We start from the raw sequence: 121,896 nt of genomic DNA, 5'->3' as shown, positions 1-121,896 counted from the left end.
CCTCTCTGTTCCTCAGTATTTCTTCCCTGATGCCAATGATTTTCTCCCGTTCCCTCCCACCCCACTTCCCAGGGTATGAAGCCCAAAGCAGTGGGCACCAGATCTGTAGAAGGGAGGCCATGGGATCACGTCCATGGGGCAGGATGACGCGCCTCATCGGTTTGGGGTTCTAATCCCGGCTCCGCCACTTGTCTTCTGTGTGACCTCGACCAAATCACTTTACCTCTCTGTTCCTCAGTATTTCTTCCCTGTTGCCAATGACTTTCTCCCGTTCCCTCCCACCCCACTTCCCAGGGTACGAAGCCCAAACTCAGTGGGCACCGGATCTGTAGAAGGGAGGCCATGGGATCACGTCCATGGGGCAGGATGACGTGCCTTTTTGGATTCTAATCCCGGCCCCGCCACTTGTCTGCTGTGTGACTTCGAGCAAGTCACTTTACCTCTCTGTGCCTCAGTGACCTCATCTATAAAACGGGGATTGAGACTGCGAGCCCCACATGGGACAGGGGCAGTGTCCAAACCGGTTTGCTTGTAGCCACCCCAGTGCTTAGTACAGTGCCTGGCACCTAGTAAGCGCTTAACAGATACCCTAATTATTATTATTTTGTTGAGGGTGAGAGCAGTGAGTGCTTGGTATCTCCCACCAAGAGGGAGCAAAGACAGCAGGAGCATCCCAGCCAGTTTGCCTCCACTTTGGCGGTGGGTATTTACCCGACTATTCGGTCAACCGATCAGTGGTATTCACTGAGCACTTACCGTATGAAGTGCACTGTACTAAGCGCTTCGGAAAGTACACTGTAATGGAATTGGTAGACGTAATCCTTGCCCACAGGGAGCTTACAGGCTACAGACTGCTGCTCCTAGGGTGGCTCTCTCCATCTCCCGGCACCGTGCAGCCAGGGCTGCTCTGCTCCTGATGACAAGGAAGCCAGGCTTGACCCGGGGCAAGAGGGAGAAGCACAGATTATAGGAGAGGGAAGCACTTTGGATACCGTAAATAGCTGGAAAATTTCGTCACTCCAGAGGTTTACACAGGGAAGGGGGTCAGGGACCATATCTAATTCCCACCTGGGTTTTCTTTCCTAATCCATCCATCAATTCGCAGCGCTTAGTACAATGCTCCGCACACAATAAGGGCTCAGCTAATGTTATCACTACTACTGGGTATGGGATGGGGGTTTCCCTAACCTGACAGCCTGTTATATGTTGCCAACTTGTACTTCCCAAGCGCTTAGTCCAGTGCTCTGCACACAGTAAGCGCTCAATAAATACGATTGATTGATTAGTGGAGCCATCCGGGACTCCACTCTGCCCTAGTAAACAGACTCAGCTCGTTGTGGCGGGGGCCGTATCTACCAACTCTGTTATATTGTACTCTCCCAAGCGCTTAGCACGGTGCTCTGCATGCAGTAAGCGCTCAATGAATATGATTGATTGATTGATTGATCGCTGCCTTTGCCCCCGGAAAGGCCAGGAGCCCCAGAGCGGGCCGGGAAGGGGGGGTGACTGGCCATCTTCAGGCCCCAGCTCTGGGGTGACGGAAGGCCTTGGTTCTGGGTGACAGTCAAGGAGATCAGTTCTTGGACTTGGGCTTTAGGAACGATGGATGGATGGATTAGATGCAGCCCTCCCCTTATCTCTCGGTTTCATGAGTGACCTTTCTCCCGAAGCCCTCACCTTGACCATATCTTAGGCCTATTTGACTTAGAGATTTACCGTTCGGTTGCTTGTTCGGCGCAGGGGAGGGGGTCCATCCTGCCCTTGGTCACCCTGCACCCGGCTGTCCAGCTTGGTCCTGAAGACCAGGCGAGGCCCCTGCCGAGGCCTTGGGAGAGGTCTGAACTCGTCGCGCAGGACCTCACCTGATGCTCTAGCTCAGCTTGGAGGAGGGTTCAGCAGAGGAGGGGAGAAGGGTGTCTCTCTGAGGGCCGCTGGGACAGGATTTCTGGAGCCGTCGCTTGTCACCGGGGCCACATCTGTCAGACTTTTCCGCCTCCTCCTCCTCCTTCCTCTCCCTTTCCTTTCCCCATCCCCTCCCGCCCTATTTGTGTCAAGTGACAGCACAGGGAAAAAAGGAAACAAGGGGATTTTCTGGGCGAGAGAGACAGACTGAGAGAGGTGGATCAGATGCAAGGTCTGCAGCTAAAATCCCTGTTTTCCAGCAGCCCTAGCCGTGAGGGGACGGGAGAGGTTCTCCAACTGGGGCCGTGTCCTTCCACATTAGCGACGCAGAGAGAATCCTCCATCTTCCCAGTTAACCTGCGCTGCTCTCCCATCCTTCCCTCCCTCCCTTCTCCTCGCCCCTCCTCTCTCCTTCCCTCCCCGCAGCCGGCCGCAGGGACTGACAGGGAGGCTGAGCGACTGCTATGGGCAAAGCCTGCCCCTTCCCCTAGCAGCAACGTCACAGCATTAGCAGCAGCAGTGGCAACAACGCTGGGCTAAGATTGCGCAGCCCCTCTGCATTGTCAGAGATGCAGCTATAAGAAGCCAAAAATGCCGATGAAGACATTTTTCTGACCCCCTCGGCCCACAGGCTCCCACGCGCTCCTCCGTATCCTGGAAGAGAGCCCTGGTCGACCGGCTTGCCTGCAGCCCTAGACCCAGCTGTCAGGGGCAGGAGCCCAGCCCGGAGAGGAAGGCTTCTTGCAGAGGTATGGCCGCCAGCGGGGCGGAGATGACATTGGGATTTTCCTGCCTTAGATGGGCTCTTGGCTCGTTCGTTTCCCGACCGGCTGCTCGTTTGTCATCCAGGCTTTGACCGGTGCGTTGCTGGGTCCCGGAGCCCTGGGGTTCGCTTTGTCCATCTGTCACGGAGCTGTATGGAAGGGTCTGAGCTGCTGGCATTGGTGTTTGTGTGTGTGTGTGTCCTGGGTGTGTCTTGTGTGTGTCTGCGTGTTCACCCTCCTGTGCTTTCTCTGGCTGGGAGGTTGGCGCCTGGCGTGAGTTAGCTCCTGCACAGGGAGACGTGGGCAGAGCTAGATCTTCCCTGACGGTATAAAAGCCGGGGCTGCTGGTTTGGGTCCCTGGGGGCCCCCATTCTTGTGCGGAGGCTCCTTGGCAAGCAGGTGGAGCGAGGATGCTTCTCCTTTAAAACCAGAGACAAAGGCAGTGGGGGGTGGGGGGAGGAGGGCACCCCCGCCCCACTGGGAACCAGGGAGGGTGTGGTGACCATCTTGGCGAGAATGGTTAAAAATAGTAATAATAATAATTTCGGTATTTGTTAAGAGCTTACTATGTGCCAAGGATGCAAGGTGATCAGGTCGTGCCTCGTGGGGCTCACAATCTTAATCCCCATTTTACAGATGGGGTAACTGAAGCCCAGAGAAGTGAAGTGACTAGCCCAAGGTCACACAGCCGACGAGCGGCAGAGCCGGGATTTGAACCCATGACCTCTGACTCCCGAGCCCGTGCTCTATCCGGACACTGGACCCCAGCGGGTAGCCGGGGAGGTGGGATTGGTTTTACCCTTCAGATCAGAGCTAGGCATTCCCCTGAAGGCAGCTAAAAATCTATCTTCCCTTCCTCGTCCACCATCCTCTGCTTCCATGGGGCCTCTCCCAGGTGGTCAGGGGTTACCACTCCTCGAGTTCCAGCAGAAAGGATAAGAGAGCGATGTTCGGAGATCAACTTCATCCTCAGAGTCCTAGTCAGACCCTAGGGAAGGGAGCTGGATGGTTTTCCTTTCCCAGAAAACACTCCCTCCTGCTCTCCACCCCACCCAGCATCAGCCAGCCCAAGCAGGCGGGGCCTATCAGCAGACACACGGGGGTCTTTTGCCTTGAAGCTGAGGGTCCTCAGCTCCAGGTCACCCTCTCAGAGAGCCAAATCCAGACCAGAGATGGGACCCAGGGGGTCTGGCTCCCAATCTGATCCTTACAGAGGTGGGCAGTCGGGGGAGGCTTGTCGGTCAAACCAGGAACTCCCTTCGTCCCAGATTCCAGTCAGGAGCCACTCCAGGACTCCTCTTCCCATAACTCCATCCATGAGGACCCCAAAAAAAGAGGGAAAAGGAAACCAGTAAGGAAGAGGACCCCCCCCACACCTTCTTCCCTCCCTCCCCCGTCGAGCTCCCTGCTCCCATTACAAGGGCAGCCCCAAAGCTAGGCCCCGACCCCAGTTGAAAGGTTTGCAGAGCAGTGAGGCCCCCTTTTCCTGAAAAGACATGGGTGAATTACCAATTTGCATGAGTTAACCCCTATCTGAGGAAAGGAAAACTTTTCTAAAGGGAAACTAATCTGCCTAATGCGAATCGCATCTAGGATGTTGACTACCTACCTTTCATTCAAATTTCATTCCCTCTGAAATGCACCCGAGGATACCTGGACAAAGGAGGTTGTGACTAGGACAGCTGGAGTGTTTGTTTGGGGTCACAGAAGGAAAAGCGGGTGTTGAACGCTGGGACGGGGCTGAAGGCTGAAGATGGAGGTTCATTAGCCGACTCTTTTTGTGGACAGGGGTAGGTCTGGGGCTGTGGCCTGGGACAATGAAGATGAAACGTCCCAAATTTCCCTTAAGGTTCCTGTCCAGGGAGCCTGGAAGTCGTTATTTCAATCAATCAATCAATCAATCAATCAATCAATCGTATTTATTGAGCACTTACTTTGTGCACAGCACTGTACTAAGCGCTTGGGAAGTACAAGTTGGCAACATATAGAGACAGTCCCTACCCAGCAGTGGGCTCACAGTCTAAAAGCTGTGAGACCCGAAGTTATTTGCTTCGGGTCTCCAGGTTTATCAGTTTAGTTCTTCCTCCCAGGGTGATATGTTGATTTGATAGAAGCAGCGTGGCTCAGTGGAAAGAGCCCGGGCTTGGGAGTCAGAGGTCATGGGTTCAAATCCCAGCTCCGCCACTTGTCAGCTGTGGGACTTTGGGCAAGTCACTTCACTTCTCTGGGCCTCAGTGACCTCGTCTGTAAAATGGGGATTAAGACCGTGAGCCCCACGTGGGACCACCTGATCACCTTGTATCTACCCCAGCACTTAGAACAGTGCTTGGCACATAATAAGCGCTTAACAAATACCAACATTATTATTATTATTATTATTATTATTATTATTATTATATGGCCATTAATACTAGGACAAAAGAAAAACACCAGTCAACCTGGGTAGGTTGGGAGGGGCTAGTGGCATTTCTCCTTGGCTACTTGGAGGAGAAAACATGTCTGTCTAAGCCAGCGAGTGGAGCACCAATTCTTCGGAGGTGATTTTGGAAAAGGGCACCCTATAATAATAATAACAATTATAATAATGATGGCATTTGTTAGCGCTTACTATGTGCAAAGCACTGTTCTAAGCTCTGGGGGAGATACAAGGTGATCAGGTGGTCCCATGTGGGGCTCACAGTCTTAATCCCCATTTTACAGATGAGGTCACTGAGGCTCAGGGAAGTGAAGTGGCTTGCCCAGTGTCACACAGCAGACATGTGGCGGAGCCGGGATTCGAACCCATGACCTCTGACTCCAAAGTCCATGCTCTTTCCACTGAGCCATGCTGCTTCTCTATATGCCCAAGGGGGAAATGAAATGTCCCAGTCCCACAGTTACCCTTCAAGCAGCTCTTCTGAATGCTCAGAACTTTCCCCAGATGTCGGGGCTGAGGGAATCCACAATCCAGGTGGTGCAGGTTTCCAAAGTTTGGTAATTTGGGGTGAGTCTAGGGACTGTGAGTCAGGGGAGGGGAAGGGAACACAAGAATATCCATCTTCCGCTTTATATGGGACCTAGCAGTCCGTTTGTGTGTGTGTGTGTTTGTGTGTATACGGGAGACTCTGGGCTGGAGGGTGTGAGCTCTCATCACAACTCAGAAAATAGATCTCCAAGTCATTGTTGACTCTTCCTTCAACTCACTAGTCCAATTTACGGCAGCAGCCAGAATGGATAACTGACAACACCGGGAAGGGGTTAGGAACGCAAACTAAAGGCACAGTAGTGCCACACCATTAAAAAAGTGATATTCCGCGGCTGGAAAATCATGTATAGTCTGGTCACCATATTTTAGAAATATCAGAATAGAGTGAGAGAAAGTAGAAAGAAGAGCAACCAAGATGATCGAGGGGGTAGAGCGGACTCCATTTGAGGAGACGCTGAAACGGGATTCTTCAGGCTGAAATGAAGCAGGTTGAGAGGGAACGTGTTTGACATTTACAGAAGGTGTGGACAGAGCAAACACAGGACTGTTATTCACCAAATCCCACACCAAGACAAGTACGGGACCCTCTGAAACTTGAAGGTGATAGGGTCAGAGCAAGCAAGAGGAAAAATTTCTTCACACACCAGGGAGTGAACATATGGGACCTGCCGCATCAGAAAGCTGAGTAGGCCAAAATGATCAGAAGGTAATTATCAGAAGGGTTTGAATCATTTCTTGGCGCATAATGGGTTTCTAGATGGAAATTTAGGGATGAGAGATGGCCCGTCCCTAACTGTGGAGGTCCAGGAAATCAGTCAATGGCATTTACCGAACACTTACTGTGTGCAGAGCTTGGGAGAACTCACAACAGAGATCATAGACACGTTCCTTACCCACAAGGAGCTTACAGTTTAGAGGGGGAGACGATCACTGCTTTCCAGCATGTCCATATCTCCCCTATCCTACAAAAACTTCCCTGAATCCCACGGCTCCCTCCGGTTATCACCCCATTTCCCTCCTACCATTCCTCTCCAAACTCCTTGAGCGAGTTGTCTACACCCACTGTCTCAAATTCCTCTCCTCCAGTTCTCTCCTTGACCCTCTCCAATCTGGCTTCCGTCCCCTTCACCCCACAGAAACCACCCTCTTAAAGACCACCAAATGATCTCCTTCTTGCCAAATCCAGTGGCCTCTGCCCCATCCTAATCCTCCTCGACCTCTCAGCTGCCTTCGACTCTGTCGACCGCCGCTTCTCCTGGAAACGTTATCCAACTTCGGCTTCACTGATTCTGTCCTCTTATTTCTCCGGCCGTTTGTTCTCAGTCTCCTTCACAGGCTCCTCCTCGGCCTCCCACCCCCTAACTGTGGGGGTTCCTCAACTCCAGTTCAGTTCTGGGTTCCCTTCTGTTCTCCATCTACACCCACTCCCTTGGGGAACTCATTTGCTCCCAAGGCTTCGACTACCACCTCTATGCGGATGATACCCACATCTACGTCTCTAGCCCTGATCTCTCTCCCTCTCTGCAGTCTCGCCTTTCCTCTTGCCTTCGAGACCTCTCTACTTGGATGTCCACCTGTCATCTCAAGCTTACCGTGCCCAAAACTGAATTCCTTATCTTCCCACCCAAACTCTGTCCTCCCCCTGAATGTCCCATCCCTGTAGATGGCACCACCACCCTTCCTTTCTCACAGGACCGTAACCTTGGCGTTATCCTTGACTCCTCTTTCTCATTCAACCCCCATATTCAATCCATCACTAAATCCTGTCGGTCTCACCTTCACAACATCGCTAAAATCCACCCTTTCCTCTCCATCCAAACTGCTACCATGTTAATACAATAACTCATCCTAACCCACCTGGATTACCGCAGCAGTCTTCCTTGCTGACCTCTAGGCCTCCAGTCTCTCCCCACTCCAGTCCATACAGCTGCACAGATCATTTTTCTCCAAAACCATTCAGGGCAAGTCACCTTGTTCCTCAAAAGACTCCAGTGGTTGCCACCCATCTCTGCATCAAGCAAAAACTAAGCACTCCACCACCTTGTCCCCTCTTATCTCACCTTGCTACTCTCCTCCTTCAACCCATCCCACACACTTTGCTTCTCTAGTGCTAACCTTCTCCCTGTGCCTCAGTCTCACCTGTCTCACCACTGATCCCTGGCCCACGTCCCGCCTCTGGCCTGGGACACCCTCCCTCCTCAAGTCCGATAGACTCTCTCCCCCGGCAAAGCCTTATCGAAGATGCATCTCCTCTGAGAGGCCTTCCCAGACTAGCCCCCCTTCACAGCCCCACAGCACTTATGTACTTATCTGTAATTTATTTATTACAGAGCCCCCCTCTAGACTGCAAGCTCACTGTGGGCAGGGAATGTGTCTGTTTATTATTGTATTGTACTTTCCCAAGTGTTCAATATAGTGCTCTGCACACAGTCCGTGCTCAATGAATATAATTGAATGAATGAATAATATAAATAAATACATTACAGATACGTACATAAGTGTTGTGGGATGATTATCAAGTGCTAAAAGCGAACAGATCCAAGGGCCTGTAGACGGTAGAGGGAAAAGAGGGCTTAATTAAGGAAGGCCTCTTAGAGACGATGTGATTTTGATAAGGCTTTGAAGATGGGGAGAGTGGTGATCTGTCATGTATGGAGGGTGGAGGCAGTTCCAGGCCAGAGGGAGGATGTGGGCAAGGATCAATGGTGAGACAGATGAGACTGAGGTCTAGTGAATAAACCAACCTTCGGACAGTGACTCTAAGCATCCTATTAGAAAACAGAAACCCGAGTGGGATAAACCCTGGGTCCGACCCTGCCTGGCCTTGTGTTCTTAGGAAAACAGTGCAGCCAATTCCCATTGCGGGATGTTGGAGAGAGGACAGCGCGGAGGTTGGAAAAGCGTCCTCGAAGGAGCAGGGGTGCAGTGTTGGCTTGGGAGAGGGCAGGGTCTGGATGAGAGTTACCCCGTCTAGCACCGGTCATTACCCCAGTTGATTTCCCGCCTCTACCCTCACACCAACCCAAGAAGCCATTCTCTTCCCGCTGGGGACACGTAGCTCAGAAATGGTCACTGCTGGGTTCTGGAAAGATTCTGACAGATGTGACAATTCCAGCACATCATTCCTCAGAGCTGGGGATCTAATTTGTTGTAGACAGGAGCAGGCAGGGCCAAAGTGAGGGCCCAGAGACCAGTGTTGTAGTCTGAGTAGGGCCGGGCTGGATAAAAGAGGTGCACCCTATATAGGTCAGGATAACAAACACCTCACCTGAGGAGGGATGATTCGTTCTTCCAGTGGGAGCTTGTTGGCGGCCACTCCCGTCCTTCTCCTCCTCATCATCCTTCTCCTCCTTCTCCTCCTCAGGTCAGTCAGCATCACCCCTTGAGGGTACCCTGGGCATACTTGGGTCAGTGTCCCTGCTTGAGCACAGTGTTTCTGAGCTCGCAGGACTCTTCACCCAGGAGGTCAATGTTCTGGCTAGGAAGCATTTATTTCCCTCACTGGGCCTGGGAGACCCGGGAAGCCCAGTGAGGGGGACCCAGGCCAGGCAACGGTTCCAGTTTGGGGGGTGGGGGGACCATGGTCATTGCAGGACCCCATTAGCAAAGGAGAGACGAAAGAGCGGTTCCACCTTCAAGCTGGGGTTACAACCGAAGGCTTCCGTTTCAGGCTTCGGGCCTGGCGCCTAATCCCGAAAGTAATTCAAGTTCAGCCCCAACAGCTTTTGCGATGCCCCTCTCGCCCAGCCTCATCACTTCGTTTGTGCGTGTATTCAATAGTACAATTATCTGTTCAACTATTCTGTTCGATTCTGTTCCTCCCCTCGTCCCCCTCTCCATCCCCCCATCTTACCTCCTTCCCTTCCCCACAGCACCTGTATATATGTATATATGTTTGTACATATTGATTACTCTATTTATTTATTTATTTTACTTGTACACATCTATTCTATTTATTTTATTTTGTTAGGATGTTTGGTTTTGTTCTCCGTCTCCCCCTTTTAGACTGTGAGCCCTCTGTTGGGTAGGGACTGTCTCTATATGTTGCCAACTTGTATTTCCCAAGCACTTAGTACAGTGCTCTGCACACAGTAAGCACTCAATAAATACGATTGATGATGATGATGATAATACTTTTATGTTTGTCTCCCCTATTACAGTGTAAGCTTCTTGTGGGCCGGGAATGTGTCGGTTCTTGATTTTTTCTACTTGCATTGCACCAAGTGGATACTCAATAAACGTGATTACTACTACTGGGAAAACAATAACAACAACAACAGTAATAATAATAATAGTATTGGTTAAGCGTTTACTATGTGAAAAGTGGGTGAGGCTCAGATCCTCAGAGTGTTGCAGGATCAATCAGTAAATCAGTAGCATTTATTGAATGCTTATCTGGTTCAGAGCACTGTACTAAGCACCTAGGAGGAGGAGGAGGACTACTACTACTAATATCATTCATTCATTCATTCAATTGTATTTATTGAGTGCTTACTGTGTGTAGAGCAATGGACTAAGCACTTGGAAAGTACAATTCAGCAATGAAGAGAGACAATCCCTGCCCACACCTGGCTTACAGTCTGGGGGGGAAGGTGTTATTATAATAATAATGATGATGGCATTTATTAAGCGCTTACTACATGCAAAGCACTGTTTTAAGCACTGGGGAGGTTACAAAGTGATCAGGTTGTCCCTGGTGGGGCTCACAGTCTTCATCCCCATTTTACAGATGAGGTCACTGAGGCACAGAGAAGTGAAGTGACTTTCCCAAAGTCACACAGCTGACAATTGGTAGAGCCGGGATTTGAACCCATGACCTCTGACTCCAAAGCCCGGGCTCTTTCCACTGAGCCACGCTGCTTATTAATGAAAATAATAATAGCGGTATAGCAGAGAAGCAGCGTGGCTCAGTGGAAAGAGCCCGGGCTTTGGAGTCAGAGGTCATGGGTTCAAATCCCGGCTCTGCCAATTGTCAGCTGTGTGACTTTGGGCAAGTCACTTAACTTCTCTGAGCCTCAGTTACCTCATCTGTAAAATGGGGATGAAGACTGTGAGCCCCACGTGGGACAACTTGATCACCTTGTATCCACCCCCAGCACTTAGAACAGTGCTCTGCACACAGTAAGCGCTTAACAAATGCCGTTATTATTATTATTATTATTATTAAGCATTTGCTTTGTGTCAAACACTGAAGTAGATTCAAGATAATCAAATTCCACATGAGGGTCACAGTCTAAGTAGGAGGGAGAATAGGTATCGAACCCCCACTTTTACAGGCGAAGGAACTGAGACATAGAGAATAATAATAATAATAATGGTATTTGTTAAGCGCTTACTATGTGCAAAGCGCTGTTCTAAGCGCTGGGGGGATACAAGGTGATCAGGTTGTCCCACCTGGGGCTCACAACCTTCATCCCCATTTTACGGATGAGGGAACTGAGGCACAGAGAAGTTAAGTGATCTGCCCAAAGTCACACAGCCGATAAGCGGCGGAGCCGGAATTAGAACCCACGATCTCTGACTCCCAAGCCCGGCCTCTTTCCGCTGAGCCACGCTGCTTTTCCGAGAAGAAGCAGCAACTTGTACTTCCCAGGCGTTTAGTCCAGTGCTCTGCACACAGTAGGCGCTCAGTAAATACGATTGAATGAATGAATGAATGAATGAAGCGACTTGCCCAAAGTCACACCGCACACGAACGGCAGGGCCGGGATTAGAATCCAAATCCTCCAACTCCCAGGCCCGTGTTCTTTCCGCTAGGCCACACTTTAGTATTTATCGAGTGCTTACCGTGCACTGGGAAAGAAAAATGGGTGAGAATTAGACAGAGCCTCCGGACCTTCGACAGGGGGTCACCATAAGGTGAAAAAGGGGGCTGGATACAAACATACAAGGAAAAAATCAAATAATCAAAGCACGAAATTGACCTAAAAGATGAGGACGGGGATAAATACGAAGTGAAACCAAAACCGCAGGGCCCAGACTGTGAGCCCACTGTTGGGTAGGGACTGTGTCTATATGTTGCCAATTTGTACTTCCCAAGCGCTTAGTACAGTGCTCTGCACATAGTAAGTGCTCAATAAATACGATTGATGATGATGATGATGATGATGATGAGAAGAGGAGGGTTTCTAGTGGTTCTTCCCAGTGCCGTCCATTCCGTGTACGTTCACTTGGGCAGAGAACGTGTCTGCCAACCATGTACACTCCCAAGAGCTCAGTACAGTGTTCTGCACGCAGTAAGCCCTCAATAAATATCACCGATTGATCGATTGATTGGTGGCGCCCTGCAGCTGTTGCCCCCGCCGCCGCTTCCGTCCCTCCCGCCAACGTGGAGCAAAGCAGGTCAAACAGTCAATTCACGGGACTTAGAGAAGCAGTGTGGACCAGTGGCTAGAGCACGAGCCGGTGAGAAAGCAGTCCCCGGCTTCAAACCCTGGCTCCACCACTTGTCTGCTACGTGACCTTGGATAAGTCACTTAACTTCTGTACCTCAGTTACCTCATTCTGCTGCCGAACTGTACTTTCCAAGCGCTTAGTCCAGCGCCCTGCACCCTGTAAATAAATACGATCGAATGAACGAATCCGTAAAACGGGGCTTTAGACTGTGAGCCCCACGTAGGACGGGGACGGGGCCCAATCCAATTAGCTTGTATCAACCCCAGCGCCTGGTACACAGTAATAATAATAATAATAATAATGATGGCATTTATTAAGCGCTTACTATGTGCAAAGCACTGTTCTAAGCGCTGGGGGGATACAAGGTGATCAGGTTGTCCCACGTGGGGCTCACAGTCTTCATCCCCATTTTACAGATGAGGGAACTGAGGCCCAGAGAAGTTAAGTGACTTGCCCAAAGTCACACAGCTGACAAGTGGCGGAGCCGGGATTTGAACTCATGACCTCTGACTCCAAAGCCCGTGCTCTTTCCCACTGAGCCACGCTGCTTCTCTAAGTCCCGTGAGCCCTTAGCAAATATCATTAAAAAAAAAAAAGACCTTTCAGTCTACAGGAGGTGCCTAAAGTCTAGGGGAGGAGTTAATAATTAATGATGATGTTTGTTAAGTGCTTACTATGTGCCGGGCACTGTACTAAGAGATGAGGTGGAGACTTTTAGACTGTGAGCCCACTGTTGGGTAGGGACTGTATCTATATGTTGCCAACTTGTACTTCCCAAGTGCTTAGTACAGTGCTCTGCACACAGTAAGCGCTCAATAAATGCGATTGATTGATTGATTGATTGATTGACGAGCAAATTGGTTTGGACACAGTCCCTGTCCCACATGTGGCTCACCATCTCCATCCCTGTTTTAAAGATGAAATAACGGAGGTATCATGGCAAAGTGGATAGAGCACGGGTCAGCAGGTCATGGATTCTAATTCCGGCTCCTCCACTTGCCTGCTGTGTGACCTTGGATGAGTCACTTCACTTCTCTGTGCCTCAGTTACCTCTTCTGCAAAATTCATTCATTCAATCGTATTTATTGAGCGCTTACTGTGTGCAGAGCACTGTACTAAGTGCTTGGGAAGTCCAAGTTGGCAACATGTAGAGACGGTCCCTACCCAACAACGGGCTCACAGTCTAGAAGGGGGAGACAGACAATAAAACAAAACACGTGGACGGGTGTCATCAGAACAAATAGAATTAAAGCTAAATGCACATCTTTAACAAAATAAATAGAATAGTAAATATGTACAAGTAAAATCAATAGAGTGATAAATCTGTACAAACATATATAATGGTGCTGTGGGGAGGGGAAGGAGGTAGGGCAGGAGGGATGGGGAGGAGGAGAGGAAGAAGCGCTTAACAAATATCATCATCACCATTATTATTATTATTCCGCCTCCTGATGCCCCTAGGCCTCGGGGTCTTCTGCTCTGGACTATTTTATTTATTATTAATAATAATAATAATAATGGCATTTATTAAGGGCTTACTATGGGCAAAGCACTGTTCTAAGCGCTGGGGAGGTTACAAGGTGATCAGTTTGCCCCACGGGGGGCTCACAGTCTTCATCCCCATTTTCCAGATGAGGGAACTGAGGCCCAGAGAAGTGAAGTGACCTGCCCAAAGTCACAACATATTTGTTGGGGTTTCTGGCCGGTTTTGAATCTCTGGGTCTCCATCCATCTGGCCTTTGTCTCCGTGCCTGGGGCTTTGTTCCAAGGGGAAGCAGCGTGACCCAGTGTGCAGAACCCGAGCCTGAGAGTCAGCAGGACCCGGGTTCCAATCAATCAATCAATCAATCGTATTTATTGCGCGCTTACTGTGTGCAGAGCACTGTACTAAGCGCTTGGGAGGTACAAGTTGGCAACATGTAGAGACGGTCCCTACCCAACAGTGGGCTCACTCAATCCCGGCCCTGCCACTCGTCTGCTGCGTGACCTATATTGAACTCCCCCAAGCACTTAGTAAAATGCTCAGTGCTTAGTAAGCTCTCAATAAATATCATTGATTATTTGATCTTGGGCAAGTCACTTCACTTCTCTGTGCCTCAGTTCCCTCCTCTGTAAAATGGGGACCAAGACTGTGAACCCCATGGGGAGCATGGACTGTGTCCAACCTGATTAGCTTGCGTCTACCCCAGAGTTTAGTAGATAATAATGATAATGATGGGATTTGTCAAGCGTTTTCTATGTGCAAAGCACTGTTCCAAACGCTGGGGAGGACACAAGGTCACCAGGTCGTCCCACGTGGGGCCCACAGTCTCAATCCCCGTTTTGCAGATGAGGGAACCGAGGCACAGCAGCAGCGTGGCTTAGTGGAAAGAGCGCCAGAGGTCATCCAGGAAGGCCTCCTGGAGGAGATCCAGAAGCGTGAGGAGTCGCCTGTGATATTAATGATATTTATGTTAATATTAAGTAACTAATAATGTGGATGCTATCTACTGAGCACTTACTGTACTGAGTGCTTGGGACAATGGAGTTGGTAGACCTGATCGTCAAGGAGTTTAAGGTGTAGAAGACACCCTTAATGGCTTGGAAAAGCAACATTAAGGCGTAGTGGAAATAATATAATAATAACTTTTCTGTGCCTCAGACACCGTATCCGTAAAACGGGGATGAAGACTGTGAGCCCCATGGGGAACCAGGACCGTGTCAATCAATCAATCAATCAATCAATCGTATTTATTGAGCGCTTACAGTGTGCGGAGCACTGTACTAAGCGCTTGGGAAGTACAAGTTGGCAACCTAATTACCTTGTATCTACCCCAGTGCTCAGCATAATGAGTCCTTAACGGATGCCATTTTTTAAAAACCGCAATGATCGTCATCATCATCAGCGGTACTACACTGTGCGCTCGGGAGAGCACAGCAGAGTTGGCGGGAACATTCCCTGCCCACAGCGGGCATAGCAACAACAACAACAGTAGTGGAAAGAGCCCGGGCTTTGGAGTCAGAGGTCACGGGTTCCAATCCCGGCTCCGCCGGTTGTCAGCTGTGTGACTTTGGGCACTTCACTTCTCTGGTCCTCAGATCCCTCATCTGGAAAATGGGGGTGAAGACTGGGAGCCCCCCGGGGGACAACCCGATCGCCCCCGCCGCGCTTAGAACGGTGCTCTGCACGTAGGAAGCGCTCAACAGATGCCATCGTTATTATTATTATTATTAATAAGTCCCCAGATGGGTCTGCTCTAGGGTTTGTCCCTGATGGTAGCTCTCGGAGCCAAGTTCTGACTGCCATCTTCTCTCTCTCTCTCTCTCTTTCTTTCTCCCTGCCCACCCTTCCTCCCTCCTCCCCCGCCAAGGTACCGGGCTCTCCTGATGAGCTGCGTCCCGTCCCCTGGGGCTCCGGGGTCAGGGTCCAGCGCCACTGATGCCACAGGCTACGCTCTGCAGAATGGATAGCCCCCCTAAACTGACCGGAGAGACCCTCATCGTCCACCACATCCCCCTGGTTCACTGCCAGGTCCCCGACCGGCAGGGCTGCAGCGGGGGCAAGCGGGCCAACCCCTTCCGCCTGGCCGACCCCGGGGCCCCTCGCCCCAACCGGGACCCGGCGCAGGCCGACACGCTGCTCTACGGCGGCCTGCTGGGTGCTCCCGGGGGGCCCGTGGGACCCCAGGAGAGCTCCGAGCACAGGACCCCGGGTGGGAGGGCGACGGGGGCCTCCAAGAGGCACAACCCCTTCCTGCTGCGGGACAACGAGCCGGGCCTCGGCGACCCGTACGCCGAAGACCGGGCCCCCGCCTCCTTCCGCCTGCACGGGGATGGCCCAGCCACGCTCCCGCTGCGGGAGCTGGGCCTGCCCCCCTTCCAGCTGCAGCAGCGGCCCCCCGGCCCCGCCCGGGGGAGGCCCTGGGGCTCGGCCAGCCGCACCGGGGGGGCGGAGGGGCGAGAGGAAGAGCTGCTCAGCAACGCCGAGGCCCAGAGACACCCGAACGGGAACGGGTGCCCCCGGGCCTCCGAGGCCGCGGAGCTAGACGACTGCGACTGCGCCCGCGGCCAGCGGGGCTGGGAACCGGGCCCCGACGACTCTCCGAGGGACCCCGGGGCCCCGGCCGGCCGCTCCGGCTCGGAGGCCCGGCCCGGCCGCTCGGGCAGCTCGTCCAGCCAGTCGGAGGCCACGGACCAGCCCATGGGCTACGTCAGCGACTCGTCCTGCAACAGCTCGGACGGCGTGCTGGTCACCTTCAGCGCCCTGTACGACAAGCTGCACCGCCACTCCCGCTCCAACCTCAACGCCGCCCCGCTGTCCTGCGACTCTTCCGTCTGCAGCCAGTCCGACCCCGGCACCTTCTACCTGGACCTGCAGCCTTCCCCGACCGAGCCCGGGGCCGCGTGGGAGGCCCAGCCCCGGGACGGCGGGGGCCGGGGCCGCGACTGCCCCCGCGCCGCGTCCCCGGGCCTGGACACCAACCGCAATGCCTACCACCCGCACCGCGAGGCGGGGGCCCCGGGGGACTCCCCCTCCTCCTCCTCCGACCTCACCGCCTGCTTCCAGAGCCAGGCCCGCCTCGTGGTGGCCACGCAGAACTACTATAAACTCGTCACCTGCGATCTGTCTTCCCAGTCGACGCCCAGCCCCGCGGGCTCGTCCATCACCAGCTGCTCGGAGGAGCCCACCCGGGCCAGCCCCGGCCCGGACCCCGGCCGGCCCACCGAGTACTACCTGTTCCGGAGGCCCGAGGCCGAGCCGGAGCCGGGCCGTGAGGCCGGGGGCGAGGGCTCCCCGCGGGCCGGCGCGGGGCCCGGCGCGATCGAGGGGCGGGTGTACGTCAACGTGTCTCCCCCCAACCTCAACAGCGGCCGGCAGCGCTCACGCAGCTACGACCGCAACCTGGCCCGCAGCCCCCCGGCTCGGCCGGGCTCCCTGGAGCGCATGCTGAGCTGCCCGGTGCGGCTGAGCGAGGGCCACGCGGCCCTGGTGGCCCAGGCCTCCCCGGGGCCTCGGAGGGTCACCTCCTTCGCCGAGCTGGCCAAGGGTCGGAGAAAGGCCGGGGGCTCCCCGCCTCAGCGGTCCGGCGGGGACTCCTCCCTGGAATTCTCCCCCGTCCCCGAGCGGCGGGGGGACGGTCCGGGCTACCCGGAGGAGGGGGCCCGCCGCAGCCACAGTCTGCCCCCCATGCCCTTTGTCTACTGCCCGGACCCCAGCCGGGAGGGCTTCGGGGACGGTCCCCAGCCGCCCCGTCCCCGGGAACGGGGGCCCCCCGGCTTCGGGCCAGCCGAGCAGGCCCCCCTGGCTCTGAGGATGGACGACGCGAGGCTCCCCTTCCCGGGGAACCCCGCGGGCGCCAGCCGCGGACAAAGGGATGTGAGAGCCCGAGCCGACGGTAAGGAGCTACGGGGGAGTCGGGGTCCGGAGGCTCGGAACATGGGCCGGCGGTCCCGGGCGTCCTGGCCCTGCGGGGCCCGGTGACACCTGGGGCCCGCCCGCCCTGCGGACGGCGTGGGTGAAGCTTGCCGTGTGAGGTAGAGGAGGGGAGGACTCGGGGAGGTAGGGGAGGCTGAGGACCGGCCCCAAATCTCAGGAAATCCTCTCTCCCGAGAGCCCCAGGGAGCCGTTGACGGGCATCTCGCAGCCGGGGCCCCGCGGACCCAGGCCAAGGAACGGGGAGCCGTCAGCCCGGGGGAATGTCCGGAAGGCGGCTATGACTCGATCCTGCCCTGGGCCCAGGGGTAGCCGGCAGAAATGAAGCCCTGGGGCTGGGAGGACCGTAATCACCGGGTCCATCGCGTTCCCCCTGGAAAAGGGGAGTCAGTCGGTCGGTCGGTCGTATTTATTGAGCGCTCACTCTGTGCAGAGTACTGGAGTCTCTCCGAGAAACAGTGGCTGCCATCCCTGGCGGCCTCCCTTCCTCCCTCCCACCAGAACGAGCGAGGCCCGGGAGGAGAGCGGTCCCAGATGGAGGCGATCCGGGGGCCAGGCTCTCGCCTCTCGCCGAGAGCTTCGTGGTCTGGGGCCGTCTCTGCAAGGGTGGGCAGGGCGGGGCGGTGCCGGGCTGGGCCCCGGGGCCCTCGGCTACCTGGCTCCGGTGTGGGGCTCCGTGACGGGGGTCAAATTTGGGAGCGGCCCGCGCTTGGCGTTGCCGACTCTCTGTTGGCCGGTCCCTGGGGCTGTTGCGGGGCCAAGAATGAGGACGTACCCCCGAGGGCCCCGCCACGGGGGTCTGGCCCGTGCCCCCTGTGAAGGTTGCTGGGAGGAGCAGTCCTCGCACTTCTGGTTTCTGTTTTGAAATGGCTTCCCGGAGGAGCTGGGCTCAGCACTAGGCCCGGGAATAACGGTGGGAGTAAAGCCGGCGCCTTTTCCGGGTGAATTTCCCGAACCTTCCGGGCAACGGGAGCGGGCCCCCGCCCACCCCATGGCCGAGCTCTACCGACCTTTCGCCTCCTGTTCTCCTTCTCCCTCCCCTGCTGGTCTTCGTCCTCTCCCCCCTCGCCCACCCTGTCGGCTCTCTCTCTGCCCCCGCAGGAGGCACGGGAGCTGAGCCCCGACCGGTGGTGCGCTACAGCAAGGAGCAGCGCCCGACCACCCTGCCCATCCAGCCCTTCGTGTTCCAGCACCATTTCAGCAAACAGCTGCCCAAGGGCCGGCCCCTGCCCAGCCACTTCACGTCCAGCCTCTCCCAGCTCTACGGCCTCTCCGGCAGCGGCCGGGCCCCCGCCGGCCTGTCGGCCTCCTCCGCCTGCCGGGCCTCGGCCAACTCCTCCTCCGCAGGGGAGCCGCTCGCCCGCGGGGCGGGCACCGGTCCGGCTCCAGCCCTTCGGGCGGTCGATGGGGCCGGGTCCCTCGCCGCCGGAGGCAACGGGAATCCGGCGCCGGAGAGCAGCCGTCCATCGCCCCTGGGCAGCTACTCTCCCATCCAGAGCGCCGGGCCCTTCGGCCAGAGCTCGGACTCCTCGGCCTCCTGCTCCCCGCCGCCCGAACGGGCCGGGGATGGGCTTCCTCCCCGCAGTCGCTCCTGCCCCACGGCTGCCAACCTGCTCCCCCGTCGTGCGGTCCCCCCATCGGGCCCCTCCCGCCACCCGGAGTCTCCCCCTTCCCGGGACCAGTCCGCACCCGCTTCGGAGGCCTCGCCGCTGCCTGGGTACCGGCTCCACAAGGCTCTGCCGCCCCTGGGCCGAACGGAGTCCCTGGGCCGGGGCGGCGGCGAGGGCAGCGGGCACCTTGGAAGCGTGGCGGCTCGGCCTACCAACGGTACGGAGCGAGGTCCCCATTTCTGCCCTCCTGGTGCACCGGGCGGCCTTGCGTCCTGGGCCCCGGTCCTGGCTGCAGTCTGACTCGGGGCTTCGGAGGGGTGAGGGGGAGGGAGAGACTGGGAGGGCGGGTCCCCAGGGTCCCCCTTCCACGCTGCTTCCTGCTGAGATGCGGGCTCCCAAACTCACAGGCCCTAACTCCACCTCTGTCTTTCTGTCTCTGTGGCTGTGGATCTCGGTCTCTCCGTGCGTCTCTTTCCCGCTCTCCCTGTCCCGCCCCGCCCTCCACCCCCGTCCCGCCGGGTGTCGGCTTCCCGTTGGGTGCTGCAGCCAACCACCTGTCCCCGCAAGCGTTGAAGTGGCGGGAGTACAGGCGGAGGAACCCCTTGGGCCTGGCGCAGGGCGCGGGGACGGCCAACTTGGCGAGCAGCCTGGACCGGACGCAGCAGGAGGCCTGGCCGGCCCGGAGGAACCCCATCTTCGAGTTCCCCGGCTCCCTCGGTGCCGCTAGCCACCTCCACTCCCGTCTGACTGGTACGCTCTCCCTCCTGCCCCGCACCCCGCCTGCCGTTCGGCACCGGTCGAGAGCCAAGAAGGGTGGGAGAGTTGGGACGGAGACGGTCCTCCAGACCCCAAGCCAGCAGCCGATAGCAGGAATCTGGGAGCGGGGAATGGTCTGCGACCCCAGCGTGGGGGCAGACTGCCGATCGGCCTTCTCCGCTGCTCTCCTCAGGACAGTCTGTGCGCCAGCTGCAACTGAATCACACCGACTTCTTCCCCGACTATTTCTCTCTGACTGAGAAACCGCCAGCCGAATTCTGCCTGTCTCCAGATGGCAATACCGAATCCATCTCCATTGACCTCCTGCAGAAGAAAGGTGTGTTGCCCCTGTGCCTTTCCTTCCTTCCTCTTTCCTCCCCTCTTTGGTGTCCCCCGGCTACTGGGAGGGAGGGGCAGAGCGAAGAGCACAGACCTAGTAGATTCGTTCGGTAGCTAAGCGATGGGTTCGAATTAGATGAGATTGCGGTTTCAAGAGCGAGTTGGAGCACTTGCATATTAATCCCAACTTCCATCCCGGGAGGGCATCCTAGCCTAGACTGGCTTGTATACAAAGGTTTTGCTTCATTCTCCCAGGCCGGAACCTTCCCGCCCCCATCTGGATTGTCTTGCGGGAAGCCTGTTTGGCCTTGTAGTCTACTGTCGTGACCCTAATCCACTCCCAGGGCCACTTAAGCATGACCCTTCTCCCCGAGTAGGGCTGGGGCCAGTGAGACGGGACCCACTTCAGACAAAGGGGCGGCTGCTTCCTAAGGGGGACGGTGTCGGGGCGGGGGGCGTGGAGGAAATGATCAAAGGTGACCCATCCCTTAGGAGTGAGGGGGGAGGTGTGTGTTTGCTGATCAAAGGCACAGGATTCAGGATGCAGGACCCAGACATCTGACTGCCGAGAGGGGCCCAGCTGGAACCCAGTGACCATTCATCCATTTACTGAGCGCTTCCTGTGTGCAGAGCACTGTACTAAGCACTTGGAAAGTACCATTCCACAACAGATAGAGACGATCCCCGGCCACAACGGGCTCACGGTCTAGAAGGGGGGAGACGGACAACAAAACACGTAAACGGGCATCAAGAGCATCAAATTCTAGATAGATACACATCATCAATAGAAATAAATAGAACGATAAATCCGTGCACAGGGGAGGTACGGTCTTTGTCCTCAAACGACAACGGTATCATGGAGGAGGTAGGACGGACTTCACCCCGCCCCCCATCACACACACACAAAGTATTAAAAAACGAAGCAACACAAAGTTCTGATAATGGGCCACATCAAAGGCACAGGAAACCTCAGACACACTCAGTTTCAGAGGCAGCCTTGAGGGTTCGGCAGGTCTGGCCACGCACCGGCGTCCCCGCGTCCTTCCTAGATAAGCGGCGGGGGGACATTTCCAGTGGATGCGTTCCCAGTCCACAGGACCCCAGGTGGAAAGACTTGGGAATGGAGTGGCTCTTGGGGACGGGATAATAATAATAATAATAGCATTTGTTAAGCGCTGACTATGTGCTGTTCTAAGCGCTGGGGAGGATACAAGGTGATCAGGTATCGGGAGATGAGGGTCGGCAGAGGCGGGGAGGCCCACTCTCCCCCAACTCTGATACTGAGACAGCTGGTTTCAGCAGCTTTCCGCCCATCCCTACAGCCTGAGCAGTTATCTGTGTCCGTCTGTCTGCCCCGCAGGGCTGGTGAAGGCCGTCAACACTGCCGTGGATCTCATCGTGGCCCACTTTGGGACCAGCCGAGACCCGGGAGTAAAGGTAGCCCCCTCCGGAGACCTCCTTCTCCTAGCGATCCCACCCACCCCAAAACCCTTCCCAGTCTTCACTCCCGCATTCCCTGATCCGTCCCGGAATAGACGGGCCCAACTGTCTAGGATGAGTCCGCGTAATTTCTGGAGGCCATGGGCTCTACTCATTTCTACTCATTTCTACTCATTTTATTTTGTTAGTATGTTTGGTTTTGTTCTCTGTCACCCCCTTTTAGACTGTGAGCCCACCGTTGGGTAGGGACTGTCTCTATATGTTGCCAATTTGTACTTCCCAAGCGCTTAGTACAGTGCTCTGCACATAGTGAGCGCTCAATAAATACGATTGATGATGATGATGATGATTTCTGGGTAGAGAAGCAGCGTGGTTCAGTGGAAAGAGCCCGGGCTTTGGAGTCGTATGTTGCCAACTTGTACTTCCCAAGCGCTTAGTACAGTGCTCTGCACACAGTAAGCGCTCAATAAATAGGATTGATTGATTGGAGTCAGAAGTCATGGATTCAAATCCCAGCTCCGCCAACTGTCAGCTGTGGGACTTTGGGCAAGTCACTTCACTTCTCTGGGCCTCAGTTCCCTCATCTGTAAAATGGGGATGAAGACTGTGAGCCCCCCCGTGGGACAATCTGATCACCTTGTAACCTCCCCAGCGCTTAGAACAGTGCTTTGCACATAGTAAGCGCTTAATAAATGCCATCATCATCATTCTGGGTCCCTCCGGTCAATCCATGGTATTAATTGAACGCTTACCGTGCACAGGGCACCTTACTAATAACAATAATAATTTTGGTATTTGTTAAGCGCATGCTATGTGCAACGCACTGTTCTAAGCGCTGGGGAGGATACAAGGTGATCAGGTTGTCCCACGGGGGGCTCACAGTCTTCATCCCCGTTTTACAGATGAGGTCACTGAGGCACAGAGAAGTTAAGTGACTTGCCCAACTAAGCGTTTAAGAATAGTAATAATAATAATACTAATGGCATTTGTTAAGCGCTTATTATGTGCTGGGCACTGGGGTAGATACAAGGTAATCAGGTGGTCCCACGTGGGGCTCACGGTCCTAATCCCCATTTTACAGATGAGGGAACTGAGGCGCAGAGACTTGCTCAAAGTCACACAGCTGCTCAGTGGCGGAGCCGGGATTAGAACCCACAACCTCTGACTCCCAAGCGCGGGCCCTTTCCGCTATGCCACGCTCTTCAGGATACAACGGGGCGGGCAGACATGTTCCCCGCCCACAAGGACATCCCTCTCTCTCTCTGTCTCTCTCTTCCCTCCCCACCGCGACAGGCCAAACTGGGCAATAGCTCGGTGAGCCCCAACGTGGGACACCTCATCCTCAAGTACCTGTGCCCGGCCATCCGGGCCGTGCTGAGCGACGGGCTCAAAGCCTACGTGCTGGACGTCATTGTCGGTCAGCGGAGGAACCTGCCCTGGAATGTGGTGGAGGCCTCCGCTCAGCTGGGTAGGGGAGGAGCGGGAGGGAGAGGGATGGAGGATGGAGCACACAAACGCACGCACGCGCACACGCAAAACCCTCTCTCAGGTCCCGCCGACTTCCTCTCCGGTCTCACCTCTGCAGGTCCGTCCACCAGGGTCCTTCATGGGCTTTACAGCAAGGTCAGCCAATTCCCCGAGCTCACCAACCACTCCATGCGCTTCAACGCTTTCATCTTCGGCCTCCTCAAGTAGGTACCAGAGGCCCCCCCCCCCACCGCCTCGGCAGACTTGGTTGGGAGGGCGGCTCTGGGACCGTGAGCCCCGTGGGGGACGGGCCCTGTGTCCGACCGGATGATCTCGCACCTACCCCAGCGCTTAGTCCGGTACCTGAGTGCTGAACAGATAGCGCCGTTATTATTAGCGGGAATGTCACCGGGAATATCTTTGGGAGCATCCTTGGAGACGATGGGCAACGGTACCCTGAAGGAGTGAAGGAGGGTGAAGCGGGAGAAGTGGGGGCTCTCGTTGGTTCGTCCCCCATCGTTGCCTGGCTACTGGATGGGGTGGGAGGGGGGAGAGTGGGGACGGGATGGACCGGGGGAGAGTAGACGGACGGAGGGATGGACAGAGGGGAAAGACAGAGGGTCTCCGTTCTTCCTACCTCACTTGTCTCCCTACAGTATCAGGTCTCTGGAGTTCTGGTTCAACCACCTGTACAACCACGAAGGTGAGCTCCTTTCCCGGGCCCAGCCTGGCTGAAAGTGCCCCCCAAGTCCCGTCTCTCCCTGCTGGAGGTAGAGAAGCGGGACTGGGTGCTACCTCTCCCCCCGGTCTCCCCCCAGCCTCCCCTCCGCCTTCAGCTTTGTCGCTTCAGCCCCCAGGCCCCGGGGGCCGAACCACACCGGCTGGGTTAGGTTTGGGCTGATTTCCGGGGAGCTCCACCGGTGCGAAAGCACCTCGGCACCCCCCGGCTCCCTGACGCTAACAGGGAGCAGGGGCGGGGGGGTGGGGAGAAGCGGGAGGGAGGAGGAGAGAAAGAGTAGCCAGTTAGCGCTGCCTAGTCTGGCCTAGGCAGGATTCCCCCAGCCCTAGGCCTGTCCCGGGAGTCCCAGCTGCTCCAGGGAGGGAGAGAGGCGTGAGGGTGGGGAGGGGGGTGCGGTTGAAGGAATCAGTGGAGCCCCCGCGAGCGCCGGGATAAGGGACAACGTTCGGCGCGGAGCCCGGCCCAACCCCGCCGACGGCCCGTTGCGTCTCCCCGGCAGACATCATCCAGGCGCACTACCAGCCCGTCGGTTTCCTGTGCGTGGCGCACGGTGTCTGCCAGGCCCAGTTCGAGGAACTGCTGCTGCTGCTGCAGCCCCTGTCCCTGCTGCCCTTCAGCCTGGACCTGCTCTTCGAGTACCACCTGCTGCAGAGCGGCCACCGACAGCAGCAGCACAAGGAGATGCTGCGGGTGACGCAGGGGTTGCTGCGGTCTGCCCACTCCACCCTGCAGCGCTCACGGGCCCGGGGCGTCCTTCCCAGCCCACCGCCCGCCACCGGGCACGGGGACCAGGAGGGGACGGCCCCGGGGGAGCGGGTGAAGGGGGTGGGGGCCTCCGCAGGGGAGGAGGAAGACGAGGAGGAGAAGAGGGAGGAGAAGGAAGAGGAAGCGGCGGCGGAGGCCGGGCCGGTGGGCATAGCGGGCGAGGGGCGGGGACGGGAGCGGGACCGGCAGGCCGGCTGGTGGTACCAGCTGATGCAGAGCTCCCAGGTCTACATCGACGGCTCGGCGGAGGCCTCCAAGTTCAGCCGCAACGAGAAGAAGAAGAAGGGGACCCACTCCGCCCCGCCCCCCCCGAGAAGGGGTGGTAGAGGGGGCCGAGGCCTGCCCGGCCCCCGAGGGCCACGGGGAGGGAAGGCCGGAGACCGTCGCCGGGGGCAAGCGGGAGGAAGAGCAGCCGCGGCAGGCGGAGGAGGTGGGCCCGGGCAGGGAGAGGAGCCGGCCCTTCTGGATGGGGAGCCCCCCCGATTCGGTGCTCACGGAGCTGAGGCCTAGCCAGGAGCGGGAGGGGCCCGCCGCCCCGCAGCCGGGGAGAGAGGAGGGCCCGCCAGAGCCGGGCCAGGGCTTGAGGTGGGGGCACCTGTTCGGCTCTCGCAAGGCACCGCAAGAGACCCGCACGCCCAACAGGTGAGGCCCCGGGGCAGCCGGGTAGGGGAGGAATGGGGTGGCCGGGGACCCCGGGCCAGGTCGGTGGGGAGCAGCAAGCACCTCCCCAGGCCGAAGCCGGCTCCAACCACCGGACCCCTCACCTCCACCGGGGGCTGGGAGGGGGCCCCTGGCTCTAGGGTCGGGGAGGGACCATGGGAGGGGCACCGCTTCCTTGGGGGGGGTCACGGGGTTGGGCGGCCTCTCTCCGCATTCCACGGCGCTGATCCCTTCTCCTCCATCCCAGACTGCCCTCAGGCTGGCTGAGCCTGGACAGGTCCGTGTTCCAGCTGGTGGCCCAGACCGTGGCCGCCGGGACCCGGAGAGAGCCGGCGCCCGGGGGACGTGGAGAGAAGGAGCCCGCCGCGGAGTCCCCCGCCGCGGACCGATCCTGGTAAGCGGCGTGGGCAGTAGCCCTTGGCCAGCTGTCCTCGCTGGGTCGGGGGGGAGAGCGAACCTAGCCGAGGGCCACATCCCACTGGCGGTCCGTGTCCCCTCCCTTCTTCCCACGTCCAGTGAAGTTCAGGCATTGTGTCACCACATGGCCACGGAGCCCGGCCACCTCAGCTTCCGCAAGGGAGAGCGCCTGCGGTTGCTGGGCCCGGCCGGCGAGGACTGGCTTCGCTGCGCCCGGGGCTCCGAAAGCGGCCTAGTGCCCTTAACCCACGTGACGCCGTCCGGTGCGCACCAGGACTGAAGACGCCCCGACCACCCTCGTGGTCCCCCTCGCCCGAGACCCCCCCCCAGGCCGGACTCTGGATCCTCGGCCGTCCTCCCCCCGCCACCGCCCCGTGCATGCCGGAGCCACCGGGGCCTTCCTGCGTCTCAGCCGGGGCTGGGGCTGCGGAGAGCACAGGCCCGACGCGGGGCCGAACGGCCCCCCGCCCCTCCGCGCCCCCCGGCCCCGGCCCTCCCCGAGGGCCCGCCCGGCTCCCAGGGGAGGGTGCGTTCTGGGGGCTGCCCCCGCCCACGTCCCCGAGTGAGATGTTTCCCTCCTGCTCCCTTCCTCCGCATCTCCACTCCGCATCAATCCCAGGCGTCCCATCGGCCCAGCCCAAGACACGTCTCAGTCCCCGGGGCCCCCCTCCCCTCCCCTGATCTGCCGGCTCACGGCCCCCGGTAGCATCCACCCTGACCTTGGGGGCCAGGCCTCGATGCCTCCTCCCCGGGAAGAGGGCGGCGTCCCCCCCGCCCTCCCCCTCGAAGCGAAGAGGCCCAGGCGGCGTTGCGGGGGACGGGTGGAGGGCAGAGCGTCAGTATTGGGACCCGACCCTGCTGTACATAGGCCGCAGCCGTGCTAGCCTGGCATCCCGAGAGGGGGCTGGACTGGGTTTATTTATTTATTTATGCGTATTAATAAAAAAGGTTCTCAGCGAGAGGTGGCACCCCATTCCCCAACAGCCCCGAGGAGGCGGAATTCAACCGTATTTATCGAACGCTTAGTGCGTGCGGAGCACCGAACTGAGCGCTTAAGCCTAGGGTCTCAGGCCGGAAGCCGCTTCCGGAGCCTGCGGAAGCCCGGGCGCCAGGGTTAAGATTCCCAGGTGGGACCGAACTGGAATATCTGCCCTGGGGCCTCAGGGGAGCCATTCCCAGGGCTGAGAGTTTCAGTCCCGAGCCAGGTCAGCGTGGCCCGTCCACCTGTCTCGCCCAGGCCCCCTCCACCCCCGCCCTCCATCCTGTTACCGTTCGGTCTGAGCGGATGTCCCCGTCGCTCCTGTCGTGTCCACCCTATTTCAGACCGTGGCCTCCCTCGTGAGTGGATTCCCTTCGTCCCAGGATCCCCAGGGCTTGGTGCCGGGGTGGGCTGATGAGTCGGGACGGCCTCTCTGGCTGTTTGTCAGTCTCGGGCCGCCGGGCCCTCAACTGGCACGGGGCCCCTGGAGCGAGGCGGCCCACCCGGGGCTCCGGGGTAGGTGCTGTCGAGCGGCGGGAAGAGCTCGGCTTGACCTTTCCGTGGACCGGGACGCCTGATCTCCCGCAGAGCCTGGTGGGCGAGGACGGGGAATCCGGAGCCGAAGAGGAAGCGAGCGCCGGGCACGAAGCCAGTGAAACCTGGGGGGCACGGCGGGGGCGGAGCCAGTTCTGGCCATGATACTCCCCCTTCCTTCCCCCCAACCCATCTTCCAGAGTCCTCCACTCACTCCTTTGCCCACCCGGTCCGGGGTCCCCTTACCTACCCCCTCCTACTCACCTGAGACGAAGCCTTTACCGGGGTCCCCGTTCTCCCTTGAGTAAGGGGAGTCGCGGGGCGCGGTGGGCACACGTTCGGCTCTCGGGGGCTGTGGAGGTAGAACCAGACCTGTCCAATTCCTACCGCTGCTCCCCAGGAAGGAGAGGGCCTGAGAGGCCCCATCCAGCCGGATCATCCCCCCGGAATTCCTGGCCGGGGGCCTCACCTGTGACTTCAGGACTCTGGTCTGCTCCCTGGGCCTCACCCCGCGATGGGTAAACTCGCTCAGGGCCTGAGCACAAACCCGGCTGTAGCTCTTGGCAAAGATGGGCCGGGATCGGGGCACAAAGCCTGTGGAATGGGAAGGATGGATGGATGGATGGATGGATGGATGGTTGGATGGATGGACGGAGGGATGGATGGATGGACAGACGGATGGTTGGACGGATGGACGGACGGACAGACGGATGGTTGGATGGATGGATGGATGGATGGATGGACGGATGGTTGGATGGATGGATGGACAGATGGATGGTTGGACGGACGGACGGACAGACGGATGGTTGGATGGATGGATGGATGGATGGACGGATGGTTGGATGGATGGACGGACGGATGGATGGATAGACAGATGGATGGTTGGACGGACGGACGGACGGATGGACGGACGGACGGACGGACGGACGGACAGACGGATGGTTGGATGGATGGATGGATGGATGGATGGATGGATGGATGGATGGATAGATGGATGGACGGACGGATGGTTGGATGGATGGATGGACGGATGGATGGATGTCCCACAGAAGTGTGGGACAGAGCCCTGAGGCCGGGACCTTTGGGGACATCCGTCACAGACGTCAGGTCAGGGAGGAAGATTGCAGCGGGCTGGGGGGGCGAGGGAGGGGGGATGATCAGTGGAGTCGCTGGGGTGTGGGGTGGAGCCTTGGGCGGGGAGATGGTGGGACCTTTGGGGGCATGTGTGGCATGTCACAGATGTCGGAGAAAGATGAGCGGGGGACCAGAATCGTGTATCCAGAGGGAGGGGGAGGAAGACCATACCTGTGTACCCCGGAACCAGGTTGCAACTAAGTCTCTCATGTCCTGGCCAGGAAAGCCGTTCCTTCCTGGGGATATCAGGGCACCGCGGAGGCCGGGTCGGGGCCAGCAGCACAAAGCGGGTGGGGGGCTGGGCTGAGGCTGGAGGGTCCCGCAGCAGCCGGGCAGTCAAATGCCCATAGGTGTGGCCTAGGCTGAACCGGAGCTGGGGGCAGTGCCCGGAATACCTGCGGATACATTTCCTCGACCTCCTAACGTCTCCACATCCCCCTCCGCGCCCCTTCCCAGACCCCCTCGGCCTTCCCACCTCCCCCAAGCCATCTCGGACTGGGAAGGCTAGGGGTTCAAGGGCCAGTGGGGTGCGAAGGGGCCAGAGGAAACGAGGGATGGAGTCTCCCGGTGGGATCCCTGGGGATCCCAGACTAGGGAAGGGCAGGACCGGTCGCCATGGAGATGACAACACGCATCCGTACCAGTCGCAGGGCCTTACTACAGTCTTCGCAGACGTGACCCGGGCCCTTCGGCCCCCCCAGGACCCCCTCTCCATCTCTCAACCGGGCAGAGCCGAGGGAGGGGGCGGGAGGGGTGGTGCATAAGTGTGTTTTTGGGGGGAGAGGGTGAGAAGGGGCTCCTGACTCCAAGTGAATCAGGGAGAAGAGAAACCACGCTTACCCTGGGATGTGGTGTCGGTTTGGAGGGGTTAGCCCCGGGGGGAAGGACCCGGCCATGGCCCCCCACTCCCGGGACACTGTCTCTCCTCCCGGAGCGGGATGGGCGGGATGGGAGGAGCAGGAGCAGGCGGAGCGTTCTGCTCAATCCCCGCCCCTCCCCTCGGGAATGGGGCAGAGCGGGACAACTCGCTTCTTCACCCGGGGGCAGGAAGCCGGGCTTCATTGTAGCAGGAAGCCTCCTTCCCACGCTCCTAGCCGCGACCCCCGCCGGGATGCCCCCAAAATGTTTTCCCTTCTGCCAGGCCCCGCCCTGGCCCGTCCTTCCCGGCCGGAGCTTTGTCTCTCGGCGCCTCTTTGTGTCCTTCCCAATCTATCCCTCCTCCCTTCCTTCCCCCTCCTTTCTCCCTCTCCTCTTCCTTCGCCCTTCTTACTCCCCCTCTCCTTCCTCACCCCTTCATCCTTCCTTCTCCCTCTCCCCTTAGCCCTTTTTCCTCCCTTTCCCCTTCCTTCTCCCTTTTCCCCATCCTTCCCCCTTCTTTCTCCCTCTCCTCTTCCTTCGCCCTTCTTACTCCCCCTCTTCTTCCTCACCCCTTCACCCTTCCTTCTCCCTCTCCCCTTAGCCCTTTTTCCTCCCTTTCCCCTTCCTTCTCCCTTTTCCCCATCCTTCCACCTTTCTCCCTCTCCACTTCCTCTGCCCTTCTTTGTCCCTCTCCTTCCTCACCCCTTCACCTTTCCTTCTCCCTCTTACCTTCCTAACCCCTTCATCCTTCCTTCTCCCTCTTCACCCTTCCTTTTCCCTCTCATCTTCCTAACCTCCTCATCCTTCCTTCTTTCCCTTTGCCCTTCCTTCCCCCTTCCCCCATTCCTTCTCCCGCTTCCCCTTCCTTCCCTCTTCGCCTTTCCTTCTCACCTTCCTAACCCCTTCATCATCCTTCCTTCTCCCTCTCCCCCTTCACCCTTTCTCCCCCCTTTCCCCTTCCTTCTCCCTCTTCTCCTTCCTTCCCCCTCTCCCCTTCGTAACCCCTTCATCCTTCCTTCTCCCTCTCCCCCTTCACCCTTCCTTCTCCCTCTTCCCCTTCCTTCCCTCTTCACCCTTCTCCCTCTCCCCTTCCTAACCCCTTCATCCTTCCTTTTTCCTCTCCCCTTCCTTCCCCCTTAGCTCTTCCTTCTCCCTCTCCCTCTCCCATTCCTCGTTCCCTTCACCCTTCCTTCGCCTTTTCCCTTCTGTCCGATGGGTGGAGGCCTGCGAGGCTGCAGGTCATCTGGGACCATTATTCAAAAAGGAAGGTAGGTCAGGAAACCGGCAATGTCTCCGCCGTTGGAGAGGCGATTGGCTGCTTTGTGTCTAAGGCACAAAGAGAGTGAATCGAGGCAGAGGTCCACCCCGCCTCTAGTCCCAGACCTGCCCCTGCTCTCCCAGCCCCCCTCCCCTGGCCAGGGAGGTACTGATCGATCGATCAATCAATCAATATTTATTGAATGCTTACTCTATGCAGAGCACCGTACTAAGTGCTTGTAAGAACACAGTACAACAGAGTCAGTAGACATGTTCCCGGTCCACAAGGCCTTTACATTTTAGCAGGGGAGACGGACATTAAAATAAATTAGGGCTACGTATATAAGTGTTATGGGGCTGAGGGTTGGATGAATATCAAGTGCTTAAAGGGTACACATCCAAGTGCCTAGGTGATGCAGAAAGGAAAGGAGACGGGGAAATGAGGGCTTAGTCGGGGAAGAAGGCCTCTTGCAGGAGCAGTGATTTTAATAATAATAATGATGATGATGATGATGATGATGATGGCATTTATTAAGCGCTTACTACGTGCAAAGCACTGTTCTAAGCACTGGGGAGTTTACAAGGTGATCAGGTTGGCCCACGTGGGGCTCACAGTCCTAATCCCCATTTTACAGATGAGGTCACTGAGGCCCAGAGAAGTGAAGTGACCTGCCCGAAGTCACACAGCTGACAAGTGGCGGAGCCGGGATTTGAATCCATGACCTTTCATTCATTCAGTCGTATTGATTGAGCGCTTACTGAGCGCTTGGGAAGTACAAGTTGGCAACATACAGAGACGGTCCCTACCCAACAGTGGGCTCACAGCCTAGAAGACCTCTGACTTCAAAGCCCGAGCTCTTTCCACGGAGCCACGCTGCTTCTCGGGGGGGAATTCTTTTCAGGGGGGATTTTAGGGGGACTTTGAGAGTGGGAAGAGTGATGGTTTGTCGTCTACGAAAAGGGAGGGACTTCGGGGCCAGAGGGAGGACGAGGGAGAGAGTCCGCGAGGCGACAGAAGGGCAGTGTTAAGAGGAGCAGAATGTGCAGGATGGGTGTTAATAGGAAATCAGGAGAGGGTGAGCTGATTGCGTGACTTAAATCCATTGGTAAGGAATTTCTGTTTGACGACGCAGAGGCGGATGGACGACCGCTGGAGATTTTTCAGGCCCCGGTGATCCTCAATGAGGTGCAACTGGGCGGCTCCGCACCAAGTCACCCCCACGGCTCTGCCTGTTCCCCTCTAGGGCCAGGACCTGCCTAGGGTGCCATGCGGTAGGCGAGCTTTCCCGATCCCGCGACCTCAGAACCCCGGCCTGAGCCGGGAAGCCGGAATATTCCCTACCCACTGAACCAATCCCACGGGGAGGGGGCCTTTCCCCCCGGCTACCCTGCCATGCCCCGTGGGCTCAAGTCGGGCTTGGTAGAAGGTCACGGGTTCTAATCCCGGCTCCGCCAGTCTTCTCCTGTGTGGCCTCGGGCAAGTCGCTTCACTTCTCTGTGCCCCAGTTACCTCATCTGTAAAATGGGGATCGTGAGCCCCACGTGGGACATGGACTGTGTCCAACCCAATTTGCCTGTATCCATCCCAGCGCTTGGTATGGTGTTTAAGAAATACCACAGTTATTATTCCTATTATTTAAAATATTTCTTCTATCCCCTTGCTCCCTGGACATGTGGGGGAGCCGGTTTTCGAACCCACGCCCTGTGCCTCCCCAGCCCAGCCTCTCTTTTTTTTTTGGTATTTGTTAAGCGCTTACTATGTGCCAAGCACTGTTCTAAGCACTTGGGGAGGTTACAAGGTGATCAGGTTGTCCCACGGGGGGGCTCACAGTTTTAATACCCATTTTACAGATGAGGTCACTGAGGCCCAGAGAAGTGAAGTGACTTGCCCAAAGTCACACGGCTGACAGCTGGCGGAGCCGGGATTTGAACCCATAATAATAATAATAATAATGACATTTATTAAGCGCTTACTATGTTCTAAGCACTGGGGAGGTTAAGGTTACAAGGAGATCAGGTTGTCCCACGGGGGGTTCACAGTCTTCATCCCCATTTTACAGATAAGGTCACTGAGGCCCAGAGAATAATAATAATAATAATGATGGCATTTATTAACCGCTTACTATGTGCCAAGCACTGTTCTAAGCACTGGGGAGGTTACAAAGTGATCAGGTTGTCCCACGGGGGGGCTCACAGTTTTAATCCCCATTTTACAGATGAGGTCACTGAGGCCCAGAGAAGTGAAGTGACTTGCCCAAAGTCCCACAGCTGACAGTTGGCAGAGCCGGGATTTGAACCAATAATAATAATAATAATAATAATGACATTTATTAAGCGCTTACTATGTTCTAAGCACTGGGGAGGTTACAAGGAGATCAGGTTGTCCCACGGGGGCTCACAGTCTTCATCCCCATTTTACAGATGAGGTCACTGAGGCCCAGAGAATAATAATAATAATAGTAATAATAATAATAATAATAATGGCATTTATTAAGCGCTTACTATGTGCCAAGCACTGTTCTAAACGCTGGGGAGGTTACAAGGTGATAATAATAATAATAATGGAATTTATTAAGTGCTAACTATGTGTAAAGCACTGTTCTAAGCACTGGGGAGGTTACAAGGTGATCAGGTTGTCCCACGGGGGGCTCACAGTTTTAATCCCCATTTTACAGATGAGGTCACTGAGGCCCAGAGAAGTGAAGTGACTTGCCCAAAGTCACACAGCTGACAGTTGGCAGAGCCGGGATTTGAACCCATAATAATAATGATAATAATAATAATAATAATAATAATGATAATAATAATGGCATTTATTAAGCGCTTACTATGTTCTAAGTGCTGGGGAGGTTACAAGGTGATCAGGTTGTCCCACAGGGGCCTCACAGTCTTCATCCCCATTTTACAGATGAGGTCACTGAGGCCCAGAGAATAATAATAATAATAATGATGGCATTTATTAAGCACTTACTATGTGCCAAGCACTGTTCTAAGCACTGGGGAGGTTACAAGGTGATCAGGTTGTCCCACGGGGGGCTCACAGTCTTCATCCCCATTTTACAGATGAGGTCACTGAGGCCCAGAGAATAATAATAATAATTATTATTATTATAATGATGGCATTTATTAAGCGCTTACTATGTGCCAAGCAGTGTTCTAAGCGCTGGGAAGGTTACAAGGTGATCAGGTTGCCCCTCGTGGGACTCCCAGTCTTCATCCCCATTTTACAGATGAGGTCACTGAGGCCCAGAGAAGTGAAGTGACTTGCCCAAAGTCACCCAGCTGACAATTGGCGAAGCCGGGATTTGAACCCATGACCTCTGACTCCAAAGCCCGGGGCTCTTACCACTGCACATGTATTTTACTTGTACATATTTACTATTCTATTTCATTCATTCAATTGTATTTATTGAGCGCTTACTGTGTGCAGAGCGCTGGACTAAGCCACATGTCTGCTGTGTGACCTTGGGCAAGTCACTTCACTTCTCTGAGCCTCAGTTCCCTCATCTGTAAAACGGGGATGAAGACTGTGAGCCCCCCGTGGGACCATCTGATCACCTTGTATCCTCCCAGCGCTTAGAACAGGGCTTGGCACATAGTAAGCGCTTAACAAATGCCATTATTATTATTATTATTATTATTGGAAAATACAAGTCGGCAGCATATAGAGACGGTCCCTACCCAACAGCGGGCTCACAGTCTATTTTATTTTGTGAGTATGTTTGTTTTTGTTCTCTGTCTCCCCCTTTTAGACTGTGAGCCCACTGTTGGGTAGGGACCGTCTCTATATGTTGCCAACTTGTACTTCCCAAGCGCTTAGTACAGTGCTCTGCACACAGTCAGCGCTCAATAAATACGATTGATTGATTCCCAAGCGCTTAGGACAGTGCTGTGCACACAGTGAGCGCTCAATAAATACGATTGAAGGAATGAGTGAGCCACGATTGAGCCACGTGCCCTGCCTTGCCCAGGGTCACCCCGCTGACAGGCGGCGGGGCGGATTCGAACCCACGCCCTGCGCCTCCCCAGCTCCCCGCTAGGGCGGGCACGAAGGGGTTAAGAGCAGGCCCCGCCTCCCCCCGCCGCGCACGCGCAGCCCCCGCCCTCTCTCCTGGCCACGCCCCCTGCCGCGCTCCGGCCACGCCCCCTCGTCAGGCCACGCCCCCGCCGCGCGCGCTCCCTCCCCTGCGCAGGCCCCGCCCTCCGCCGCGCGTGCGCACTCCGGCCCCACCCACCCTCGGAAGGCCCCGCCCCCCGGCGCGTTCATTCATTCAGTCGTATTTATTGAGCGCTTACCGTGTGCAGAGCGCTGTACTGAGCGCTTGGGAAGTCCAAGTTGGCAACATAGAGAGACGGTCCCTACCCAACGGCGGTCTCACAGTCCCGAAGGGGGAGACAGACAAGAAAACATATTAGAGAAGCGGCGTGGTTCAGTGGGAAGAGCCCGGGCTCTGGAGTCAGAGGTCATGGGTTCGAATCCCGACTCCGCCACATGTCAATCAATCAATCAATCGTATTTATTGAGCGCTTACTATGTGCAGAGCACTGTACTAGGCGCTTGGGAAGTACAAATTGGGTCCGCTGTGTGACCTTGGGCGAGTCACTTCACTTCTGTGAGCCTCAGCCCCCTCATCTGTAAAATGGGGATGAAGGCTGTGAGCCCCACGTGGGACGACCTGATCACCTTGTATCCCCCCAGCGCTTAGAACAGTGTTTCGCACGTAGTAAGCGCTCGATACGATTGAATGAGTGAATATTAACCAAATAAAATAAATAGAATGAATATGTACACATGAAATAAATAAATAAGTAGAGCAATAAATCCGTACAAACATACGTACATACATACAGCTGGTGTGAGGAGGGGAAGAGGAAGGAGGGGGGCTCAGTCTGGGAAGGCCTCCGCTCGCTCACTCCCCCAAGCCAGCCCACCCCCCCTGCCGCGCGCGCTCCCGTCTCTCCGCTAGGCCCCGCCCCCTCGGCAGCTCCCCCCCCGCCGCGCGCGCGCCCCGGCCCCACCTCCTCGGCAGGCCCCGCCCCCCCGGCGGGCTCGCTGCCTCCCCTCCGCTAGGCCCCGCCCCCCCTGCCGCTCGGGCCCCCTCCCCTCCGCTAGGCCCCGCCCCCTCGGCAGGCTTTCCCCCCACCTCCAAAAGCGCTCCGGCCTTCCTCCTCGTCAGGCCCCGCCCCCCGGACCGGGCGCGCGCTCTCCGGCCCCCCCTCCTCGTCAGAACCCCCCCGGCGTGCGCGCTCCATCCGGCCCCGCCCCCCGGAGCGCGCTCCCCCAGGCCTCCCCCCCGTGCGCGCGCGCTCCGGCCCCCCCACCTCGTCAGCCCACCCCCCCTGCCGCGCGCGCTCCCTCCCCTCCGCTAGGCCCCGCCCCCTCAGCAGGTTCCCCCCTGCCGCGCGCGCGCGCTCCGGCCCCACCTCCTTACCAGGCCCCGCCCCCCTTCGGGAGCACGCTGCCTCCCCTCCGCAGGCCCCGCCCCCGGCGCTCGCTCCCTCCCGTCCGCAGGCCCCGCCCCCCGGCCCGCGCTCCCTCCCCTCTGCTAGGCCCCGCCCCCGGCGCGCGCGCTCCCTCCCCTACACCCCACCCCCCGGCTCGCGCGCTCCCTCCCCTCCGCTAGGCCCCGCCCCCCTCGTCAGCCCCCGCCCCCCCGCCGCTCTTGCTCGCTCCGGCCCCACCTCCTTGTCAGGCCCCGCCCCCCGCCGCTCGCGCTCCCTCCTCCGCTAGGCCCCGCCCCCCGGAGCTTGCTCCCTCGCCCCGCCAGGCCCCGCCCCCTCGGCAGGCTCCCCCCGGCCGCCGCGCACGCGCGCGCGCGCTCCGGTCCCCCGTCTTCGTCAGGCCCCGCCCCCCGGCGCGCGCGCTCCCTCCCCTCCACCAGGCCGCCAACCCCGCTCGGCAGGTTTCCCCGCACCCCGCCGGGCGCGCGTGCGCGCGCGCTCCCTCCCCGCTAGGCCCCGCCCTCCTGCCGCGCGCCACCCTCCCCACGCTAGGCCCCGCCCCCTCGGCAGGTCCCCCCCCCGCCGCGCGCTCTCGCTCCAGCCCCCCTCCTCGTCAGGCCCTTCCCCCCGCGCTCCCTCCCCTCCGCCAGGCCCCGCCCCCTGCCGCGCACGCTCCCCTCCCCTCCGCTAGGCCCCGCCCCCCGGCGCGCTTTCCCCCCGCCGCTAGGCCCCGCCCCCCCCGTCGCGCGCGCGCCCCCCGCAGTCCCCGCTCCCTCGTCAGGCCCCCCCAGGCGCGCGCGCGCTCCCCCCGCTAGGCCCCGCCCCCCCCGGCGCGCATGCGCGCTCCCCTCCGCTAGGCACCGCCCCCTGCCGCGCCCGCTCCCTCCCCAACGCTAGGCCCCGCCCCCCGGAGCGCCCTCCCTCCCCTCCGCTGGGCCACGCCCCCTGCCGCGCGCGCTACCTCTGCTAGGCCCCGCCCCCTGCCGCGCCCGCTCCCTCCCCAACGCTAGGCCCCGCCCCCCGGAGCGCCTTCCCTCCCTTCCGCTAGGCCCCGCCCCCTCGGCAGGATTCCCCCCGCCGCGCGCGCCCTCCGGCCCCACCTCTTCGTCAGGCCCCCCCTGCCGAGCGCGCTCCGGCCTCCCCGCCGCTAGGCCCCGCCCCCCTTCCGCGCGCGCCCCCCTCGCCTCCGCGGGCCCCGCTCCCTCGTCAGGGCCCCCCCTGACGCGCGCGCACTCCCTCCCTTCCGCTAGGCCCCGCCCTCCTGCCGCGCGCCCCCCTCCCCTCCGCAGGCCCCGCTCCCTCGTCAAGCCCCCCCCGCCGCGTGCGCTCCCTTCCCTCCGCTAGGCCCCGCCCCCTCCGCAGGTCTCCGCCCCGCCGCGCGCTCTCGCTCCAGCCTCCCTCCTCTTCAGGCCCTTCCCCGCTCTCCCTCCCCTCCGCTAGGCCCCGCCCCTGCGCGCGCTCCCCTCCCCTCCGCCAGGCCCCGCCCCCCGGCGCGCGCTCCCTTCCCGCCGCTAGGCCCCGCCCTCGGTGCACGCGATTCCTCCCCTCCGCTAGGCCCCGCCCCCCCGCCGCGCGCGCTCCCCACAGTCCCCGGTCCCTCGTCTAGGCCCGCCCCGCCGCTAGCGCTCCCCTCCCCTCCGCTAGGCCCCGCCCCCCGCCGTGCGCTCTCCCCCCGCCGCTAGGCCCCGCCCCCCCACCGCCGCGCGCGCGCACCCCGCAGTCCCCGCTCCCTCGTCAGGCCCCCCCAGGCGCGCTCGCTCACCCCGCTAGGCCCCGCCCCCCCGGCGCGCATGCGCGCTCCCTCCCCTCCGCCAGGCCGCCAACCCCCTCGGCAGGTTTCCCCGCACCCCTCCTGCCGCGCGCCCCCCTCCCCCCGCTAGGCTCCGCCCCCTCGGCAGCTCCCCCCCCCCCGCGCGCTCTCGCTCCAGCCCCCCTCCTCGTCAGGCCCCGCCCCCCGCGCTCCCCCTTCCGCCAGGCCCCGCCCCCCCACCGCGCGCGCGCGTTCCCCTCCCCTCCGCCAGGCCCCGCCCCCCGGCGTGCGCGCTCCCCCCGCCGCTAGGCCCCGGCCCCCTGCCGCGCGCGCCCCCTGCAATCCCCGCTCCCGCGTCAGGCCCCCCCCAGGCGCGCGCGCTCCGTCCCTGTAGGCCCCGCCCCCCCGGCGCGCGCGCGCTCCCTCCCGTCCGCCAGGCCGCCGACCCCCTCGGCAGGTTTCCCCGCACCCCGCCGGGCGCGCGTGCGCGCGCGCTCCCCCCACGCTAGGCCCCGCCCTCCTCGGCAGGTGCCCCCTCCTCCGCTTGCTCTCGCTCCAGCCCCCCTCCTCGTCAGGCCCCGCACCCCTGCGCCGCGCGCGCTCCCCTCCCCGCCGCTAGGCCCCGCCCCCCGGCGTGCGCGCTCCCCCCCGCCGCGCGCGCGCCCCCCGCAGTCCCCGCTCCCTCGTCAGGCCCCCCCAGGCGCGCGCGCTCACCCCGCTAGGCCCCGCCCCCCGGCGCGCATGCGCGCTCCCTCCGTCTAGGCCCCGCCCCCCGGCGTGAGCGCTCCCCCCGCCGCGCGCGCGCGCCCTGCAGTCCCCGCTCCCTCGTCAGGCCTCCCCGGCGCGCATGCGCGCTCCCCTCCTCTAGGCCCCGCCCCCCGGCGCGCGAGCGCGCGCTCCCCTCCGCCAGGCCGCCAACCCCGCTCGGCGGGTTTCCCCGCACCCCGCCGGGCGCGCGTGCGCGCTCCCTCCCCGCCGCTAGGCCCCGCCCCCCCCACCGCCGCGCGCGCGCCCCCCCTGCCGCGCCCCCCCCCTCCCCCCGCTAGGCCCCGCCCCCTCGGCAGCTCCCCCCCAACGCGCGCTCTCGCTCCAGCCCCCCTCCTCGTCAGGCCCCGCCCCCCGCGCTCCCCCTTCCGCCAGGCCCAGCCCCCCCACCGCGCGCGCGCCCCCCCGCAGTCCCCGCTCCCTCGTCAGGCCCCCCCAGGCGCGCTCGCTCACCCCGCTAGGCCCCGCCCCCCCGGCGCGCATGCGCGCTCCCTCCCCTCCGCCAGTCCCCGCCCCCCGGCGTGCGCGCTCCCCCCGCCGCTAGGCCCCGCCCCCCCGCCGCGCGCGCGCCCCCCCGCAGTCCCCGCTCCCTCGTCAGGCCCCCCGGCGCGCATGCGCGCTCCCTCCCCGCCGCTAGGCCCCGCCCCCCGCCGCGCGCGCGCCCCCAGCAGTCCCCGCTCCCTCGTCAGGCCCCCCCAGGATCGCGCGCTCACCCCGCTAGTCCCCGGCGCGCATGTGCGCTCCCTCCCTCTGGGCTCCGTCCCCTCCGCCAGGTCGCCAACCCCGCGCGGCGGGTTTCCCCGCACCCCGCCGGGCGCGCGTGCGTGCGCGCGCGCGCTCCCTCCCCGCCGCTAGGCCCCGCCCCCCGCCGCGCGCGTGCGCGCGCCGTCCCCGGGGGCGCGCGCGCGCGCGCGCGCGTCTTTGGGCCTGCCCGGGGCGGCCGGCCGGTGGGCTCCCCGCCATGTGAGCGCGGCGGGGGAACGGAGCCGGCCATGGCCGGGGCGGGCCCGGGCCCGGACCCCCGCTCCTCGTCGTCCTCCTCGTCGTCGTCGTCGTCGTCGTACCGTGCGCTGCTCAGGGCCGTGTCCAGCCTGTCCCGCGTGGACGACTTCCACTGCGCCGAGAAGATCGGGGCCGGCTTCTTCTCCGACGTCTACAAGGTGCGCGCGGGGCGCCCGGGAAATGCGACTGAACGGATGGGTGGGTTGGTTGAGCGCTTAGTCCAGTGCCGTGCACGCAGTAGGCGCCCAGTAAATGCGATGGAGTGAGTGGATGGATGGATTGAGCGCTTACTGTGTGCTGAGCGCTTAGTCCGGTGCTCCGCACCCGGTAGACGCCCAGTAAATATGGTTGAATGGATGGATGGATTGATTGAGCGCTTACTGCGTGCTGGGCGCTTGGTCCAGTGCTCAATGGGTGGATTTATTGAGCGCCTACTGTTGGCTGAGCGCTTAGTCCAGTGCTTCGCACCCAGTAGATGCCCAGTTAATATGGACGAATGGATGGATGGATTGATTGAGCGCTTAGTCCAGTGCTCCGCACGCAGTGGACGCCCAGTAAATACGATTGAATGAATGGATGGATTTATTGAGCGCTTAGTCCAGTGCTCCGCACGCAGTAGACGCCCAGTAAATGCGATGGAATGAGTGGATGGATTGGTTGAGCGCTTACTGTGTGCTGAGCGCTTGGTCCAGTGCTCCGCACCCAGTAGACACCCAGTAAATGTGATGGAATGAATGGATGGATTGGTTGAGCGCTTTTACCGTGGGCTGAGCGCTTAGTTCAGAGCTCCGCACCCAGTAGACGCCCAGTAAATATGGTTGAATGGATGGATGGATTTATTGAGCACTTAGTCCAGGGCTCCGCACGCAGTAGATGCCCAGTAAATGCGATGAAATGAATGGATGGATGGATTGAGCGCTTCTTAGTCCAGGGCTCCTCATGCAGTAGACGCCCAGTAAATGCGATGGAATGGATGGGTGGATTGGTTGAGCGCTTACTGTGTGCTGAGCGCTTGGTCCAGTGCTCCGCACCCAGTAGACACCCAGTAAATGCAATGGAATGAATGGATGGATTTATTGAGCGCCTACTGTGGGCTGAGCGCTTGGTCCAGTGCTCCACACGCAGTAGATGCCCAGTAAATATGATGGAATGAATGGATGGACTTATTGAGCGCTTACCATGGGCTGAGCACTTGGTCCAGTGCTCCGCACCCAGTAGACGCCCAGTAAATGCGATGGAATGAGTGGGTGGATTTATTGAGCACTTACCGTGGGCTGAGCACTTGGTCCAGTGCTCCGCACCCAGTAGACGCCCAGTAAATACGATGGAATGAGTGGATGGATTTGTTGAGCGCTTAGTCCAGTGCTCCACACGCAGTAGACGCCCAGTAAATGCAATGGAATGAATGGATGGATTTGTTGAGCACTTGGTCCAGTGCTCCGCACCCAGTAGGCGCCCAGGAAATATGGTTGAATGGATGGATGGATTTATTGAGCGCTTAGTCCAGTGCTCCGCACGCAGTAGACGCCCAGTAAATGCGATGGAATGAATGGATGGATTTAGTGAGCGCTTACTGTGGGCTGAGCGCTTAGTTCAGTGCTCCGCTCCCAGTAGACGCCCAGTAAATACGGTTGAATGGATGGGTGGAATGATTGAGCGCTTAGTCCAGTGCTCCGCACACAGTAGACGCCCCGTAAGTGCGATGGAATGAATGGATGGATTTGTTGAGCGCTTACCGTGGGCTGAGCACTTAGTTCAGTGCTCCGCACCCAGTAGACGCCCAGTAAATATGGTTGAGTGAATGGATGGATTGATTGAGCGCTTACTGTGTGCTGGGCGCTTGGTCCAGTGCTCCACACGCAGTAGGCGCTCAGTAAATATGGTTGAATGAATGGATGGATTTATTGAGTGCTTAGTCCAGTGCTCCGCACGCAGTAGACGCCCAGTAAATGCGATGGAATGGATGGATGGATTTGTTGAGCACTTACTGTGTGCTGAGCGCTTGGTCCAGTGCTCCGCACGCAGTAGACGCCCAGTAAATGCGATGGAATGAATGGATGGATTGATTGAGCGCTTACTGTGTGCTGAGTGCTTGGTCCAGTGCTCCACACCCAGTAGACACCCAGTAAATATGGTTGACTGGATGGATGGATTTATTGAGCGCTTAGTCCAGTGCTCCGCACGCAGTAGACGCCCAGTAAATGCAATGGAATGAATGGATGGATTTATTGAGCGCTTACTGTGTGCAGAGCGCTTAGTTCAGTGCTCCGCACGCAGTAGACGCCCAGTAAATGCGATGGAATGAATGGATGGATTTATTGAGCGCTTACTGTGTGCTGAGCGCTTAGTTCAGTGCTCCACACCCAGTAGATGCCCAGTAAATATGGTTGAATGAATGGGTGGATTTATTGAGCGCTTGGTTGAGTGCTCCGCACACAGTAAACCCCCAGTAAGTACGATGGAATGAATGGATGGATTTGTTGAGCGCTTACCGTGGGCTGAGCGCTTGGTCCAGTGCTCCGCACGCAGTAGACACCCAGTAAATGCGATGGAATGAATGGATGGATTTGTTGAGCGCTTACCGTGGGCTGAGCGCTTGGTCCAGTGCTCCGCACGCAGTAGACACCCAGTAAATGCGATGGAATGAATGGGTGGATTTGTTGAGCGCTTGGTCCAGTGCTCCGCACCCAGTAGACGCCCAGTAAATATGGTTGAATGAATGGATGGATGTATTGAGTGCTTAGTCCAGTGCTCCGCACACAGTAGACGCCCAGTAAATGCGATGGAATGGATGGGTGGATTTGTTGAGCGCTTACTGTGTGCTGAGCGCTTGGTCCAGTGCTCCGCACGCTGTAGATGCCCAGTAAATACGATTGAATGAATGGATGGATTTATTGAGCGCTTACTGTGTGCTGAGCGCTTGGTCCAGTGCTCCGCACCCAGTAGACACCCAGTAAATATGGTTGAATGAATGGATGGATTTATTGAGTGCTTGGTCCAGTGCTCCACACTCAGTAGACGCCCAGTAAATGTGATGGAATGAATGGATGGATTTAGTGAGCGCTTACCGTGGGCTGAGCGCTTGGTCCAGTGCTCCGCACGCAGTAGACACCCAGTAAATACAATTGAATGAATGGATGGATTTATTGAGCGCTTACCGTGGGCTGAGCGCTTAGTTCAGTGCTCTGCACCCAGTAGACGCCCAGTAAATATGGTTGACTGGATGGATGGATTTATTGAGCGCTTAGTCCAGTGCTCCACACGCAGTAGACGCCCAGTAAATGCGATGGAATGAATGGGTGGATTTATTGAGTGCTTACTGTGTGCTGAGCGCTTGGTCCAGTGCTCCGCACCCAGTAGATACCCAGTAAATATGGTTGAATGGATGGATGGATTTATTGAGCGCTTAGTCCAGTGCTCCGCATGCAGTAGACGCCCAGTAAATACGACTGAATGAATGGATGGATTTAGTGAGCACTTACTGTGTGCTGAGCGCTTAGTCCAGTGCTCCGCACCCAGTAGACGCTCAGTAAATACAATGGAATGAATGGATGGATTTATTGAGCGCTTACCATGGGCTGAGCGCTTAGTTCAGTGCTCCGCACCCAGTAGGCGCTCAGTAAATATGGTTGAATGAATGGATGGATTTATTGAGCACTTACTGTGTGCTGGGCACTTGGTCCAGTGCTCCGCACCCAGTAGACGCCCAGTAAGTATGGTTGAATGAATGGATGGATTTATTGAGCGCTTAGTCCAGTGCTCCGCACGCAGTAGATGCCCAGTAAATATGATGGAATGAATGGATGGATTTATTGAGCGCTTAGTCCAGTGCTCCGCACGCAGTAGATGCCCAGTAAATATGGTTGAATGAATGGATGGATTTATTGAGCGCTTACTGTGTGCAGAGCGCTTAGTCCAGTGCTCCACACGCCGTAGACGCCCAGTAAATGCGATGGAATGAGTGGATGGATTTATTGAGCGCTTACTGTGTGCTGAGCGCTTGGTCCAGTGCTCTGCACCCAGTAGATGCCCAGTAAATATAGTTGAATGGATGGATGGATTTATTGAGCGCTTAGTCCAGTGCTCCGCACCCAGTAGACGCCCAGTAAATATGGTTGAATGAATGGATGGATTTATTGAGCGCTTACCATGGGCTGAGCGCTTAGTTCGGTGCTCCGCACCCAGTAGACACCCAGTAAATATGGTTGAATGGATGGATGGATTTATTGAGCACTTAGTCCAGTGCTCCGCACGCAGTAGACGCCCAGTAAATGCGATGGAATGAATGGATGGATTTATTGAGCGCTTACTGTGTGCTGAGCGCTTAGTCCAGTGCTCCGCACACAGTAGATGCCCAGTAAATATGGTTGAATGAATGGATGGGTTTATTGAGCGCTTACTGTGTGCTGGGCGCTTGGCCCAGTGCTCCGCATGCAGTAGACGCCCAGTAAATGCGATGGAATGAATGGATGGATTTGTTGAGCGCTTACTGTGGGCTGAGCGCTTAGTTCAGTGCTCCGCACGCAGTAGACGCCCAGTAAATGCGATGGAATGAATGGGTGGATTGGTTGAGCGCTTACTGTGGGCTGAGCGCTTAGTTCAGTGCTCCGCACCCAGTAGACGCCCAGTAAATACGATAGAATAAATGGATGGATTTATTGAGCACTTAGTCCAGTGCTCCGCACACAGTAGACGCCCAGTAAATGTGATGGAATGAATGGGTGGATTTATTGAGCGCTTAGTCCAGTGCTCCGCACACAGTAGACGCCCAGTAAATGCGATGGAATGAATGGATGGATTTATTGAGCGCTTATCGTGGGCTGAGCGCTTAGTTCAGTGCTCCGCACGCCGTAGACGCCCAGTAAATGCGATGGAATGAATGGGTGGATTTGTTGAGCGCTTACTGTGGGCTGAGCGCTTGGTCCAGTGCTCCGCACCCAGTAGACGCCCAGTAAATGCGATGGAATGAATGGATGGATTTAGTGAGTGCTTACTGTGGGCTGAGCGCTTAGTTCAATGCTCCGCACCCAGTAGACGCCCAGTAAATGCAATGGAATGAATGGATGGATTTATTGAGTGCTTACTGTGTGCAGAGCGCTTAGTTCAGTGCTCCGCACCCAGTAGATGCCCAGTAAATATGGTTGAATGGATGGATGGATTTATTGAGCACTTAGTCCAGTGCTCCGCACGGAGTAGATGCCCAGTAAATACGATGGAATGAGTGGATGGATTTATTAAGCGCTTACTGTGTGCTGAACGCTTAGTTCAGTGCTCCGCACCCAGTAGACGCCTAGTAAATATGGTTGACTGGATGGATGGATTTATTGAGCGCTTAGTCCAGTGCTCCGCACGCAGTAGACGCCCAGTAAATGCGACAGAATGAATGGATGGATTTGTTGAGCGCTTATCGTGGGCTGAGCGCTTGGTCCAGTGCTCCGCACACAGTAGACGCCCAGTAAATGCGATGGAATGAATGGATGGATTTGTTGAGCGCTTACCGTGGGCTGAGCGCTTGGTCCAGTGCTCCGCACCCAGTAGACGCCCAGTAAATGCGATGGAATGAATGGATGGACTTATTGAGCGCTTACCGTGGGCTGGGCGCTTGGTCCAGTGCTCCGCACCCAGTAGACGCCCAGTAAATGCAATGGAATGAGTGGATGGATTTGTTGAGCGCCTACTGTGGGCTGAGCGCTTAGTTCAGTGCTCCGCACCCAGTAGACGCCCGGTAAATACAATTGAATGGATGGGTGGATGTATTGAGCGCTTACTGTGTGTTGAGCGCTTGGGAAAGCCAGCGCTTAGTCCAGTGCTCCGCACGCAGTAGACGCTCAGTAAATACGATTGAATGAATGGATGGATTTATTGAGCGCTTACTGTGCGCTGAGCGCTTGGGAAAGCCAGTGCTTAGTCCAGTGCTCCGCACGCAGTAGACGCTCAGTAAATACGATTGAATGAATGGATGGCTTTATTGAGCACTTACTGTGTGCTGAGCACTTGGGAGACCCAGCGCCAGCGCTTAGTCCAGTGCTCCACACACAGTAGATGCCCAGTAAATACAATTGAATGAATGGATGGATTTATTGAGCGCTTACTATGTGCTGAGCGCTTGGGAAACCCAGTGCTTAGTCCAGTGCTCTGCACGCAGTAGACGCTCAGTAAATACGATTGAATGAATGGATGGATTTGTTGTGTGCTTACCATGTGTGTTGAGCACTTGGGAAAGCCAGCGCTTAGTCCAGTGCTCCGCACGCAGTAGACACCCAGTAAATATGATTGAATTAATGGATGGATTTATTGAGCGCTTACTGTGTGCTGAGCGCTTGGGAAAGCCAGCACTTAGTCCAGTGCTCTGCACGCAGTAGATGCTCAGTAAATGCAATTGAATGAATGGATGGATTTATTGAGCGCTTACTGTGTGCTGAGCGCTTGGCAAAGCCAGCACTTAGTCCAGCACTCTGCACACAGTAGACGCTCAGTAAATACAATTGAGTGAATGAATGAATGGATTTATTGAGCACTTACTATGTGCGGAGCACTGGGCTGAGCACTTGGGAAACCCAGTGCTTAGTCCAGTGCTCCACACGCAGTAGACGCCCAATAAATACGATTGAATGAATGGATGGATTTATTGAGCGCTTACCGTGCGCGGAGCGCTGGGCTGAGCGCTTGGGAAACCCAGCGCTTAGTCCAGTGCTCCGCACGCAGTAGACGCTCAATAAATATGATTGAATGAATGAATGGATTTATTGAGCGCTTACTGTGTGCGGAGCGCTGGACTGAGCCCTTGGGAAAGTACAAATCGGTCCCTGAGGCCCAGGGCGGTGAAGCGGCTCATTCATTCAGTCGTATCGATTGAGCACCGACTGTGTGCAGAGCACTGTGCTGAGCGCTTGGGAAGTCGGCGACAGATAGAGCCGGTCCCTCCTCCCCAACGACGGGCTCCCGAAGGGGGAGGCGGACGACAAAACACGTCACCCGGCCGACAGGCGGCGGAGGCAGGATTAGAACCCACGACCCCTGACTCCCCAAGCGGGCCCCGCCCCGGACTCAGTTTCCCCCGCCGTCGGGCCGCTCCACAGCCAGACCGCCGCCACCCCCCCCCCCAAGAGATCCGGAGCCAAACCTTCCCTTCCTCCGTCTCCGCCGAGCGCTTAGCACACAGTGAGCGCTCAGCAAGTACCGCTGACCGAAGGAGTCTCCCCCAACACCCCCCCCGGTCCCCTTCCAGGTGCGGCACCGCCAGTCCGGGCAGATCCTGGTGCTGAAGATGAACAAGATGCCCAGTAACCGCGGCAACATGCTGCGGGAGGTGCAGCTCATGAACCAGCTGAGGCACCCCAACATCCTGAGGTGAGGGAAGGCCGGGAAAAGTCGGGAAGGGGGGGTCGGAGTCGGGATGGGCCCCCCCGCTAACGGCCTCCCCACCCCCCCCTCCCGTGTCATCCCAGGTTCATGGGAGTTTGCGTGCACCAGGGACAGCTGCACGCCCTGACGGAGGTGAGGGGACGGTCGGGGACACGCGTGGCGGGGCACCGGCGGAGAGGCGGGAGCCGAAGGGGAGCGACTCCTGTTCCTCCCGCTGTCCCTGTGCTTCCCAGTATATGAACGGGGGGACCCTGGAGCAGCTGCTGGGCTCGCCGGAACCCCTGGCCTGGCCCGTGCGGCTTCACCTGGCCCTAGACATCGCCCGGGGCCTCCGCTACTTGCACGCCACGGGCGTCTTCCACCGCGACCTCACCTCCAAGGTACGGATTCTTCTGACGGTACCAATAATAACGGCCTTTCTCATCATCAGCATCATCAATCGGATTTATCGAGCGCTTGGGAAGTCCAAGTCGGCAACGTATAGAGACGGTCCCTACCCAGCTCACAGTCGTCTCAAGCACTTACCACGGGCAAAGCACCCTTCCGGGCGCCGGGGAGGTTACCGGGTGATCAGGTTGTCTCTCAGGGTCCTGATCCCCGTGAGGGAACAGAGAAGTCGAGTGACTGGCCCAGCCACACAGCCGACAGTTGGCGGAGCCCGCGACTTCTGACTCCAAAGCCCGGGCTCTTTCCGCCGGGCCGCTCTGCTTCTCCGGTCCGTCTCATCCGCTCCTTCCTCTCCCTCCTGAGAGACTGTGATCGGGGTCGTGGCGTTGGTTCGAGTCCTGCCGTGGGGCGGAAACCGTGTCGCGTCAGAGCCCCCCTCCTCCCTCAGCCGTTCCCCCTTCGCATCCGAGCGGTCACCCCTCACCTCGAGGGAACCGTCCTCCTCCCTTACCCAAAAAAGGGGGGGCTCAGACTGCGAGCCCGCCGTCGGGTAGGGACCGTCTCTATATATTGCCGACTTGGACTTCCCAAGCGCTTAGTACGGTGCTCCGCACGCAGTAAGCGCTCAATAAATCCGACCGATCGATCGACTGACTCCCCTCCGTCGGGCTGCCCCTCTGGGGACGGCGTGGCGGGGGCGAGGCGGGGAGAAGGGGTGCCGGGGAGGGGAGCGGCGGGACCTGACCCGGAACGCGTGTCCCAGAACTGCCTGGTGCGGCGGGAGGAGCGGGGATTCACAGCCGTGGTGGGCGACTTCGGGCTGGCCGAGAAGATCCCCGTCTACCGGTGAGACCCCCCTGTATCCTCCCTTTCCCCACCCGCCCCCGGGACCCCCTCTCCCGCCTTCCTTCCCCCCCAACGGGATTCGCCCTCCCTCCCCCGACTCCCGCCCGTCCCTCTTCGGGGAGGAGCGTCCTCGCTTCCCGAGGGCAGAGTCTCCTCCCGGAGCCGGAGGAGGAAGCGGGGGGCCCTGACGCCTTTGCCCTTCCTCTCTCCTCCCGCAGGGAGGGGGTGCAGAAGGAGCCCTTGGCGGTGGTGGGCTCCCCGTATTGGATGGCGCCTGAGGTGCTGCGGGGGGAACTGTACGATGAGAAGGTGAGAACGTGCTTCGCTTTGGTTTCCCCTGCCCCTGACCTGGGGTGGGAGGGACCGGACCTCCTGAGAGAGAAGAAGGCTGGGGGGGGAGAAAGAGAAGAGACAGGAGAGAGGCCTCCCGTCGAGGGACGATCCGAGGTTGGATCCAGCCTCATCCTGGCCCTTCCCTTTGCTCCGGCCCTCCCCCCCCCCTCAGGCGGATGTCTTTGCCTTTGGGATCATCCTGGGCGAGCTCATCGCCCGAGTCCCCGCTGACCCCGACTACCTGCCTCGGACAGAAGTGAGTGGGCCGGGTTGGGACCGTGCTGTTGGAGGGGCGATGTGGGGGCCGGGTTGGAAGGCGGCGGGTGGCGGGTCCCCCCAGAAGCAAATCGGGACTGGGTCGTGCCGGGGGGGGGGGGGCGACGGAGAAGACCCGGCCGGTCTGAGAAATCCTCGCTCCTGGAAGGGCGGCCTGGAGGAGCGGACGCTGCCTGGGAAGTGCCTCCCGTTGGAGGGAGTGATTCAGAAAGTGTAGGAGGTGGGAGTTTCGGCGGGGCTGGGGAACGGGATGGGGAGAGAAACTGGGGATCGGAGACTGGGGGGGCCCCGGGGAGAGGTGGTAACCGAGGGAAGCCTGACAATCCCAGCCTCTCTGCCCTCACAGGACTTCGGTCTGGATGTTGCCGCCTTCCAAGCCCTGGTCGGGGAAGACTGCCCCCGACCCTTCCTCCTCCTCGCCATCCACTGCTGCAGCGTAAGAGGCTCCGTCTCCCAGCCTGCAGGCTAACCCCGCACCGCGCCCAGCAGAGCGGGGCATTCGGTGCCGCCGCCGAGCCAAAAGCATTGTAAAACTTCACACCTCCACTTTTTTTCCCCCTCCAATCACGAGCCCTGTAAATAGCGTGAGCATCCCCGGGGCGTTCGAGGATCCAGGTGAACGCGCCTGCCCCGGCCGCCGCCCGCTTCGGCTGCCCAGATTGGGCTCCAGCCCCGGCTCGTGGCGACGGTGCCCGTCGGTCGGCGGGGGCTCTTGCCGTGTGGGAAGTGAATGGGGCAGGTGGAAGGAGAGGAGGATCCCTCCCGCCCTGTGACCGCGGGCTGGATTTCAGCCCCGAAGCAGGGCCCTGGCCTCCTAGGACTCCCCCGGATGGGGAGGGGTGGTGGGGAGGGGAAGGGCACAGCGCTGTAGGACTTGGGCTCATTCCTGGTCGTGGGAAGGGAAAATGAGCAAGGGTTCCCGTTTTCCACTTCCCTCTTCGCCGGCAAGAGAAATCAAATGGGAGCCGGCGACCGGGGCACGTGATTCCCATAAGCGGGAGGACGGGAAATGTTTCAAGCGGAAAGTAGTCCCCGAGGATGGGAAAAGACAGACGGCCCGCCTCGTGACAGGAAAAGCGCTATCCTGCAAACTCTACGTTGCTCAGGGTCACCTAGATCCTTGGGATTCATTCATTCAATTGTATTTATTGTGTGCAGAGCACTGGACTAAGCGCTTGGGAAGGACAAGTTGGCAACATATCGAGACGGTCCCTACCCAACGGTGGGCTCACAGTCTAGAAGGGGTGATGCCCTAGTAACTTGCCACCGCGGTGGGAAAGTTGGAAGGGGTCCTGGAGGATCCAGGGTGAGGTCGGGAAGAGGTGGGCCGAAGAAGCCGGTCAAGGAAGAGTTTGATGAAGGCGGCTTAGGGAAGTTGAGGAAAAAAAGACTCGGCTAGACAGAGTTCTTGGCCTCTTCTCCCCTCGCCCCACCACCTTCCCCTCTTCTCGTCATCCCGTCTAGTCTAGGGTCTTTTATCCCAAGGTTTTTCAGTGCCTTTCTCCCGTTGCGGGATTGACGCAGGAGTGTCGGAGACCCGACCCACATCCGGCGCTCTGAACAGTGCTTGGCCCATAGTAAGCGCTTAACAAATAATAATAATAATGATGGCATGTATTAAGCGCTTACTATGTGCAAAGCACTGTTCTAAGCGCTGGGGAGGTTACAAGGTGAGCAGGTTGTCCCGGGGGGGCTCACAGTTTTAATCCCCATTTTACAGATGAGGTCACCGAGGCACAGAGAAGTTAAGTGACTTGCCCAAAGTCACCCAGCTGACAACGGGCGGAGCCGGGATTTGAACCCATGACCTCTGACTCCAAAGCCCGCGCTCTTTCCACTGAGCCACGCTGCTTCTCCTAAATACCAACACTTATTATTAACACGGTACCTTAGGGGTATGAGGGAAGGAAACGAGGCTAGGTTCATCGAACCGAGAGACGATCCTAAATCGGGCTGGGTTCCCTACATGGCGGATGGCAGTAGATAAGTACAGTAAGTAGCGTGGCTCAGTGGAAAGAGCCCGGGCTTTGGAGTCAGAGGTCACGGGTTCAAATTCCGGCTCCGCCACTTGTCAGCTGGGTGACTTTGGGCGAGTGCCTTCACTTCTCTGGGCCTCAGTTCCCTCGCCTGTAAAATGGGGATGAAGACTGGGAGCCCCCCCACCGTGCGACAACCTCATTATCTTGTAACCTCCCCGGTGCTTAGAACAGTGCTTTGCACATAGTAAGTGCTTAATAAATGCTATCATTATTATTAAGCCACCTGGAAAACCGTAAGCGCGAGCCTGGCTCCCTCGCAGGTGAAAAATCAGATCCAAACGTGGGATCGGGAAAGACGCGATAAAGATGTTCGGGTCAGAGTGGACCCACAAGTAGAGGAGGACAGCAGCAGGTAGATCTTTATTAACAAAGCCAACTATTAAGAATATAATATGTCCTAATAATTACGGTATTTGTTAAGCTCTTACTATGTGCCAAGCACTGTTCTAAGCACCGGGGTAGTTACAAGTTAATCAGGTTGGACACAGTCCCTGTCCCGCACGGGGCTCACAGTCTTAATCCCCCTGTTACAGATCACCATCATCAGTCGTATTTATTGAGCGCTTACTGCGTGCAGAGCACTGTACTAAGCGCTTGATGAGATAACTGAGGCGCAGAGAAGTCTTTCAGCCTGACTTGGCCCTGGTCAGATCCTTTATCAGCCTGCTTCTCACCTTCCCAGGTTACTGCACGTAAAAAAGGACGGGGGAAACTTAGTGAAGCTTCAGGGTAGAGGGACGGAATGGACTCCAGGTATGGAAAATAGAGCCTGAGGGAGAGGTGGAAGGAACCGTGGAAAGAGGCTGCTGGCCGGCCCGTCGTTTGCGCTGAGGCCGGAGAAGAAGAGATGAGTTTAAAAGAACTCAGGAGAGATTTTGGGGTTAGCCAAGAAGAGTCTCTCGACCGCGAGAGGGATAAAACACCAGGATCGGTTGTCCGGGGGCCCGCGGCTGGGCTCCGTTCCCGGAAAGCTTGGGGAAGGTAGACACCCGGCTCGAGATGAGTTAGCCGGGTGGAGGCAGGAGACTGGGCCAGGTGGCCTCCGAGGAATTCCCGGTTCGGGATTCCGTAATCCCGAATCGGTCGCCTCTTCCGGTCTCCTCAGCCATCCCGGGGCGGGGGATAACTGGGGCTCCTTGGCGTCGACCCGGAGGGGGTTATGAGGGAGCGAGAGGGCAGCGGTGGAACCTCGGAGGATCGCTGGCGATGACCTCCGTCTATTTGTCCCTATAGATGGAGCCCAGGGCCCGGGCCCCTTTCACCGAGATCACCCAGCGCCTGGAGCAGATCCTGGAGCAGCATCCGGGCCGGCCCCAGCCATCTCCCCACCGGACAGGCCCTCATCTGCTTCCTGGGATGGAGGAGACACCACCCCTCGCTGGGGAGCCGGGAGCCTGGCAGAGCAAGGCCCGGCCGTGCCCGAGGCCTCCGGCGTGCAGAGGAAGTGAGTCGGTTCCCCCTCTCGTCCCTGGATTCGGCCGAGGGGGAGTTCTCCCGGGGAATTGGGGAGCAGCGAGGCTTGGGGCGGGAGGAAAAAAAGGGAGGAGGTTCAGTCGTGCGTCTGAGGCCTAGCGGGACGAGCCTGGGCCCTAAAGTCGGGGGACCTGGGTTCTCATCCTCAGCTGTGGCGACTCACTTCATTTTTCTGGGCTCCAGCCTCCTCGCCTGTAAAGGGGAGATGTAATCCCTGCTCTCCCTCCCTCTGGGACTGAGAGTCCCGCGGGTGGCCTTGTGGACACCGCCGATTATCTCGTATCTGCCCCAGCTTTTATTTCCGTGGCACAGAGTGGGTGCTTAACAGACCCGACCCTTATTATTATCGCTCCCAGTAGGGTCTCGGGTCGGCCCACCGAGTTCGGAAGAGGAGTAACGGGTCTGGTAACGTGGGTCAAGGGCGCCGGTAGTCGGCCTGGGCTACCGTCCGTGCCTCCGTCCGCAGGGTTGACGCCGCGCGCCGATCCCTCCGCCCCGTGGCTGCTGCCGCCCCCTCCGCCCCCGGACCTCCGCCTCTCCCGCAGCCGCTCGGACCTGCTCCTGCCGCCGGCCCCCGCGCCGCCGGCCCGGGGCCGCAGGGACACCCTGCCCCGCGTCAACCCCTTCTCACGGCGCGAGGACCTCAGAGGGGGCAAAATTAAACTCCTGGACACACCCAGCAAGCCCGTCGTCTCCCTGACGCTTGACCACCTACCGCTTCCGGCTGCCTGTCCTCCTCCAGTTGCCCCCGGACCCCCGGACCCCCTTCCTTGCGTCCCCCCGCAGCCCGTGGCCTCCACCCGCCGCTGCTCCTCCCTGCCCACCTCCCCGAAGCTTCCCCAGCACCCGGAGCCCGCCCGGACCCCGCCCGGACCTCCGGCCGAGCCCTCGCCCGACGACCAGCCGGGTGGCGGGCCCGTGGCGGGGTCGCCGCGCCCGCCGCCCGCGTCCCCGGCTCCGGCCGTCGGCCGTCTCATCAGCACGTGCTCCTCCTCGGCCTCCCGGCCTCCCTCCGGGCCGGAGCCCCCGCGGGGGCTGCTCCCGAGCGGCCGGGCCCCCGCGGCCGTAGTGAACTCGCCGGCGGCCGGCTGGGGTGGGCAGCCTTGGGGGCGGGCCCAGCGCAGCCTGCCCCGGGCCTTGGCGCTGGAGCAGACGGAGCTGCCGCCCCCACCTCCGCCACCCGCCGGGGCCGTCCCTCCCCGGGAGCCGGAGGAGGGGTTGGTCTGCCCCAGCTGCTGCCTCGGCCCCTTCAGCTTCGGTTTCCTGTCGGTGTGCCCACGCCCTGCACCTGGCGTCGCCCGCTATCACAACCTTAACTGTGAGGCCGGCGGCCTCCTCTGCCACCGCAGGCATCACTCCAAGCCCCCCACCCCCAGCCTCCACCTTCCCGGGGCCCGCTCCTAGCGGCGTGGGGGCCGAGGCCGGACCCGGGCCTCCGGGCCCCGGCCTTAGCCCGGCGGCACTGAGGCCGTCGCGCCGGGGCCTGGGCCCGCCCTGGGGCGGGGGGAGGCCGAGCCAGCGCCGTGGCCCCTCGAGCGCCGGGGACGGGGGGTGGAAACTGAGGCCCCGGATCCCGTCCCGTTTCTCTCCCCACCCTGAGCCGGCCGCCCCGAGGTGGACGGGGCGACCGACGCGCCGAGGAGCGGAAGCGGGACTCGGACTTACGCGACGTATTTAAAAGGTTTCAATAAATCTGCCTGGCTGGCTCCGGGCTGCCCGCACCCCGCTCGGCCCTCGCGCTCTTCTCCTCGTGCGGACCATCCGCGGGGCCGAGCCCAGACCGGACTCCCACGTCAAGGGGGATCCGTAGGGTCATCTCCTCGCCGACCCAGGGCAGCCGGGACCCCCGTCGCCGCTCGACCCCCTCGGCCGAGGGCCGCCGGCCGGGCCGGGCCCGGGGAAGGGGTAGCTCTTTTCAGGTGGCGGCCGGGGGCGGCGAGAGTCCGAGACGAGGCGATTCCGGGAGCTGGGGCCGGGGCTCCGTGCCAACTGCAGTCCCGAGAGCTGGGCAAAGGGCGGGCGGTGGTCGAGACAGGAATTCCAGGCTCGGATGGGAATCCGGGTCTGAAAGAGAGGAGGGGCCGGCGGGCTGGGACTTGGAGCAGCTGCCGGTAGGACGCACGTACCCTGGGAACCGAGGCCAATCCGGTCCAACCCCGGCCAGGACGAGGGTGCGGGCGGAGCGTCCAGGATCATCCCTCTAGAGCCCCAGTGAGCCCTCGAGGTAGCTAGGCCCAGCCTCCCAAATCCCCCTGCCCGGTGGTCTCTGCAGGGCTCTCAGCTGCCGGGTACCACCGTCTTGGTCTCACGGCCTTCCCAGCATTCCCACCAAGGTCTCCTCCTCTTCTCATCGTCCCGTTGGGATTCTCCCTGATGCCCGCCTCTTGCTACATGTCCCCGGGGAAGTGCCAACCGCTTAGGTTCTCCCCTCGGCCGTTCCGGGCGCTGAGATCTCCCCTCACCTGGCTCCCGCGGCGGGTGGGCTGACGCAGTTAGACGGCAAACCCCGGCCCCGGGGACGCGATGACTCGCCTCTCGCAGATGAAGGGGAAGAGGGACTCGCAATTTTCGGTCAACAGCACGTAGGATTTGCGTATAGTCATGCAGCTATCTTTCGCCTCCACGTGTAGCCTAGAAGTCAGATAGCTGAGAAGAATTCCGAAGCGTTACGCCTCGGGATTCTTAATCTAGAGCAGCCTCGGGGGGCGGGAGTGGATGCCGACGGGAGCAGCCCTTGGACGCAACTTTTTATATTTCCGTTCTGGGCTTCTGCTGGGCTTCAGCACACGCGTAGAAGAAACTCTGGGATGAAAGCGCGTGGCGGCCACGAGGGCGAGGGGCGGATTTAGCGGCTCAACCCAACTGACACCCGCCACTGGGAGCTGTCTGCAAGTAAGTAGCCTCAGGGCAAGTCCAACTGGGCCCACCCCTTCTCCCCAGGGTGGCTGTGTCCTCCACGGCTCTGGGAGTGGCTCCTGCCATCCCTCTGGGCCCCGGGTGGTCCTGATGAAGTAGCCGGGGTGGCCTACGCGGCCCAAGGAATCGGTGGAAGAGCAGGCCTTACTCTGGGCTCTGCTGACCCGCTCTCTCCCCCCCTCTCAAGTGCTCTCGGGTTCACCGGGCTTCCCGCTCCTGAACCCAGCCGTGGCGCGGATTGGCCGCCCCTCTCCCCACCGGAGAGGTCCACCCTGTGTCCCGGATTTCTTGCGTTCCCGCAACAGCTGCCGGTTTAGCCCGGGTCAAGGCAGGGGGACCTCCGTACTCCCTGGTTCCCTGACCCTGCCTCATTGGGGGGCACTCTGGTCGACAGACGGCTTGGGCCAGGCAGGGAAGAGGGCCCTTGAAGGTTACACTACTACTCTACAATTCTTCCTTGGCCTCGCTGCGCTAGCAGAGGGCTTAGCACACAGCCCCGCCATCCCCCCGGGCCGCCGGGACCGACTCTCTTACGCACCAAGGCTGGGCCTCAAAGCCCGGTCTGAAGGCCCAAAGGGAACCAGAAGTCGAGCTTCTTGTTCTGTCCCTGTCGCTAAGGAACCGGGAGATGCTGGCCACACCCCTTGCTCCTTGCTGGGGTTTAGTACAGTGCTCTGCACACAGTAAGCGCTCAATAAATACGATTGATTGATTGGGGTTGGTAGGGTGCCAAAGAGCTCTGGATCGTGGAGGGTTCTTCAAGTCTGGGGGAGGGAAATGGAATCATCCCTACCGGGAAGACTCACCTGCGTTCTTCCGTGTTATCGGCCCACTGCCAAATGGACTCGAACTCGTTTTTTCGGAGCGAAATCCAGAATGAGAGGGAAGAATCATAGCTTCTGTCTCTAATTATCCTTCTAATGTCTTCCTGGAGGGTGGGGAGACAAAGGAGCCAGAGAGGTCCGCAGGTGTGGGGAGGTCCCAAGAAGAAGAAACCTGAGTCCCCCAGCCGCTCTGCTGGGGCTGATCCTAGCTCCGTGTGACATCATCGTCATCATCAATCGTATTTATTGAGCGCTTACTGTGTGCAGAGCACTGGACTAAGCGCTGGTGACAGGAAAGCCGGGCAAGGCCGAGGCCCAGGGCGGGGAGCTCGGAGGGACGCAGAACACGACGGACTTTCATCGGACCTGGATCGGAGACGTACGCTCTCCCCTCGTTCCTGGAAAGTTCAGGAGGTTGGAGGGGTGCGACCCGAGGGCCGGCCGTACCGAATTAGGCCTCGGAGCATCCAGGACAGTGCCCGTCCTGGCCCGTAGGCCCTCCACCATCATCATCATCATCATCAATCGTATTTATTGAGCGCTTACCGTGTGCAGAGCACTGGACTAAGCGCTTGGGAAGTACAAGTTGGCAACATAGAGAGACAGTCCCCACCCAACAGTGGGCTCACAGTCTGAAAGGGGGAGACGGAGAACAAAACCAAACGTACTAACAAAATAAAATAAATAGAATAGATATGTACAAGTAAAATAAATAAATAGAGTATTAAATATGTACAAACGTATATACATATATATACACATATATATACATATATATATATGTGTATATATATACACATATCCACCCCCTCCAGACTGTCAGAATGAAGCCTAGCGGACTCAGCCCAGGCCCGGGAGTTGCGTTCTAATCCTCCATCCATCTCCGCCGCTCGCCTCCTTAGTGACTTTATGCAAGTCGCTTAACCTCTCTGGGTTTCACTTTCCTCATCTGCAAACTGGAGAGTCGATACTCTTAGTCGTTGTTCCATCCATTCCCCCCCCATCTTACCTCCTTCCCTTCCCCACAGCACCTGTATATATGTATATATGTTTGTACATATTTATTACTCTATTTATTTATTTATTTTACTTGTACATATCTATTCTATTTATTTTATTTTGTTAGTATGTTTGGTTTTGTTCTCCGTTTCCCCCTTTCAGACCGTGAGCCCACTGTTGGGTAGGGACTGTCTCTATGTGTTGCCAATTTGTACTTCCCAAGCGCTTAGTACAGTGCTCTGCACATAGTAAGTGCTCAATAAATATGATTGATGATGATGATGATGATGATATTGGTGAAGGGCTGACTATGCGCCGGGTGCCGTACTAACTGGTAGTGCTTAGCGCTCACTGTACTTAGAGAAGCAGCGCGGCTCGGCGGAAAGAGCCCGGGCTTGGGAGTCCAAGGTCATGGGTTCAAATCCCTGCTCCGCCAATTGTCAGCTGTGTGACTTGGTGCAAGTCACTTCGCTTCTCTGTGTCACTTCTCTGTGCCTCAGTTACCTCGTCTGTCAAATGGGGGCGAAGACTGTGAGCGCCGCGTGGGACAACCGGATCACCAAGCAGCGTGGCTCAGTGGAAAGAGCGCGGGCTTTGAAGTCAGAGGTCATGGGTTCGAGTTCCGACTCGGCCACATATCTGCTGTGTGACCCAAGCGCTTAGTACAGTGCTCTGCACAGAGTAAGCACTCAATAAATACGATTGATGATGATGACCTTGGGCAAGTCACTTAACTTCTCTGAGCCTCAGTTACCTCATCTGTAAAATGGGGGTTAAGACTGTGAGCCCCACATGGGACAACTTGATCACCTTGTATCCCCCCAGCACTTAGAACAGTGCTTTGCCCATAGTAAGTGCTTAACAAATGCCCTCATTATTATTATCCTCCCCAGCGCTCAGAACAGAGCTTTGCACGTGGTCAGCGCTTAATTAATGCCATCATTATTATTTTATTTTCTTGGGGTAATCCGTGTCGCACGTGGGATTCACAGTCCTAATCCCCGTTTTCCAGATGAGGTAACTGAGGTCCGGAGAAGTTAAGTGACTTGCTCAAGGTCACATAGCGGACATGAGGTGGAACGGAGATTAGAACCCAGGTCCTCTGACTCCCGGGTCTGTGCTTCGTCTCCTAGGCCGTGCCGCTCCTCCCCGATCTCCTCCCCGCTTGGGCCGTGAGCCTCAAGTGGGACAGGAACCGTGTCCAACCCGATGATCGTGTTTCAATCCCGGCACTCAGCCCGGCGCTTGGCACAGAGTGAGTGCTTAATAAATATCATCATCCTTGCCGTGAGGGAGTCAGGAGCGGTTAGACAGCCCCAGAAATCAGGGCTCCAGAGACCCGGGGCCGGCCCAAGGTGAGAGGCAAGGAAGAGCATCCGTCCCACCGCCCGCTCCCGGGGCCCGCCCAGAGGAGCACTGTACCTTTTCATTCCATTGCTTGGGACTGGCGAGTTCGGAAGAGAAGCCTCTACAGTAATCCTGGCTCCGCTGCCAGCTCTTCTGAATGATGGAGAAGAACAGACACTTCCCCCTGATCTCCATCCACCCCACGGGGCAGCAGGATCCTGAAGAGCAGAGAACAGCCCACACGGTCGGATCTGCCTCTCCGCCCTGACCCCCGAGACCAGCTCTGGGGTCACCTCCTTTGCTCCGTCACTCTCCCCGGCACCGCCGTTTCCCGGAGGCGTCCCGGACAGGTTGCTGGGACAGATCGTGTGCCCCGGCCCCTCCTTGGCAGGCATCCTAATGGTTAGGGATGGGCCACCTCACCGTGCCAACTAGCCTTCTGGTAGCCGTCTACGGATCCGCGGATCCCAAACCCTCTTGGAGCGTTTGGATATTTTCCGTCTCTATGACTTCCTGGGTTCACGGGTTCCGTAGTCTTACCTCTTTCCATGGTCACTATCACCACCGCCGCCGACAGTACCGACTGTCTTCTGTGCCACCCACTGTCAGTGGTTTGGGGGGAGACTGTGCCCGGACGGCAGTCTAGTGGGACCAGGACTCCTGGGTTCACCACAGGCTCTCTGAGGGACTTGGGCCTCCCTTCTCCTATAAGCAGGGCCCCGCCGCATCGGCCTCCATCGGTCCCCTGAGGGAAGGGTGAGGGAGGATACCTGGCGTGGAGCAGCTGAGGAGGGGCTGCTGCTCCGTCAGCCGGGCTTGCAGGGCGCTTAGCTGCACCTCCAGGTTCTTCTTCTGTTCTTCCTCGCCCCGCAAGGTCTGCCTGACCTCCTCCAGTTGTGTTTTGAAAACCTGTAGTTCCTCCATCGTGGCCTGCTGTTGGGCCTGCGTCTTCTGAAGCCTCTCCTGGGCTTGGTCAAGCCGCTCCGCGGTTGCCCGCAGATCTTGCTGCCTCTGCCCCAGCTGGGCCCCCTGACTGTTCAGCTGCTCCCTCAGACTGCTGTTGGTGGACTCCAGGGCCTGGACCGTTTCCCAGAGCTGCTGAGATACCTGCAGATCTGCCGGCCACGACGAGGGGCGGCCAAGCAGGCTCTCGGTTGGAGCCCCCGAGGCTGACCCTCCCAATCCCGTCCGGCCCCGTGGTTCCCCGGGTGGGATGCCTTGCCCTTCCCGTTGACGAGGAGCTCAGCCCACTGGGGCGATAGGCGAGCGACGTGTCGCCTCTCCGGCTCCACGCGCTCCCGAGCCGGGCCCATCTGGGAGGTGGAACGGGGAGCCTGTGTTCCCTGCTCTGAGCCACATCCCGCCGGACTTCCCCGGGTGGCACTCCTGCCCTCTCCGCCACGTCCGTGTTTACCCTCGATAAAGTGGGATTTGAGAGACGTCTGTCCGAGACAAAGACCCACCCGCTGTTTGAGGAACCTGCAGGGGCAGAAAGACGCCGAAGGGAGAGAGACTCCAGGGCTGAGATTGAAAATAGGAGGGGGGAGCGTTTGCAGTCGGTTGGCTGGCAGGGGGAAACGGAAACCGAGCTGGCCCCCGATCCCACCCACTGCTGCGCCCGAGTGGGACCCCACCCCGTCGCTCTAGATGGATGGAGAGGCCTTGGGGAAGGGCTTGCGAAGCCGGGGCTCGGGCCCGGCCCGGGGAGATGGCGGGAGCCGTCTGTACTCACAGCGGACCCCCATGCTAATGGCGATGACTCCCAGGAGCAGGCAGGTGCTCAGCAGACCCAGGAGGATGTGCTGGGTCCAGGCGGAGAGGCCTGAGGAAGTAGAGACGGCGTGGCCGGGGGGATCGGTGAAAACGTGGCCATTGGGTGGGACCTCCAAGGTCCGTCCTCCCTTTAGGACTTTTGTCCTTTGGTTCCTTTCCCCAGGTGCAAACTGAGGGCCCGGGTCTCTCCCACCCGCATCCTCCCCTTCCCTGGGGGTAGTTACTGGGATGGATCTCCCCCCTTTTAGACTGTGAGCCCACTGTTGGGTAGGGACTGTCTCTATGTGTTGCCAATTTGTACTTCCCAAGCGCTTAGTACAGTGCTCTGCACATAGTAAGCGCTCAATAAATACGATTGATTGATTGATTGATCTCCCCGCCAACACCCTTGTTGCCTGAAAGCTCCCCCCTGGGACAGAGAGGCAGTGTGGCCCGATGGGGAGACCGCGGGCCTGGAGATCGAAAGGATCTGGATTCTAAGCCCTGCTCTGCCGCTCGTCTGTTGTGTGACCTGGGGCAAGTCGCTTCACTCCCCTGTACCTCGGTTGCCTCACCTGTCAAGTGGGGAATAAGACTGTGAGCCCCATGGGGTACAGGGACTGCGTCCAACCCGATTATCTTGTATCTACCCCGGCACCCAGTGCAGCGCCCGGCGCTTAACAAATACTATTAAGAGCAAATAAACAAACAAAAAATCCCCCTTGCCTCACTTAACCGCTGGGAAGGCCACCCAGACCGGCCTGTTTCCCCGGAAACAGTGAACCCAAAACCACCCCCCGTCACCTGGAGTCCCAACACGTGCAGGCTCCCACTCCCTGCCCCTCCTACGTGCCCACCCATTCCAGCCCCCCGTTCCCAGATTGACCCAGACACCCCAGTTTCTTCCTTTTCCCATCTTCCTCTCTTTTTCTCCCCGGCCCTGAAGCCCTCTATCCATCTTTCTCTCTCCACCCTGTCTGTCTTGGCCTCTGTCCACATCTCTCCGGTTTCTTTCCTTCCTCCTTTCCATCCTGTCTCTCTCAGTCTTCCCTGTCCATCTCTCTCGGTCTCTGCTCACCTTTCTCTGTCTCTGCCCTGCTCGCTCGGCCTCTGCCCAACCTTCTCCCTGCCTCCCCTCACCCTGGCTGCCCGTGGCGTGCATTCAGGCCTTGGGCAGGCGTCCCCCAAGGGTTCGGGTGAAGCGGCCGTTACTCACGGGGAAAAGCCTGCCCAACGCTTGACGATGTCAGTGTAATCCGTGTAGTGATCGGCCGCCCCTCACCGGGTCCTGTGAGGAGACGGAATCCCTTGAGACCCTGAGAGCGCTGAACCGACCCCAGATATTGCCGGGCCGAGGGTTGCCCGGAGACGGGAGAGGAACACAGTTTAGGGGGCCCCTTGGAGGTTTCCCTTTCTTAATATAGGGAAATCGACACCTGCCGCTTCAGTTTCACTTTGCCCTGACTGTAAGTTGAAGGAAAAAACTACATTTTGAACCTGTTGGAGGAAGAAAGTGCTTTGAGCTCTATTCTAGGTGGGGCCCAGCCGTGGAATCTCATGATCCCAGTGGTTCGCGCTCCCTTAAACACTACTCTTCTGGTTCACTCTCCCTTAAACACTACTCCTCTACCCTCCCCACCAACTTTTTGGAGCACGGGGGGCAGTTTGCACGAGAGGTATTTCGTTGGCTTACAAATCTGTCTTGAACTCTACCGATCCCGAGGCAAAGGGGTTGAATTATACTTCCCAAGCGCTTAGTACAGTGCTCTGCACACAGTAAGCACTCAATAAATACGATTGGATGAATGGACTATGGTCCAACGCGGCACCACCCTCTCCCCCGAAGACATCTGGAGCAAAACGTAGCCACCCTGAGCCCAGGAAAATGAGCCGGGACAGCAGAGGAAAACACATTTTCCTGCTTGCCCCGCTCTGGAGCCTGGAAAAGTGAACTGGGACCTGAGGTCAACCTGAAGTCCTTCCTCCCGAGTTTCACGGAAAGTCCCACCTCACCCTCCCCCGGCGCCGCCCCCTGCTCGAGAGGTCCGACGACTGCGTAATCCAGACCGTGCGGAGAGCCGGCCAGGAGCTCTTGAAAAGCTCTGCTTTATGGGATCATCTTGAAGGATTGTCACCCGATGAAAATCCCCCAAACCGTCCTGGAACCAAACGCACCTGTCTGGTCCCCCAGGTTGAGCTGGGACGCGCTCACAGGAGCATCAGCGGCCGGGGCGACGTTCTCATAAGTCAGATCCCCATCTTCATCTGCCTCCCGGACTGCGGGGAGACACGGGTGCAGATGCGGGTCAACGAAGAAAGGGATGGAGAGGGGTCAAACCACGGGGATGGTCGCGGGGTTGTGAAGAAAGGAAGCGGAGGGAGGTCACCGAAGAAGGTGGGAGTCGGTCGTGGGAAGGGATCAGTTGTGAGAGCAGAGGGTTTGGGGAGTTAGGGGGTTGGCCCCTGAGAGAGGATGCCTCGAGCTCTCACCTGCCCGCTCTGGCGGCGCCGAGGGCCTTTTAGTCACGGGGATCTTCGCAAAGCGCAGGTCTGCATAGGTGATCATCTCAGCCATGGTCCCGTCCACTGCAGTCCCATCTGCACTCTTCTCTCCACCCTCTCTTTCTACCCCTGACCCACGCTTTCCTCCCTGCCTTCTCCTCCCCCCTTTGTTTCCTCCGCGCCGCTCCGTCGTCCCCACTCCGGGTCACCTCAGGGGGGGACTTGCTTGGTCTTGTGATTTCCAGTGAAGAAAGAGGAAGGTCTGAGGCAGCCCCTGCCAGATGGGCTCAGCCAAGTGGAAGTCCCCAAGTGAGGAGTGGAGGTACGGGGTGGGGGGACGACGAGAGGAAGTGGGGTGATGTCACGGGTCAGCGGGCGGGCGTAGGAACGGGGATGGATCAGTGGTCAGGGAGCAGAAGTGAGTGAACTGCAGGGAGGGGCAGATCCCAGTCGTAATACTGACAGAGAGGGCGTCCGGAGAAATGAAAGAAACCGATAGCTCGGACCTCCCCGAAGTCCTTTCTCATCCCTAAACTTTTTGACCCAGAGCCCGTCCCTCAATTTCTCCCCCTTAAACTTCCTTTCCCCAGCACCCCCCGGGCAAACTAGCAGTAAGAGTGATGGGATTTATTGTGCGCCTCCCCAACGCAAGCCCGGGAGATCTACAGCGCTTCGTACGGTGCTCTGCACACAGTAAGCGCTCAATAAATACGATTGATGATGATCTACAGCACAAGACACATCCCCGGCCTCGCAGTCTGAGGCAGGCAGAAGGTGAAATATCCAAAGGCCGAGGATGACTGTACGCGGATACCGAAGTGCAGAAGGAAGCTGAAGAGTTGATAAAAGTCAGGGCGCTGATACTGTAGGTGGGGAAGCCGGGGAAAGGGGGTCCGGTGTGAGCGTGGGGTTGGAGCTGGGCAAGTGGAGAGGGGAGTATGGTCAGGAGGTGGGTTCTCCACCCCCAACCAGGTACCAAAGGCAAGCAACCGGTCTTTAGCCCGGCCTCGACCCATCCTTTGGGCTGGCACACTCAGTGGTAGAAGGCCGGTCGCCAACCACGGGCAAATTCAAAGACAATCCGTAAGAAACAGCTCCAGTGGATCGTGTCCGTAAAGCCCGTAACAATATTTGGTTATTTGTTAATACGTCATACCCGGAGGCAGCTGCAGGAGCAATCCACTTCTCTTCCTATTTTTTTCTTTAATGGTACTTGGGTTTCTTTGTTGTTGTGTCGGGGTTTTTTTCTGGTGTTTGTTAGCACTTACTGTGTGCCAGGAACTGTATTAAGTGCTGGGGTAGATACCAGATAATCAGGTTGGAACAGTCACAGTATAAGTAGAAGGAAGTCGGATTTACTCCCCATTTTAATAATAATACTAATAATAATTAAGGCATTTGTTAAGCGCTTACTATGTGCCAAACTCTGTTCTAGGCGCTGGGGTAGATACAGGGTAATCAGGTTGCCCCACGTGGGGCTCACAGTCTCAATCCCCATTTTACAGATGAGGTAACTCGAGCACAGAGAAGTTAAGTGGCTTGCCCAAGGTCACACAGCAGACAAGTGGTGGAGGCGGGATAAATAATAATAATAATGATGGCATTTGTTAAGCGCTTACTATGTGCCAAGCACTGTTCTAAGCGCTGGGGGGAATACAAGGTGATCAGGTTGTCCCACAGTCTTCATCCCCATTTGACAGATGAGGGAACTGAGGCTCAGAGAAGGGAAGTGACTTGCCCAAAGTCACCCAGCTGACAGGTGGCGGAACCGGGATCTGACTCCCAAGCCCGGGCTCTTTCCACTGAGCCGTGCTGCTTCTCATGATGATGTAACTGAGACACGGAGAAGTCAAGTGACTTGTCTAAGGTCACGTAGCGGACAAGTGGCGGAACCGGGATTAGAACTCAGGTCCCCTGACTCCTGGGCCTGGGCTCTTTCCACTAGGCTCCTTCCCCATGCCGCTCTTCCTCCTCCCTATAAATGATTTTGGATCTGTCTCCTCCATTAGATTTTTAGACTGTGAGCCCACTGTCGGGTAGGGACTGTCTCTTTATGTTGCCAACTTGTACTTCCCAAGCGCTTAGTCCAGTGCTCTGCACACAGTAAGCGCTCAATAAATACGATTGATTGATTGATTAGATTGTGGACCAGGATTTCATCTCCTAAATCTATCGCATTCTCCTAAGCACTTAGTATTCTGCCCGTAATAGGCACTCAGCAAGCACCACTGATTAATCAATCAATCAATCAACCAACCGTATTTATTGAGCGCTTACTGTGTGCAGAGCACTGTACTAAGCGCTTGGGAAGTACAAGTTGGCAACGTATAGAGACGGTCCCTACCCAACACTCATTCATTCAATCGCATTTATTGAGCGCTTACTGTGTGCAGAGCACTGTACTAAGCGCTTGGGAAGTCCAAGTTGGCAACATATAGAGACGGTCCCTACCCAACACTCATTCATTCAGTCACATTTATTGAGCGCTTACTGTGTGCAGAGCACTGTACTAAGCGCTCGGGAAGTCCAAGTTGGCAACATATAGAGACGGTCCCTACCCAACACTCATTCATTCAATCGCATTTATTGAGCGCTTACTGTGTGCAGAGCACTGTACTAAGCGCTCGGGAAGTACAAGTTGGCAACATATAGAGACGGTCCTTACCCAACTGTGGGCTCACAGTCTAGAAGGGGGAGACAGAACAAAACCAAACATACTAACAAAATGAAACCAATAGAATAGATAGGTACAAGTAAAATCAATAAATAAATAAATAGAGTAATAAATATGTACAGACATATATACATAATATAATTATGTGTTATTAATTAATAATTAATTAATAGACCACACACACACACACAACATGCACACTCTCTCTCTCTCTCTCTCTCTCAGATAAAAAAGGAGCCCTGGCTGAGTTGCGGCTGCGTTTCCTGTGCTTGTGACGCCCATGAAATTACCACAGGTGGGGCTGGGGACAGAGATAGACAGAGAGTCAGGAAAGGAGGGAGGAAAAGAGGGAGAAAGAGAGCGAGAGAGCGGGATCTTTGATAATAATGACGACGATGGCATTTAAGTGCTTACTACGTGCCAGGCACCGTACTGAGGGCTGGGGTGGATACAGGCAGATCGAGTTGGACACAGTCCCCTGTGGGGCTCACAACCTCAATCCCCGTTTTACAGATGAAGTAACTGAGGCACAGAGGAGCGAAGCAACATGCCCTACGCGATCATCTCCCAGATAATCTCCCAGACCCACGCTCTATCCACTCCGCCCGCGGTCACGGTTGGCAGGGAGACGGGAGAGCAGACCCCCGGGGAATGGGAGGTGAGGGGTGGATGGGCTCCCACCCCGTCAGTGCATTCATCCCCACACCGCACCCTCCACCAACACGCCCACGCAAGCACCGACTCCGTCGAGCAAGGACAAATGTCTTTATTGGAGGGGAAACCTTTCGGGGACACACCAACAAATTCCCATTGCCTTGGCTAGCCCATCCCTGCCCCAGGGCAGAGGGCTGAACCAGCAGAGGCGTCTCCCTGCCCTCTCCACCCAACCCCTCCGCCAATCAATCAATCAATCGCATTTATTGAGCGCCTACTGGGTGCAGAGCACGGTACTAAGCGCTTGGGAAGTCCAAGTTGGCAACATATAGAGACAGTCCCTACCCAACAGTGGGCTCCCAGTCTAGAAAGACCAAAGACCTCATCCTCCGAGCCCCGCACCCCGTTGTCTCTCTCCCCTCCACAGTCTCCCCATCGGTCCAGGCCCGGCGATCCGGCCGTCCAGCTGTCCCGGGCCGGGAAAGCCGGGGATCGGGGCGTTCGGGCAGTGAGGTGGGCCGGCTGGGCCCAGCCGCCCTCAGCCCTCTCTGGGAAGTCCACAGTGACTGTTGGCGTAATCCTGGTCTGGGAAGGCGGTGCAGCGCTTCTGGGAATCCACGGAGGCATAGAGTTCCGGCTCCGGGGACACCCGCGGGGCCGTGGCCGGCTCCGGGGTGGGCCCCATCACGACGTCCGAATACTGCAGGGCGGGAGCCGGCGATGGGCCGGCAGTGGGAGCCGGAGCAGGGGGTGGGCCGGCCAAGGACTGCTCCCGAAGGCTGGCGTAGCACAGGAGCTCTTCCCCGGCCTGATGGGGGGAATGGGTCAGCTGGAGCGGTACGGGAGACCGCCTCTATAGGATTGTAGTCTCCCAACCACTCAGTACTGCGCTCCGAACACAAGAAGCCCTGATGGATTGACTGACTCCTACCTCCCGTCGGTCCCACCCGGCTCTCGTGTTTTCCCCACCCCTTCCCCCGCAGGGCCCTCCCCACCAAGGGGTCACTCACCCGTTCTTTGCGGTTCGCCTGGGGCTCCTGAAGGTTGGAATCAGGCTCCTTGGGCAGCCGCCCTGAGGAAGACGGCGGGGACAAGCGGCCTTCTCACTCTCCTACCCGCATTCCCCTCCCCGCCGTCCCCCACCCGTCTCCGGGCTCGGTGAGTCCTCCCCAGCCTCTGGGCCCTCACCTGTCTGCAGATACAGCAGGTTCCCGTACAGCGGGATCTCCTCCGCAATGCCCCGGCCTCTGCAACAGAGATTTGGGCGGGGCGGGGGAAGGGGGTGATTCCCCGGACCACTGACAGAGAGGCCTGGTTGGAGTGGTGGGGAGTCCCAACTGTTTATTCATTCAATCGTATTTATTGAGCGCTTACTCTGTGCAGAGCACTGGACTCAGCGCTTGGGAAGTACAAGTCGGCGACATATGGAGACGGTCCCTACCCAACGGCGGGCTCACAGTCTAGAAGGGGGAGACAGGCAACGAAACAAAACATGTGGACGGGTGTCAAGTCATCAGACCGGATAGAAATACAGCTAAATTGTGGGGGGGAGGGGGGGGGTCTCCAAGTGGGCAGGGCCCGTGACCGGGTTTTCCAGACTCTCCCCACGTTTCCGGCCTCGGGAGCCCCCCTTCAGCCTCACTCACCTTCCCGGGTCGGGGGCGCCCTGACTGCGGTCCTTCGCCCAGTGGGCTAAATGGCCGATCAGGGAGAGAAGAAACAGCAGCGCAGTGACCCCAAACAGCCCCCACAGCCCCCAGGCGTCCTTCAGGCAAGGGATCCCTGCAGGCGCAGGCCGAGGGAGGTTAGGTTAGGGAGAACCGGCTGCCCCCTGCATCCCTGCCTGTTTCTAGCCTTCCGTCTCTGAAACCTCACCACCCAACTCTGCCCTAGTTCTCAATCTTCAGCTACCTCCCAGGGTAGGCCCTTTCCCTTCAAATCCTCCCCCACAGGCTTCCCACTTCCAGGTCCTAGTCTACGTCTGCCGTCCTCCTCTCCGCCCAGAGCCCAAGGTGCTCCCATCCAGCTGTCTCTGCTCCCCGAACCCTCCAGCTCCCTTCCCGGGACTCAACCTCCAATTTCCTCACTGACCCCAGCCTCGCTCTCCGTCCCCGGGCTCGGTCTTCCTCTGTTCCTTTGGGTCTCGTCACTCATCGGGATCCCCGGGCCCACCCCCACCTGGATTACCGCCGCCTTGCCATTTTCCAGCCATCGGGACGGCAGAGACCACAGCCCACCCATTCGCTCGCAGACCTAGAGCCCCCCACCCGACGCCCCATCTTACCCGCAACGTGGAAACAGGTGCTACCGTTGTTGCCGGAGGTGGACTGAGTAGTCATCGCCGGTGGAAGGTATATCTCCATTCCTCCGTCGCTGGTCAAGCTGAAGCCATCTAGGGCGAGAGCGTGGCTACGGGAGGTGGGTTTCACCTGGCCCGCTCTGGGCCCGACCTCGCCCCTCGGCCCCGTGCCCCAGGAACCCCAACCGCCCCCCGGCTCCACCGGCTCAACATTAACCCGGAGATGGCAGCCAGCAAACCGCAGGGGCTTCCGGGGCAGAGGGGGAAACGGGGGAGGGGACCAGAAGGGAGGGAGAGGAAAGTCTCCAGGAAATGGGGGAGGGTAAGGAGGTGGGATGCAGGGAGAGATGAGAGAAGAATGAGGCCGGGGAGAGAGCCTAGGCCCGGGGAAGGATTTCCCTGGACGCCCCCGCACTCCGTCACCGAGAGGCGAGGCAACAGCTTCACCTGAGCTCAGAGAAGCAGCGCGGCTCGGTGGGAAGAGCACGGGCTTGGGCGTCAGGAGTCGCGAGTTCTAATCCCGGCCCCGCCGCTTGTCCGCCGTGTGACCCTGGGCAAGTCACTCAACTTCTCTGGGCCTCAGTTCCCTCATCCGTAAAATAAGACGGAGCGCCCCACGTGGGACAACGTGCTTACCTTGTATCTTCCCCGGTGCTTGGCACATCGTAAGAGCTGAACAAATCCATTATTATGATTATTATTATAGCAGAGCCCCGGCTAGGAAAGGGACGCGGGAGAAGGCAGAGCTTCTGCTCCAGACGTGCTGACGGGCTGTGGGAAAGGCCAGACACACTCAAGCACACTTGCACGCTCACACGCTTGCACACACACCGTCTGGACTAGGCGACGAGGGGTGGAGGGCAGAGGAGGAAACCCAGTTCCTTGGGAAACTGATAGCGTCGGGGCAGGGCAGGAATGAAGGCTGGAGCGGATCAGGAGGCTGATGAGACGCTTTCTCCTCCTTCCTGTGGGACGTGGATCTGGTGACTCTCAGCCAGTGGATTCTCCGTTGTGTGTTCGGAGGCGGAGGAGCTGAGCTGACGGAAATCTGTGAGCTGGCCATTCTCAAATTCATCAGAGATCCCAAATTCATCAAAATCTGCCAGGAGCAACCGATCAACTCCTCTGTTTTGGTGAGGCCCCTTCCCACTCCTCAAACCTCCGATCTCTTCCGAGTACCGGCTTCTGGGTCCTGAGACCAATCTGGGAGAGGTTGAGGTTCCAAGGAAACTGGTGACGGGGAATTAGAGGATGCGGGGCAGTAGTAAGAATAATAATGATGGCATTTGTTAAGCGCTTACAATGCGCAAAGCACTGTTCTGAGCTCTGGGGAGGGGTACAAGGTGATCAGGTTGTCCCACGTGGGGCTCACAGTCTGAATCCCCATTTTACAGATGAGGGAACTCGGGCACAGAGAAGTTAAGTGACTTGCCCAAGGTCACACAGCCGACACGTGGCGGAGCCGGGATTAGGACCCGTGACCTCTGGCTCCCGAGCCCGTGCTCTTTCCGCCAAGCCACGCTGCTTCTATATTTGTTAAGCACTTACTTGTACGTCAAATTCTGTTCTAAGCCCTGGCATAGATACAAGTTAATTAGGTCACACACGGTTCCCGTCCCACATGGGGCTCACAGGCTGAGTAGGAGGGAGAACGGGTATCCCCATTTTATCTCCCCCTTTTAGACTGTGAGCCCACTGTTGGGTAGGGACTGTCTCTATATGTTGCCAATTTGTACTTCCCAAGCGCTTAGTACAGTGCTCGGCACATAGTAAGCGCTCAATAAATACGATTGATGATTATGATAGTTGAGAAAACCAAGGCACAGAGAAGTTAATCAATCAATTGTATTTATTGAGTGCTTACTGTGTGCAGAGCACTGTACTAAGCGCTTAGCACTGTACTAAGCGCTTAAGTGACTTGCCCAAGGGCACATGGCAAGCAATTGGCAGAACTGGGATTAAAACCCAGGTCTTTCTGTCTCCCAGGCCCGATGTTTTCTTCGCTAGGCTTTACTTCTCAGTAAACCCCAAACCCTAGTCTAGAAGGACAAACTGTGAGGAAGGAGAGAAGAGGTCATCTTTTGGAGAAAAAAAACAAAACCCTTCCAATATTTCCCTTCATAATCCAAAACTCCAGTAAACGTTTCTCCCGTAGCATTTTGCAAGCTGCAAGCCTGAAACCCTGGCAGCTTGTAAGGTGCAACGCAGCGGGATTCTCTGAATAATGCAGCGGCCCAGGAGCGAACTCACCCCAGAAGCCACAGAGGTGCATTCACATGAGAATGCTTCTTTTTTCTCAAACAACTCAGGGGCGGGACTGAGCTCAGTGCTTCTGGGTGGCCCAGTGATGAACCAATCAATCAATCAATCGTATTTATTGAGCGCTTACTGTGTGCAGAGCACTGTACTAAGCACTTACCAAGATTCTAGGCAGCCCGTTTTGGGTCCCAGCTGAAGGGAACTGCAAAAACTGCAGCCAGAGAAGAAAGGAGAGGGGCTCAGAGGAGCAGAAGCCGCGGCGATGGGTGGGAAGAAAGGAAGAAGAAGGGCCGGAGACTTCCCACCCCATCAAGCAATCCATGGTATAATTAATAATAATAATAATAACCGTATTTGTTAAGTGCTTACTATGTGCAGGCGCTGAGCTAGAAACAAGCAAATCAGGTTGGACCCAGTCCCTGCCCCTCACAGGGCTCAGTCTCAATCCCCATTTTACGGGTGAGGTCACTGAGGCACAGAGAAGTGAAGTGACTTCCCCAAGGTCACACAGCAGACAAGAGGCAGAGCCGGGACAAGGGTGGAGCTGCTCTCTATGTCCCCTTGGCACCTCAGGCCCCAGGCCTTGGTTCTCTCCGGTCCGTCAGCCGCCGGTTTTCTTTCAAAACAGATGATTGTTCTGCACCGGCGAGGGACGGGCCCAGTTCAGGGCCTCTTCGGAGCTGGACTGAGATTGCAGGGAAGCTGGAGCAGAGCTTAACGGGAAAAGTAGGAGTGAGACTGCTCTCCTCTCCACCCCCAAGGCAGTCATCACTCTCCCTCTTCCCAGCTAGAGCCTGTTTGAATCCAATGCGGAGTCCCCTGAGGGACCAGAGAATTGCCATGAAGCAGTTCCATTCAATCAGTGTGGCGGGTGAGGTTTTTTCTTTGTTTGTTTGCTAAGGTACAGTATTACGGTATTTGTTAAGTGCTTACTGAGGTTTCACTCCTCGTCCTCCTCCCACAAACTATAATTGACGGGCAAGGGCTTTGCACATAGTAAGCGCTTAACAAATGCCATTATTATTATTATTATTATTATTATTATTATTATTATTATTATTACTAAGAGTGAGCGAGCATAGAATGTAAGAAGTGGCATGGCCTAGTAGAAAGAGCACATAGTAAGCGCTTAACAAATGCCATCATCATCATTATTATTATTATTATTACTAAGAGTGAGAGAGCATAGAATGTAAGAAGTGGCATGGCCTAGTAGAAAGAGCACATAGTAAGCGCTTAACAAATGCCATCATCATTATTATTACTATTAATAATAATAATAATTATGGCATTTACTAAGCGCTTACTATGCGCAGAGCACTGTTCGAAGCACTGGGGGGGGGGATACAAGGTGATCAAGTTGTCCCACATGGGGCTCACAGTCTTTATCCCCATTTTACAGATGAGGTAACTGAGGCCCAGAGAAGTCAAGTGACTTGCCCAAGGTCACACAGCAGACACATGGCGGAGCCGGGATTCAAACCCATGACCTCTGACTCCAAAGCCCGGGCTCTTTCCACTGAGCCACGCTGCTTCTTTTAAATAAATATTATTATTACTAAGAGTGAGAGAGCATAGAATGTAAGAAGTGGCATGGCCTAGTGGAAAGAGCACAGTCCTGGGAGTCAGAGGACCTGGGTTCTAATCCGGGCAGAGCCACTTGTCTGTTGTGTGACCTTGGACAAGCCTGTCTCAGTTACCTCATCTCAGTTTCTCTGCCTCAGCTACCTCATCTGTAAAATGGGGATCAATCAATCAATCAATCAATCAATCGTATTTATTGAGCGCTTACTGTGTGCAGAGCACTGCACTAAGCGCTTGGGAAGTACAAGTTGGCAACATATAGAGACAGTCCCTACCCAACAGGGGGCTCACAGTCTAAAAGGGGGAGACAGAGAACAAAACCAAACATACTAACAAAATAAAATAAATAGAACAGATATGTACAAGTAAAATAAATAAATAAATAGAGTAATAAATATGTACAAACATATATACATATATACAGGTGCTGTGGGGATAAACCTGGGGCTCACATTTCAGCTGTGAGCCCCATGTGGGACATGGCCTATGTCTAACGTGTTTATCGTGTATCTACCCCAGCGCTTAGTAAAGCGCCTGACACAGTGCTTAGCAGATCCCATTTTTTACGAAAAGGAAGAGGAGGCAGAGAGGGGAAAACACTGGCGAGAGGGAGGGTGTTTTTCTGTCATTCACCCTCTCTTTTCTTTCTGTTTCATTTGTATTTTGTGGGTGTAGTCAATAAAAAGCAAACCTTTGGATCTGTACGAAGGCTACGGGCAGGATCTTTCTTCCCTTCACATGTGGCCCCTACAGGGTGGCCACTCGACCAGAGTGCTAACGGGCCATCTGGGTTTCAGCTGGCCCATGTCCAAGTCTCATGTTCAGATGAAACCTGGCGTGTTTATGTTTTTCGATTTTCAGCAGAAGACCTCCCCGTGCCACTGCTCCGCTACTGCTGCCGGGTTCTGCCAGTCCGACGTGGCACCGAGGTTCACGCGGACTTGGGAAAGGAATCCAGTGGTTCCAGAGCAAACGAGGGAGATCGCGGGTCCCTCAGAGAAGCCCTCTGGGATCAGGAAAATTCAGATTGACTCTCACAAAACGCACCTGAGACTTGATCACGTCACCCTGTGAGCAACGGCTTTGAACCGTTTCACTGAATCAGCCAGGCGTTGTCAAAAGGAAATGGAGGCGATAGATCAGCCTGCACCGGGGAAGCCATTCACACCACCAAACATGAAAACCTCTGACAGGATTCTGCTACCCAGACAGCAAAATGATAGACAAGGGAGGAGAAAACAGTCAAACAGTTGACAGGAGACTGTCAGTCAGAATGTGTTGGCAACCGTGATATCAGGCTCAAAACCAAGCTGAGTGTCTACAGGGCTGCGGTGTTGTCCAACCAATCTGTACAGTCGTGAGACTCGGACCTTACACGGGCCTCCACATCGGCTTCCAGAGCAGTGGCTTCCATCAGCATCACTTCACCGGCCCTACTCAACATCAGATGGTAAAACAAGATCACAGACAATGAAATTCTGGAATATAACAGATGCCACAATCATTATTATTGTTAGGAGTTTGACTGAGTGCTTACTATGCACCTAGCACTGGGGTAGATATAAGATAATCAGGCCAGACACAGTCCCTATCCTAAGCTCGTAGTGGGCAAGGTGATATGTCTGTTTATTTTGTACTCTCCCAAACACTCAGTACAGTGCTCTGCACACAATTGAGTATTCAGTAACTATGATTGACTGACTGACTGCCGTAGTGCTCACAGTCCAAGAGGAAGGAGAACCTATTAATCTTCGATTACAGAGGAGGAAACTGAGGAACAGAGAAGTTAAATGCACAAGGTCACCCGGGAGGTGAGTGGCAGAGCCAGTATTAGAACCGCCGAAGAAAGCTTCACGGACTCTGCATTGCGTTCAAGCGGGTATGTCAGAGACAAGTCTATTTTTGCTCGCCCGAGTAGGGAGTGGTGGTTGATGGACAGAGTTTCCTCTACTAGTCAAGGCCAAATCAGCTCCACACAATACAGCTTTTATTTATATGCAGTTGGTATAACATCTGAGCCACGCATGTGATCGGAGAGCGCAGCACAAGATATATACTCCAAGACAAGCAGCAGTAAATTTCTGCTTGGGGTAATCGCTCAGTCCTTCCCGATTCTCCTCATTAGAGGGGTTACGTGGATGTATACCGCTCTGTCAGGCCAGGGGTCCCGAACTTGCTGCAGGTGGACAAGCTCCATCCTGTCTCAAGATCTTGACCTGCCAAACTCTCCAAGAAAGCAGACATCTGGACAGGATGAACAAAGGAGGGGAGGATACGTGATGGGCCCACTTGGAGTAAATGGCGGCTTGGAGTCCAGCCCTTAAAGGCCTGGTATTCCAACCCTTGGTATCCTACCACTCCTAGGGGCTCTAGTCACTAGAATTACTTTGGTTCACCTAAAAAAGTTGATTATGAGGCAAACAAGCAGGCCTAGAAGCAAAACGACTCAGAGGGAACAGTCTAAGTGCTGGGGTAGATACAAGATAACCAGGTTGCGTATAGTCCCTGTTACACGAGGCTCACGGTCTAGACCACACTGCTTCTTCTAGCATTGAAACTATGCTCACCTTGACACAGCTAGGCTGGGTGAAACATGTGAAGAGAATGAGTGACAGTTTAGTACCCAAACAACTACTATATGGAGAGCTGAATTTGGAAACCGAAAGCAAGGAGGGCAGAGGAAATGTTTACAGGACATGGTAAAGCAAAGCCTCGTACAAGGCTACATTCCAGTGAATGCTGGCTCCCCGTTCTTAACTCCTGCTATCAAGAAAGGAGTGACTTTTTTCAAACCAAAGGTTCTTAAGGAATGAATGAGGAGGCTAAAGAGTGTCGCTGGAAACATTAAGCATGACAATACAACAACAGACCATCTTTTTGTGCGCATCATGAGGGTCTCTCATTGGCCTTTTGAGCAACACACACACATTCACAGTGGTGTCATTTTTGCATGTATATGCAGACACACATAACCCATTTGACACCATGTGTGTCTCCTCATCCAGAATTTGTCAGGCCTGTCAGAGGCCTGGAGTCCCTATAATCCAGTCCTGTCCTCCCTAGAGTCCTGATCTCCCCATTCTCAGCCGGGTGAGGCCTGTTGATGACCCCCTTCCCCTCCCCACAGCACCCGTATATATGTTTGTACAGTTTTATTACTCCATTTATTTTACATATTTAATATTCTATTTATTCCGTTGATGATGTGCACCTAGCTTTAATTCTATTTGTTCTGTCGACTTGACACCTGTCCACATGTTTTGTTTTGTTGTCTGTCTCCCCCTTCTTAGACTGTGAGCCTGTTGTTGGGTAGGGACCGTCTCTATATGTAGCCAACTTGTACTTCCCAAGTGCTTAGTACAGTGCTCTGCACACAGTAAGCGCTCAATAAATACGATTGAATGAATGAAGGATTTGCATCCTTTATTCATCCCTCCCTCAGCCCCACGGCTCTTATGCACATATCCGTAATTCATTTATTTCAATTAATGTCTGTCTCCCACCTCAGACGGTAAGCTCCTTGTGGGCAGGGAACGTGTCTGCCAACTCTGCTATATTGCACATATATATCTAAAACTCTGTTATATATTATATTGTTTATTGGTCAATAATTACAATTGACTGATCGATTTTGTTCTTGGGGTGTGTTTGCACCCTAGGGATTCTGACCCCCCAGGGAACGGGATTCATTCATCATGATGACCCCTAACTTCCAGTTAACCAAACTCTTTCTCTCTGCGACGGCTTTCCTGTTCCTGCTGGGCTGCTGTGCCCGTTGTGGGGTAGGGACCGTCTCTATCTGTTGCCGACTTGTCCTTCCCAAGTGCTTAGTACAGTGCTCTGCACACAGTAAGCGCTCAATAAATACGATTGAACGAATGAAATCCGTACCCTCATGCCCGTTGTGGGGTAGGGACCGTCTCTATCTGTTGCCGACTTGTCCTTCCCAAGCGCTTAGTACAGTGCTCTGCACACAGTAAGCGCTCAATAAATACGATTGAATGAATGAAGATGGAGGTAGACACAGACTGCCGTAACTGGGTAGAAACCTCCAGCAGCTCCCAGCACACTGGGAAAGGGCTTGGGAGGGAAGTTGCTGAATTCAGCTTTTCCCCTATTATGTTTAAATTGTCCTGATGAGCTTTAGCGGGAGGCGCTCCTAGACTTTTCCCCTACCCCCTTTTCTCCTAATCCCTGTTCTCCTCCTTTATGTGTCTTTCCTGAGTCTCCCCCGAGAAAAAGGGACTGCCATTTTCAACTGTTCAACTGTTCCCTCTCCAGCGGTTTCTTCCCCACTGCTTTCAAACGTGATCATATCTCCCCCATCCTCAAAAACCCTCCCTGGATCCCCCGGCTCCCCTCCAGTTATTACCCCATCTCCCTCCTAACACTCCTCTCCAGATTCCTTGAGTGAGCTGTCTACACCTGCTGTCTCAAGTTCCTCTCCTCCAATTTTCTCCTTGACCCCCTCCAAACTGACTTCTGTCCCCTTCACTTCACAGAAACCTCCCTCTCAGAGGTCACCAGTGATCTCCTTCTTGCCAAATCCAGTGGTCTCTACCCCCATTCTATTTCTCCTCCAACACTCAGCTGCCTTCAGTACCGTCGACCACCCGCTTCTTCTGGAAATGTTATCCAACCTTGTCTTCACTGATCCTCCTTCTATCCCTCTGCCACTCATTCTCAGTCTCTTTCATGAGCTCCTCTGCCTCTCAACCCCTACTTATGGGTGTCCCTCAAGGTTCAGTTCTGGATCCCCTTCTATTCTCCATCTACACCCATTCCCTTGGAGAACTCATTCACTCACGTGGCTTCAATTACCATCCCTTCGCAGATGAAACCCGAATCTACAACTCCAGCCCTAATCTCTCTCCCTCTCTGCCGTCTCACATTTTCTCCCTTCACCTCAAACTTAATATATCTGAAACAGAACTTTTTATCTTCCCACTCAAACCCTATCCTTCCCCTGAGCCCAGGGGCTCTGTGTTAACAGCCTGGGGACTTTCAGGGGAGCTGGATCCAGAGACCTAGGAATTGATTTCGCTGGAGGAAGGCTGTTGGCCGTCTGTTTGCCAGAATCTTTCTCCCCAAAACCTGCTCCCCTCCCAAGCAGTCCTACCCCAAACAGTTGGAGCACTTATTTCAGCCAGAAGTTTAGTAGGAAAGGAAGGCTGGGAGTCCCAAACAGTGACAGCCCTGAATTGGGAGGGTGGAGGGAAAAAGAGCTTGGAAAGAGAGGGCAATGTCTGGAATGCAGAGGGACATAGGACACTGTAGAGCCAAAGAAGACTCAGGGGTGAAGAAATAAATTTGCAAAGTTAGCAACTGAAAACAGATTCGTGGCTCAGCTCAATCGGCGGTATTTATTCAGCTATGTGCAGAGCACTGTACTTGGGAGAGTACAGTATAACAGAATTAGACACGTTCCCAGCCTATAATGAGTTTACAGTCTAGAGAGAAGGGGAAATGAGAAGGGCAGAGAACGAGGCCAGAGCACCACGTGAGCCCTTCGGTTCAAGGAGGTGGAGAAGATGGGGAACCAGCAGAAGAAACGGAGAAAGAACGGTCAGCGTGAGAAGGTGAAATCCAGAGAATCCTGTATCTTGGTTGTGACATGCAGGATTCTCTGGAATTACCCATCTTCTTCCCTCTCCAAACCATTCCTACCGCAGGCCTGGTGCCAAGACCTGCTTGCCGGGTAGGAACTGTGGAGAGGGTGGGGGCCGTGAACTCGTGGCGGGCAGCTATGGATCTGTTCATTGTTAATATTGTACTCTCCCAAGCTCTTAGTACAGTGCCTTGCACGCAGTAAACGCTCAATAAATATTGATTGAATAAATGAATGAATCAATCAATCAATCAATGGTATTTATTGAGCGTTTCCTCTATGCAGAGCATTGGATGGAGCGCTTGGAAGAGTACAGTACGGCAGAATTAACAGATACGTTCGCTCCCTCTCCCTTCTAAATCGTCTAAGGCACTTGGATCTGTGAACTTCAGGCATTTGATATTCGCCCCACCCTCAACCCCACAGCACTTATGTACATACTTTTAAGTTATATATTATAAATTACCGATTTCTATTAATGTCTGCCTCCTCCTCTAGACCGTAAGCTCGTCGTGGGCAGGGAGTGTGTCCGTTAACTGTCGTATCGCACTTTTCCAAGCACTTAGTACGATGCTCAGCACTCAATCAATACCACTGAGTGCGGCTCAGTGAAAAGAGCCCGGGCTTTGGAGTCAGAGGTCATGGGTTCAAATTCCGACTCCGCCAATTGCCAGCTGTGTGACTTTGGGCAAGTCACTTCAATCAATCATCAATCAATCGTATTTATTGAGCGCTTACTGTGTGCAGAGCACTGTACTAAGCACTTGGGAAGTACAAGTTGGCAACATATAGAGACGGTCCCTACCCAACAGTGGTGCTCACAGTCTAGAAGGGGGAGACAGAGAACAAAACAAAACATATTAACAAAATAAAATAAATAGAATAGATTGGTACTACACTTCTCTGTGCCTCAGTTACCTTATCTGTAAAATGGGGTTTAAGACTGTGAGCCCCCCGTGGGACGAGCTGATCACCTTGTAACCTCCCCAGAGCTTAGAACAGTGCTTTGCACAGAGTAAGCGCTAAATAAATGCTATCATTATTATTATTGATTTATTGATGGCAATTCCCGGGGTTGCTTATGGCGTAGTCCTGGTCAGGGTGTCCCTGTTGACACCCTAGGGATTCCTGTTCACTTGAGGGCCACCGTGATCCTTGGGGCCTCTTTTTAGCCTGGATTTTTTTTATGGCATGGGTTAAGCATTCACTATGTGCCAGGCACTGTACTAAGCACTAGGGTAGATGCAATAACAATAATAATAGTAATGGCATTTATTAGCACTTACTATGTGCAAAGCACTGTTCTAAGCGCTAGGGAGGTTACAAGGTGATCGGGTTGTCCCACGGTTGGCGCACAGTCTTAATCCCCATTTTACAGATGAGGGAACTGAGGCACAGAGAAGTTAAGTGATTTACCCAAAGTCAGAACACAGTCCCTGTCCCACATAGGGCTCGGAGACTTAGTCCTCATTTTAGAGTTGAGGGAACTGAGGCACAAGTTTAAGTGATTTACCTAAGGCCACACAGCAGACAAGTGGCAGAGCTGGAATTAGAACCCAGAACCTCTGATCCCCAGTCCCGCACACTCTTCTTTGGTGCTTACCCTGTGCCAGGCACTGTACTAAGCACTGGGGTAGATTTAAGCTAATCAGGTTGGACACAGTCCATGTCCCACATAAGGTTCATAGTCTTATTCAACCATTTTACAGGTGAAGTAACTGAGGCACAGAGAAGTGAAGTGATTTGCTTAAGGTCACACAGCAGATAGGTGGTGGAGCCAAGATTAGAACCCAGGTCCTCTGATTCCCTCCTGATTACCTCCTAGGTGATGCTGCTTCTCAGGCCATATCTGTAATTTTATTTATTTGCATTGATGTCTGTCTCCCCAACTCTAGACTGTGAGCTCATCGTGGGCCGGTAATGTCACTCTTTATTGTCGTACTGTGTTTTCCCAAGCACTTAGTACACTGCTCTGCATACAGTAAGTGCTCAATAAATACAACTGAACTGAATTAAGTTCTCACGAGGCCGTACCGCTTCACAGCATCGCCAAGATCCTCCCTTTCCCCTCCGTCCAAACTGCTACCTTGTTAGGACGATCGCTCATCCTATCCCGACTGCATTACTGCATCGGCGTCCTTTCTGATCTCCCAACCTCCTGTCTCTCCCCACTCCAGTCTACGCTTCACTCTGCTGTCTGGATTATCTTTCTACAGAAATGTTCCGGGCCTGTCACTCCCCTCTGCAATGAGCTCCAGTGTTTGCCGATCAACCTCCGAATCATGCAAAAACTCCTCACTACTAGGTTTCAAGGCTGTCCATCGCCTCGCCCCCTCCTACCTCACCTCCCTTCTCTCTTTCTCCATCCCAGCCCGCACACTCCGCTCCTCTGCCGCTAACCTCCTCACCGTGCCTCGTTCTCGCCTGTCCCGCCGTCGACTCCCGGCCCACGTCCTACCTCTAGCCTGGAATGCCTTCCCTCCTCACATCTGCCAAACTAGCACACTTCCCCCCTTCAAAGCCCTACTGAAAGCTCGCCTCCTCCAGGAGGCCTTCCCAGACTAAGCCCCTCTGCTTCTCCTTTCCTCCCCATCACCCCAACTCGCTCCCTCTGCTCTAACCCTAATATACATATATGCATATATGCATATTTTTTATTATTTTATTTATTTTATTAATGATGTGCATAGATCCATAATTCGATTTATTTATATTGATGCTATTGATGCCTGTTTACTTGTTTTGATGTCTGTCTCCCCCTTCTCGACTACGAGCCTGTTGTTGGGCAGGGATTGTCTCTATTTGTTGCCAAATTGTACTTTCCAAGCGCTTAGTACAGTGCACACAGTAAGCGCAATGTGGCTTAGTGGAAAGAGCCCGGGCTTGGGAGTCAGAGGTCGCGGGTTCTAATCCCAGCTCCGCCACTTATCAGCTGTGTGACTTTGGCAAGTCACATCAATCAATCAATCAATCAATTGCATTTATTGAGCACATACTGTGTGCAGAGCACGGTACTAAGCACTTGGGAAGTACAAGTTGGCAACATATAGAGACAGCCCCTTCCCAACAGTGGGCTCACAGTCTAGAAGGGGGCCTAGAGAAGACTTCACTTCTCTGTGCCTCAGTGACCTCATCTGCAAAATGGGGATTAAACTGTGACCCCCCCCCCCCCGTGGGACAACCTGATTACCTTGTCTCTACCTCAGCACTGAGAACAGTGCTTAATAAATACCGTATTTATTACAGTATTTATTAGTATTAGTATTTACAGTACCGTATTTATTTATTATTACAGTGCTAGTAAGTGCTTAATAAATACTGTAATTATTATTATTATTATAAAAACGAAATAAATGAATGAATTCTTTTCTGGATCCCAGCCGTTAGGCACTTTGGCCCCTCGTGGACAGCAAGTTCCGAGCTGCCCTATGGGCGGGCTGCCGGGGCCGTCGCCTCTGCCCGGCCGTAAGAAGACTGGAAATTCTGGATGTCTGCAGGAGCCAGGTGCCCCACATGCAACTGCAGGCAGGAAAAAGGAAGCAAAGGGATTGAAGAAGCATTTTAAATCTACAGCAAAGCCCGACCTGAGTCCCTGGGGTATGATGGGGTGGCCTGGGGGATGTCCGCCTCATTCCCCATGGGATCCTAGTGGGATTGGTTCATGATTGATTGTACTCCCCAAGCGCTTAGTACAGTGCTCTGCACACAGTAAGCACTCAATAAATATGATTGATTGATGAATGAATGAATTCCAGCTTCCACCCCGGCTTATGAGGTTGTGGGATGGGGGAAGGTCGCCCACCACACATTGCCGGGGTCCACGGTGGGTCCGGGCCCCGGCAGGGGAACTGGCAGAGCCGTGGCGGGGGTCTGGTTGTGAGCCACCCCAGCTGCACCTCACTGAGGGTCACCAGGATCTGAAAAGCCATCCAGCGTCACTTCCCAGGGCTCAGGGCTGCGGTTGGAGAGATGCCAGGGACCCAGAGGCAGAGGATCTCCAAACAGGGTCTTCAAACAGCTGGGGGAAGGTCCCTGTCATTTCCTTCCCATACGCCGTTGATCTCTCCAACCTCTTGGTTCTTCACCTTTGACACTTTATGGCTGTGTCTTCTCCACCCCTCTCCATCTGTACCATCACCACCTCCACCTTGGCATATGCTCTCATAATCCCCAGTCTGGGTTCCTGTGGCAGCAGCCTCCTTCCTCCATCCTCTCCCCACTTAGGTTTGTCCTAGATACGACTGCAGTTCATCATTTTTAAAGACTGTTCAACGTCCATCACTCCCTTCCTCTCAAACACTTCCCTACTTTTCTCTGCATCTAACACAAATTCCTGACCTTTGGCTTCAAGTCTCTCTGCCAGCTGGCCTCTGCTCTCTTCTTTCTCTACACCCCAGCCAAAATTATTCAATCAAAGGTATTTTTTGAGCGCTTACTGTGAAAAAAAAATCATACCAAGTGCTTGGGAGAGTACAATACCACAGAGTTAGACCCTTGGGAGAGTACCATAGAGTTAGTAGGCATGATCCCTACCCTGAGGAGCTTTTAATCTAGCAGGGAAGAAAGATACCAAAATAAATTGTAAATCGGGGAAAGCAACCGAGTTTAAAAATATACATAACTCTTTACATAACCGCTACTGGGGGAAGTACCCAAGTGCTTACGGGATGAGAACCCAAGCGTGTAACTGATGTGGAAGTAGGAGATGAAGAAATGAGTGCTCGTCAGGAAAAAGCCTCTTGGAGGTGATGCTATTTTAGAAGGCCTTTGAATCAGTCAACCAATCAATCATATTTATTGAGCACTTACCGTGTGCAGGGTATTCATTCATTCATTCATTCAATCGTATTTATTGAGCACTTACTGTGTGCAGAGCACTGTACTAAGCACTCGGGAAGTACAAGTACTGTACTAAGCACTTGGGAGAGCACAGCACAACAATGTAACAGACATGTTCCCTACCCACAGTGAGCTTACAGTCTAGACAGGGAGGCATAAATAAATAAATTATGGATATGTACATAAGTGCTAGACAGGGAGCCATAAATAAATAAATTATGGATATGTACATGAGTGCTGTGGGCCTGAGGGGAGAGTGATTGTCTGTCAGGCCTGAGACAGGACAGGGGCGAGAGGTCAGAGGTGAGATAGATGAGATGGAGGCACATTGAGTAGGTTGGCTTTAAAGGAGCGAAATTATGCCGGTTGGGTTGGAGTAAGGGAGTAGCGAGTTGAGGTAAGAGGGGGCAAAGAGATTGAGTGCTTTAAAGCCAACAGTAAGGAGTTTCTGTTTGATGTGGAGGTGGATGGGCGACCGCTGGAAGCTCTTAAGGCATGGGGAAACATGGACTGAATGTTTCTGTAAAAAAAGATCTGGGCAGCAGACTGAAGTATGGACTGGGGTGGTGAGAGGCAGGAGGCAAGAACCTAAAAGTTAGTGGACCTGGGTTCCTTCATTCATTCGATCGTATTTATTGAGTGCTTACTGAGTGCAGAGCACTGTACTGAGCACTTGGAAGAGTGCAACAGAACGATAAACGGAAACATTCCCTGCCCACAGTGAGCTTACAGTCTAGAGGGGGAGACAGACATGAATATAAATTCACTACAGATATAATAATTATAGTATTTGTTAAGCGCTTAAAGTAGCTGTGAAGAGCCTGGAAAAAGTCACGAAATGTGCTGATGCCACAAAAATACAAATTGTCAACTCTGCAGTATTTCCAGTGACAACGTATGGATCCAAAAGCCGGACGGTGCAAAAAACAGGATAGAAAGAACATCGATTCTTTTGAAACGCGGTGTTGGAGAAGGCTTTTGCGAATACCACGGACTGCCAGAAAGACAAACAAATGGATTTTAGGGCAAATTAAACCAAATGACTCAACTTGGATTAGCATATTTTGGACACATAATCAGGAGGACTAATTCCCTGGAGAAGACAATAGTGCTAGGAAACGTCCGGGAAAAACATGGAAGAGGCAGACCGACAGGACACATAACCCATTTGACATCATGTGTGTCTCCTCATCCAGAATTTGTCAGGCCTGTCAAAGGCCTGGAGTCCCTATAATCCGGTCCTCTCTCTGGGGGTCACCAGGGGTTCAGCTGGCATGACTTCTGAACCTGGAGAACCCCCGTATCTGTCCAACCGGACAGGGGGTTTTCTCTTCCCACTTTCTCTCAGCTTTATTGTTCCTCTGTCTTCCCGTTTGCTGAAAACTATCCCCTATTCTCCTTGCGATGACTGCTCTTTTGCTAAAGATAATCTTCCTGCAGTTGTTATTTTGTGTTATCCCCCTACCCCGCCCTTTGTGGACTCTCAGTGTCCCTGCCAGATCCCTGCCGAACCCAAACGCTAAACCTGATATTGCAATGGGCCCAGGCTCTGAGAAACTGAGCGGAGGAACTGATTATTTCACTAGAGGCTTGCTCGGTGCCACTCTCTTCCCTGCCTCCCTCCAGGGCAGGGAATATGTGGAAACACAGTGGTCAGGGTCTTGCATTTGCCCCTTTCTGTTCCCACCTTCCCCTCTGAGCTGTTTGGCCTCTAGGTTCTCTCGATTGTCTCAAAGCTGGAAACTCAAGCTGAGCACACCACATAATCCCGCCCCTTTTGGTCCATTTTTTATGTTTAATCGGAGAGATCAGCACATCCACTCAAGATTGGATGAAATTGTTCCTCCCTTAGCAAAGTGAGGACCCCTGGCCAGTTTATCAGTGGTATTTGATCACCCGGAGAACAAAGCAGGGCCAGAAAATTGCCCAAATGGGAATTTATTGCTGCCTGTCTCAAAGTATGGATCATGTTTTGTGCTCTCTGATCAAGTGTGCTTATGGTACCAACTATATAAATGGAAACCCTGTATTGCGTGGAGCTAATCTTGACTAGGGCGATCACTATCAGGAGTGTTCATCCTAAAATCTCCCCTTCCCCTCCTCAGTCCCTCCCCGCTCCTGCCCCCTCTTCAACTCTCCCATATTTCCCAGCAGTATCTCAAGAAGGGATCTCCTGCCTTCTCTCAAAATCCACCCCCTCCACCTGCTCATTCTTTGACACCTTATCAAAACACTTGCCCCCTCTATTCTTCCCTCCCTAATGGCCATCTTCAACCGTTCACTCTCCAGTGGCTTCTTCTCCACTGCTTTCAAACATGCCCATGTCTCCCTTATTTAAAAAAAAAACCCTCCGTGGACCCCTCTGCTCCCTCCAGTTATGGCCCCATCTCCCTCCTAATCATAGGGGTGCAGGACATTAGTCCTAGAAAATGGGAAAGAGGTATCTCTCCCGCTGAAGGGAACTCCAACCAATTATATGTCCATTCATTATGCACCAAAAACTCGCAAGTTCTTAGATAACTGGAATTTTTCTACCCAGGGATGACCCTACCAGGCAGTTCCCCATAGAAGAAAACTTTGATCTAGATAAATTAGTTCACCTCCACAGAGCAGTAGTGTGTAAAGGAAGTAAGATTGACCAAGGTCAGTGGCATTCATATATTGATTGGTACGGTGAAACTTCCAAAAGGTGCCAAGAATCTCGAGTCAGAAGTCTTAAGGACTCTCAGGAGAAACTAAAAGCCCAAGTTCAAACCCTATAGCAGAATTCTCAAAAAGTTAATTGCACTAAATCCCCTCAGCCACTCTTTACCCCCTTGAGCCCAGAATCAGAGAAGGAAGGGATGAATTAGAGGTGATAGGAGACATTTTGGATTTGGTGGGGCAGGTCTTAGTTAACCTCCCACCTTTTCCCCCTCCTGCTGAAAACCTAAAGAAAGAAAATCCTCTGACGTTCTCATCTCTGTCTGGACACACAAGGAGCCTTACAGAAGCTACAGTAGAAGCCGCTTTCAGGCAGATAGAAGGATTGGTCACCATCCATGTTCCCTGGACCCCTGGAGACCTCTGTAATCTTAAGGAATTTCCCAACGTAAGGGAAGAACCAAAAAAATTCAAGGAAAAATTAGAAACAATGATAGATTGATATTACCCCACCTGGACAGACGTGAATCGATTATTAGGGCCATTTTACCTTCCAAAAGATGGGATCACCTATACAAGGAAGCGGAATGTCCAGGAAGGGGCCCAGGACCCCCTGAATCTAGGCTAGGTGAAAACTAGTAAACCCAATTGACAAAGTATGCCCAAGAAAGATGGACTGGGGAAAGATCAGTTACTGCAAACAAAACAGAGTGCCCTGCAAATGGTCTCAAAGGTGGAGTTGGAGGTCATGGGTTCAAATTCCAGCTCCGCCGATTATCAGCTGTGTGACTTTGGGCTAGTCACGTAACTTCTCTGTGCCTCAGTTACCTCATCTGTAAAATGGGGATTAAGACTGTGAGCCCCCCGTGGGACAACCTGATCACCTTTGTAACCTCCCCAGCGCTTAGAACAGTGCTTGGCACATAGTAAAGCGCTTAATCAATGCCATCATCATCATCATCTGAAAGACATTCAGTCTCTGAGAACCCAACTCAGTAAGCACGAGAAGCGTGAGTGATTTGTGTGGCAAAAGAAACCATTGGACGGGTGAGTGGCTGGAGTCAACCACTGTTCATTCATTCAGTTGTGTTTATTGAGCACTTACTGTGTGCAGAGCACTGTACCCAGAGCTTGGGAAGATACGATACAAAAATACACAGACAAATTCCCTGCACACAACAAGGAGGAGACAGACATGAATACAAATATAGAAAACTACAGATATGCACATAAGTGCTGTGGGGCAGGAAGGGGGGGAAGAGCAAAGGAAAAAATTTAGGGAGAAGCAGAAGGGAGTGGGAGATGAGGAAAGGTGGGGCTTAGTCTGGGAAGGTCTCTTGGAGGAGATGTGCCTTTAATAAGGCTTTGAATGGGGGGAGATTAATTGTCTGTCGGATTTGAGGAGGGAGGGCACTCCAGGCCAGAAGCAGGATGTGGGCTAGGGGTCGGCGGGGAGACAAGTGAGACCGAGGCACGGTGAGAAGGTTAGCGGTGGAGGAGCGAAGTGTGCCGGCTGGGTTGTAGAAGGAGAGAAGCGAGGTGAGGTAGGAGGGGGTGAGATGGTGGACTGTTTTCAAGCCAATGGTGAGGAGTTTTTGCTTTATGCTGAGCTGAACGGACAACCAATGGAGTTTTTGGAGGAGCAGAGTGACGTGTCCTGAATGTTTGGCCCGTCGGGAGAAAAAGAAGGATGTGCCGGAGGGCAGACTTAGGGCCCTCCGAAAACAAAACTACCAACGGCTTCAAAGGCAGGGAAGGGTAGAGATTCTAACTGAGGTAGAGGAAGGGGCTCCCTTTCAGGGTTGCACCTGGAGAGTTTCCATTACTCTACCAGTCTCGACTACAGGAGGGAGAGTCAAGCAGAGGCATAGCCATTCCATTCCTAGCTTGGGCAAGTGACTAGCAAGTGGAAGGCAATCTGCTGCAAGTCAAAACTCCCCTGTGCTGGGCAGCAGCGGCGTAAGAGAGAGTTGAGGGCAAAGACTCGAGTTTACTGCATGGAAGAAGGCGATGGTAAACCTCTTCTGTATTTTTACCAAGAAAACACTATGGATACACTACTAGAATGACTGCAGGTGGAGGTGGGGCATTCTGGAAGAGATGTGTGCATGGCATCGCTATGGCTTGGGGTTGACTCGACAGCATAAGACAATACTGGACTCATCCCATTCCTCTACACTGATTTGGGAGAAGGTCCTTCTGAACCAGGTTCCCCGCTTCCCAGAGTCATAACACGCCAATGAGGTTGACCAAATTCCGACCGTCGCCCCCGTAAAAATCCACCTCAACCCAACTAAATAGCTCTGTAGATTTTCACAATCCAGGAGAAGATGAAAGATCAAGATTCTTATTTTAAAACACATCTCGGGCCAGTTCTGTCTAGCCCCTGGCTCACGCCGGCAGGCGTAACTGGTATCTCGGAACCCAGGTCTAATCGGCTGGCGACAGAGTCGGCGATGAGAATTTAATTTAATTTAATAATGGCATTTATTAAGCGCTTACTATGTGCAAAGCACTGTTCTAAGCGCTGAGCACTGTTCGAGAATGGGAATCTCTGGACAGAACGACACCAACGCGCTGCTCACACACCTAGAAAAGGAAAGGAGAAGATCCCTCGATGGGATGTGGGTTGGGTAATTGCCCCCTGTGCAGAACTGGGGGAATAAAGAGAAGAATTTTGCAAATGGAGCAATGCGAGTAAGGTTAAGAAAGGGAAAGGGAAAGCTACACTGCTGAGATTATTGGTGACTGTACTGCAGGCAGCTGCAGGAAAAAAGAAAATAGGCTGCCATTCTGGAGCAAAAGTTAGCACCCCAGGTAGCTAAGGAACTGAAGGATTGGAGGAAACTCCCAGCGAACGGACAAGAGATCAGACAAATCATGTATAATGCGGTACTTACCCCAAGTAGAATATACTGCCGTTTGACTTAAGGCGTGTATACCATGTATTGTGTTCTTGGATCAGTTGTGAAGCTAGGATGCTATACCAACTGTATGTAAAGACAATCAGCATTGCCTGAAATTGAGTTGACTGGTAGAGGAAGCTGCCCATCCATCATCACTCCCTATTAGTCTAGAAGAGCATCAGTAGTAATTAATTTGTCTCTGACCTAGCCTTTTGAACACAACACCGAGTCCATGAAGTTTTTTCTTCGACAACTCCTTTGACCCTTCACTGGACCCAGAACTGCTGCCCCCCAAGCCCATTGACCAGGCTCCCCCCTACACCCCAGAATGGCAGAAAGGGACCCAGTGAGACCTTTGGACAACTAATGACCAAACTGTAAACTGTCCTTTGTATGGGAACACATCTGCGGTTCTTGTGGGATGGAAGCGTATATTTAAATCGGCACTAACCAAGTTCAAGTTGCAGGCACCAAACCAGCATCTCATGAATGATCAGTGTTTACTTGAGACCGACAGTTCCCTGGAAGAAGAGTGTTAGGGGCTCCTCTTAGCCTCAGCCAAATGAAGAGTAGCTCCTGAAGCTGACTGGATAACAACTGGATCCTATTTTAAGGTGGTGAAAAGACTGTATAATAATAATAACTGTGGTATTTGTGGCATTTGTTAAGCCCTTACCATGTGTCAAGCACTGTATTATTATTAATATTATGGTATATATTAATTACCCTGAAGCTGACTGGATAACAACTGGATTCTATTTTAAGGTGTGGAAAAGGCTGTATAATAATAATAACTGTGGTATTTGTGGTATCTGTTAAGCCCTTTCCATGTGTCAAGCACTGTATTATTATTATTATTATTAATATTATGGTATCTGTTTTACTATGTGCCAAGCACAGTTCTAAGCACTGGGGTAGATACAGGGTGATCAGGTGGGGCTCACACTTTTAATCCCCATTTTGCAGATGAGGTAACTGAGGCACAGAGAAGTGAAGTGACTTACCCAAGGTCACACAGCAGACATGTGGCGGAGGTGGGATTAGAAGCCACCCCCTCTGACTCCCAAGCCTGTGCTCTCTCCACTAAGTGCTGGGTTAAATACAAAATCATCGGGTCTCAAATGGGGCTCAGTCTAAGGTAGGAGGGAGGACAGTTATCGGATCCCCATTCTGCAGGTTAGTGAACTGAGGCCCAGAGAAGTGAAGTGACTTCCCCAAGGTCACACAGCAGACAAATGGTAGAGCTGGAATGAGCACACGATTCCTCTGACTCTTAGGCCCACGTTCTTTCCACTAGGCTACACTGCTTCCATAAGCAGCATATGGCATTGTTGGGATTGTGTCTTTGTCTTTGTAAGAGTGTTTGTATAATGGATTGTGTTTAGACGCAGTGGCCAGCACTGTGAAAATGTCTAATGTGTATTGTGGGAAGAAATTTCTAACACAATTTGGGTAGCTTCACAGAGTGAGACTCGATTTATTGGTTTGGGGTTTCTAAGCTGTTTCCCAGTTTCTCAGCAATTCTTAAAATCATCCAGTTAGTTTCAGGGAATCTGCAACTGAAGCAGGGGGCAAGGAACCTAGCCAACCTTTTTCAGGGACTTTTGGGGAATTAAAAATAAAATAGCCAGCTGGAGCTATCGGTTTAGAAGATCAAAGAGAAAATTTGAGGGAAGACTCCTCCCTCAAGCAAATGGTTAAGTTGCTTTATTGTGAAGTACGGATGTCATTGTTGGGAAAGCTAGTTTTCAACTGATCGAGTGTGAAAATGTAAAGAAGATAAATGGGAGAGGTGAATCTGCGATTGGTCTTTCAAGCTAGGAAAGCCTATAAAGGTGGTGATTTATTTACTGTATCAGAAATTCTACACTATCAGCTAAATAGATTTTGTTAACTCGGTAAAAGAGGTATATAAGCAAGTTGAATACAAACTGTCATCTTTATATTCGGCTTGTATGAACATGATGCTTTAAACATGGAAACTCACCTTTATTCATGCACTACAGAACTAAATTCAATCGTATTTATTGAGCGCTTACTGTGTGCAGAGCACTGTACTAAGAGCTTGTGTGGTGGGAAAAAATAAGGAAAACGTGTTCCTTTCTTGTATAACTTTTGGATAAATTGGAATATGGAAATCTGTCGTAAAGAAATGTTGTTCTGGGTATAAGGGTAATAGTAAGATTGGAAAAGGAGAAATTGGAATGATAATTAAATATGGATTTTTTACCAAATGGAAGGGAACCTAAGGAATCCGTGTTAGATACATGCTGAAAGGCCTACCGGATTGCACGAATTTCTTGGGAAAGGATCCGGGAGGGGAACATCTTATCTGGCAGGGAATTTTAGGCCCACATAAAGCCCCAGCTCTCCAAACGATGATTAAGGGTTAACTGGACTAGGATTAGGCTGAGAAACTTTGTCAGCCATTATTCTTAAGATGTCTGTGATAAGAGGCCAGCTGCACACAAGGGAGAGATTTAATTGCTGAAGATTAAGTGTATTAAAATGGGGTTTAATCTGTTCATCTTTGTTTATTACATTGATCTTTAGGTTCAAATAGTCTTTGATATAAAATGTTTACTAGGTTTAAGGGTTAAAACAACGAAAGCCCGTTTTCTCGTATTCCCACACTTGGCTCAGCCATGAGCAAAGCGGGGATGATTTGCATCTGTGATAAAGCTTTGGTTTGCTCCCTCATTTCCCAAGGGTGCAGCACAATATATAGCAGCTCTTGATGGATTTGTCAGCGGTACAGTGCTAGGAAAACACAGAAGGTCTGAAAAGCCGCTCATCCGCCTTGCTGGGGACACTGTAAATATCCAATGACCACTTAAGCGGTCCAAATGCTGTTATTATTAATGTTGTCATCGTTCTTGATGTTTTTTCCAAATGGGCGAAGGCATACCCATGTGCAAAGGCTGACACTAGATCTGGAGTTAAACATCTTAAAGGGTTTTATCCCTCAGTTTGGAATTCCACTAAAAATCAATAGTGACTGTGGAATGCACTTCAAGGGACACATTATGAAAGAGGCATATTGGGCTCTTGGAATGCAACAGAACTTCCACTGTCCATATCGCCCGAATTTTTCTGGGGCAGTGGAAAGACAAAATGGAATATTGAAAAGCGAATTGGCAAAAATTGGGGCTGAAGTGAATCTAAAATGGCCACAGGGATTACCTCTGGCTGTTAGGAGCATGGAAGCCTGTGGCAAGAGAAAAACGGGTCTGAGCCCACGTGAAATGCTTTTGGAATGCTCTTCGAAGATTCCTGCCTTTCCTCCCCCACCAATCTTGCAAAATATACAGCTTGTATGATTGGCTGTTAGATTACCGTAGGTCACTAATTAAATAATAATAATAATGGTGGTATTAAGTGCTTACTATGTGCCAGGTACTGTACTAAGCACAGGGCGGGGGGGCACAATAATAATAATAATAATGGTATTTGTTAAGCACTTACTATGTGCAAAGCACTGTTCTAAGCACCGGGGAGATTACAAGGTAAACAGGTTGTCCCATGGGGAGCTCACAGTTTTAATCCCCATTTTACAGATGAGGTAACTGACGCACAGAGAAGTGACTTGCCCAAAGTCACACAGCTGACAGAGCTGGGATTTGAACCCATGACCTCTGACTCCAAAGCCCCTGCTCTTTCTGCTGAGCCATGCTGCTTCTCGAAGCAAATTGGGTTGGAAGAGTCCCTGTCCCACATGGCGCTCACAGTCTCAATCCCCATTTAACAGATGAGGTAACTGAGGCAAAGAGAAGTGAAGCGACTTGCCCAGGGTCACATAGCGGACGAGTGACAGAGTCAGGATTAGAACCCAGGTTCTTCAGGCCCTTGCTCTATCTACACGCCGCGTTGCTTCTCTAATTGAATAATAATAATAATAATGGTATTTGTGAAGTGCTTATGACGTGCCAAGCACTGTTCTAAGCACTGGGATGGATACAAGGTAATCAGGTTATCCTGTGTGGGGCTCACATCTTAAGCCTCATTTTACAGATGAGGAAACTGAGGCACAGAGAAGTTAAGTGACTTGTCCAAGGTCACAGCTGACACTATGCATTTGGATTTATCACACCTAGACCCAGGAGGCCCTCCTGGAGGAACCCAACTCATCCTGCCATTCGCTACAAGCAGAGTAATGGGTACATTAGTGTGGCTCAGTGAAAAGAGCCCGGGCTTTGGAGTCAGAGGTCATGGGTTCAAATCCCGCTCCACCACTTGTCAGCTGTGTGACTTTGGGCAAGTCACTTAACTTCTCTGTGCCTCAGTTACCTCACCTGTAATAATAATAATAATAGTATTTGTTAAGCGCTTACTATGTGCTAAGCACTGGGGGAATACAATGTGATCAGGTTGTCCCACGTGGGGCTCACAATCTTAATTTATTTTGTTTTGTTGTCTGTCTGCCCCTTCTAGATTGTGAGCCCATTGTTGGGTAAAGACCATCTCTATATGTTGCCAACTTGTCCTTCCCAAGCGCTTAGTACAATGCTCTGCACACAGTAAGCGCTCAAGAAATACGATTGAATGAATGAATGAATCCCCATGTTACAGATGACGTTACCAAGGCCCAGAGAAGTGAAGTGACTTGCCCAAAGTCACACAGCTGACAAACGGCAGAGCCGGAATTTGAACCCATGACCTCTGACTCCAAAGCCCGGGCTCTTCCTACGGAGCCACTTCCTACGGAGCCACGCTTCTTCTCCAGGGGATTAAAATGGGGATTAAAATGGGGATTAAGATTGTGAGCCCCGCGTGGGACAACTTGATCACCTTGTTACCTCCCCAGCGCTTAGAACGGTGCTTTGCATATAATAAGAGCTTAATAAATGTTATTATTATTATTATTATTATTATTATTATTATTATTATTATTATTATTATTATTATTACACTTCAAGGTTTATAAACAAAAGGACACCCTGACACCTCAGGGGAAAGGACCATTCTGGATCCTCCTGACCACTAACCAAATGCCGGAACCTGAACTCCTGGATCTACATCTCACTGAAAGAAAACTGTCGCCCCTCCTGACACCAAGACCTCAAATAATAATAATAATAATAATAATAATAATAACTATTATTATTATGGTATTCGTTAAGCACTATAATAATAATATAGTAATAATAATAAATAATATAATAAAACTGTCGCCCCTCCTGAGACCAAGACCTCTAATAATAATAATAATAATAATGTATTATTATTATTATTATTGTTATTATTATTATTATTATTATTATTATGGTATTCATTAAGCACTTACTATGTGCCAGGCACTGTACTAATCCCTGGGGTAGATACAAGATCATCATGTGGGGCTCACAGTCTCAATCCCCATTCTACAGAGGAGGTAACGGAGGCCCAGAGAAATGAAGTGACTTGCCCAAGGTCACCCAGCAGACGGGTGGCCGAGGTAGGATTAGAACCCATGACCTTCTGACTCCCAAGCCCACGCTCTATCCACTAGGGGGCGCTGCTGCTTCACAAGGTTAACAGCGGCAGCTCGAACACCAACAGTGTGAGACCTGAATCCCTCCTGGGTCCTGGAAAAGATTCCGGGAATAATTGGATTTGCTCGTCTAATCCTCGTGTTTCCTAATATTTCATTTAGAAAATGGATGGTTAATCTTTGGGTTTGGATTACTTTGCACTGTAGGATGTCCCACCCCTCGTCAGTATGCTGTTGACCTCACTATAGCTGACTAATTATCCCACTGACAAAGCGATCAGCTGTACAAAGCTGGCATACAGCTTCACACAAACACACATGGAGGACAGAAGAAAATCTCTGCCAAACCCACCCCTTGCAAGCTCCCAGCACTTACGTACATATCTGTAATTAATTTATTTATATTAATTATAAATTATAATTAATGTCTGTCTCCCTGTCTAGACTGTAAGCTCCTTTTGGGCAGGGAACATGTCTATCGACTCTGTTGTACTCTTTTAGACTGTGAGCCCACTGTTGGGTAGGGACTGTCTCTATATGTTGCCGACTTGTACTTCCCAAGCGCTTAGTACAGTGCTCTCAATAAATATGATTGATTGATTGATTGATTGATACTCTCCCAAGCGCACGCAGTAAACACTCAATAAATGCCATAGATCGATCGATATCCAATTCAATATGCACATAACTGGTACATTTAGCTGAGAGTACCCAGGGGATGACGTAGTTTGGAGTTTATCGAGAGGAGAAAATTAACTAGAGAATGCCCCTGGAGGAGATGGGATTTCAGAAAACTTTTGAAGGAGGGGAGAGTTGTGGTCTGGAAGATCTGGAAGGCGAGTGGAGCTGGAAGAAAATCACAGATGCAACTGGCAACACAAGAGCATGGAAGATGAATAAAGGAAATTTTAAATGGAGTGTGCGCATCTACGCGTGAGAGCCTGGAAGTCCAGTCTGCGTTAGATGTGGAGGGAATCGGATAGCCTGTGGAGAGTTTTAAGGCTTGTCTTCTCTGTGCCAGACAATATTTTGCGAAAATGAACCGGGCAGCAGAGTGCAGGGCTGATCGAAGAGGGGAAGGCTGGAGTTTGGGAGCCCAGACCGCCTTCCTGAAGAATCCTTCAGGAAGCAGCTTGGCTCAGTGGAAAGAGCCCGGGCTTTGGAGTCAGTGGCCATGGGTTCAAATCCCGGCTCTGCCTATTGTCAGCTGTGTGCCTTTGGGCAAGTCACTTCACTTCTCTGGGCCTCAGTTACCTCGTCTGTAAAATGGGGATTGACTGTGAGCCCCCCGTGGGACAACCTGATCACCTCGTAACCTCCCCAGTGCTTCAAACAGTGCTTTGCACATAGTAAGCGCTTAATAAATTCCATCATTAATATTATTATCCTTTGCTGCCTATTTTTCTACTCCTCAAAACCCTCATAGGCTCCCTATTTCCTTCCCTGTTGAGCTCCTGGCAACCTGATCACCTTGTAACCTCCCCAGCGCTTAGAACAGTGCTTTGCACACAGTAAGCGCTTAATACATTCCACCATTAATACTATTATCCTTTGCTGCCTATTTTGCTACTCCTCAAAACCCTCATAGGCTCCCTATTTCCTTCCCTGTTGAGCTCCTGGCAACCTGATCACCTTGTAACCTCCCCAGCGCTTAGAACAGTGCTTTGTACATAGTAAGCGCTTAATAAATGCCATCATTATTATTATTATTATTATTATTAACAGTTCCAGCCTGTCCAGACATCTGGATGGGATGAACAAAGGAGGGGAGGAGTGGCCACTTTGAGTCTGTTTGGACAGACAAAATGGAATCCAGGACTAAAGGCCCATCGTGTTCCTTCCCTTGGTAGGGCTTCCAGTCACTGGAGTTACTCTTGCTCATTTAAAAAAAAAGCATTATGAGGCAATCAAGCAGTATTAATAATAAGAACAGTGATGCGATTTGTTAAGCGCTTACTATGTGCCAAGCACTGTTCTAAGCACTGGGGGTTTACAAGGTAATCAGGTTGTTCTACTTGGGGCTTACAGTCTTAATCCCCAATTTCCAGATGAGATAACGGAGGCCCAGAGAAGTGAAGTGACTTGTCCAAAGTCCCACAGCTGACAAGCGGCGGAGCCGGGATTAGAACCCATGACCTCTGACTCCCAAGCCCGGGCTCTTTCCACTGAGCCACTGAGGCAAAACATCTCAGAGGGGTTGTGGTCTGAAGAGAAGGAGCATAGAGCCTATGCTTTCCACAGAATATTTACAATATTTACAAATTGAGTATATCCGATATACCTATCTGTATATTTACTATCCATCTCTCCAGCTGGAAGGTAAATTCTATGTTGGCAAAGAACGGCTCTCTTGTACCTAATTTCTCAAGTGCTTAGTACAGTGCATTGCACTTAGTGAGTGCTCAATAGTAAAAATAGTACTACTAATAAAAATAAATCATAATTATGTTACTTGTTAAGCACTTACTATGTGGCAAACACCGTTCTAAATACAGGTTAATCAGGTGGGACACAGTTCCTGGGTCTAAGTAGAAGGGAATAAGATTTAATCTTCATTTTACAGATGAGGTAACTGAGGCACAGAGAAGTGAAGAGACGTACCTGAAGTCACACAGCAGACTGGCGGCAGAGCCAGAACCCAGGTCCTCTGATTCCCAGGCCCACGTTCTCACAGATTTGGGAGTCAGAAGGTCATGGGTTCTAATCCTGGATCTGCCAGTTGCCTGCTGTGTGACCTTGGGCAAGTCACTTCACTTCTCTGGGTCTCAGTTACCTCATCTGTAAAATGGGGACTGAGACTGTGAGCCCCATGCGGGACAGGGACTGTGCCCAACCCAATTTGCTTGTATCCACCCCAGCACTTAGTACAGTCCCTGGCACATAGTAAGCACTTAACAATTACCATAATAATTATTATTATTATTCATGGCTAGGCAGCAAATGGGAGCACCTGGTAGAAGTCTCCCAAATTTACGTTGTGAGTCCCTACTGGATATATAATCTCGTATTTCCTCTTGCCTCCATTGTTACGGCACTTTAAACTCAATTCTGTACGTTTGAAACCGAACTTTTCCCACTGGCAGCTGCTCCGCCTAACTTTCCCATCGCAGTCTACAATACTTCCACCCTCACAGCCTTGTTATCTTTAATTCTCTTTTTCACTTCTCACTTTGGCCTGTTTCTAAATCTCGCCATTTTTTCCTCCATAATATTTTCTGGATCTTCCCCTTCTTTTCAACTCAAAAAGTCACCATCCTGGTTCAAGTTCTGGCCATCTCTTGACTCACAGTATCAGTACTGAGGAAGCAGGGTGGACTAATAATAAAATAATAATTATTATATTATGGCATTTGTTATATGCCATATGATATAATAATAATGATGGCATTTACTAAGCACTTACTATGTGCAAAGCACTGGGGAAGTTACAAGGTGATCAGGTTGTCCCACGGGGCGCTCACTGTCTTCATCCCCATTTTACAGGTGAGGGAACTGAGGCCCAGAGAAGTGAAGTGACTTGCCCAAAGTCAATAAATGATATAACTATTTGTTATATGGTACAAATAATTATAAGTATGGCATTTGTACTAAGTGCTGGAGTGGAAACAAGTAAATTGAGTTGGACACAGTCCCTGTCCCACATGGGGCTCAACAGCCTTGCTCCCCATGTTACAGGTGAAGTAACTGAGGCACAGAGAAGTGAAGTGACTTGCCCAAGGTCACACAGCGGACAAGTGGTGTGGCCGGAATTAGAACCCATGACCTTCTGATTCCCAAGCCCGAGCTCTGTCCACTATGCCATACACAGCCGGTCACAGTTCGACCCTGCCTTTCAAAAGAAGGTTCTTGAGAGCAAAACGATCATCTGACTTAAACCTTACCACAGATCAGACCCTCCAGGACTAATCAAGCAATAGTATTTATTGAGTTCTTACTTTACACAGATGGGAGGGTACAAAAGACTTAGTAGACATGGTCCCTGCCCTTAAGGAGCTTACAATCTAGCAAATGAGACCGACGTTAAAATCAATTCCAGGACGAAGGAATAGAGATATGTTGGTAAGTGCGACCTGGGCTAAGGAGTTGAGTACCCAAATGCTTAGTTGATGGTGAAGTAACAGTTGTGGGGGGAAACACGGGAAGAAGGAGATAAGGGAAGGCCTTCCTGGGGGAGAGATGTAATTTTGAATTATTCAAGAGAATAATAATTATTGTGGTACTTGTGAAGCACTTCCTGTCTGCCGGGCACTATACTTAGCGCTGGGGAGGATACAAGCAAATCGGGCTGGTCCCAGTCCCTGTCCCACATGGGGCTCCCAGATGGGGCACAGCTGAGGCACAGAGAAGTCAAGTGACTTGCACAGGGTCACCCAGCAGACAAGTGGCAGAGTCAGGATTAGAACCCACGACCTTTTGACGCCCGGGCCTGTGCTCTATCTACTATCCATGCTACTTCTTGAAGAGAGGACAAGCAGTGGTCTGCTGTTGTACTTTCCAAGCGCTTAGTACAGGGCTCTGCACATAGTAAGTGCTCAATAAATGTGATTGAATGAATGAATATGAAGGGTCAGAAGGGTATGAGCTGGTGGTGAGAGAAATGAGATGGAGGCATAGTGAGTAAATTGGTTTTAGAGGAGCAGAGCGTGTGGGCTGGGTTATAGTGTCCCACAATAAGCGTTCAATAAATACGATTGAATGAATGCGAGCTGATTCAAGCGCTTAGTACAGTGCTCTGTGCTCAAGAAATACAATTGAACGCCTTAAATTTAGTGTTCCGGCATTTCTGCTTGGTGCGTAGAGGAATGGGCAGTGGGAAAGCATTCAATGCGTCAGGAAAAAGAGGGATAAGGAAACTGTTCAAGGCGTCAGGAAAAGAAGGAGGGATAAGGAAAGCGTTCAAGGCGTCAGGAAAAGAAGGAGGGATAAGGAAAGCATTCAAGGCGTTAGGAAAAGATGGAGGGATAAGGAAAGCGTTCAACTCGTGAGGAAAAAGGGAGGGTTAAGGAAAGCGTTCAATGTGTCAGGAAAAGGAGGGATAAGGAAAGCGTTCAATGCGTCAGGCAAATGAGGCATAAGAAAAGTGTTCAATTGGTAAGGAAAAGAAGGAGGGTTAAGGAAAGCGTTCAAGGAGCCAGGAAAAGAAGGAGGGAGAAGGAACGCATTCAAGGCGTGAGGAAAAGAAGGAGGGAGAAGGAAAGCGTTCAAGGCGCCACGAAAAGAAGGAGGGAAAAGGAAAGCGTTCAAGGCGTGAGGAAAAGAAGGAGGGAGAAGGAAAGCGTTCAAGGCGCCACGAAAAGAAGGAGGGAAAAGGAAAGCGTTCAAGGCATGAGGAAAAGGAGGGAGAAGGAAAGCATTCAAGGCGTCAGGAAAAGAAAGGAGGGAGAAGGAAAGCGTTCAAGGCGTCAGGAAAAGAAGGAGGGAGAAGGAAAGCGTTCAACGGGTCAGGAAAAGAAGGAGGGTTAAGGAAAGTGTTCAAGGTGCCAGGAAAAGAAGGAAGTAGAAGGAAAGCGTTCAAGGCGTCAGGAAAAGGAGGGATAAGGAAAGCGTTCAAGGCGTAAGGAAAAGAAGGAGGGATAGGGAAAGCCTTCAATGGGTCAGGAAAAGAAGGATGGTTAAAAAAAGTGTTCAAGGCGTTAGGAAAAGAAGGAGGGATAAAGAAAGTATTCAATGTGTCAGGAAAAGAAGGAGGGATAAGGAAAGTGTTCAACTGATAAGGAAAAACGAGGGTTAAGGAAAGCGTTCGATGCGTCAGGAAAAGGAGGGATAAGGAAAGAGTTCAATGTGTCAGGCAAAGAAGGAGGCATAAGAAAAGTGTTCAATTGGTAAGGAAAAGAAGGAGGGATAGGGAAAGCGTCCAATGTGTCAGGAAAAGAAGGAGGGTTAAGGAAAGCATTCAAGGCGTTAGGAAAAGAAGGAGGGATAGGGGAAGCATTCAATGTGTCAGGAAAAGAAGGAGGGTTAAGGAAAGCATTCAAGGCGTTAGGAAAAGAAGGAGGGATAGGGGAAGCATTCAATGTGTCCGGAAAAGAAGGAGGGTTAAGGAAAGCATTCAAGGTGTTAGGAAAAGAAGGAGGGTTAAGGAAAGCATTCAAGGCTTTAGGAAAAGAAGGAGGGTTAAGGAAAGCATTCAAGGCTTTAGGAAAAGAAGGAGGGATAGGGAAAGCGTTCAATGTGTCAGGAAAAGGAGGGATAAGGAAAGCGTTCAGTTGGTCAGGAAAAGGAGCCAAATCATGAGGGCCAAAAATATGGGCTTGCTGAGATTGAGCCCCGTTAAGTTAGTGCGCGCGTGCGCACTGCCTGCGTCACTATGGCAACTGACAGAATAGGCCGCCCCGCGCTCACCGCTCAGCCACCACCCGACCCCGGGCAGAGGCGTCTCGGCGGGCTACACGAGCGATGGCGGCGGCCCAACGCGCATGCGCGCGCGGCACTCTCTGCCCAAGGTCCGGGGACTTTCCCCTAGGCGCGCTTCCGGGGAACGCGTCCCCCGCTCGTAGCCTAGGCAACAGACTTTCAGCTCGCCCGCTTTCCCCTTTAAAATGGAGCCCTTTATAAGACTCGGGCGGGCCCCTCGCTTCACAGTTATGGCGAGTGACGGCGGATGGCGAGGCCTACCGCCTGCTTCTCGGGCTCTGAGGTAGCAGCACCTGAGGTGTGAGCAGAAGGGTGGGAAGAAAGGGAGCGACTGGAGGGAAAGAGGAAAAAGCCGGGATTGGAGTTGGGATTCTTTCCTATGCAAATGAGGGGGTTGTCCCCGCCCTCCCCAGGGTCGCGAGCCACGGATTTCTCCGAGGCCCTGAAATTCATTCAGTCGTATTTATTCATTCATTCAATCATCAATCGTATTTATTGAGCGCTTACTGTGTGCAGAGCACTGTACTAAGCGCTTGGGAAGTACAAGTTGGCAGCATATAGACACAGTCCCTACCCAACATCATCATCAATCGTATTTATTGAGCGCTTACTGTGTGCAGAGCACTGTACTAAGCGCTTGGGAAGTCCAAGTTGGCAACATATAGAGACAGTCCCTACCCAACAGTGGGCTCACAGTCTAGAAGGGGGAGACAGAGAACAAAACCAAACATACTAACAAAATAAAATAAATAGAATAGATAGGAACAAGTAAAATAAATAAATAGAGTAATAAATATGTACAAACATATATACATATATACAGGCGCTGTGGGGAAGGGAAGGAGGTATTGAGCGCCTACTGTGTGCAGGGCACTGGACTGAGCGCTTGGGAAGTCCAAGTCGGCATCAACTACCCAACAAGCGGGCTCACAGTCTAGAAGGGGGAGACAGACAACAGAACATATTAACGAAATAAAATAAATAGAACAGATACGTACAAATAAAATACATACATAAATAGAGTGATAGGTACAGACACATGATTGAATGAATGAGCCCCTTCCTTCCTCTCCCCCCATCCCCCTCTCCATCCCCCCATCTTACCTCCTTCCCTTCCCCACTGCACCTGTATATATGTATATATGTTTGTACATATTTGTTACTCTATTTATTTATTTTACTTGTACATATCTATTCTATTTATTTTATTTTGTTAGTATGTTTGGTTTTGTTCTCTGTCTCCCCCTTTTAGACTGTGAGCCCACTGTTGGGTAGGGACCGTCTCTATATGTTGCCAACTTGTCCTTCCCAAGCGCTTAGTACAGTGCTTTGCACACAGTAAGCGCTCAATAAATACGAGTGATGATGATGAATAGAATAGATAAATAAGTAGAGTGATAAATACGTACAAACATAGGATTGAATGAATGACTGAGTGACTAGAAGTGCCACTGTTGGGTAGGGGCCGTCTCTATATGTTGCCAACTTGGACGTCCCGAGCGCTTAGTACAGTACTCTGCGCACAGTATCAATCAATCAATTGTATTTATTGAGCGCTTACTGTGTGCACAGCACTGTACTAAGCGTTGGGGAGTCCAAGTTGGCAACAGAGACGGTCCCTACCCAACAGCGGGCTCACAGTCTAGAAGGGGGAGACAGACAACAGAACAAAACATATCAACAAAATAAAATAAGTAGAATAAATACGTAGTTCTCCACATTCATTCAATCGCATTTATTCAGTTCCATTCCATTCAATCCAACCGTATTTAGTGAGCGCTTACTGGGTGCAGGGCACTGTACTCAGCGCCTGGAAAGTAATAATAATGTTGGTATTTGTTAAGTGCTAATTATGCGCCAAGCACTGTTCCAAGCGGTGGGTACCATTGTACTTCTACTATTATTAATAATAATAATAATGATGATGGCCTCGTCCCCCTCTCCATCCCCCCCATTTACCTCCATCCTTTCCCCACAATCAATCAATCGTATTTATTGAGCGCTTACTGTGTGCAGAGCACTGTACTAAGCGCTTGGGAAGTACAAGTTGGAAGCATATACAGTCCCTACCCAACAGTGGGCTCACAGTCTAAAAGACTGTGCCCCGCAGCACCTGTATATATGTATATATAATAATAATAATAATAATAATAATAATAATGGCATTTATTAAGCGCTTACTGTGTGCAAAGCACTGTTCTAAGCGCTGGGGAGGTTACAAGGTGATCAGGTTGTCCCACGGGGGGCTCACAGTCTTAATCCCCATTTTCCAGATGAGGTAACTGAGGCAACAAAATATATGTTTGTACATATTTATTACTCTATTTATTTATTTATTTTACTTGTACATATCGATTCTATTTATTTTATTTTGTTAGTATGTTTGGTTTTGCTCTCTGTCTCCCCCTTCTAGACTGTGAGCCCACTGTTGGGTAGGGACCGTCTCTAGATGTTGCCAACTTATACTTCCCAAGCACTTAGTACAGTGCTCTGCACACAGTAAGCGCTCAATAAATACGATTGATTGATTGATTAAGCGTTTATCATGTGCAAAACACAGTTCTAAGCGCTGGGGATCAGGTGATCAGGTTACCCCACTTGGGGCTCACAGTCTTCATCCCCATTTTACAGATGAGGTCACTGACGCACAGAGAAGTGAAGTGACTTGCCCAAAGTCACACAGCTGACAGTTGGCAGAGCGAGGATTTGAACCCAAGACCTCTGACTCTCGTTCCCCGAGCCACGCTGCTTCTCTATTGAGAGTAGCTCGTTGTGGGCAGGGACTGTGTCTTTTTATTGTCCTAGTGTACGCTCCCGAGCGCTTAGTACAGTCAGGGCACAAAGTCAGCGCTCAATAAATGCGGTCAATAAAAGCGCTCAATAAATACTGGGTGCAGAGCACTGTACTAGAGAAGCAGCGTGGCTCAGTGGAAAGAGCACGGGCTTGGGCGACAGAGGTCATGGGTTCTCATCCCGACTTTGCCACCCGTCTGCTGTGTGACCTTGGGCAAGTTTCTTAACTTCTCTGAGCCTCAGTGACCCCCATCTGTAAAATGGGGATGAAGACTGTGAGCCCCCCGTGGGACAACCTGATCACCTTGTGTTCCCCCCCAGCGCTTAGAACAGTGCTTCGCATGTAGTAAGCGCTTAAGAAATGCTGTCATTATTATTATTATTATTATTATTATTATTATTATTATTATAAGCAGCGTGGCTCAGTGGAAAGAACCTGGGCTTTGGAGTCAGAGGTCATGGGTTCAAATCCTGGCTCCGCCAATTGTCAGCTGTTTGACTTTGGGCAAGTCACTTCTCTGGGCCTCAGTTACCTCATCTGTAAAATGGAGATTAAGACTGTGAGCCCCCCGTGGGACAACCTGATCACCTTGTGTCCTCCCCAGCGCTTAGAACAGTGCTTTGCACATAGTAAGCGCTTAATAAATGCCATTATCATTATTATTATTATTCAGCGCTTAGAACAGTGCTTCGCACATAGTAAGCGCTTAATAAATGCCATTATCATTATTATTATTATTCAGCGCTTAGAACAGTGCTTCGCACATAGTAAGCGCTTAAGAAATGCCGTCATCATCATTATTACTATTATTATTATAAGCAGCGTGGCTCAGTGGAAAGAGCCCGGGCTTTGGAGTCAGAAGTCATGGGTTCAAATCCCTGCTCTGCCAACTGTCAGCTGTGTGACTTTGGGCAAGTCACTTCCCTGGGCCTCAGTTCCCTCATCTGTAAAATGGAGATTAAGACTGTGAGCCCCCCGTGGGACAACCTGATCACCTTGTGTCCTCCCCAGCGCTTAGACCAGTGCTTTGCACATAGTAAGCGCTTAATAAATGCCATTATCATTATTATTATTACTCAGAGCTTAGAACAGTGCTTTGCACATAGTAAGTGCTTAATAAATGCCATTAGTAGTAGTAGTAGTAGTAGTAGTAGTAGTAGTAGTAGGGCTTTGAAGGGGGAAAGAGACCTAATTTGGTGGATGTGAGGAGGGAGTCCATTCCAGTCCATCTCCAGGCTTGGAAAGCACAATCAGCGCTTAGAACAGTGCATTGTGCACAGTAAGTGCTTAATAAGCAGCTTAATAAGCTTAGTAAGCTGCTTGAGAAGCAGCGTGGCTCAGTGGAAAGAGCACGGGTTTTGGAGTCAGAGGTCCTGGGTTCAAATCCCGGCTCTGCCAGTTGGCAGCTGTGTGACCTTGGGGAAGTCACTTGACTTCTCTGGGCCTCAGTTCCCTCATCTGTAAAATCGGGGTGAAGACTGTGAGCCCCCCGTGGGACAACCTGATCATCATCATCATCAATCGTATTTATTGAGCGCTTACTATGTGCCGAGCACTGTACTAAGTGCTTGGGAAGTACAAGTTGGCAACATATAGAGACAGTCCCTACCCAACAGTGGGCTCACAGTCTAAAAGATCACCCTGTAACCTCCCCAGTGCTTAGAACAGAACATAGTAAGCGCTTAATAAATGCCATTATTATTATTATTATTATTAATAAGTGCCATTATTATTATTATTAGGCAACAAATAGAGACAATGCCTGCCCACAATGGTATCCCCAGAGGCCCCGCCCGGCACCCCAATTTCTAACGGGAACCCGGGGAGCATCGCCCCGTCGGAGCAGGGACCTCGTCTATTAAGTCCCCTGCCTTCGATGCAGTGCTCTTCACACGGTAGTCAATGAAGCAATCGATAATATTTATTGAGCACTGACTGTGTTCAGAACACTGTATTGGGCGCTCGGGAGAGTAGCAAATTAACAGAATTGAGAGATACCTTCCCTGCCCAAAACGAGTTTTTATCAAGAGTATTACGTCGTGAGCCCGCTGTTGGGTAGGGACCGTCTCTATATGTTACCAACTTGTACTTCCTAAGCGCTCAGTACAGTGCTCTGCACACAGTAAGCGCTCAATAAATACGATTGAATGAATGAATGAACCACCTTATTGAGTGCTTACTTTGTGCCAAGCACTATACTAAGTGCTCGGGAAAGGACAATATGAAAATAAAAAGACACAGTCCCCGTCCACATCGAGCTACTATCCATAGTAGTAGTACAATTGTACTTTTCAAGCGCTTAGTACAGTGCCCTGCACACAGTAAGTGCTCAATAAATATGATTGAATGAATGAATATTTATTGAGCGATTACTAAGCGCTCGGGAGAGTACAAGATGACAATAAAAAGACTCACTCCTTGACCACAAAGAGCTACTCTCAATAGGAGTAGTATGTTCAATTGTATTTACGGAGCACTCACTGTGTTCGAAGCACTGTACTAAGCGTTTGGGAGAGCACAATATGACAATAAAAAGACTCATTCCCTGCCCCCAACGAGCTACTATGGCTCAGTGGAAAGAGCCCGGGCTTTGGAGTCAGAGGTCATGGGTTCAAATCCAAACTCCGCCAATTGTCAGCTGTGTGACTTTGGGCAAGTCACTTCGCTTCTCTGGGCCTCAGTTACCTCATCTGTAAAATGGGGATTAAGACTGTGGGCCCCTGATCACCTTGTAACCTCCCCAGCGCTTAGAACAGTGCTTTACAAATTGTAAGCGTTTAATAAATGCCATCATTATTATTATTAATAGGAGTAGTATGTTCAGTAGTATTTATTAAGCGCTTACTGTGTGCCAAGCACCGTACTAAGCGCTCGGGAGAGTACAAGGTAACCATAAAAAGACACATTCCCTGCCCACAATGAGTTTAGATGGGGAGACATTAACCTGATTAGCTTTCATCGACCCCAGCGCTTAGTGCAATGCCTGGCACGTAGTAAGCGCTTAACAAATACCGCAATCATTAGTAGCAGTAGTATTAATAGTAACTAAAAAATAAATGGCATTTATTAAGCCCACACTGTGTTTTCCCAGACTGAGCCCCCTTTTTCCTCCCCTCCTCCCCATCCCTCCCCGCCCTACCTCCTTCCCCTCCCCACAGCACTTGTATATATATTTGTACAGATATATTACTCTATTTTACTTGTACATATTTACTATTCCATTTATTTTGTTAATGATCATCATCATCATCATCAATTGTATTTATTGAGTGCTTACTATGTGCAGAGCACTGTACTAAGCGCTTGGGAAGTACAAATTGGCAACATATGATGTGCATAGAGCTTTAATTCTATTTGTTCCGACGACTTTGACCCCTGTCTCCGTGTTTTGTTTTGTTGTCTGTCTCCCCCAATAGACTGTGAGCCCGTCGTTGGGGAGGGACCGTCTCTATCTGATGCCGACTTGTACTTCCCAAGCGCTTAGTACAGTGCTCTGCACACAGTAAGCGCTCAATAAGTACGATTGAATGAATGAATGAATGAATGAATATATGTATATATGTCTGTATGAATGTATGAGTGTAAGCCCGCTGTTGGGTAGGGACCATCTCTCTATGTTGCCGACTTATACTTCCCAAGCGCTTAGTCCAGTGCTCTGCACACAGTAAGCGCTCAATAAATACGATTGAATGAATGAAGGAATGAATCAGTAAGCGCTCAATAAATATGATTGAATGAATGAATCAGTAAGCGCTCAATAAATACGCTTGAATGAATGAACGAATAAGCGCTCAATAAATACGCTTGAATGAATAAGCGCTCAAGAAATATGCTTGAATGAATAAGTGCTCAATAAATGCGCTTGAATGAATGAATGAGTAAGTGCTCAATAAATACAATTGAATGAATGAATGAGTAAGCGCTCAATAAATACGCTTGAATGAATAAGCGCTCAATAAATATGATTGAATGAATGAGTAAGCACTCAATAAATACGATTGAATGAATGAATGAATGATTAAGCGCTCACTAAATACGCTTGAATGAATGAATGAATAAGCACTCAGTAAATAAGCTTGAATGAATGAGTAAGCGCTCAATAAATACGCTTGAATGAATGAACGAATGAGTAAGCGCTCAATAAATATGATTGAATGAATGAATGAGTAAGCGCTCAATAAATACGCTTGAATGAAAACGAATAAGCGCTCAATAAATATGATTGAATGAATGAATGAGTAAGCGCTCAGTAAATACGCTTGAATGAATGAATGAATGAGTAAGCGCTCAATAAATGTGCTTGGATGAATGAACGAATAAGTGCTCAATAAATATGATTGAATGAATGAATGAGTAAGAACTCAATACGCTTGAATGAATGAGTAAGCACTCAATAAATACGATTGAATGAATGAATGAGTAAGCGCCCAATAAATACGCTTGAATGCTTTTAGACTGTGAGCCCACTCTTATAGACTGTGAGCCCACTCTTAGACTGTGAGCCCACTGTTGGGTAGGGACCCTCTCTATATGTTGCCAACTTGTACTTCCCAAGCTCTTAGTACAGTGCTCTGCACATAGTAAGCATTCAATAAATACGATTGATTAAGCGCTCAATAAATACAATTGAATGAATAAGTGCTCAATAAATATGCTTTAATGAATAAGTGCTCGATAAATATGCTTGAATGAATGAATAAGGGCTGAATAAATACGCTTGAATGAATAAGCGCTCAAGAAATACGCTTGAATGAATAAGCGCTCAGTAAATACGCTTGAATGAATGCATAAGTAAGCACTCAATAAATACACTTGAATTAATGAATGAGTAAGTGCTCAATAAATATGCTTGAATGAATAAGTGCTCAATAAATACGCTTGAATGAATAAGCGCTCAGTAAATACGCTAGAATGAATGAATGAATAAGTACTCAGTAAATACGCTTGAATGAATGAATGAATGAATGCATGAGTAAGCGCTCAATATGCTTGGATGAATGAACGAATGAGTAAGCGCTCAATAAATACGCTTGAATGAATGAATGAATGAGTAAGCGCTCAATAAATACGCTTGGATGAATGAACGAATGAGTAAGCGCTCAATAAATATGCTTGAATGAATAAGTGCTCAATAAATACACGAATGAATGCATGAATGAGTAAATGCTCAATAAATACGATTGAATGAATGAATGAATAAGTGCTCAATAAATATGCTTGAATGAATAAGTGCCCAATAAATATGGTTGAATGAAGGAATGAATGAGTAAGCGCTCAATAAATACGATTGAATGAATGAATGAGTAAGCACTCAATAAATACGCTTGAATGCATGAATGAGTAAGCGCTCAATAAATACACTTGAATGAATGCATGAATAAGTGCTCAATAAATACGATTGAATGAATGAATAAGCACTCAATCAATATGCTTGAATGAAGGAATGAATGAGCAAGCGCTCAATAAATACTATTGAATGAATAAGCACTCAATAAATACGATTGAATGAAGGAATGAATGAATAAGCGCTCAATAAATACTATTGAATGAATGAATGAATGAGTAAGCGCTCAATAAACATGCTTGAATGAATGAATGAATGAGTAAGTGCTCAGGAAATACGCTTGAATGAATGAACGAATGAGTAAGTGCTCAATAAATACGATTGAACGAATGAGTAAGCGCTCGATCAATATGCTTGAATGACTGAATGAGTAAGCGCTCGATAAATACGCTTGAATGAACGAATGAGTAAGCGCTCGATCAATACGCTTGAATGAATAAGCGCTCGATAAATACGCTTGAACGAATAAGCGCTCGATTAATACGCTTGAATGAATGAATGAGTAAGCGCTCGATCAATATGATTGAACGAATGAGTAAGTGCTCAATCAATACGCTTGAATGACTGAATGAGTAAGCGCTCAATAAATACACTTGGATGAATGAATAAGTGCTCAATAAATACGATTGAATGAATGAACGAGAGTAAGTGCTCAATAAATACGATTGAACGAATAAGCGCTCGATAAATACACTTGAATGAATGAATGAGTAAGTGCTCAATAAATACACTTAAATGAATGCATGAATGAGTAAGTGCTCAATAAATTTGAATGAATGAATGAGTAAGCGCTCAATAAATATGCTTGAATGAATAAGTGTTCAATAAATACGATTGAATGAAGGAATAAGCGCTCAATAAATATGATTGAATGAATAAGTGCTCAATAAATACAATTGAATGAAGGAATGAGTAAGTGCTCAAAAAATACGATTGAATGAATAAGTGCTGAATAAATACGCTTGAATGAATGAATGAGTAAGCGCTCGATCAATACGCTTGAATGACTGAGTAAGCACTCGATAAATACGCTTGAATGAATGAACGAATGAGTAAGCGCTCAATAAATACACTTGGATGAATGAATAAGCGCTCAATAAAGAATGAGTAAGTGCTCAGTAAATACGCTTGAATGAATGAACGAATAAGCGCTCGATCAATACGATTGAACGAATGACTAAGCGCTCGATCAATATGCTTGAATGACTGAATGAGTAAGCGCTCGATAAATACGCTGGAATGAATGAACGAATGAGGAAGCGCTCAATAAATACGCTTAGATGAATGAATAAGCGCTCAATAAAGAATAAGTGCTCAGTAAATACGCTTGAATGAATGAACGAATGAGTAAGCGCTCAATAAATGCGATTGAACGAATAAGCGCTCGATCAATACGCTTGAATGACTGAATGAGTAAGCGCCGAATAAATACGCTTGAATGAATGAATGAGTAAGCGCTCGATAAATACGATTGAATGAATGAATAAGCGCTCATTAAATACGCTTGAATGACTGAATAAGTAAGCGCTCAATAAATACAATTGAACGAATAAGCGCTCGATCAATACGCTTGAATGACTGAATGAGTAAGCGCTCAATAAATACGATTGAATAAGTGCTTGATCAATACGCTTGAATGACTGAATGAGTAAGCGCTCGATAAATACGCTTGACTGAATGAATAAGCGCTCGATCAATACGATTGAACGAATGAGTAAGCGCTCGATCAATACGCTTGAATGACTGAATGAGTAAGCGCTCGATAAATACGCTTGAATGAGTAAGCGCTCGATCAATACGCTTGAATGACTGAATGAGTAAGCGCTCGATCAATACGCTTGAATGAATGAATGAGTAAGCGCTCGATCAATACGATTGAACGAATAAGTGCTCGATCAATACGCTTGAATGACTGAATGAGTAAGCGCTCAATAAATACGCTTGGATGAACGAATGAGTAAGTGCTCAATAAATACGATTGAATGAAGGAATGAATGAGTAAGCACTCAATAAATACGATTGAATGAAGGAATGAATGAGTAAGCACTCAATAAATACGACTGAACGAATGAGAAAGTGCTCGATCAAGACGCTTGAATGAATAAGTGCTGAATAAATACGCTTGAATGAATAAGCGCTCAATAAATACGGCTGAATGAATGAATGAGTAAGCGCTCAATAAATACGCTTGGATGAATGAATGAGTAAGCGCTGAATAAATACGCTTGAACGAGTGAGTAAGCGCTCAATAAATACGGCTGAATGAATGAGTAAGCGCTCGATCAATACGCTTGAACGAATGAGTAAGCGCTCGATCAATACGCTTGAATGACTGAATGAGTAAGCGCTCAATAAATACGCTTGAATGAACGAATGAGTAAGCGTTCAATAAATACGCTTGGATGAACGAATGAGTAAGCGCTCAATAAATACGCTTGGATGAATGAATGAGTAAGCGCTCAATAAAGAATAAGTGCTCAGTAAATACGCTTGAATGAATGAACGAATGAGTAAGCGCTCAATAAATACGATTGAACGAATGATTAAGCGCTCGATCAATACGCTTGAATGACTGAATGAGTAAGCACCGAATAAATACGCTTGAATGAATGAATGAGTAAGCGCTCGATAAATACGATTGAATGACTGAATGAGTAAGCGCTCGATAAATACGATTGAATGAATGAATGAGTAAGCGCTCGATAAATACGATTGAACGAATGAGTAAGCGCTCATTAAATACGCTTGAATGACTGAATGAGTAAGCGCTCAATAAATACAATTGAACGAATAAGCGCTCGATCAATACGCTTGAATGACTGAATGAGTAAGCGCTCAATAAATACGATTGAATGAGTAAGCGCTCGATCAATACGCTTGAATGACTGAATGAGTAAGCGCTCGATAAATACGCTTGACTGAATGAATAAGCGCTCGATCAATACGATTGAACGAATGAGTAAGCGCTCGATCAATACGCTTGAATGACTGAATGAGTAAGCGCTCGATCAATACGCTTGAATGAATGAATGAGTAAGCGCTCGATCAATACGATTGAACGAATAAGTGCTCGATCAATACGCTTGAATGACTGAATGAGTAAGCGCTCAATAAATACGCTTGAATGAACGAACGAATGAGTAAGCGCTCAATAAATACGCTTGGATGAATGAATGAGTAAGCGCTCAATAAATAGGATTGAATGGATGAACGAATGAGTAAGCGCTCAATAAATACGATTGAATGAAGGAATGAATAAGCACTCAATAAATACGATTGAACGAATGAGAAAGTGCTCGATCAAGACGCTTGAATGAATAAGTGCTGAATAAATACGCTTGAATGAATAAGCGCTCAATAAATACGGCTGAATGAATGAATGAGTAAGCGCTCAATAAATACGCTTGGATGAATGAATGAGTAAGCGCTGAATCAATACGCTTGAACGAGTGAGTAAGCGATCAATAAATACGGCTGAATGAATGAGGAAGCGCTCGATCAATACGCTTGAACGAATGAGTAAGCGCTCGATCAATACGCTTGAATGACTGAATGAGTAAGCGCTCAATAAATACGCTTGAATGAACGAATGAGTAAGCGCTCAATAAATACGCTTGGATGAATGAATGAGTAAGCGCTCAATAAAGCATAAGTGCTCAGTAAATACGCTTGAATGAATGAACGAATGAGGAAGCGCTCGATCAGCACGCTTGAATGACCGAATGAGTAAATGAATGAATGAGGAAGCGCTCGATAAATACGATTAAACGAATGAATGAGTAAGGGCTGAATCAATACGCTTGCTGAATGAATGAGTGGGTGAGTGAGTGAATGAATGAATGACCAAGTACCGCTGTGACTCGCGTGATTAATCCCAGTCATTGCGGCCGTTCCGCTTGCTGATTGGCGGGAGCGGGGGCTGGAGGGGCGGGCCCCGATTGGCCCTTCCGGTTTCCGGGGGTCGCCCACCCCCCTCCCGTCGCCATGGCGACGCCCGGTCCCGGGGGGCTGCTCCTCTGGGCCTCCGCGGGGCTGCTCCTGGCGGGCCCCGGGGGCGGCAGCGACCCCGGCCTGGCCCCCCTGCGCCCAGGTACCGCCCCCCCCGTTTCCCCTCCCCGTCCCCCCGGTGACCCCGTGACCCCTGACCCCTGACCCCCGACCTTGCCCGCCCCGGTCCTGTCCCCGCAGGTGCGACCGGGCGTCGGGGGCCCGGCTGGGGGGCCCCGGCCCTGGGACCGCTGTCCGCCCTGCTGGCTCTGACCTTTGCCCTCCTCTACAGGTGGCTCCAGGTGCGTGGGCCTTAAGGGGGGGAGGCATGGGCGGGGGGCCCATTCATTCATTCATTCATGCATGCATTCATTCAATCGTATTTATTGAGCGCTTACTATGTGCAGAGCACCGGACTGAGCGCCTGGGAAGGACGAGTTGGCCCCATAGAGAGCCAGTCCCCCACCCAACAAGGGGGCTCACAGCTTAGCATTTGTAGACTGTGAGCCCCCTTGTTGGGTGGGGACTGTCTCTAGTCATTCATTCAGTCGTATTTATTGAGCGCTTACTATGTGCAGAGCACTGGACTAAGCGCCTGGGAAGGACAAGTTGGCCCCATAGAGAGACAGTCCCCCACCCAACAAGGGGGCTCACAGCTTAGCATTTGTAGACTGTGAGCCCCCTTGTTGGGTGGGGACTGTCTCTGTCCCTAGTCATTCATTCGTTCAGTCTGTCTGTATCTGTCTCTAGTCATTCATTCATTCAGTCGTATTTATTGAGCGCTTACTATGTGCAGAGCACTGGGCTGAGCGCTTGGGAAGGACAAGTTGGCCCCATAGAGAGACAGTCCCCCACCCAACAAGGGGACTCACAGCTTAGCAGTTGTAGACTGTGAGCCCCCTTGTTGGGTGGGGACTGTCTCTGTCCCTAGTCATTCATTCGTTCAGTCTGTCTGTATCTGTCTCTAGTCATTCATTCATTCAGTCGTATTTATTGAGCGCTTACTATGTGCAGAGCACTGGACTGAGCGCCTGGGAAGGACAAGTTGGCCCCATAGAGAGACAGTCCCCCACCCAACAAGGGGGCTCACAGCTTAGCAGTTGTAGACTGTGAGCCCCCTTGTTGGGTGGGGACTGTCTCTAGTCATTCATTCAATCGTATTTATTGAGCGCTTACTATGTGCAGAGCACTGGACTAAGCGCTTGGGAAGGACAGGTTGGCCCCATAGACAGTCCCCCACCGAACACGGGGGCTCACAGCTTAGCAGTTGTAGACTGTGAGCCCCCTTGTTGGGTGGGGACTGTCTCTGTCCCTAGTCATTCATTCGTTCAGTCTGTCTGTATCTGTCTCTAGTCATTCATTCATTCAGTCGTATTTATTGAGCGCTTACTATGTGCAGAGCACTGGACTAAGCGCTTGGGAAGGACAAGTTGGCCCCATAGAGAGACAGTCCCCCACCCAACAAGGGGGCTCACAGCTTAGCAGTTGTAGACTGTGAGCCCCCTTGTTGGGTGGGGACTGTCTCTAGTCATTCATTCAATCGTATTTATTGAGCGCTTACTATGTGCAGAGCACTGGACTAAGCGCTTGGGAAGGACAGGTTGGCCCCATAGACAGTCCCCCATCGAACACGGGGGCTCACAGCTTAGCAGTTGTAGACTGTGAGCCCCCTTGTTGGGTGGGGACTGTCTCTGTCCCTAGTCATTCATTCGTTCAGTCTGTCTGTATCTGTCTCTAGTCATTCATTCATTCAGTCGTATTTATTGAGCGCTTACTATGTGCAGAGCACTGGACTAAGCGCTTGGGAAGGACAAGTTGGCCCCATAGAGAGACAGTCCTCACCCAACAAGGGGGCTCACAGTGTTGTAGTTCTAGACTGTGAGCCCCCTCCCTTGTTGGTTGGGGACTGTCTCTGTCTGTCTCTAGTCATTCATTCAACCGTATTTATTGAGCGCTTACTATGTGCAGAGCACTGGACTAAGCGCTTGGGAAGTACAAGTTGGCAACAGATAATAAAACGGTCCCTACCCGACAGTGGGGTCACAGTGTAGCAGTTCTAGACTGTGAGCCCCCTTGTTGGGTGGGGACTGTCTCTATCTGTCTCTAGTCCGGTGCTCTGCACGCTGTGAGCGCTCAGTAAACACGCAAATGTACAACTTGTACTTCCCAAGCACTTAGTACAGGGTTGTGCACACAGTAAGCGCCCAATATTCATTCATTCATTCAATCGTATCTATTGAGCGCTTACCATGTGCAGAGCACTGGACTAAGCGCTTGGGAAGTCCAAGTTGGCAACATATAGAGACGGTCCCTACCCAACAGTGGGCTCACAGTCTAGAAGGGGGAGACAGACAACAAGACAAAACATTCATTCATTCAATTGTATTTATTGAGCACTTACTGAGTGCAGAGCACTGTGCTAAGCGCTTGGGAAGTACAAGTTGGCAACGTATAGAGACGGTCCCTACCCAACAGCGGGCTCACAGTCTAGAAGGGGGGAGACAGAGAACAAAACAAAACATATTAACAAAATAGAATAAATATGTACAAATAGAATAGAGTAATAAATACATACAAACATATAGACATATAGGCAGGTGGTGTGGGGAGGGGAAGGAGGTAAGGCTGGGGGGATGGGGAGGAGGGGGCTCAGTCTGGGAAGGCCTGCTGGAGGAGGTGAGCTCTCAGTAGGGCTTTGAAGGGAGGAAGAGAGGGCGGCAAGCGGTGAGCGCTCAATAAACACGCAAATGTACAACTTGTACTTCCCCAGCGCTTAGTACAGCGCTGTGCACACAGTAAGCGCCCAATAAATACGATTGACTGAATTGGCCTTCCTGGCAGGGGCAGTCCAGCACCGAAGTGCTCCCTGAGAAAAAGCCTAAGGAAGGCGAGGCTTCCCAGACAGGTAGGGAAGGGCGGGCCCTGCGGGGCCCGTGGGGAGGTTGGCACCGGGCAGCCCAGTCCTGGGGGGTTGGGGTGATTGAGCGTGGCTTGGGGGGCAGCGGTCATGGGTTCAAATCCCGGCTCCGTGTGCTTGGGCGAGTCACTCGGCTTCCCTGGGCCTCAGTGGCCTCGTCTGCAAAAGGGGGATCACCTTGCATCTTCCCCGGCGCTTGGGACAGCGCGCTAGTAAGGGCTCGGCAAATGCCATTATTATCGTTATTCTCTATTTTTCCGCTTCCCAACTCCCACAGAGCTGCAGCTGGCAGAGCTGGAGCAGCAGCTGGTGCTTACGGAAAGACTGCTGAGCGGCCTCCTGACCCAGCTCGACCCTCTGTCGGACCGGTGAGGGGCGGAGCGTGGCGGGAGGAAGGGTCCGGGGTCCGAAACGCTCACCTCGGGGGGGAAATCGGGGCGAGGGGGCGGCTCACGCCTCCCCGGGGAGGGCTGCTGAGCGGGCCTGTCCCCCCAGCCTGGACGCCCTGGCCGGAGCCCAGCAGGCGGAGATGGCCGCGCGGCTCCGATCGCTTCGTCGGCTGCTGGACGGCAGAGCGGACAGCGTCGCGACCCCCCCCGGTATGAACCCCCCGGGCCGCTCGCTCTCCTTCCCCACCCCAACAGCTGCTTCTGGGTTCGAATCACCTCCCCCCAGGTGGGGTTGGAGATGAGCCACAATTTCCACCCTCTGCCTCGTGCGGGGTGATGCGCTTTTTCGAACAGGGAAGATCGCAGCCTCTTTGAATGTGATAATAACAATCGTGATATCTGTTAAGAGCTTACCCTATCTGATGCACTCTTCTATACACCGGGGCAGAAAGCCGTCGTGATGTCCAATTTGTACTTCCCAAGCGCTTAGTACAGTGCTCTGCACATAGTAAGCGCTCAGTAAATACGATTGATGATGATGATGATGATGTCCGTCTCCCCCCCCTTCTAGACGGGGAGCCCGTTGTGGGCGGGGATCGTCTCTATGTGTTGCCAAATTGTACTTTCCAGGCACACAGTAAGTGCTCAGTGAATACGATCGAATGAATGAATGTCAGGCACAGTCCCTGTTCCACTTGGGGGAACAGGGATTGATACTCACCTGTATATATGTATATATACTCACCTGTATATATGTTTGTACATATTTATTACTCTATTTTACTTGTACATATTTATTCTATTTTATTTTGTTAATATGTTTTGTTTTGTTGTCTGTCTCCCCCTTCTAGACTGTGAGCCCGCTGTTGGGTAGGGACTGTCTCTATATGTTGCCAACTTGTACTTCCCAAGAGCTTAGTACAGTGCTCTGCACACAGTAGGCGCTCAATAATTACGATTGAATGAATGAATGAATTCCCCATTTTACAGGGGAGGAGACTGAGGCACAGGGACGTGAAGCGTCCTGCCCAGGGTCACACGGTGTGAGCTCCACGTGGAACTGGGGACTGTTGCTTGCATCCACTCCACCGCTTAGTGCAGTGCCCGGCACGTAGAAAACGCTTAACAAATACTCCTAAACGTGGCTCAGCGGAAAGAGCCCGGGCTTTGGAGTCAGAGGTCAGGGGTTCGAATCCCGGCTCCGCCACTTGTCAGCTGTGTGACTTTGGGCAAGTCACTTCACTTCTCTGGGCCGCAGTTACCTCATCTGTAAAATGGGGATTAAGACTGTGACTCCCCCCCCCGCCATGGGACAACCTGATCACCTTGTAACCTCCCCAGCGCTTTGCGCATAGTAAGCGCTTAATAAATGCCCTCGTTAGCATCAAGAAAAGAAAAAGTCGTGGTGGCAGGATTCGAACTCGAGTCCTCTGACCCTTTCCACTAAGCCATGCTGCTCCACGCGTAATATTTTTCAAACAGGGGACCATCATCATCATCATCAATCGTATTTATTGAGTGCTTACTATGTGCAGAGCACTGTACTAAGCGCTTGGGAAGTACAAATTGGCAACATATAGAGACAGTCCCTACCCAACAGTGGGCTCACAGTCTAGAAGGGGGAGACAGAGAACAAAACCAAACATACTAACAAAATAAAATAAATAGAATAGCTATGTACAAGTAAAATAAATAAATAGAGTAATAAATATGTGCAAACATATATACAGGTGATATACATATATAAAGGACGAGTGGTCTTTTAGACTGTGAGCCCACTATTGGGTTGGGACTGTCTGTATATGTTGCCAACCTGTACTTCCCAAGCGCTTAGTACAGTGCTCTGCACGCAGTAAGCGCTCAATAAATACGATCGATGAATGAGTGTGGTGGGGCGGGTGAAAGCGGAGCCCGAAGTTCCCCTGTCCCGGTTTCTCCGTGCAGCCTGGAGCGGCCCTCCCGCGGAGCAGCTGACCGTCGGCGGAGGAACCCGGGCTTGGAGTTCGGAAGAGGAAGGAGCTGAGATGGCTTGGGCTCCGGATTCTGGCGGGACGGAGGCGGGGGTGGAAGCTGGAGGTAGAGAATTGGCTTCGGGACCAAGGCCGGAACCGGGAGACTGGGGATTGAGGAGGAGGAGGAGGAAGAGGAAGAGGGAGGCCTAAACCCACCCGGCATCCCGTTCATTCTTGCTCTCCCAGGAGGAGGCTGGGCAGGGTCTGTTCCTTCAACTCGGAGGAGACTCCCACTTGGAAGAGGAGCCGCATGGCAGTGCCTCTCCAGCTGGGCGTGACTCCATCAGGGCAGGAACCGGATCCGGTCTCTCCTCCGTCTCCCCACGCCTTAGAAGGTGGGCAGAGGGGCTGAAGGGCACCTCGATTCGTAAACGGAAAAATAAAGCCCATTTGAACTAGAGGTCCCGCTCCTCCCGCGTGAAACGGACACCGAGTGGCAAAGCTAGCTGTAATTCCCAGCCGTAAGGAGAAGCGGCGTGGCTCATTGGAAAGAGTCCGAGGTCGTGGGTTCAAATCCTGGCTCCGCCGATTGTCAGCTGTGTGCCTTTGGGCGAGTCACTTCACTTCTCTGGGCCTCAGTTACCTCATCTGGAAAACGGGGGCGAAGACTGTGAGCCCCAAGTGGGACAACCTCATCACCTTGTATCCTCCCCAGCGCTTAGAACAGTGCTTTGCACATAGTAAGCGCTTAACAAATGCCGTCATTATTATTATTATTATTATTAATTCCCGCAAGTCCAGATTATTGCTCAGACAAGGGGGAAAAGGAGGAAGTAGAGATCGGCAAAATGAGCGCCCGGCTTCTACGTTTCCCGATCTTCCCCGTGGGTCCGGGAGATGGTGGGTGGGGAAGGAAGCAGGTGGTCCGTTTTTTCGGTCCCGGAATCATTCGGGATTTTTATTGGGTGCTTACCGTGTGCAGAGTACTACACTGAGCCCTGGGGAGAGTAGAGTACGACAGAGTAGGTATGGACAAGGCGCTTACAGACTAGACGGGGAGACAGACGTTAAAATGGGCACAGTAGCCTCTGTCAGCTCTGGCTGAGAGGAAAATGAGTCACTTCAGTTTGAGGGAAGAAGCCGGGGAACCCACTAGAGAAGTGGGTGGGATGTAATCCAGCTTCTGATATTAATAATTACAGTATTTGCAAAGCGCTTACTATGTGTCAGGCATTGTACCAAGAGCTGGGATGGATACAAGCAAATCAGGTGTCCCACGTAGGGTGTCCCTTTTACAGACGAGGTAACTGAGGCACGGAGCAGTGAAGCGACTTGCCCGAGGTCACACGGTAGACAAGCGGCAGAGCTGGGATTAGAACCCAGGTCCTTCGAACCCCCAAGCCTATGCTCTGTCCACGAGGCCAGGCTGTTTGGGCTGATTCCTCTAGGTCAGTTGACATGAGGAACAGCTTTTCGGAGAGGTAGGAGGGAACAGTTTAGTTGATGAAGATTTGCTCCATCTGGGGTTTGAGCAGGGAAACCCCGAGGGGCGTCTAGAGTGAAGCACAAATGGAAATCGGGGCCCCTGACCCATCCTGCTTAACCCTCTAGGCCACATTCACCTCTGGGTTGGCCTACCCCTCGCTCCTGCTCTGGTGATTTTTAGTCTGTGAGCCCACTGTTGGGTAGGGACCGTCTCTATACGTTGCCAATTTGTACTTCCCAAGCGCTTAGTACAGTGCTCTGCACACCGTAAGCGCTCAATCAATACGATTGATGATGATGGTGATCCCGCCCTGGTCCAAGATGCCCCTGATGAGAGGGGGTCCCATCTTGGAAACAGGGCTGAGGCAGAGCTCTCCCCGTGCCTCGCCTACTCTAGAAGGGGCTCGTCCTCTGCTGCTTTCCTCTCCTTCCTCCACTTCCCTTTCAGCTTTGCGGAGTCCAGAACCGAGGACGGGGAAAAGCCAGGCCTTGGGTTCTGCGTGTAGGTGGGCTGGCAGGGTCCGGATTAGGTCTCCAAAGCAAAGGACTAGAGACCCTGAATCTATTTCTAGTAGGGTTTTGTTCCCTGTATTTGTAATAATGAGACTAAGAGGAAAATAAAAGGGTTTTTTAAACAATCAGTATTTATTGAGCACTTACTCCATGGAAAGTACTGTTCCTGAGGGGGTTCAGCAGATCCCTGCCCTTAAGAAGTTTACAGCTTAACGGGGCCGACGTGCCAAAATAAATTACAGGAAGGGAGGAGAAAGTAAGAATAAAGTTATGCACGTAAGTGCTGTTGGGGAGAGAACCTGTCTGCTTAGGGGATAAAGACTCAAATGCAGACACAGATGACCCAGAGGGAAGTAGGGTGAGGTCGAAATGAGAGAATATCAGAGAAGGCTTCCTAGAGATGTGATTTTTGTAGGGTTTTTGAAGGGGTCTGTCGGATGTGAACCCGTTGTTGGGTAGGGACCATCTCTATATGTTGCCAATCTGTACTTCCCAAGCGCTTAGTACAGTGCTCTGCACACAGTAAGTACTCAATAAATACGATTGCATGAATGAATATGAACGATGAAGGAGTTCCAGACAGGACGGGGGCCGTGGGTGGGGTTATACCGAGAGGAGAGAGGAGAAGAAATGAGGAGAGAGCCGATCAAGTACCTTAAAGCAGATGATGAGTTTCTGGTTACTACTAGTCAAGGTCATCTACGCTTCCATCCCTCATTCATTCATTCAGTTGTATTTATTGAGCACTTACTGCGTGCAGAGCACTGTAGTAAGCGCTTGGAAAATACAAATCGGCAACAGAGACGATCCCTGCCCAAAACAGGCTCACAGTCTAGAAGGGGGGAGACAGACTTCAAAACAAGTAAACAGGTATCAATATAAATAGAATTATAGATCTACACACAAGTGCTTTGGGGTGGGGAAGGGGATAGAGCAAAGGGAGCGAGTCGGGGCTGGGGGAGCTGAGGAAAAGGGGGGCTTAGTCTGGGAAGGCCTCCTGGAGGAGGTGAGACTTCAGTAGGGCTTTGAGGGGGTGGAAATGTGATTGGCGTTCCAGGCCGGAGGTAGGACGTGGGTCCAGGGGTCGACGGCGGGATGGGCGAGAAGGAGACACGGTGAGGAGGTGAGCACCAGAGGAGCGGAGTGTGCAGGCTGGGATATAGAAGGTGAGAAGGGAGATGAGGAAGGAGCGGGCAAGGTGATGGAGAGCTTTGAAGCCAACAGGAGTTTTTGCTTGATACGGAGGTTGATTGGCAACCACTTTTGAGGAGGGGGGGTGACATGGCCAGAACATTTCTGTAGAAAGATAATCCGGGCAGTAGGGTGAAGTATAGACCGAAGTGGGGGCAGACAGGAGGTTGGGAGATCAGAAAAAACGCTGATGCCGTAATCCAGCTGGGATAAACTGAGTTGATCGTACTAACGTGGTAGCGGTTTGGATGGAGAGGAAAGGGTGGATCTTGGCAATGTTGTGAAGGTGAGACCGGCAGGTTTTGGTGAGGCATTGGACCCCTCCCATTCCCCAGGCGCCTCTTCCGACTTTCTGTACCATTTTGATCCCTTTCTTACATTGCTTCTCTCGTACTCCATCCCCATATTGATCCTTGGGGACTTCAGTATCCATGTGGATGTTTCCAAGGGCCCTCCTGTTGTCTGTTGTCCTCTTCCTCTCCTCAACTCCACTGACCTCCCACTCCACCTCCCCCACTCACCAAATTGGACATACGCTTGATCTCATCTCTAGTCACTCTACCCTCACAAACTTTGAAATCCCTCTTTCAGATCACCACCTCTGCACCTGCTCTCTCCTCCGCACGTCTGTCCCGTTCCCCCGCAGAAACGTCTAACCTTTTGACTCCCTCCGATATTCCGAAGTCATCGTGCCCTGTAACCAAATTGCCCTCTCGAAGCAATACACAAATTGATGCCCTCAACACCGTTCAGTCCGCTGAACTCAGCTCCCTCGCTTCCGTGACCCTCTGTTGATCTCATACCACGAACCCGCAGCCCTGAATCACCTCCACGGTACGCTCCCTCCGCTACCGTGCCCGAATTGCGGAGCGCTGCTGGCGAAGAATCCGACCCCTCGTTGATCTCTTCCATTTCAAATTCATCTTCACTCGCTTCAACTGGGCCCTGTCCTCCCTGACAATAGTACTTATCCAGCTTATCCCATCCCCATTGCCCCCGCCAGCTGTTCCAGATGTTCAACCCCCTCCTCAAATCTCCCCTCGGTCCCCGCCATCCCTTTCCCCTAAGGATCAGGCCCCAGAAATGAGCTCCCTGAAGGAGGGAAAGCAGATTAAGACTCGAAATGGATCTAGAACCGAGCCTTGAGGGAACCCCACAGTTAGGAATGGTAGAAGAGGTGGGGCGATAGCTAGAAGGTGCACCGGGGGTGAGGGAGCATTTTTGAAGGCTGGAGATGCAGGAATGTGTTTGAAAGCAGAGGGGAAGGAGCCATTAGCGACTAAACAGTTGAAGATGATGATCAGGGTGGGAAGAAGAGTGGGCCCGAATGTTTTAGGGATTGGAGGCACAGGTCGAAGGGGTAGATTTTGAAACCGGGTGGATGATCTCCTGAGAGACAGCTGGGAAGGATGAGAGAAAGGATGGTAAGGTAGGAGGGAGCTGGAAAAGTGAGGGAGACATTTGTGAGAGTCGTCACCTGATGGTTTTAGGTTTTGTCAGTGAAGTAGATGAGAAGTTCATCCAGGCAAGACATGGAGGAGGGAATAGTTGGTGTGGGCAGGCAGAGGAAAAGGCAGAGTTATAGCCGATGGGATGCCTGGATTTCTACCAGCAGCGTTCT

General features: G+C 53.3%; 6 protein-coding genes and 1 non-coding gene across 8 annotated transcripts; 4 read left to right on the top strand and 3 right to left on the bottom strand.

Moving 5' to 3' along the window:
* The first annotated feature begins 2,091 nt into the window (after positions 1-2,091).
* RUSC2 (RUN and SH3 domain containing 2) lies at positions 2,092-26,592 on the top strand. Its single transcript, XM_038742480.1, is given in 13 exon segments — positions 2,092-2,651; positions 15,378-17,402; positions 18,542-19,267; positions 19,597-19,800; positions 20,000-20,143; positions 21,506-21,582; positions 22,879-23,053; positions 23,171-23,276; positions 23,709-23,755; positions 24,291-24,837; positions 24,839-25,198; positions 25,464-25,610; positions 25,733-26,592. Coding segments are annotated over 12 exon segments (4,671 nt in total). The 5' UTR covers positions 2,092-2,651; positions 15,378-15,445; the 3' UTR covers positions 25,914-26,592.
* Positions 26,593-26,639: 47 nt separating this feature from the next.
* FAM166B (family with sequence similarity 166 member B) lies at positions 26,640-29,228 on the bottom strand. Its single transcript, XM_038742481.1, has 5 exons — positions 29,121-29,228; positions 28,452-28,675; positions 27,616-27,740; positions 27,411-27,498; positions 26,640-27,271 (listed from the first exon to the last, which is right to left on the bottom strand). Exons 1-5 carry the CDS (start codon positions 29,174-29,176, stop codon positions 27,057-27,059), a joined length of 708 nt encoding a protein of 235 aa, XP_038598409.1. The 5' UTR covers positions 29,177-29,228; the 3' UTR covers positions 26,640-27,056.
* A 10,078-nt stretch (positions 29,229-39,306) lies between these two features.
* On the top strand, positions 39,307-53,790 carry TESK1 (testis associated actin remodelling kinase 1). The gene is made up of 10 exons (XM_038742483.1): positions 39,307-39,512; positions 46,583-46,704; positions 46,803-46,851; positions 46,953-47,099; positions 47,870-47,952; positions 48,171-48,261; positions 48,458-48,541; positions 48,908-48,997; positions 51,834-52,044; positions 52,540-53,790. Exons 1-10 carry the CDS (start codon positions 39,345-39,347, stop codon positions 53,475-53,477), a joined length of 1,983 nt encoding a protein of 660 aa, XP_038598411.1. The 5' UTR covers positions 39,307-39,344; the 3' UTR covers positions 53,478-53,790.
* Positions 53,791-54,547: 757 nt separating this feature from the next.
* Positions 54,548-62,533, bottom strand: CD72 (CD72 molecule). Its single transcript, XM_038742536.1, has 8 exons — positions 62,402-62,533; positions 62,087-62,188; positions 61,128-61,199; positions 59,892-59,981; positions 58,930-59,274; positions 58,235-58,377; positions 55,796-55,917; positions 54,548-54,719 (listed from the first exon to the last, which is right to left on the bottom strand). Exons 1-8 carry the CDS (start codon positions 62,484-62,486, stop codon positions 54,566-54,568), a joined length of 1,113 nt encoding a protein of 370 aa, XP_038598464.1. The 5' UTR covers positions 62,487-62,533; the 3' UTR covers positions 54,548-54,565.
* Positions 62,534-66,128: 3,595 nt separating this feature from the next.
* SIT1 (signaling threshold regulating transmembrane adaptor 1) lies at positions 66,129-68,253 on the bottom strand. The gene is given in 6 exon segments (XM_038742537.1): positions 66,129-66,549; positions 66,752-66,813; positions 66,930-66,988; positions 67,388-67,523; positions 68,026-68,169; positions 68,172-68,253. Coding segments are annotated over 6 exon segments (753 nt in total). The 3' UTR covers positions 66,129-66,279.
* An 18,510-nt stretch (positions 68,254-86,763) lies between these two features.
* Positions 86,764-86,902, top strand: LOC119922918. Its single transcript, XR_005448739.1, has one exon. It is a non-coding gene; the product is annotated as a small nucleolar RNA SNORA7 (small nucleolar RNA).
* Positions 86,903-111,825: 24,923 nt separating this feature from the next.
* CCDC107 (coiled-coil domain containing 107) lies at positions 111,826-117,546 on the top strand. Of its 2 annotated transcripts, XM_038742524.1 has the most exons (7): positions 111,826-111,931; positions 112,030-112,130; positions 114,670-114,733; positions 115,023-115,113; positions 115,241-115,344; positions 117,079-117,210; positions 117,333-117,546. In XM_038742524.1, exons 1-7 carry the CDS (start codon positions 111,826-111,828, stop codon positions 117,422-117,424), a joined length of 690 nt encoding a protein of 229 aa, XP_038598452.1. In that variant the 3' UTR covers positions 117,425-117,546. The 2 variants fall into 2 exon arrangements, with proteins under 2 accessions (XP_038598452.1, XP_038598453.1); XM_038742525.1 differs by having other exon boundaries at positions 117,079-117,546.
* Positions 117,547-121,896: the final 4,350 nt, after the last annotated feature.

The sequence above is a fragment of the Tachyglossus aculeatus genome, unplaced genomic scaffold, assembly GCF_015852505.1.
Source record: "Tachyglossus aculeatus isolate mTacAcu1 unplaced genomic scaffold, mTacAcu1.pri scaffold_12_arrow_ctg1, whole genome shotgun sequence".
Taxonomy (NCBI): domain Eukaryota; kingdom Metazoa; phylum Chordata; class Mammalia; order Monotremata; family Tachyglossidae; genus Tachyglossus; species Tachyglossus aculeatus.
This window is presented reverse-complemented; position numbering and strand designations above follow the sequence as displayed.

What these genes read in the sequence shown, in the direction of transcription:
- CD72 (XM_038742536.1), bottom strand. Translation starts at nt 62,486, where the DNA reads ATGGCTGAGATGATCACCTATGCAGACCTGCGCTTTGCGAAGATCCCC. An exon ending in GGCGCCGCCAGAGCGGGCAG is followed by an intron (nt 62,189 to 62,401) that starts GTGAGAGCTCGA and finishes GTCTCCCCGCAG; the next exon opens with TCCGGGAGGCAGATGAAGAT. An exon ending in CCTCAGCTGCTCCACGCCAG is followed by an intron (nt 58,378 to 58,929) that starts GTATCCTCCCTC and finishes TCTGCTCTTCAG; the next exon opens with GATCCTGCTGCCCCGTGGGG.
- TESK1 (XM_038742483.1), top strand. Translation starts at nt 39,345, where the DNA reads ATGGCCGGGGCGGGCCCGGGCCCGGACCCCCGCTCCTCGTCGTCCTCC. An exon ending in AGCTGCACGCCCTGACGGAG is followed by an intron (nt 46,852 to 46,952) that starts GTGAGGGGACGG and finishes TGTGCTTCCCAG; the next exon opens with TATATGAACGGGGGGACCCT. An exon ending in GGGAACTGTACGATGAGAAG is followed by an intron (nt 48,262 to 48,457) that starts GTGAGAACGTGC and finishes CCCCCCCCTCAG; the next exon opens with GCGGATGTCTTTGCCTTTGG.
- CCDC107 (XM_038742524.1), top strand. Translation starts at nt 111,826, where the DNA reads ATGGCGACGCCCGGTCCCGGGGGGCTGCTCCTCTGGGCCTCCGCGGGG. An exon ending in TCCTCTACAGGTGGCTCCAG is followed by an intron (nt 112,131 to 114,669) that starts GTGCGTGGGCCT and finishes CCTTCCTGGCAG; the next exon opens with GGGCAGTCCAGCACCGAAGT. An exon ending in CTCGACCCTCTGTCGGACCG is followed by an intron (nt 115,114 to 115,240) that starts GTGAGGGGCGGA and finishes CTGTCCCCCCAG; the next exon opens with CCTGGACGCCCTGGCCGGAG.
- FAM166B (XM_038742481.1), bottom strand. Translation starts at nt 29,176, where the DNA reads ATGGCCGGGTCCTTCCCCCCGGGGCTAACCCCTCCAAACCGACACCAC. An exon ending in AACCGACACCACATCCCAGG is followed by an intron (nt 28,676 to 29,120) that starts GTAAGCGTGGTT and finishes ATGTATCCGCAG; the next exon opens with GTATTCCGGGCACTGCCCCC. An exon ending in CCTGGTTCCGGGGTACACAG is followed by an intron (nt 27,741 to 28,451) that starts GTATGGTCTTCC and finishes CCCATTCCACAG; the next exon opens with GCTTTGTGCCCCGATCCCGG.